This window comes from Carettochelys insculpta, chromosome 5, assembly GCF_033958435.1.
Source record: "Carettochelys insculpta isolate YL-2023 chromosome 5, ASM3395843v1, whole genome shotgun sequence".
NCBI classification, from domain to species: domain Eukaryota; kingdom Metazoa; phylum Chordata; order Testudines; family Carettochelyidae; genus Carettochelys; species Carettochelys insculpta.
In genome coordinates this window covers 95,939,513-96,076,699 of record NC_134141.1, presented here as the reverse complement: position 1 = coordinate 96,076,699, position 137,187 = coordinate 95,939,513, and the positions used below count along the sequence as shown (strand labels likewise).

General features: G+C 47.1%; 1 protein-coding gene and 1 long non-coding RNA gene across 2 annotated transcripts; one reads left to right on the top strand and one right to left on the bottom strand.

Annotated features, from left to right (window-relative positions):
* Positions 1 to 12,890: 12,890 nt before the first annotated feature.
* LOC142013195 (uncharacterized) lies at positions 12,891 to 22,533 on the top strand. Its single transcript, XR_012645580.1, has 3 exons — positions 12,891 to 12,985; positions 17,029 to 17,130; positions 22,100 to 22,533. It is a non-coding gene; the product is annotated as an uncharacterized LOC142013195 (long non-coding RNA).
* A 9,530-nt stretch (positions 22,534 to 32,063) lies between these two features.
* ANKRD55 (ankyrin repeat domain 55) lies at positions 32,064 to 124,511 on the bottom strand. Its single transcript, XM_074995959.1, has 11 exons — positions 124,472 to 124,511; positions 101,216 to 101,338; positions 98,397 to 98,527; positions 94,915 to 95,024; positions 85,901 to 85,961; positions 80,829 to 80,957; positions 63,858 to 64,042; positions 61,505 to 61,672; positions 58,878 to 59,545; positions 44,857 to 44,958; positions 32,064 to 32,849 (listed from the first exon to the last, which is right to left on the bottom strand). The coding sequence occupies exons 1-11, from the start codon at positions 124,509 to 124,511 to the stop codon at positions 32,566 to 32,568; spliced, it is 2,001 nt and encodes a 666-aa protein (XP_074852060.1). The 3' UTR covers positions 32,064 to 32,565.
* Between the last annotated feature and the right edge of the window lie 12,676 nt (positions 124,512 to 137,187).

Genomic DNA, 137,187 nt, shown 5'->3' with positions numbered 1-137,187 from the left:
GGGATTGGTGGCCTGAACCCAGCACCTCCCCCTACAGCCTGAACCACAACTGTGCCCTGCGTGACTTGTTCCTAAAGTTCCCATGCCATGGTCCAGGCAGTCCAATCCTGGAACCCTCCTTCTGCATCTCTCCCCTAGCTCCAATCCAGCTAGGCTGGAACCCCCCCAGGGTAGGGCTGGGGAGCCTATCCCTCAGCCGCAGCTCCAGAGCTGGCATAGCTGGGAGAGCTGACTTCCCCCATCCCATCCTAGGTGCTGGTAGGAGAAGAGAGAGCTGGGGGGAGTCCTGTTTCCTAATAGTGACCCCCAAAGCATACTCCTTTACCTCAAACCCTAAACCTGGTCCTTGCCCCACCCTGTAGCCTGCATCCCCTACTGGAGCCCTCAACACTCACACCCCTGCATCCCACCCTTTGCCCTAGCCCTGAGCCTTCATCCCCAGCCCCAGCTGAGAACCCAGACCTGCACCCCGAGCCTTCACAGTCTTGCACCCCAACCCTCATATCCAATCCTGAGTCCTTCAACTCCAGCCCCAGAGCCTGTGCACCCAGCTCACACTCCTCAACCCACTGCCCAGCTCTGGGCCCTGTCTCACATTCAGAACCTCTTGGTGCCACCCCTGACCACATCAATTTTGTTATGTGTGCCAAAGAGAATGTGTGACACATCCTCTCTGTCCTGGTGCACATAACAAAATTCATTCTCCTCAGAGGTGGGAAAAATTAGAGGGAACACCGTTCCCAGTGTAGTAAGTTTGGTGCCATCACTAAGCCCTTAGGTAGACTGGCAAATGGATGCCCTCATATTTCTTTACCCTGTCCTTACACAGTTGCTGCCACCTCGCCTTCTTTCGTGTTGTTTCTCTTTATTTTTAACCTTTTTCCCCCCTGGGTATATTTCCTCTTTTCTTTCTTATCTTTTACATTTTCCCCTGTATGACTCTTCTTTTCCTCTGTGACTGTCAGTTATTTCCATGCCCAGCTGAGCTGAATGCTAAGGAGCAGAGCTCTGGTGGGTAAGCTGCTTTTGAGCCTGCTGCCTTGTACATATGGGTCACAGCAGCTAGATCATGGTTTCCCAAATGGGGAGGAAGTGTGAAGAAATTCTAGGGAGGGTGCGAGGCGACCCAGCCCCCCATTATTCCCTCCACCTGAAGAAAGATCTGGCCTTTGCTTCCAGCTCTCAGCCCCTGCCATTTTAAGTGGGTGACCCGGCTCAGCAGGTATAAAAATCAGGCAGCCAGCAAAGACCCATGTGGAGCTGGCTGTCTTCTGCAAGTGAGAGTGAGTGTAGGTTGTGGGGGAGGAGGAGTTAGATGTGGGGCTGGGGGTGCCTGGCTTTGTGGGAGGGCAGTGGAGGGGCTCAGGTAGCTGGCTTGCAGGTCTTGTGGGGCTTGGGCGACTGTCCAGCTTGTGGAACTTGTGGGGCTCAGGTGGCTGGCCCCAGCAGAGAAGGACTTGGGTGGCTGGCCCCAGCAGCATGGGGCTTGGGTGGCTCGGGTGGGTGGTTGGTGGGCGGGTGGCTGGTCCAGACAGCATAGGGCTTGGGCAGTCAGCAGACAGGTGGACAACTGGCCACGGCGGCTGGCGGGCAAGCGGGTAGCTGGCTCTGGCGGCGGGGGGCTCAGGCGGGTGGCTCTGGAGTGCAAGTCTCAGGTGGGTGGGAAGCTGGCACGGGCAGCTCTGGCAACCACAAGGGGCCAAGAAAAATTATTCGTGCTTATTTTTAATTTTAAAAAACATTTTTATGTCAAGCGTTCATGTTTATTTCAATTTACAAATTTTATTTTTTTGTTAAAGGGGGGTTGGATGATGGTAAAGAAGAGGCAGGGGGCATCAGGGTTTCTCAAAAATCAAAAGCGGGACATGATGTCGGAAATTTTGGGAACCACTGAGCTAGATACATTAGGGGCCTGAGTAGAAGCAGGGAGGAAAGATAAGTGGCATTCAGCAAGCCAAATCCCTCATTATCTGCAGATGTGTCAGCACATTCCCAGTGTTTGTGTGAGATGAGGGTGAAACCAATATCTGGGTTCTAGCGGCGTCTTTACCCTTCATGCTGACATATTCTTTCCTCTGCAACCATGCCTCTTCTGTCCTCGTCTAGTGTTTCGCCTGCTTTGAGAATGCTGCCTTGCATGCCATCAGGTTTCTCGAGCCATACAAGAGCAGGATCAAGCCTACTTCTATGATTTTGCACTCCATGGATTTCTACCATCTCTGGCCTGAACATGACAATTGTTTTCCAATGTACAGCCACACATTTCTCCAAGTATTGGGTTCTGTGGAAGCACCTCGCAGGATCGGACTCTCAAAGTGTAATGATGTGTGACCAGCAGACAAATACTCTGAATGTTAGAGCTCAGAATAACATCAAATGCAATTGTAGCTGCAATTTGCAATGCTGCACAAAAGTCAGTTAAATGACTGTGAACTGAAGCTTTTCTGATGCCTGTCTCATATTGTAATTTCTTAACATGTAGGTGTTTTTCCAGGCAGCGAGTACTCTATTTACACACTGTTTTGAACATGATTATTTTTTGTATTCTGGAAAATGCACTGAAGAGTCTGTATTTTAAACATTTCCTGGAAGAGGCTAGGACTTACAAGCCCTCCCAACAGAGAGTATCACTCTGCCAGAATGGGATACTTTAAACAATTGTTTTAATCAAACTAACTGACAGGATGAAATTCAGCATCATGAAGATATGTACATAAGACCATAGCTGTGTTCTTGAGATGGGCCATTCTCTAGTGTATTGTAATGCACTACATCCTTATATGGCAGAAATACCTAGCTTTCAGTGTCTTTGCTGTGACTCTACAGACATCTGCAGATTTACAGGGGTTATTAGGGATTACTAGGTCACTTAAATATGTTTAAAATATCTACATTCAAAAGTACAGTCCTTTCAAAACCACCACACCATCTTCTGGTTCTTGATGCTGATAGTGTTAAGGTAATGAATGAGAAACGATTCTCTGCCAGGTATGCTCTAATGCTAGTAGGGGAAATCCTTTTTGATTTCAGCAGTGATGGGATTAAGGCATGAAACACAATGTTTGATACTCTTTGCTACTGAATGCCCATTTTTCAAAGGGATCACAGTCAAGCCCCTAATTGCAGATGCATCATTTTTCAGAGCCATTTTTGCATACACAAATGTTAGAATTTATGTTTAGGTTAAACCTCTCCCATCTAGCACCCTCTGAATCTGACCATTGTTGAACAAGAGAATGTGCTGGACAATGGAAGGTCAATATGGTTTAACAGCATTACCAACACTTCCACTGCTTATTGAGCTCTTAGAAGACATTTAGGGATAAATTACAGCTAAATAATAGCACAGAACACTGAAAGCGAGGATTGGTGGTTGTAAACAAACTTTATGGGACCACAGGAAATTTGGCCACACCCATAATAAGTAGCCATCTGGCTAACTAAAATCATGCATGTTGCCAGATGAGAGAGTTGTAGATTAGAGAGATTCAACCTGTAGAACGCGAAAAGTTGACCTTGATTTGTGCATGCTGGTGGAGTTTTCTGCATGTAAATGTAGCAATTGTGTGCACAAAAACTGCTTGCCTGACTACAGAGAGTTGACTATGTACAAATAGAAGCCTTCTAACAATTTAGCTCAGAAAGGTCTACTGTATAAAAGAAGAATTATGGTAAATCCTGTTTTGGCATTGATTTCAATGGAAAAACTAAGGATGAAATTGTGGTTCCTTCTTAACAAAGGGCTACACAAGTGAAAAGTTGAAGTCTGACAAAAGAATGGTGAAACAATTTGTCTAACAACAGACTTCTGGTTTCGGTTACTTTAAAATCCAAAAATTGTCCATTGAATATAAAATTGTTTTGTAGCTATTCAAAACTCATCATGCTTTTAACAGCAATGATGATAGGCTAGGCCCAATTCCTTTGTGAAAGGAATATGAAGCAAAACAAGAATATAAGAGGCTTGATGACAGGATGCCACTACCTATGTCTTTTGTTTACATGTTGCTTGAATGGACAGGAAACAATTACAGCAGATCCACTTCCTATTCTGGTGCTAAAAAGAACTGGTTGATAACAGCAAACCAGTTTTCTGAAAAGGGGACACATTTGTCGTGTTTAGAAAAGAAACAGCCCTAGACAACCAGGTAACTATTTTTTGTAATAGGTGCCTTTGCCAATTTCTGTTATATCCATCTGAATAACAGTCTTTGGATGAAGCAGAACTTTTGAGATTGCTTTCACAGCCTCCCCTCCCCTTCTATAGCATCTCAAAGCCCTTTGCCTATAGTAACTAAGAAAATCCCACAACACACTCTTTGGTACAGTATGAATGTATGAATCACCACTATCACTGCGAGCTTGGAAAGCACTAGCCCTTTAAGGCTGCACAGCAATTCTACACAACTACTTGGAGCAGGGATTTTGGCTGGTTTTAACTTGCTAAAGTTGAATTTGGCAAGGAGACAATCTAACCCTGTTCTTCTGCATTTTAACTGGAAGGGGAAGTGAGGGGTGGAGAATCACCTTCAGACAGCAATGCTTCCAAAAAGAAAAATTGAAGCATTCCAGCATGCATTCTGAGGACTGATTTAACCTCTTCTTTACAGAGATTACACCATACATACGGGTTTTCTGAGCAACTAAGCACATTCACAGTAAAGCAATTCTGTGCGGTATCTAAGGAGTATAAGTCAATAATACGGTAGAAACACTAGTTTAGTTGTGGCAGCAGAAGGTCTGCTTTTAGAGATGTCTTCACCAGCCATTTCATTCAAATCCACAGTTGTAATTATTCTGGGTAAGTTCACTGGCATAGGTTGTTCCTGCCCTAACTTTGACTCTCTCCCTCCCCCGAGATTATACCCCTTCCTGGCACAGGGCTTCTGGAACACTTGAGTCCCATGGCAAATCTGACAAAAAGGGTTTGTGAGCAGAGCAGTTGGTAACTAGGCCTCCACACCTTTGTATGGAGATAGGAGAGGTCTTGACAGACAAGCTAGGACAACATGAAGGGGTATAATTTGGGGGGAGGCAGAGAGCCAAAGGTAGAGCAGGAAGAGCTTATGGGAACTGTGATAATATTTCATGTCTTCCTGCCTTCACAGGGGGAAAGTTGGTCCTATTCCAGCCTCTACCCTGGGGCAGCTGGAGTGGAAGGACTGTGTTGCCGTTCCTCCAGCTAGCTGCCTGCCATTCTTCCACACACATCTTCCTGGCACGTAACCTTCCCCCGACCCTCGACTTGAGGCAGGAGGGGTGGACTTCACTGTGCTTGAAAGTATCTTCTTTCACTTGACAGAGCTGCTAAACAATTGCCGCATTTTCTAATTGGATTCAAAGCCTCAAGCAGTTTGACAGGTGAACTTATTTTCAGAAGTATTGAGGGTCATTAAATATATATCTTAGCATCTTTTATATGGCTATTAGAATGAAACAGGAGATTTGTTCAGGCCCTAATGGGAGTTTGTTCTAACTAGAAAAATATATCAATGTTATTTGGTGAACAAGGTGTTTTTTTCTCCCTTTTCTGCACAAGAAGTGTTAGAGCTTGTGGGTTCTGCTTATAGTATTTCCTCTTTGTTTCTTGTAACTCTGTTCTTCAGTGCAAAGAGCTCACAGAACTGTTGCCACAGGCACACCTAACATATAGATACAGGAAAGATTTTTTTTTTCTTCCTTTAACAGCTAATGGGCAGGGGGCTGTGCAAGGTAGAAGGAGAGGTGTGCCAAGGATGGAAAAGATTAAAGCAAAACACCCTTGACTTGGACCATACTAGCCCCAGGCCAAGCCTTCACTTAGCTGTGTTGCTTTCCATCCCAACCCCTCAGTTTTTCCTCTCTACTTACGCCTTGATTCTGCAACTTGGATCCATACAGGCAGACCCTGTCAGGGAAGTCAATGGAGCTCTGCACTGGTGCACAAATTTGCTTGTATGGATAGACTGCAGAGTCGGGGCCTTCAACTCTAAATTCTTTGGGGGAGGGGACTTGTTGTCTTAATGTAAAGTGCCGAAAAAACTGTGAGTGTTATTGCTCCAGTTGTTCAGAGCCAGGAAGTACAAGATTTAAGTATGTGATTAAGTCTTATACTTGAGGTTAAAGATGTGTGTAAATGTGTGCATAAATAATAATAAAATCATATCCTAAATGTCTAAAAATGTAACCTGTCACTTCTAACAATTATTTAATACCATCAATGGAAGTACTAGATGATACCTGAATTATATAAAGATAGAAAAGCATCTTCTTGATAGCAGATAACAATGCTGGAGATACACATGAACCACAAAATTTGAATCACATCCATTATAATTATATAATTATAATTCAGAGTAGCTTAAGGTGGGAGGTAAAACAAGGAGAATTAGCTTGAAAATGAAAGAAAGAAAGAAAGTTTGAGAGACATATTTAGGACCTTTCCAAAACTCTTTGAAGTCAGTGGAAGGACTCTCAGGCTAAAGCTACCCTGTTGTTTCTATTTTGGGATACATTTGTGTCCTGAATTAGAAACCACATGGCCAAACACCATGCTTGAAACAGCAAAGCTATTTTGATCATGGTATTTCATTCCCGGGAACCCTCATTATATAAGGGTTAGCACGAAGTTCGAAATAAGCACTTATTTTGAACTCTGGTACAACAAGTTGTCTTGAAATAAATTATACAATTTGCACAATGCAAATTGTGTAACTTATTTCAAGTTAGGGATATAGTATAGCCCTAGCCTCAGTTACTTTGGTGGGCTTTGAATCAGGATCTTGAACCTGCACTCATTTGAAGCCTGAAGGCATTTTTCTGACTGAGGGATATCACTCCCTAGAAAATGCTTTGTTACAAAGCCAGGCCAGCAGAAGCGTCGTTTACACAGGACAGTAAGTTTGGGAGGCATTCTTAAAAGGCACAAGGATGAAATAGATGCAACACCAAAAGAAACAGAACAGAGGAAGAGCTCCTGTGAGGTTAGGGGGTGTGTAGTGGCAGGGGCAGGAATTGCTGGCTTAAATCATAGAAGATTAGAGTTGGAAGAGATCTCAAGCAGTCATCTGGTCCAACGTCATGCTCACCATGGGTCTGGGATTAACCTCAACTAAATCATTCTAGCTAGGGCAAGGTCTTTTCCAAACATAAAACTGTCATGCAATCTTTCATCCTGATTTGTTTTGCAGGGTCATGTAACCAGGGGCCATCTCTGTATTTTTATTCACCAGCAGAATTCAGAAGAAAGATTGGAGTGGCAAGAAAGTTGATAAGGAAATTAGTTTATATATCCTGCAGCTCAGTGCCATGAATAAATAAATAGCATTAGTAATGATTCATGCTAGTCTGCATCTTGAGGTTCTGGTGACATTAGAGGAAAAATAAAAGAGGATTCCAGCCCTGCTTTTGTGCTTTCTATACATTAGGCTGGTAGTGTGTTCGTGCATCGTGTCTCTCTGATCCCATCCTATCCCAAGCCCTCTGCAAAAGGGAAAGTCCGGGGTTCTCTTGCCTAAAGATTTCTGCACTGTATAGTCAGGGACAGCCAGACAGGGAGCCAGTTGCAAAGATTGCATTAGTACCAGACTCTCTCAGCTCACTTGTCTGTTTTTAAATCACCAGACCTCAGCCACCTCTTCCTCTCCTCTTACGTAGAAGGAAAAGGAGTGACATACTTTAAAAAAAAAACAAACACACCGTCTATCAAATAGTACACTTATGTGTGGTTTGCCCTCTTACAAATTTTCTTTGTATGAGGTTTTGGCAACCTCCCATCCAATTTTAACACATCTCAAGGAACACACTGGGAAGGTCACCAGCCAATATTTTTAGTCCTAGATCTCATTGCAGCTGATCACACTGGATAATCACAAAGAAGAACTAATAAAGCTATTAAGTGGAACATACCAATATGATCACGGGCACGAAGGGAAAGAGACACTTGTACGAAGTATAAGAAAAGAGAGGAAATGACAAATCCTTTCCAGTGCGAGTTCTTTTCCTTTCAGTTTACTTTCTGAGTTAGAAGGTAAAAGGCAAAAGAAACCACTTTGCGGATGTAATTAAGAAATGTAATGCCAACAAGGAGAATAGGTATCTCAGTGGAACAGCTGTCTTCCTGATGAGCCATTTCAATAACCACTCAGTGTGACCAGCATTAAACGATTACCACACAGGAACACTGCTGTTTTCAGTTTAAGTGACACTACAAGCAGGCAGCACTTTTTAAATTATATAAGGCCAATCAGTAACATGGGCTACAGAACTGGGAGTCAAGTTTGTTCTTGGCTCTGCTGCTGACCTGCTGTGTGACGTTTAATAAATTACATCACCTCAATTTCTTTTCCCACTCTTTGCCTGACTTGTCTATTGATTCTTTTAGAACTGGGACTGTCTCTTCTTATGTAGTTATACTGCATGTGCCTCAATGACAGCTGGGTTTCCAGGTACTACTGTAATATAAATAGATAATTTTGTATCATACACCCTCATACGTGGACAGCAGTGAAATCAATGAATGGAACAAGCTCTAATATCTTATGTCTACCTTTAGGCATGTACGCACAGTGAGGGTGTATGGAGGTGCATTTGCACATACCGCCCCCCCTTGTGGGCTGCCCTGCCCCTTCCCTTCGCCATCCCCACCCTGACCAGCCTGGCTGGGAATTACCTAGAGCGGGTGGCAGGTGCTCCGCTGGGCCTTCCTGGCCCCTGCTTCTCTCAGAAGGTAATTTCTATTAAACGTTTATTACTATATTATGGCTAGGTGGAGGGCAGGGTTGGCTGAAGAGGTAGGGGTAAGGGGAGTGGCAGGGCCGTCTGTGGGGGGAGGTGCACATCAACCCCCCGCCTGGAAAATCCTGCATACAGGCCTGACAGGGCTGTACTGCTGTAGCACCATAGAACAGATGTTTCCTACATTGATTGGGAGGGGATTTTCCGCTCATATAGTTAATCCCCTTCTTTGAGAGACAGTAGCTATGTCAATGGAATAATTCTTCCCTCACCTTAGCCGTGTCATCACCAGTGGTTAAGCTGGCCTAACTACAGCGCTCAGGGCACATTCTTCACAAATCTGAGTCCCGTAGCTAGGATGATGTAATTTTTAAATATAGATCAGGCCTAGCTATGAGTCTGCAGCAAGGAAAGGCATGTTTACAGTTTGGACGTATGCCACTTCTTTCCACAAGCTGTATTAGCAGCAACTGAGATTAACATGCACTTAAGTATCTTGCATAATTTATAGCATTTTTGTTGTTTTAACCAGTCGTATGAGCTGCTCCCTGAACTTTACCTTTTGTAATCTCAAGTGTAACCTATTACCCTGTGTCCTGTTGCTCTTGTACATTCCATAGCCTCATAAGCATAAACATTAGTAGTCCTTGTTTAATACAGCCAAGAGGTCCTGGCTGTAAAGGCTGTGGTGTTATTTTGATGGACTAAGTTGGCTCCGAAATGCAAAGAGGTCATCACAGCTTTCCTACTGTGCAACATTATGTGCTTCAGCATGGTTCAGGGTTCTAATTACAAGGCTTTGGCCTGCTTAGTCCCCTGGCTAATGCCCAAGAAAGTTCATGGCAAAGCTGAGAAATGTATTAAGATACACAAGGATAAAAGAAACAAAAAAAAAATTCAGTTTCAACATACTTTTGAATGGTTATGCAGAGCCATCAACACTTACCAAAATCCCTTTCTGAGAGGGAGGATATTGATTAGTTAGAGTCCCTTCTTTTGTGAAACAGTCCTGCTTAGTGGGGAAGAAAGGTTTAGTTCTGTTAAATTATGAGTTGACCATTGTGAATGGTCATTACTCTTCCTGCTTTTGACCCTGGCTTGAGTCTCAGTCGAATGCTCCAGAACACACTTTCAACATATTTTTGGAGATAGACTAAAAAGCCATTAATTCTGCTTCTGTCAGGTCAGGCAGCTCCTTTCCCCTCCTGACTGCACAGCATTATCTGAACTTGGGGAGCACGGTGGTGGGTCAGTGCAGAAGGAGCTAGGGATGTGAGGAGCTGGAGCTACTGGGAGCCTGGGGGGAGATTGGCATTGTTAGGAGCTGGGTTGTGTGGCCACCTGGAAAGTGGAACCACTTCATGTGGAGCAGAAACCAGGCAGAGACAGAGGGGAGGAAAGCATAGGATGGGCTCTGTGCCAGGCAGGATTGTAGCTGGCCAGCGTAGCACCTGGAGCCAGAGTCAGATGTCAGGAATTGGAATCATGGGTCAATATGTGGTCAGGAACCAAGGGCCAAAGTAAGCAGCCTGCAATCAGAAGTAGAGGACATAGTCAAATCATAAACCAGCCTTTGGGGCCAGGAAGTAGAGGCAAGGTCAGTAACTCGGGATCAGAAGCAATACAAGAACATAGGATCCATAGTAGCAGCCACCAGCCAAGGTTCCACCTCTGTGCATTTATAAGCTTCTTGCAGTCTTCTTGGGCTTAAATAGTGTACCTGGGCCTATCAAGAATTGCCTATCATTTGGGCCATCTGGGGTGTGGAACACCCTGCAGTGCCTGCAGTTTTCAAGGCTCCTCACCTGCCCAGGGTTTTCACTGATCTAAAGTTATTTGGCAATTTTGTTATTTTGAGTTTGAGTGGAAACAATGGAAAAGTGACTCAATTAAACAAGACCATAAGAAGTATACACTCATCCCTAGTTTAACGAGTACTTTACTAACGAGGACTCACTAAAACAAGTGGCACATATACTAACCTTTGTTCACTAAATGAGTGAACATCCCCCGTTTATATGAGCTAGCCACCGGGTCCCTGGCCAGGGGTGGGGAGACCTGCAGCTGGAGCGGAGCCAGCCATGGGGTCCCTGGCTGGGGGGTGGGGAGACCTGCAGCCCCGTGGCTGGAGCCTTCTCTCTCCCTTCCCTCAGACATGCAGCTGTCTGACAGCCCTGAAGCTGGGGGAAGGGAGGGAGAAGGCTCTTAGCCTTGCTCACTCTGGTGCGCTGGTGGGAACATGAAACTGACCAGCCATGAGCTGATCAGCTTCCCAGTCCTGCAGGCCATGGGGAGACTGGAACCAGCCTACCCCTGGTTACTGGATCCTGCCACTCTGGGAGCCAGGAAACTGACCAGCCATGGTGGTTCCTGGCTCCACTCCCCTTGCAGGAAAATTCGAGTTATGCAGGAGTTGTGGGAACAACACCTGGGTAACTCAGGGGTTTATCTGTATTAGATTCCACCCCCTGCCGCCTAGTCTGCAGACCTCACCCTCGGCCAGGTTTTAACCCCCCCCGCCCTCTGGTACAAAACTACCCCCAGCCTTAGAGCCCCTCAGCAACCCCAAACTGTCCTCAGCCTTGTAACCCTACACTGCTCCCAGGTTTACACCCCGCAGAAGCCCCAGACTGCCCCTGCTTTACACCCCCCCCAGCAGCCCCAAACTGCCCCCAGCCTTAGACTCTCCTTGCAGCCCCAAACTGCCCTAGGCTTACACACCCCCAGCAGCCCCAAACTTCCCCTGTTCTTAGACCACCCCTGCATCCCTAAAAGTTCCCAGCCTCAGACACTCCTCCTCCCCCTGCAACCTCTTCACCGGGGCTGCTAGGCTGGGTGGCTCCCCCAGCCCTCCTGCTCCCAGCAGGTAACAGTCGATAAAACCAATTAACTCAAGTGTTAAGGTTTCAGCGCCTAGGCATAAGGTAATTGCGGTCCCTAGTGATAGAGATAGCTGCCATCTCTAGTAGCTATTGCTGTTGCTAGATATCTGTCTGAGGCAGCAGTGTTAAGAAACTGCAAATGGCTTCTTTAACAGCCACATGCAGCTGGGAACTGCCCAGCTGGCAACCTTTAACCATGTTTGGGTCCCAACCCATAGGCTGGGAATTCCTGCTCTACATACATACACTACATCTTATTTCTGGTGCCAAACTATTCAAATACCTCAGAGAAGTACTTGAACTCAACTGGTTTATGTCAAGTTACAAGCACTTGGAATGAACTGGAGACTTCTATGTGTATTTTAATGGGAATTTAGTGTCACTCGTATGAGTTTTCGCCTACAAGCAGAAATTTGGGAACCAATTGTACTTGTATAGCGAGGGATGAGTGTATCTATATCAGAAGGCACAAGTCCTTCAATGGTGGATGAGGCATTCCCTCCCATCTCCCAGGCAGCTGTGTGTGCAGGAGGGCATTAGTGGTTACCAACAAACAAGTCTATGATTTCTTGACAATCACAGATCTTGCTGGCTTGCTTGGCACTTTTCATTCAGCCTAAGTGGAAGAAGCAATTAAGCTCCTTTATCGGGTAAGAGCTGAAACAACAAAAACCATCACCCAAGGCACTGGATAACTGAGCAAGAACTAACTTAAAGAAGAGAAAAGATTTCTCTTCAGACTGATTGCAAATGCAGGGGCACTAATTGGTTGTGGTGAGAGTCTGTGCATGCCAAAAGGAGCAGGCAAGCAGAACCAGAAAGCCAGGAGAAAACCTAAGAAGTACTGATCGGCCAAGACAGGGCTCTTTGGTGTAAATGGACTGGATGGAAAACAGGGTTTGGCTTTCTGAACCAAGAACCTACCTCTGGTTTGCATTTAGGAGAACAAGACTTCATGTGCATTCTTTGTAACCACGAGGTGTCGCACCAAAGAAAAATCTCACACCAGTCTTCATTTTCTTCCCTTATTGGAAACAAACTGGCAATGATTAAGATCAAATTGTACAATGAGTTCTACTATTCTGGGAACATGCTATTACATACAACAGTTATTTCTTGACTCGTTCTTTTATTCCTGGCCCCATTCCCTCTTGGGCTTATTCAGTGGAATGCCTCTGTAGCCAGTGAGGGGGGAAGATAAGCATATGATGGAGAAGTATTTAACACACAACCATCTTCCCCTCCATCACTTCCCCTCCATTTCTGTTTATGGAGTTAGGGACCTTCTGTTCCCCTCCACTGACTGGATGTCTAGAGAGATATATGCTTTTGGTGAGAAAGTTCCAGAAAAGAAAAGGGCTGACTAGCTCAAAGAGAACTTCATCCAAGTAAGTAAAAATAAAAAGGAAACTGCTTATTAGGAAAGGAAGATTTTAGGTTTCCAGAGCTGGACTGAGTTTACATATCTGTAATAGTTGGCTTTGTTTTCTGAGACTTTCAACACTCATGTATCGGAGGGGTAGCCGTGTTAGTCTGGATCTGTAACAGCAATGAAGGGTCCTGTGGCACCTTATAGACTAACAAAACTTTTCTGTTAAGTCTATAAGGTGCCACAGGACCCTTCATTGCTGTAACACTCATGTAGTAGTCTTTTCCCAATTACCTGGAAAAAAAAACTGCTCTTCGTATGCACTGGGTTCCACTAACCACACAAGCATGTTTCAAAACTCTTGGAAATTTGCCAGAAAATATTATGAAACATGCACAAAAATACAAAGAAGACAAACAAATGTAGACCAAGAGTTTTAATGTGTACAAATGCAGCCCAAACAAATAGTTGTGCTAGCAGGTGGTATTCCAAATCTCAATGAGTGCTAAATTATTGCAACTATTTGAAGTTGCAGTTTGGTTGATTGTCAATTTTCACAATACATTTCATTAACACAGCTGATTAGTTATTCCTGTTTCTTAGCACCAAAGAGTTAACACAAGCCTTCTCACCCAGCGTACAAAGTCAAACAGCTGGATGATCAAGGCTTGTTGGTTCTCAAGTGTAGTGTATAAAAACTAAACTTTAACTTTTTCTGAGAGGCTCATAAGGCTATCTGGCTACTGATGTGTTCTCCTAAATATATTGCTGTAATGCTTTTCCTAAGATGACTTCTTGAGCTCATTTCAAGGCATGATTTCTGCTGTGCAGAAGACATTTCAAAAAAGAATTTTCAGTGTAAGTTTTTCATCTTGAATCTAGCATGAATTTTGTTACTGCCTGAGCTTGGAAGGAAAGGGTTTTCACCAAGGCTATATTTACACTCTGCCCTTACCTTGAAATAAGATATACAATTTGTGCTATGCAAATTGCTTATCCTATTTTGAGTCAATTTTGAAATACTGAGTAATTTCGAGGCACCTTTACTCCTCCTGCAATGAGGGGTGGAGGGATGCCAAAATAGCATGCCCAGTATCCCGAAATAGCTCTGCAGTGTAAACATAGCCTTGTAGTACTGCCTTGTATAAGGCACTTTAGTGAACAGAGATCTGGTATATTTAAGCTACAGACTGACTTCAGGAAAACAAAAGAAGAAATTTAGAACCTGTAAATGTAACACTGTTACATAGTTATATACAGGCCCCAGGACAGAACAATCAGTGGGCCCCAGTCACCCCAGAACTTGCACAAGGCATATCAAAAGCATCTTTGAAGAGACACTTCCCCAGAGGGGGTTGGGCTGGGGAAAGAAGGGGAAGCCTGACTGTAGCTGGCTTGGGACTCCTCTGTCCGGGAGATGGGAGTTGGGTGTGCACTCAGGGTTTCTCCTGGCTCCATCTGTGGGGGATGATGAAGCTGGAAGGAGGGCAGAGCTCCAAGGTGGGGCTCCACTTACCACCCAGGCACCCATGCCTGTGTTCCACTCAGGTGATTTAAAAGGGTCTGGCAGGGTTCCCAGCAGTTGCTCCCATGCCCGTGGCTGGGCCCCCCAGGTCATTTTAAATCACTGGGGCCCCTGGGCAATTGTCCCCCATTACGACTGCCCTTGGTCAGCAGGCCTGGGTATATAATACGACTACACACAGGTTATGCCTGAAAACAGAAAATACTGCATGGAATTGGGAATCTGTCACCCACACGTTACACATTAGAGCAAATGTTTTTGCTAACACAGAGCCAGAGAAGCCACTGATGAACCTACAGAGTCTTGAGATGCGGGGCCCAGACAGTGAACTAAATTAAAATTTTATTCATCTAACAGGAAATTCAAAAGAGGACAACTGCATTTCCACCCAGAAGTTAGCACTGTAAGGACTTTTTCCAGTTCTTCATGTAAATACACCCACTAAAGGCAGTGTGGTTTATAGGCTGAGACAAGTCCTACTTGTGTATCTTAACTGACAAACAGATGCTTTAAATTCTGCTAAATACTCAGTATTATTGAAATATTAGGTCTTTAGCTGGGGTCTGGGTGGCTAAGATAACTGAATGGCAGTGGGATAACAAGCTTTTAAGCCTAAGTCACTCATTGACATCCAGCTCAGGCCACTGGTCACTTGTAGTTTTTAACCATCTGATGACTGTTTGGTGACCTCTGTGAACCCATTTGTTAATTTCAATTCAGTTTTCAGGGGACAATTGTATGCATAGGTACTATTGCCACCCTTGTTTCTGGCAGCGTCAGAAGAACAGAATATGAAAACGTAACCTTATGAAGCTCTTACCTCAGAGATTCTCCATCCAGTCTGTATCAGGTGTGGAACACATGCTGGGCAATTTGAGATGGAGATAGAAAACTACATTGTCCAGCATTATTCATCTTGCACCTTTTATGAATGAAAACAATATGCCTCTGCCCTATATTGGAGATGGCAAATACACACTATGATGGCAAGGCATGTCAGATCAGGGTTTCCAGGATGCAGTGGAGAAAAAAAGCAGAAATTTAATTTGGTGTTTGATTTTGATTTAGCGAATGGAAGTCTGGTTGTGAAGACGGTGGAAGGACTAGGAGATAGAACTATTTTCTGGGAACATGGCTGGCGCAGCTTCTTCTTGTGTGGCAACAATCATGGCATATTGACTTTATTCTTTTCTTTTTCTCCATAATCTATTGTAGTTGCTACATGATAGGTTAAGTGTTTGACATTATCTGCATAAAATCTTCTGCTTTTACAAATCCAGCAGTGCATGTATCTTGCATATGCTTCATACACAATTACGGTATCTATTAGCAGAGATGCTGACTTTCTAATTTCTTTGGGAATGCTCACACCCTGCTCTGCCAAATGCTAAAACCCTGCTCTGCCATAGGATCTGCCCCACCACTCAACTCTTTCTCCAGGCCCCATCCCAGCCCTCCCTCTTCCCACCCTGTTCTGCCCCCGAAGTGTACCCCGCCTTTGCTGTGCCTCTTGCTACCTCTGCTCCTCCTCTCCAGCGCCTCCTACATGTCACATGATCACCAGCAGGCAAATGGGTGGCAATGAAGGTGAGGGGGGGAGCTGTTTGGTAGGGACACTTCTGGGTGCTGAGCCCCCACTGTTTTTTTGACCTGTGGGTGCTCCAGCTTCAGAACACTCATGGGCTACATCTACACTTAGTAAAAACTTTGAAATGGCCATGCTAATGGTCAGATTGAATACTAATCAGGCACTGAAATGCATATTTAGCAGCTCATTAGCAGGCCGGTGGCTGTGGCACTTCGAAATTGCCACGTTTCACTGCCACGTGGCTCGTCTACACCGGGGTCCTTGTCGAAAGGACCCCACCAACTTCGAAATCCCCTTGTGCCTAAGAGCTCTTAGGCATAAGGGGACTGTGATGTTGGTGGGGTTCTTTCGAAAAGGACCCCAGTGTAGACAAGTCACATGGCAGTGAAATGCAGCAATTTCCAAGTGCTGCAGCTGCCGGCATGGTAATGAGGCGCTGAATATGCATTTCAGTGCCTCGTTAATATTCTTTGATCTGGCTATTAGCATAAGTGTAGACACGGCCCATGGAGTCAGTGTCTATGTGGCAGGAGGTTGGTAAGGAATCTCAGGCCCATCCATTTCAATGGATTCCAGCTCAGGGCCCTCAAACTAGACAAGAAGAATGAGGGTTTGCCAACTCTGACAGCTGGCTCCTTCCCCTGGCCCTCTGCAGCTCTCCAGCCAGTTGGTCTGTATCTGGGGTGTTGTCCCTGGCCGGCTTCCTAGCAATCTGCTGACACGAACTCCTTCCTCAAACATGCTTACTCCGCTAGTAGCCACCCCACCCATCTGCTTCCGAGCCCTTTAATGCCTCCAGCTGAGAGGCTGCCAATCAGCAGAAGCTAGCAGTGTCTATATTAACCCTCTCGTTGCCAGGTGGGGCACACACACACTTTAACAGTATCTTTTGCCAAAAAGATTTTGTCCAAAAATTTCTGACTGGCTTTAATGTTTCTTTCTGTTGTAGGCAATGAGACTGAGGAACTTGGAATTATCTCAGGATAATGGGGGAAGAGGTGCTGGAATCCTCCATAGTTGTTTCTTCCAACAATTCAGAGAAGATGCAACAGTAAGTCTTGACTCGTGTGTGCACAGTCTCTCTTTGACACTGATTATTACAAACCATGAATCAGGAGTACTATCGGGAAAGGTCTGGGTTATGCTTTGCAATAATTATAATAGATCAACAATGCACAACAAAGAATTGCACAATAACCACAACTCTGGTTGGAAAAAAGGAACTAAAGTAAAATCTGCTTTAGTAGCAAAAAATCTGATCGTATACTAGATGGAAGCTGAGCCGTGGTACAATTTGTTCTACGCATTATGTTTCTTTAGGGGCCAGTAAAATTTCTGAGTGGAAATTTGCATGCAGATATCCACTATAAGCCCGCCTGGTGCAGTAGGACATAGATATGCATCTCCCAAGGAAGTTGCATGAGATTCTCCTGAGGAAGTTGGATGGCCAGCTCTTTTAACAGATGTCTTGGAATCTGCAAGCTTTAAAGGCTATATTCCATTCCCAGCCTTGCAAGACTTCACGAAAGGTTTCTTGGAAACTCAGTTCAGCCTATTTCTTTTTTTGAGAACTATTTCCTGTGTTGATTGTTTTATGTGTTATGCTTGCAAGAAGCACATGGGATCTTTTTCAGGGGAAAAGGCAATAAGCCACATTTATTGAGAACATAATACAGATATCAGCGCACACACGCACACACACACACACACACACACACACACACAGAGTCCCATCAAGGTTGCTGTAGTTCCCAGTCTTTGGCTTGGATCACTCAAATGGCCAGTGAGATTGGACCCAAATGGGGAAGCCAGGTTCTGTCAGTCACAATTCCAATGCTCAGAGGCTGTTGTCTGGCAGGAGAAACCCAAACTACCATGCAAGACACCACATCTTTTATAGAAATCGCTTCTCATGCAAATCTGTGGATTTGGCTGCATTATGTTGTAACCAGTCACTTTGCAACATACATTTATTTGGAGATTGTTTTCATTGTTGTTTAACGTCATTCTCTTGATGACACTTCTGGGTGTTGTCCCACCCTGGTTTTGATGGATATGTTATCTTCAGCTGTTGGCGGTTCTTTCTTCTAATTTCAGGGTTGTCAGTCTGCTCTCATCATGCTGGGAGTGCTTACGTGACCTTCCAATGCCTCTGAGGTACAGGCTCCCCTCTTTTGGTACATCTGAGCCTAAAAAATGACCTTTCAACGTATATAGTTAACACACACATTCCTCATGCATACCAAAACACTGTCACTACAAAGTACAGAACTATATTGTAATTAGAAATCAGAGTTCTGCAACATCCATCACTTACATCAACAATCCCTATAACGTGTGGTAACCATATTCAGGGTACATCTATACTTACTGGAAGACCATCTTGGTCAGGGTTGATCTTCTGGGGTTCAATTATGTGAAATCGAACTATCAGGGCTCAACAGTCAACCCTGGTATGCCTCATTCTTTTGAGGAGTAAAGGAGGTTGATGGGAGAGTTTCTCCCATTGATTTCCCTTGTGAGGACAGGATGATATGTCAATCCTGGATAGGTCGATTCCAGCTGTGCAACTGTTGTAGCTGGATATCTAGGATTGACTTTTAGGTCTAGTGTAGACCTGGCCTCAGTCACTAGGCCTGGCCTCAGACTGTTCTGATCTGTTCCTGCCTTGACAGCAATAACAGACAGAGGTAGCCTATCTGATGTATCCTTAGCAATGACACTAAGGCCATTCCTTTCTGTAAGTCAGACAGGATGTCTGGCAGGGTACCCTGAGGCACATTACATTGCATAAGGCTTACTATTATATCCTTGTAGAAACACTGGACTATTACATTTTACCTAACTGGCTACATACAGGTGGAAAACATTTATCGTCTTCACATGGCAGCATTAAAAAGAATTCTTAACCGTGGAATGGAACTGGCTGTTGTAAATTGTTCACACCTAGGACAGTGTCTCTTAACCACTTCTGGTTTGTGACCCCCAATTTGAAGTAAAATATGTTCAGGATCCTCTTATATTTACTAAAAAAGTAGAAGTCAAGAATATATAACAACAATAATCCCTATATGAGTGTTTTGAGTGGTTGGCAAGAGAATACTTGAGCTTTAAGAATAAAGGTGTCCAGGCCATGGAGAAACAAGATTCTCTTTGCTTTAGATTGTATTAAAATGTTCAATAGCTTACAATCTTTTTTATTGTCTTTTGGGACCTAATATGGGACATCTTGACTCATTGGTTGAGAAACACCAGTCCAGGAAGTCAGTGAGGTCTTACTTTCCATGGTAAATGTATGGTATCATCTTCCTTCTTGGTTTAACCACGTGTCTCATATGAAATTAAGTGGATAGGACCTAGCCCATCTACTTCACAAAAGGACCTGTGCACTTGCCTTACCTCTGCAAATGAGGATTTATCTGGTCTTGGAGAATCCCTGGGTGGAATAGAGATGTAAACCACTCGCTCTCCATCTCTCTGGTGGAAGGCCATATATGCCCAGGAGGTGCTGGCATTGGTGGAATGTACCAGTGGTTTGTGATTGTCAAGTAATGCAATGACCTGTTAGGGCCGTTAGTTGCTGGTATACTAGAGGAGTCTTTAAGTCATTCTGATTTATATTGGGATATTTCCCCTCCTGCTGTGCTTGAGGTGTTTGTGCCAAGGACAGTCTGGCCAGATAGGAGAATTAAGCCCTAGGATTCAGAGAGGGTAATCTTAAATGAACTTCTACACTGGGATAGCACCACTTGAGTACTTCCAATAAACAGTGCTCTCATCTGCAAAAGAGAGAAACATGTCTGGGAGAAAATGACCCCGAGGACTGTAATAAAGGAAGACATAGCTTGCTATGCCCCTGTGGTATGTAATTCCTCATGTGTGCTGAAAAAGAGCTACACTGAAGATGGAAAAAGAAGCCACCATGAATGAAGACCTACATGGAGAACTATGGAAGAACACTCAGGTCCATATGCAAGAAGGTGCAGGCACCCTTCCCACAGTGGGCCACTCTGCCCCTTCTCTGCTCCCTCTCACACTGACCATGGCCCCCTCACCTTCCATGGTACTATCACTGTCTTCCTCAACATCCCAGTCAGTCCTGAAGTCCACTGCCCTGGCTGAACCACTCCTTCTGTGAATAGAGCAAACAGACTCAAACAGTCTTCAAATTCACTGCCCAAAATGTGTTAGTCATTGAGTGGCTGTTTGGGGAACAGGGAGTGAGGGAGGCTGCAGGGAAGTGATCCCCTGTGGCTGCCACTGCCATCTACCACCATCTACAGTGGTGTGGGATTTCTGGGGCAGAGGCCAGGTGGTGGATGGCAGTGGCAGCCACAAGAGATTGCCTCTCCACAGCTTCCCTCACCTCCTTGCACTCACTGTGGGCTGCTTCGCTACCTCCTCTGGGCCTGCTGACCCCTGCTGGGCAGTTGGGAAGCTGCCCAGAGGCCTGCAAAGAAGTGGGGCTCAGCAGGCCAGGAGGCCAAAGTACAGTGCTTTGTGTGCTGGAGAGAGTGGGAAGGATGTGATCCCCTGTGCTGCTGCTGCCATCCACTGCCCGGCCCCTGCCCCAGGTAATCTTTCCCCTCCTGGGCCAAACAAAGAGGAAGGGGGGAATCTTTGAGACAGAGAAGAGCAAAGATACCATGCCAGAGCCATTGCATCTTTCAGCACTAAGGAAGAAGGAAAATCGCTATAGCACTATGTTTAGCCTTAAGGAATACAGACAAAGTACAAAGGGATATTAGTCTATAGTTCCTCAAGCTCCCAGCTTCGTGGGCTATTCAGTCATCTGTGATGGGGTGTGCCCACTCTTGTCCTTGAGGGATTAATGTAGGCCAGATGGCTCAATATGGCTATGTCTACATGAGGGGAAGACTTCAAAATGGCCATGCTCCTGGCCAAATGGGAGAATATTAATGAGGCGCTGATAGGAATCAGGGGATTTTGATTTTCCTTTCGAGAAGGACCTCCTGTGTAAATGAGCCACGCGTGAGCAAAACATGGCACTTTCGAAGTGCTGCAGCCAGCAGCATGCTAATGAGGTGATGAATATTCATTTCAGTGCCTCATTAGTATTCTCCCATTTGGCCATTAGCATTTCAAAGATTTCTCCTAGTGTAGATGTAGCCTTAATGTATTAGGCTGACAGGAAAGTCCTAATCCAAGCAGGTTCACCTGGGCAGGAACAGACAGGGCTTCTATAAAGCCCAGGAATGGGTAGTAGACAGAAGGCTGGAGTCACTCTTTTTGAAATGAGGAGGAATCTGGCTAGAAAAGAGGAGAGTGTGAGCCTTGGATAGGCAAGGTAGGAAGTAGTCCATAGGAGAGTCAGAAAGGTTTGTGTATAGACAAATGTCAGTTGCTAGAGACAGGGCCTTGGACTGGAACCCAGAGCAGAGGGTGGATCTGGGTTCCCAAAACAGACACTCGATGAGTAACACAATTTGGGCAGTGCATTTCAAGACTGATTCTGTTTGCACTAATCACAGAAGGAGTGGTTCTGCCAGGGCAGTGGACTTAAGGACTACCAGGGATGGTGAGGAACACGGTTAGAGTACCATGGACAGAGAGGACTATGTTGCCTTGGCTGGAAGACGAAGCCACAAACAAAAGGTGTGGCAGCCCCTAAAGAGCAAGAGAGGGGCCACAGAGCAAGAGACTGAGATGACAGACTAAGGAACCCCATGGGAAGAGGGTGTTGGGGTGGCAGAACTAATCCGTAGACATAGCCATAGGGAGGTGCTCCTGCAGTGAATACAATCCCTGTGACACTGTCTTTAAATGGGGTTCAATAGCAGTTGCAGAAAAATCAGGTTGAACAACAGTTTGGGTCCAGTCTGTCGATTGGTGGAACCATATTCTAAATTGGCTTTGCTGAAACCTAATTTCAGCCACACAGAAATATGCTCTTACAACACATTTCTGCAGCCACAGAAGAGATAAACCTAGTGAAATTCTAGGCAATCTAACTTATCTTTTTGGGCATTATAGTATGTTCATTTGTTTGTCTTCTTTAGGCTGATGGTAAGCCCAAAGTCCTTGCATGCTTTGGAGAACTGATCCAGCAGTTTTTCAAGCTGGTCTTCTGTGTGAGACACTACAGCAGCATCGTCTGCGAACAGCATGTGTCTGATGAGGACTTCTTGCACCTTAGACTTAGCTTTCAGCCTTGCAAGGTTAAACAGTTTCCCATCAGATCTTGTGTGCAGCAAGATACCCTCTGTTGAAGATCCAAAGGCATGCTTCTAGAGGAGTGCGAAGAAGATCCCGAACAATGTCGGAGCAAGCACGCATCCTTGTTTGACGCTGCTCCTGATTCTGAAAGCATCCGATAATGTGCCATCATATTGGCCATCAGCCTAAACAAGACAAACGTACTCGGTCAGGATGTTGCTGAATCCCCATCAATCAGCATTGACAACTATACGTTAGAGGTCGTCCACAAGTTCGTTTACCTCGGGTCCACCATCACTGACACCCTGTCATTGGACACTGAGCTAAATAGGAGGATCGGAAAAGTGGCCATAACTCTGTCCAGACTCAGGAAGAGAGTGTGGAATAACAACAAGCTGTACACTGACACCAAAATGCAAATCTACAGAGCCTGCATCCTCAGCACCCTCCTTTATGGCAGTGAGACTTGGACCCTGTATGCCCGCCGGGAAAAGAGGCTGAACGTCTTCCACTTGCGCTGCCTCAGGCGCATCCTTGGAATATCATGGAAGGACAGAGTGACCAACACCGCCGTCCTTCAGCAAGCTGGAATCCAACCATGCACACCCTTCTCAGGCAGTGTCGGCTCTGCTGGCTTGGCCATGTCCACAGGATGAATTATGGAAGGATTCCAAAAGACATCCTGTATGGTGAGCTAGCCTCTGGCAAAAGACCTCCCAGACGCCCCCAGTTGCGCTACAAAGATGTCTGCAAGAGAGACCTCAGAGAGGTAGACATCGAGCTGGACAACTGGGAAGAACTAGCAGACGACCGCAGCAGATGGAGGCAGGGGTTACACAAGGGCCTTCAGAAGGGCGAGATGAAGATCAGACAGCTAGCAGAGGAGAAGCAAGCGCACAGAAAGCACAATAAGGACTTGCTAGACACCCACTACATCTGCAAGAGATGCAGCAAGGACTGTCACTCTCGTGTGGGTCTTCATAGTCACAATAGATGCTGTAAATGAAGTCCTCAGTTGAAACTTTAAAAGGCGCGATCCACAGTCTGTGCAGACTGAAGGATGCCTACTACTACTACTACTACTAGTATATTCATTACCAAGATAACTGAAGACTTTTTTGAATGAGCCTTTATTTCTCCAAATACTAGAATTTTATTTTTTTAAAATCAGGATACAGGAGGATAGTAAACATTTGTTTTTACTTTAAACAATAATGACTTCAGTTAAAACATTTTGCACAATAGAGTGAAAAAGTAGAAGTCTGCATAGGAGGTAAATATATGACTGGGTAAGGCCAATGGGCTAAATACTTAGGCAGACTGGAGAGCATCTCATTTTCAAAAGAATTTTTTTTTTGTGGAGAAATTAGTCTTTGGTTCCACAGATATATTGTAGTTGTAAGATTATGCTGAATGAACAATATGTTTTAGTATGTAAATGCATTGCCAACCAAAATACAAGACGGTTTAAATGTTCCACATGTATATGTAGCCATTCCCAAAGCCCTGCACTGGGCTGAACTCTCCTCTGGTACAACACCTAAATAATTCTCCTGGTATCCTGACAGAACTTGTCCAAGTCCCTTTACCATAACTGTTAAAAGGTTGTAAATACCTCACCAACCATTTCTTGGAAGCTAATATTCTTGTGTTAACCTTAAATATTCCATCTGGTCATTATTTTCCAGGAAAACTCAGGCCATAATGACCTTTTGGGGTTGTAATAATTACTGGTTCATTTATTGTCCTGCAAACACTATTCTCAAATGAACAGTATGTTTCCAGATAAAAAGAGAGAGATAGTAAACAAGTCTTTTTGTTTATTTACTGCACCATTACTGGCTTTCATTGCCCAGGATTTCATGATAGTTCCTGGTAAGCTGCTTTTGAAAATAACAGTCAGTGCTTTCTCAAAGCGAGTTCCACATGTTTTCAAGTTCAGTGTTTGGCATACTGTCAATTACGTAGTACTTCATGGAAATGTATAAAAATACTCTTTAAAAAATGGACATGACCCTGATTCAGAAAAGCTTGTACCTAAGTCCATCTCTACATGATTAATTTTAAGCATGTGCTTTGCATTTATGTCCTGCTCCTGAAAAGGGATGCCCTCCTGATTTGGGACCTCTGGAAAATTAAAAACTTCCTTTTGGGGAAAACAAAAGGAGTATCAACATATCAGCTGGCTGAAGTCACTTGGCTTGCATATAAAACACGGTATGTTATCAAGAGGATGTGGGACAGTGTTACTGTAGGGCTTGTCTACACTCTTCTGAGCTACATCTACACTAGACCGCTCTTTCGAAGGGGTGCCTTTCGAAAGAGAGTGGTCAAAAGACACCCTTTTGAAGGGGAGCGTCTACATACAGGCTGGCACTGGCATCATCAACAAGCACGGTCGAAAGGGCCACACGCCATATCGAAAGGGGCTGTCCAGGATGTTAACAGAAAGTGTTAACATGCACCACGGGCCTCTTTTGAAAGAAAGGGCCAGGAAACGCTGTGGACGGGGTCCAAGGGCAGACAAGCGCTTCTAGAGCTGTACCAAGCTGCTCCTTTAAAGGGCCCCTCCCCAACACCCTCGGCCTGAGCAGCATGAGGCCTGCAGCACTGCCACAAGCCCTGAAGACACAGTGCCCACAGGAACGGACATGGAGCAACAGCAGCGCGACACCCTGCTGGCTGTCACCAGTGGAGTGGGTGCCCTGCTGGCCACAGCACTGATGGCTGCCCAGCAGGTCCTAGCAGGGCCCCACCCCCCACAAGGGGCAGAAGGGGATGCCCCAGACCATAGGGTCCTTTGCCCCTGCCCCCCGGGTGCTCCACCGGCTCTGGGAGCTACCCCACAAGCTCCAAGTGGTGGGAGCAACTGATCATGGGGAAATGGGATGATGAACAGTGGCTGTGGAATTTCAATGTGCGGCGGCAGACCTTCCTGGAGCTCTGACAGTAGCTGTCCCTGGCCCTGCAACACCAAACACCCGGATGCAGCGCGCCCTCCCCAGGGAGAAGAGGGTCATGATAGCAGTCTGGAAACTGGCCACTCCAGATGGCTACCACTACATGTGGGACACGAATTTGGTGTGGGCAAGGCCACAGCTGGGGCTGTTGCAATGGAGATAAGGCAGGCCTGGCATGCACCCACTGGGGGGTGCGGGATACAGGGGGGCCAGGATGGGTCTGGGGAGTGGGGGCTGGGGTGGGCCAGGCATACCCAGCACACCCTCACAGGTGCCTATGTCCCCTCCTTGCAGGTGGTCCACACACTAAACACCATGCTCCTCTGGAGGGTCGTCTGCGGTCGGGACGTGGATGCAGCCATCATGGGCTTTGCTGCAATGGTGTTCCCGAATTGCTTAGGGCCCTTGATGGGACCCACATACCCATCTGCACCCAGGAGCACAGCAGAGGACAATTCATAAACAGGAAGGGTTACCATTCCGTAGTCCTTTAGGCCATGGTGGACAGCCAGGGCTGGTTCCAGGACATACACGTGGGCTAGCCCGGCTGCACCCACAAAGCGTGGGTGTTCTGGAACTCAGGACTGTGCCGCCAGCTGGAGGCAGGGACCCACATCCCCCAGACGGAGGTCCTGCTGGTGGACACCACCATGCCCCTTTGTGGTGGCAGATGTGGCATACCTGCTCCAGCCCTTGCTCAGGCGGCCCTATTCGGTCTACCCCAACACCAACCAGGAGCACTTCAATGACCAGCTCAACCACACCCACCAGGTGGTTGAGTGCACCTTTGGCCGCCTGAAGGGCGGTGGCACTGTCTCCTCCCCTGGCTGGATGTGGGCATCTTCAGTGTCCCGCAAATCATGGGTGCTTGCTGCACGCTCCACAATATGACGGAAAGTGAGTGGGAGGACTTTGTGCAGGGTGGACGCCCAAGGCTGGCATGGGCTACCCCCAGCCAGCCACCGCCCCAGCAGTCAGGCCCACTGGGATGGGATCTGTGTCTGGGAGGCCCGGCGCTGGTACTTTGACCGGGGCCCCAGTGAGAGCCACCACAGCCATCCCTGGAGGGCCTCCCACACACTCCCCCTCAACCGAGCACACAGCACACAGGGATTTTTGAAAAATAAACCGGTTCATTAGTAACTACAAAAACTGTGTGTGTAACACTTATTGCTAAACATAATGGTATGGCTAACTATCTACAGGGGGATGGGGACCTAGGTGGCCCACCTAGAGGGCCATCACTCCAGGGCAGGGGTGGAGGGGTGTGACCTGCACCGTCCCCAGGTCCCACACCACCCCCCATACAGGGTCCCAGGCGGACCTGGGAGGGGGAGGGAAGTACAGAAAGGTAGGGCTGGGGATTGGCCTTGGGGTGGCAGTCTGGGCCAGTAGGGTCCTCTCCTGTGGGGCTGGAAGATGGGGCCACAGCAGGAGGGGCGGCGGGAGGGGGCAGCCAGGCCAGGAGCTCCCGGCTCCTGGTAGGAGTCGTGACATCCTGGAATGTGGCCAGAAGCTCCCCCCAGGCCTCCTGGTGCCTAGCGGCCTCCCCTTTCTCGAAACAGAGCTGTCACTTGGCCAGCTCCACCTGGCACCAGATGGAGGCAGTGAGGTAGGGGTCCTCCACCGGCTGCCTCTGGTTCCACCACAACTGGGCCCATCCTGGCACTGACGGTGGCTCCGAACGGTCACCGTCCCTCACCTCTAGGGGACTGTCTGGTACTACAGATGGGGCAAGGCTCTCCTGGCCCTCAGATGGTGCAGCTGCAGAAACAGGGGGGTAGAGAGGAACAGGCTGTGAGTACTGACCCCTGCCCTGTGGCCCACTCCCCCATCCCCTTGTGGGCAAAAAGTTCCTGTCCCGTCACCTGTCCCTGGGTGTGGTGGCCCTGTGGGTGGCCCCTTTGTGTGGTCTGCTCTCCCACCCTCCCCCTGGAGGCAGGGCATTACACTCTCTGTGGGAATGGGTGCTGATGGGCACTGACGGCCATGCTGCCGTCCTGGGGCCATGGTCCACCTGGGCCCTGGTGGGCTGGGGTCTGTCGGGGGTGTGGGGAGCCCCCAGTTGTGTATGGTGCCCCCACCCCATGAGCTGGGGTGTGTGCCTTGTTGGGTATGTACTTGAGGGTCCACCTCCGAGGTTGGGGGATGACTGTCTGGTTGATGCCTGGCTGGAGGTGTGGGAGGAGAGATCTATGATCAGCTTCCCCTCCTTGCTGGACCAGACCCTGGCCAAGGCTGGCTCCGCCTCTGGTGCTGGTGGTGTGGAGCTGATGGCTGATCCCGGCTCCTGCTCCTCTCCCTGCTGGGGCTTCTTGTCTGTGGTGTCCAGGAGGTCTGGTGGGGAGCAGGTGTTCCAGGGCCCAGGATACTCCTGAGCTCCTTGTAATAGGGGCAGGAAGCGGGCTGGCCCTCGACCAGCTGGCGAATCCTGAGCCTGGGCGTAACTCTGCCGCAGCTCCTTCACCTTACTCCTGACCTCCTCAGGAGTGCCCGTGGGTAGTCAGGTCCTTGGTCAGCTGGGCGAAGGTGGTCGTGTTCCAGTGCTTGTTCCCCGTGATCTGGAGCACCTCCTCCTGCTGCCATAGCCTCAGCAGGTCCTATAGTTGGTTGCTTGCTCCAGGAGGGGGCGTGCTTCCACCCCCTCACCAGCTGGACCCTTGGGAGCCCTAGGTGCACTCAGAAGGGGGGCCCTGGGGCTCCTTGCATGCCTGGCTGGTGGCCATTGCTCCCTGGGGACTGCTGAGGGTCACACTGAGGCCTGCAGGGGCGCCATGTGCGAGGGCTTCTGCCTGCATGCTCTCAACTTCCTGCAATGGAGTTTCCTGGTTTGTGCGGCTTCAAGAGCCACTGCATGCACAGGTCATAGAGCCCCACAGGGGCTGGGCAGCACATCTCTGCCCAACAGCTGATTGCTGCCATGGCGGACCCCACACTTTCGAAAAAGAGGGACATGGAGCATCTACACACGTCCTTTTCTGAAAAACGATGTCGAAAGAGCGGCCTCTTCCTATTTTCTATTTGGAAGAGCAGTTTCGATTCCTGTGGCACCTAACATAGATTTTGTCTTCAAAAGAGCATGTGGTGTGTGTAGAAGCGCCACGTGCTACTTTCAGTGGGGTCTGCTCTTTCGAAAGAACGGGCTAGTGTAGATGCAGCTCTGGAGAGTTGCAATCTCCCAAGGGTTGATTGAGTGGGTTTAGTGAGGACGTGCTAAATTGACCACAAGTCACTCTCCCATCAACCCTGGTATTCCATGGGGTCATGAGGAGTAAGGGAAGTTGATGGGAGCATTTCTCCCATTGACCTCATACTGTGGGGATGCTGCAGAAATTCAGCTTGAGATAAATCAACACCAGCTATGCTATTCACGTAGCTGGAGTTGCATATCTTAAGTCAACTTTCTGTCCATTGTAAGCAATGGTGCTTCCAGCTTCAAACTACTCCTACTTGTATTCGTCTAGGGAGCCTGTGTGGTCTTTGAAAGAATGTATTGTTTTTCATCTATACCTCTTTTCAGCCGAAAATATCTGGTAGTATTAGCTCATTATGCAGCTTTGTCTTTGCAAGACTGATAAAACCTTTCTGGACAGGTAAATTTGTTACCTGATTCTTTCTTTTCTGGGAATGACCTGACTGTTACTTCAAGCCTGGTCATGCTGTCTCGCTCTTCAAGAAATACTGGAGGCAGTTCAGACTTGTCCATCAGTCTCCTGGCTATGCCACTGATCCACATGAGTGCTCCCAAAGCTATAAAGAAACATTCCATTCTCATTAGTGGATTATATTATTTTTTAGGTAGTAATGTTTTTTAAATGGAAGGGAACACTCACAGATACCCGAAGAACTTGTCTTGAGTTGGAAAGGCTTAGCAAGTGGTTAGTCTAGAAAAAAAATACTACTTTATTCTTGTGGAACAGATAATACATTTTATCTTCTGGATCCTGGTCTCTCTCCCAGTCTAAGGCACTAGACAAAGTGAACAAGAGGGCTCAGTTAAGGAATTCAGGGCTCTAGAAACACCATCACATGGGGATGCTGTGGACTTGTGCCCACTTGGAATTGTAGAGACCAGACACACAGCCACCTGCTGGACTGGTAGATCACCTAACCCTACTTCTCTCTAGGCAGCCTAGGGTTCTTCTAATCCCTGGACTGGCAGTGACAACAGCTGGGAGGAGAGTCTTCCCCAGAGCAGGGTCTGAGCCCCCAGGGGCAGTGGGATCCCCTCACTTTCCAGAAAGGCAAAGACCTTGCCATAGGACTTCTCCCCCAAAGGAGAAGGAGCAGAATCCCTCTCCCTGCAAGCTTCTTCCTTCTCTGCAAGGGGCAGGAGGGGGACATTAAATACTTACCCAAAGAGCCAAGGGTATATCTGCTTGGGTGCTTGGTTGGTGAGCCAGACCTGCCACACACAGTACTCCTTTCACGCCAGCCTCAGTCTTCACACCCCATTGGGAGGCAGTGGCAGTTCATGCCTTTCAGCATATTATTTCAGGCAGCCTGCATACAGAAATAGACATCACTCTGATAACACTTGGGTCACCTGCTCAAACCTTCTGTACAACCATGAGGGTGAGAAACTTACCTTTTCCGCAGACGTTTAGACATTCACAAATGACCAAGGGGTAGGTCTGCAGATTTCCTCTCTGGTGGCTGCTACCCATTTTGTTCAGGAGGCTGTTGAGCAATGCACTGAGTGGGCTCTGCTTTCTTGTGGAAGTGGTTTACCATTGATTGAGTGTGCTTAGGTGACACAGCATTTTCTTCGCCTTGCTACAGAAGATTTGGATGCTTCAGGACCATGCATTTAGGGCCTGATATTTGGATCAGGGGCTTAGGTGCAAACAACAGGAATCAGGAACTCAGGTATCAGAGTTCTTTCCCTTCTACTTTCCAAGAACAGCTCTTGGCTGATGGGCAGTTTACTTGTCTCAGGACATCTGCGAGAAGGACAAATCCATTTCTTTGAGTAGAGCACCTTGCATTGAAATCAGACCTAGGAGCTTGTTGTGCTCTACTGTAAGAAAATTCAGAAAGAATCATATAGCGAACAGAACATTTATCTAGAACTACTTATTCCATTCTCTTTGGCAGAGTGGGATTTAGAGATAATCAACCCTCCTATTTGACTAAAAACAGAGAAGTTTGTTAACTGAAACTGTTATAGGGAAAAGTAATGAGATGAGTAATAAGATGAGTATCCTGAAGCCATCTAATGCTAACTAACTCCATCTGCCACTAATAAAGTACAGTGTTAGGACATGTTTTGTACACCATAGAGCCTCTCCCAGTATAATGAAATATGAATTCAAAGGCTTTGCTTTGACTTTTGTTTAATTTGTAGATCAGAAAGATTAATTGGTAAAATAACTGGATAACACTGACCTGATTGAGTTACCATTGTTTTATGAAAACAATACAGTGTCTTGTTTTTGCAGAATGTAAAGTATTAAGTATATCAGATACATAAATCAATCTGTGCAATCAGCAAACATTTTGAAAGGCCCATACCATGCCTCCCTCTATCCTGAAAAGTTGTTTTTTATATTATGTTTTGGCAAGTGGAGGTCACAAAAGTCATGAACTCACAGTGTAGAACGTGTAAGAAATAAATTAGAAAATAACAGCTTATTTACCAGAACTAATGCTTCTTTAGAGCTGGGAATTTTGGTCTTTAAAAAGTTGGTTTTCAACAGTACGTGGTTTTCAGCATCAGAACCTTTGCTTTGTGAACTGCAGTAGAACCTCTCCAACTTATGTTTCATTTATATAAACACCTTATGGCTGTGTCTACACTTGCATTCCTCTTTCGAAAGAGGCATGCAAATGAGGAAATCAAAAATGCAATTAGGTGCCAGATTTACATATCTGGCACCTCATATGCACATTCTTCTTTTGAAAGAAGAAAAACAGTGTAGACACAGTTCTTTCGAAAGTAAACCCCATCTTCAAAAGAACCCTTCTTCTGATAGAAAAAGGGAAGAAGCGTTCTTTTGAAGATGGGGTTTACACTTATCCCTCGCTATATGAGCACAATTGGTTCCCAAATTTCTGCTTGTAGGCGATAACTCATAAGAGGGACACTAAATTTCCATTAAAATACATGTAAAAGTCTCCGATTTGTTCCAAGTGCTTGTAACTTGGCATAAACCAGTTGAGTTTAGGTACTTTTCTGATGTATTTGAATAGTTTGGCACCAGAAATAGGATGCAGTGTATGTATGCAGAGCAGGGATTCCCAGACTATGAGTTGGGACCCAAACATGGGTCACCATTAGATTTGTTAAAGGTCGCCAGCTGGGCAGTTCCGAGCTGCATGTGGCTGTTAAAGATGCCATTTGCAGTTTCTTAACACTGCTGCCTCAGACAGATATCTATCACTAGAAATAGCAATTACCTTATGCTTAGGTGCTGAAAGTCTAACACTTGAGGTCATTGGTTTTAACGACTGTTACCTGCTGGGAGCAGGAGCGGTGGGGAGCCACCCAGCCTAGCAGCCCCAGTGAAGAGGCTGCAAGAGGAGGAGGAGTGTCTAAGGCTGGGTCCATGTCAGGCTGCGGTGGGGTGGGGGTGGGGAATCTTAGGTTCAGGGTGGTTTAGGGATGTGGGGAGGTCTAAGACTGGGGGATGTTTGGGGCTGCAGGGGGGTTCTAAGGATGGGGGCAGTTTGGGACTGCTGGGGGAGGTGCAGGTCTTCCTGCTTCCCGTCCAGGGACCCCACAGCTTGCTCATATTAGTGGGGAAGTTCACTCATTTAGTGAACATAGGTGGGTGTACATGTCCCTCATTTTAGCAAGTACACTTAAGTAAAGTACTCTTTAAACAAGGAATGTGTGTACTTTCAAAAGAGCTGCATCTACATTGCTTTTCTTCTTTCGAAAGAAGAATATTCAAATGAGGTGCCAGATATGCAAATCTGCACCTCATTTGCATTTGTGATTTCCTCATTTGCATGCCTCTTTCAAAAGAGAATGCAAGTGTAGACACAGCCTATGACTCACATACAAAACCTAGCATTCTAGCCGTACTTCTCAGCAAAGATTTAATATCACAGTGATGTAATAGGGTTGTAAGTTACTTGGGTCTCCTTTCAGAAAATATGCTACTTTGTATATACTGCTCATGATCAAATTCATCATAAATTAAATCTACACTAGAAATGTCAGAAGAATGTGCACAATGCTCTGTGTAATTCATTATCTTTGCTTTTTAAATTGTTTAATCATTAACAGTCTAGCTCACTTCAGCATTCATGAGTGTGAATTAGCAGGGTGGTACTGTAAAGTAAGAATGTAATAAAAAGCTTAGAAATATTTCCATCTCTGTGTTTCAGGGCACCAAGATGCACTAATTTTCAGTGTCTGATTTGCTGGAAGATTTCTTAAAATATTCTACTGTGAGAGTTGACCCCTTCTGGCTTGGGATAGCAGGTAGGACCCGGCTTGTTCTGAGAGACTCTGCTGACAGAACAGGTAAGAAGGAATACAGTGAATGACTCTGAGAAAGTCCTTCTCTCTGGGATTTGGAAGTAAGTGCTGGTGGGAGAATAGCTGTGCCAGTCCTTAGGGAGTTTAAAGACAGTGACTTTGACTTCTTGACACCCTGAGAAACTTCAGTAGGTGGTAGCTGGGCTGAGGAAAAAAGAAGAGAATGATCACCCAGAAAGTCAGAAATGAATTCTATAATTTGCCAGTTTATCACTTTCTTATTCTTATATGTTTATCTTATATCATGTGCAATTAAATTGCACATGTGAAACTTAGAAACAGTATTGAAAACAAGTAAAGAATTACTAAAGTAATTTAAAGCACATCCTGGGAGAACTTTGTGATGTGGAAATACTCTTCTTTGAGATAACCAAGCAAACAATGCCAATGACACATAATTTACAAGGAGTTTTCAGTGATCTCTGAGTCTGCATAGCTTCACTTTTAATTGTCACTGAAATAAATGGATATATATCTAAAATTTCTCTGACCATGAACCTTCATGACTTCATCCCTTCTTTTAACAGTTCTTCAGTTCTTTTCTCCTGCCTCACAATTCGCCTGTTGAGAATTTTTTTTAGCAAATTTAAGTAAATTCTACAAGCCAACAAGGAAGAAGAGTCTCCTCTCAATCTGATCTAAATCTGGTGTAATGTCACTGAAAACCATAGAATTAATCCAGATTTACATGGATTTAACAGAGGAGAATTTGGAGCAATTTTGTTAGAATCAACAGGCCACCTCCTTAGCTGCTGTGAATATCTTCACTGAAGTCAGTGGAGCTATGACAAATTTTCACCAGTTGACTTGTAGTGCAAGATCCTCCACTTTGAGCAATGTAAGTTTGCTTGGTCAAAGTAGATTTGCTACATATGGAACACTTCAGGATCTATATTTATTGATTAATTGTACTTGTACCACCCTCGTCACTGCCCCCAGCTACAGACTATAGCTACATGGAAGGGCTGGAGGTTGTAGTACCACTATGCTGCAGAAGCTGCCTGTTGCCAGTGTGAGGCCGCCATGTGGCTCCGCATTCTAGTCCTTTTGCTGCTGGCGCTGCAGTTCTGGGGAGCCCTGTGGCTCAGAGTTCTCCCATGCAGCTGGAGGAAGAGGACAGAGCTTTCCCCTCTTCCCAAGACAACATAGGATGGAGTCAAGAGAGCAGATGGGGTGGGGCAGGGAGGAATCACATGAGACTTGTGTGGGACCCATCTTGAAAATATTGCTACCACAGGAAACTGAGCCCATTAAAGCTAGTTTTCATCTTAAATTAAATTATACATGCTGGTTTTGTTGAATCGCAAAATGGAGTCCTAGTCAGTCTCCAGACTTTCTGATTCATAATTTGGGTTAAAATCTGGAATGTTTGCAACAGAGAAGAGAGATTTATTTTATCTCTAGTACTAGCCAATTTACAGAAGAGCCTTCATTTAAGGAAGAGTACAGATTTCTGAAGGGTACAATTTTTAAAAAAAATTAATCCACTGTAGCCTACCAATGTTTATAACAGCCTCAGTTTTCTTGTTAAATAAAAGACCCAGTGTTTGGCTGGGTTAGAGTGCACTCAGTTCAGTACTGTTTGGAGCAGGCTAGCTTGGCATTGCTACAGAATATTTGGAGTAGCTATTCCACCAAGTTCAATGGGTCTGAAGAAAGTATCTTAACTCACACTTGATCTTTTCTTATTCTAACATAAATTTAAATATCTTTCATATGTCTGCTAGGTTTTAATCCAGCAGGATTGCAGGAAGATTTTGAAAAAAGGAAGTTATCCTTATGTCAATTTTGATGTGACTGTTTTTTTCCAGTGAAGAAATGGCATATTTCCCCAGCACTCCAGATCTTTTTTTATTTGCTAAAGTAAAGGTGTGACATTTCAGTCATAGCACTCTTCCAGATTAGTAACAGAGAGAAAGCCGTGTTAGTCTATATTCTATCAAAACAAAAAAGCAGTCCAGTAACACTTTAAAGGCTAACATACTAATTTATTAGGTGATGAGTTTCCATGGGACAGATCCACTTCTTCAGATCAATTGTTTGAGATTTGAATTCACAGATTTCTTTGTGAGTCTGTCTTCAGGCACCCAAAACCATAACCCACTATTAATCCCACTACTTCTGCACATGAGAGCATTACTGGCGTTTAAATTGTATGGCCGCATCTACCCTACAGTAATCTTTCGAAAGATGATCTTTCAGAAGATCTCTTCCAGAAGATCTCTTTCAAAAGAGCATGTCCACACAGAAAAAAGGGGATAGAAAGATCAACCCACTCTTTCGATAGAGAACATCCACACAGCCCCCGCAACCCCCTGGCTCTTTCGAAAGAACATGACAGGGATTGAAAAATCCAGCACCATGAGGACTGCTCTTTTGAAAAAAGAGCCCGCAGAGCATCTACGCATGCTTTTTCGAAAGCAGCTTTCAAAAGGATGCACTCTTCCTGATCTGGGAATGGGAGAGGGCTTCTGGAAGAAAAGCCGCATTCTTTTGATTTCAGATCAAAAGAGCACATTTTGGCCTTTTCTACGCAGGCCACTTTCTTCGAAAGTGGCATGGTAATACACAGCTTGAAATACACTAATGAGGCACAGATGCAAATTCCCCATGCCTCATTAGTATACAGTCATGTGATTTGGAGGTTGGAAGACCATTCTTCCGGACTCCAAAACGCTGTTTAGAAGCGCGGCTCCTGGGGGGTCTTCCGGAAGGAAGCCCTTCTTCCGGAGGCCCCTTCTTCCCGAACATTTTCAGGAAGAAGGGGCCTCCGGAAGGAGGACTTCCTTCCAGAAGCTCCCCAGGGGCCACGCTTCTACACTGCGTTGTGGAGTCCAGAAGAACAGTCTTCTGGACTCCAAATGATGTGACCGTATGCTAATGAGGCACGGGGACTTTGCATCCGTGCCTCATTAGCATATTTCGGGCCATGAGTGGCCTGTGTGGAAATGGCCTTTGTGTGTGGATGCTCTACCTGTTCTTTTGAAAAAAGGCCTGATTTTCCAAAATATCTTGCGAATGTAGACACGGCCTGTGTGCCCTCTGCCTGCCACACCATTCTGCCTGTCTGACCAACAAACTTCTCACGACTCTGCCAGTGGAAAACTTATGTGATATGTGGTGTCCGCTGACAGTGTTACATAGTGGTTGAAGTAATAGGTCTCTAACTGTCCCATCTTCATGTCTCTCACTGGCTACTGTAGTGTCCTATGGGGGTCTGCCTTCTGATGGATGTCCACCTGACCCTCTGGTCAGGTCATCTAGAGCTGTGAATAATTCAGGGCGTTGGGTTTGACATTAGTTCCCCACAGGGTTTCCCTCTCACTCGGCCCATAGGTCAGCTGTCTGTGATCCTCTGGAACATGCAGCTTGAGGCTGCAGTGTTCCAGTGGCCAGGCACATGGTCATCATATAATTTTCTGACAGTCTTATTGCATCAGCAAATGTCTCAGGCCTGTCTCGCCACTCCCCTGTCTGCAAGCTGGGAGAATCTGTGTGACTTGCTCAGCTGGAGCCAGATCCAACGATGCTCTTTAGGGCTCAGAGCCACCACTTGGGCCAGGTTCCCAGTGGAACTCTTTCTGGGTGAAAGTGCTGTTGATGGGTCTCAGCCATGATATCAAAGATGTCTCAGATGGCTGCCTTGACCCTTGCATAATCTTGCATAACCACAGCACTGCAGGTCTGAGCTGCTGGCCTGGTAAGATACAGAGCCAGAAAAACTGTTCAGATGGCCATTAAACTGTTGTTTCAATCTCAAAAGTGGTAAACAAAGCATTGGAATTGGCCCCAGACAGCATCTTCCTGAGTTTCACCAGCTTTCAGGTTGGGGCAGGACTTGGGGTCCTGGCCACACAATTTGCACTTGCCCGTCGTGCTTGTGAAAGGGCCAACACCTGCTGGACCAAGTGTCGTTGCTGCTTTAACTGTTGTGCTGCCAGACCCTGCTGCTGTTGTGTGCTGCTCACTGCTGTTGGTGGGTGGGCTTTTGTTGAAGCATCTGGTTCTGTTGCTGCTACTGTTGGATTGCCTGTTGTTGCTGCCTGTCCACTCACTTCAACAGTTTGTCTATAGCCAGGGTTTTTTCTTGCTTTCGTGACTTTGCGGCAGACCTGGGATGAAATCCTGCATTCTCCACCAAGTTGCAAAGGGTGGTGCTTTGATAGTGGGTAGAATATTACAGAACTTTGCCTCTGAAATCTCCTGCTAGGTACTTTACAGGACTTTGGCTCTGAAATCTCCCACTAGCTACTGCCCTACCCTGTGGCAGTCTGCTTTTAGATGGATGTGTTCACTTGACATAAGAGGCAAGAATTTCACCACTGTTTCAGCCCCTTTATGCCACATGAAAGGGCAAGAGCATTGCAAGGGGCCCTTAAAAGCCCAATATGTTGCCAGGGTAGGATGTCATCTTGCAATGGAGACAGTGTGTTTTAGGTCAGGCTGCAGAACTGACCACTGCATAGATTACGGGGCAACAGGACAGCCATGGGAGGTTCAGTCATGCTAGGGAACTCTCCAGCTCCATAAGAAGCCCAATACTGGGAGGTCAAAATAATGGCTCAAAGCCAGAAGAGTCCGTCCTTCCATCATACATTTTTCTTTTTGTGGTTTCTGCTTCAGTGTTACTTATGAGCTTTTTTTTTTTTTTTTTTAAAGAAAACAAAACAAAACTATTTTTAAAGCTGTTGTAAGTCAAATACATCTTCCTTTTTTCTTTGCTTCACTTCCTTTTTTGGAGGGTGTATGCTTGGTTCAGTTTGCATTCATAGAAGTTTCAGTTCTCCAGTTATTTTTATACTTTCATTTTGTTTCCACCTTTTTATGCTATGCATTTAGCACTTATTTCAATTTAATTTAAAAAGTCATTGAATCTTGCCTTTTCTATTTGAATCCTAACATTCTTACTCAGGTAAACATCCCTGGCAGTAAAATGTCAAGAGTGGTTAAACCTAGGTCTATTGAAATCAATTTGATATCAATAGATCTAGGGTTTTCTTTCTTGAAGTTTTATTTCCAAGGCAGTCTATCTGAGTAAGATAAATTCCAAGAGTGCTGTATTTTGCGCATGATAGCAAAGTTTTTCACTGCAGTTTTCTAGAGTAAGTGATATATGTATTCAGTTTTCAAACAGCTTTTCTTTTATTTGTATTTGCCCTAGGAAAGATGATTCCTGTATAGGGCACTGGTGCTAAACATTAATACCTCACACCTCTATCTGTGATGTTTAACTGTGACAGCAATATAGTGCTTATAGCTAAAAATACCTGGTTACTTGTGTGAATGATTGTGTCCAAAAACATAAATGCAAGAACTGGCGGGGGTGGGTGCTGCAGCACTCCCAGGTATTCGGCATTCCAGCTGCACACCCCTGCTGCCTAGGGTCCTGGCCTCTGGCCCTGCACCTCTGTGGCCTGGAGGCTTTACTATTGGTCCTCTGCTTGGCCCCACTCAGCCCTGCCATTAGCCCCCTGAAACCCCATTTGGAACAGCTGCCGGCCCCTCACTCAGCCCAGCTACCAGCTCCTCGCTTAGCCCAGCCATTGACCCCCAGCCCCTCACTTAGCCCTGCAGCGTGCCCCCAGCCAGTGTTCCCTGGAATCTTTTCCATCTATAGGTGGAATAAAGTGTTTGTGAGGGGCCCAGACAGGGGTAATGTGGGTGTGTGCAGCTCAGCACCCCCACTCAAAAACCTGTTCCAGCACCACTACACATAAATACTGATGACTGTGAAATCCCCCTTTGAAAGGTACACGTAACTACAGTATGTTGATTGGATATAAGCATAGACCATTTAAACTCCAGAGTTTAAAATTAAAGAGACAACTTGAAGCTCTGATTCTAAAAGCAGCTAAAGAATTTTTACTTGACAACATGAGCCGTGTCTACACGTGCACGCTACTTCAAAGTAGCGGCACTAATTTCGAAATAGCGCCCGTTGCGGCTACATGCGCCGGGTGCTATTTCAAAGTTAACGTCAACGTTAGGCGGCGAGACGTTGAAGTCGCTAACTCCATGAGGGGATAGGAATAGCGCCCTACTTCGACGTTCAACATCGAAGTAGGGACCGTGTAGTCGTTGCGCGTCCCGCAACGTCAAAATTGCCGGGTCCTCCATGGTGGCCATCAGCTGAGGGGTTAAGAGACGCTCTCTCCAACCCCTCAGCTCAATGGTGGCCGCATGGAGCGGCCCCTTAAAGGTCCCCTCCCTCTCCCTTCCTGTGCAGGAAGCTGAGGGATCGTGCAGGCGGCAGCCCACACACGCGGCCAGCCTGCACATCCCTCAGCCCCCCACCCAGCTGCGATGGCTGCCCGGCAGCCCCCCCAGCGCCCCCAGGGGACCCCCCCCAAGGGGAGCCAGGGCAGCCAGGCTGGCAAGTGGCAGCGGGGCCCCTCCTGGACGGAGGCCGAGCTGCGGGACCTGCTGGGGCTCTGGAGCGAGGAGGAGGTGCTCCAGGTAATGGGGAGCAAGAGGCAGAACGCGGATGCATTCACTCGGCTGGCCGACGGCCTGGCTGCCCGGGGTCACCCTGCCCGCACTCCTGATCACGTCAGGAGTAAGGTGAACGAGCTGCGGCAGGGTTACTCCCGGGCCCGGGATGCGGCCGGCCAATCTGGGGCCGCCCCCGTCACTTGCCCCTTTTACAGGGAGCTCAGGGACATCCTGGGCCCCCGGCACACCTCCTCCCCTCCGGCCACCCTTGACATCTCGGCTGACGAGCCCCAGCAGGCTCTGCAGCCGGAGTCCGCCCCGGAGGCCACCCCCGGGACATCGCGGCAGGAGGAGGAGGAGGAGGAGGAGGAGGAGGGGGGCTCCTCCTCTGCAGAATCCGGGCTGCAGATCCTCCTCCTGCCATCCCGGAGCAGCAGCAGGGCCTCCGCCCCCCCGGGGATCTCCGGACCGTGGGAGCGGACCGACAGGTAGGTACCCCCCTCTGGTGTACACCCCTGGGCTTGAGGGGCGGGGGGTAATAGATATGTGTCCAGGGCCCCCCACATGCTCACATGGCCATGGCCCCAAGGACAGCAGGGCCATGGCCCTCACAGCAGTGCATCAGCCCCTGCCCCCCCCACCCCGCATGACAATGCCATGCCCCATCCCCGGGCCAGGGGGGAGCGGAACCTCGAGGGGCCCCCGGGAGGAGGGGGTGGGACACCCCGCTGCAGCAACATGTGATGGAGGGGGGGGAGTGCAAAAGGGAGACTCAGGCTACATATGAGCAACAAGAGCCGAATAGCTCCCAGGGGCAAAGGAGGATCCTGGGGCTACAGCTGGCAGGTGACACCTCTGCCTTGAACAAAGAGGAGGGAGGAGCCGAGCTGGCTTGGAATTGGTGGGGGGAGGGCGGGGGCCACAGGTAGAGGCTAGGGGAAGGGACAGCTGGAAGGCAGCCAGCCTGAGGAGGGGGAAAGCTGCATCCCAGAGGGGCCCCCCTTCGGGTCTTCTCCCCACGACGGGTTGGAAGGACTGTCTCTTCCGACAGCTGGTGCTGTCACTCCTGGGAGAAACTGGGCATCTGTGGCCTAAGAAACCTCTCCTGCTGTCAGACCCTGCAGGGTGAAGTGAGAGTCGCTCCCACCAGGGGACGGGGTGCAGGGCAGGGGGACCCCTGAACCCCATCCATCACAGCAGCATCTCCTGGGGACGGGGATGGGGAACCTGCAGCACAGGGCTGGGGGGGAGAAAGGCCACGGCTCGGGGCCCACACTAACGCCTGTCTCCATTCTTCTTCCCCCCCTCCTCTCCTGTGTCCCGCACCTGCAACATCAGAAGGACCGGAAGAGAGCGCCAGCAAGGCCTCAGTCGTCCCGGAGAGCCCTCCGGGACCCTCGCTCCAGGCCAGCCCCTCGGCCGAGGACCGACCGGCCCCACGGCGGGCTAGACGGCGGACCCCGCACCACCACCACCCGACGGCGACGGACCCCCAGCTGCTGGCCATCCACTGTCGGCAGCTGGAGGTCGCGGAGCAGCACCTGCAGCTGCAGGAGCGGGCGCTGGCCTGGCGCCAGGAGGCATGGGGGGCCTACATGGAGACTTTTAACCACTTGGTGGACTACCTGGCCCCCCATGCCTCGCCGGCCGCCGCATCGCCCGCCCTGCCTGCTCCACCAGCCCCACCACCAGCTGCTCCGCCCGTCGCCGTCCCATCCGCTGTCGCCCCGCCACCCACCACCGAGGGCGGGAGCGCTGAGGGACCCCTGGAGCCACCAGAGACTCGCCGGGCATCCTACCTTCTGGTTTGGCCCGCCCCCAGCCAGCCACGGACAGGGCTGCGACCGTGGCGGGGCTCCTGGCTGCCCACGCCCAGTGCCGGGCTATAGGGGCGAGGGGCCCGGGACGTGGCCCCCCCCTTGTATATAGTTGGACCCTCTTATTTGTTGCCCCCCATTTGCCCCGTCCCCCCATGTAAAAAGTTCTCCCCTTTATCCTCCCTGGTTTTCTTTTTATTATTGAGGACACTTGTTTGTTTGTATTGTTTTATTTTTGTACATATTAGTTTGTTTCCACATGTTTGTAGATAGTTTGTTCTTGGTTCATATATTTACAGTTAAGAAAAAGGGTTCTGAAAGAAAAAGAAATTTAAGTTCAGCCACAAGTGCGTGCTGTCATTTGTCCAGGAAAAGTGGGAGGGGGGTGTGGTGGGGTGCTCCATGGTGTGGGCGTTGGGGCAGGAGTGTGGGGGAGGAAGGGGCGGGGAGTAGGGGGCCTGGGCAGAGTTCACCCCGCGGCCTGTTCGTCGAAGTGGGCCCGCAGGGCCTCCCGGACCCGGGTCCCCTCGGGGTCCACCTGCCGACTGGGGGCAGCGGGTGGCTGCACGTCGGCCCTGCCGGCCTCCGCAGCCCAGCCCTGCAGAAAGGTCTCCCCCTTGCTCTCTACCAAATTGTGCAGGGCGCAGCAGGCACCCACAATCTGGGGGATGTTGTTGGGGCCCGCATCCAGGCGGGTCAGGAGACATCTCCAGCGTCCCTTCAGGCGGCCAAATGAGCGCTCCACCACCTGGCGTGCACGGTTCAGGCGCTCATTGAAGCGCTCCTGGCTAGCGGAGAGATGGCCCGTGTAGGGGTGCATGAGCCACGGCCGGAGGGGGTAGGCCGCATCTGCGATGACGCAGAAGGGCATGGTGGTGTCCCCCAGAGGGATCTCCCGCTGGGGGATGTAGGTCCCCGCCTCCAGCCGGCGGCACAGGCCCGAGTTCCGGAAAACCCGGGCGTCGTGGGTGCTGCCAGGCCAGCCCACATAAATGTCCTGGAAACGTCCCCGGCTGTCCACCAAGGCCTGGAGGACGACGGAATGGTAGCCCTTGCGATTCAGGTATTGTCCTCCACTGTGATGCGGGGTGCGGATGGGGATGTGAGTCCCATCCAGAGCCCCGAAGCAGATGGGGAAGCCCAGGGTGGCAAAGGCCGCGATGGTGGCATCTGGGTCCCCCAGCCTCACGAGCCTGTGCAGGAGCATGGCATTGATGGCACGCACAACCTGCAGAGAAAGCACAGGGGACAGCACCAATGAGGGGTGAGCAGGGTGTGCGTGGCCCTGCCCTGCCCTGCCCCGCCCTCCCCTCCCCTCCCCTGCCCTCCTCTGCCCGGGCCCCCCTCCCCTCTCCTGCCCTCCCCCCGTGGGTTCTCTTACCTCCATGAGGACAGCCCCGACGGTGGCCTTGCCGACACCAAACTGCTGTCCCATGGATCGGTAGCTGTCTGGAGTGGCCAGCTTCCAGACAGCGATGCCGACCCGTTTCTCCACAGGGAGGGCACGCCGCATGGCGGTGTCCTGGTGCCTGAGTGCGGGGGTGAGCCACTGGCACAGCTCCATAAATGTCTGCCGGCTCATCCCGAAGTTCCTGAGCCAGCAGTCATCGTCCCACTCCCCAAGCACCAGCCGCTCCCACCAGTCGGTGCTGGTGGGGTAGCTCCACAGCCGCCAGCGTGTGAGGCAGGGGCGGGGGCGGGGTGCTGCAGGGTTAGGGGTTGAGCCCTGCTGCCCTGGGGGCAGCTCCTCCTCCGGTGTACCAAGGAGGTGCTCAGCTGCCTCCCACATGGCATGGAGCAGGGCAAGCCCTGCTCCTGCCAGGAGGGCTGGGTGGACCTCTGGCTGCTGCTGCTGCTGCTGCTGCTGCTGCTGCTGCTGCTGCTGCTGGGGGTCCATGACTGCGGCGCCCGGGGTCTGTGTGCCTATGGCTCCTCAGACCGCATGCTGTGCAGGCTGAGTGTGTCTGGGAGGGGCCCTTTAAGGGAGCAGCTAGCTGTTGCCCCGGAAGTGCTAGTCCGCCCTGTGACCCTGTCTGCAGCTGTACCTGGCATCCCTATTTCGATGTGTGCTACTTTGGGGTGTAGACGTTCCCTCGCTGCGCCTATTTCGATGTTGGGCTGCGCAACGTCGAAGTTGAACATCGACGTTGCCGGCCCTGGAGGACGTGTAGACGCTATTCACCGAAATAGCCTATTTCGATGTCTCTACTTCGAAATTAGCTACTTCAATGTAGCGTGCACGTGTAGACGTAGCCATGGAGCGTCACTAGAGCATGCTTCTCGTCTTCACTTCCAAAGAGAGGAGGTGAACATTACCTTCTCTTTTACTTTCTAGACAGCAACAGAGCTCAGGGTTCAGTTTTCCTACCACTCTGGCTGGGAACATCATTACTGTGCAGAGCAGTGCAAGGAATGAAGCTTTCTTTTTTTCCTTCTTTCTTTGTTAGCAATGTTGCCAATTTCAGCTGCTGACACACAGACTTCTGAGAGGTAGAACTCAGGTCGCAATGGGTGAGAAACCTTTTGCTTAGCTCTAACATGTTGCTGTTTTAGGGCTGGCTGATTTGTGCTTTGGTAAATGGTAAACCCACAAATCCTCATTCAAAACAGATAGGTGGGGCTGGAGCTTAATGGGGCACAGAGATGTGAGACCATGCTGCTCTGCTGAGGGTTGGGCTGGCGCTGGTAACATCAGACTCCTAAGTGTCACACCATGTCTGGCTCTGACACTGGCCTATGGATTTCCTTCTCTGATCTGAATCCTTACACATTTCCACTCCCTGCTGGTGCTGATAACTGGGGCAAGAATGGGCTCTCTTTGCTCTTGCAGCAGCCCTCTTGGAGTTGCAAGAGGAACTGGAAAGCAGTCTGTAGCAAGAGAGGCCCTCACCATCTTCCTGCTCCCCTTGATTACAATAGAAGCTGTGAAGGCAGCCATCATTGCAAGAACCAAGCACAGCCATAAGGAATGAGTGAAGCCACCAGCATCCTGTAAAGGAAGAGATAGCATGAAGCTCCATCTCCTGTCCTTCCACTTGCAAATAAGGCTGGTGAGGCTTCGGTCCATGAACTTTACACATTTGTAGTGTCTATGAATAAATAGTGTCCCAGAAGCTCAGACATCATAGTAACGCACACACTGTCAAAACCTAGACACGTAGCTTACTGTAGACACAAACTAATGCTTTGAAAGGCCAGTGGTAGTAGCAACGTATAAGACAGTGTAGTAGATTGACTATAAGGGAGTAAAGTTACATGCTCTTGTCTGAGATCAAGTCCGAACACCACACCACGATACAGAGTGAAAAGGTCAGTACAGCTCAGATTCTCATTTGCATATGGTCTCTCTCTCAAGAAAACTAAATAGTTTTTGATAGGCACACAAATCTAATCCAGTCTGGGCCATGGTCATAGATGAAGACACATAAATATCAGCATATACTTACGGGAGATGGTGGACTTTCTTCATATTCTCTGCAGTAGAGCCATTGTGTAGCCCTGTTTCTATCTCACACATCAAGCATTGCTCCAAAATGCACCACGCAGGATGCATCTTCACTCCTTAGTGGCACTGTACCTATCATAAGGTTCTAAGGCACAGTGTATACACATCCCTGCTCTCCAGTGCAGTAAAACATTGCTTTGGAGTCTCTAGGAAAGGCTGCTACCAGAGTGGTAAATGACACAGCCAGTTTTGCTGGAGGCCGAGCCTACCACATCTGCAACATTTCCAGCCCCGTTAGCCCAAAATTAAATTCTCCCATATGGGAAAACTGATAACTGCTATTAGGCCATTGATAGCAAACACAAATGAGATAAAGAACAATGAAAAATACAACCCCAATGAAAATGCTTTACAGATTCTCATAGGAGTGCTACAGTAATTTAGATGAACTACTTACTTTTCTGAACACAGTGGTCTGGTATGGGAGCTAGATTGTTCCGTACAGGAGTAAGGTCTTTTACTTTGGGTCGGTTTAAGGACATCTCTTGCAAACTTTTCCCTGTGATGGAAAAAATATATACATACTGTATGTACTTGGAAATAGTATTGAGCATGATAGTACTTTACTGGCTGATAGATTAATAACTTCTGTGTTAATATTCGAAAATTGGCACCTTCATGCTCACAGAAAAAGCAACTGAAAATGGCTGGGGGATTGCTGATATTTATTTATTTACATTCAGTTATAACAATGATTCAATATCATTAACTTGTGCACATAGCAAGTCTATATAATAACATAGCCTGGATGCTGTCCCTTTGGTTCCCATTCCTTTATATTGTGTGCAACACTCATTTGTATGGTCTTGTTTAAAGCTGGCTCCAAATCTTGTCATTAGAGCCACATGGGAAGCCAACAGGGCTGCACACTTGTGTGTGGGTCCATCTGTAGTACAGAAAGGCAGGCAGGCCATTTTGCTAAAGAAGTTTGCTGTTCCCATTTCTGAAATGAGATATTGAGTCAGTGTTTCCTAGTTACTGTCCTCTGTAGACAAGTGTAGTTCACGTTCCCAGTCCTGGATCACAGACCATTGATAACAATGGGAGTCTGTCCACTAGCTTCTATGGGCTCTGGATCAGTCCAAAACAGCATTCCTAAAATATGACGAACACCTGTAGAAATCAGAGATTTTGACCCATTGCTAGCATCTCAATGCAGGTGAACCCCCTCGACCTGCTTTTCCTTTGTTTTACATTCTGTTTAGTCCTTAACACTGGTGCCAAATGGCTATAAAATGCTCCCACTATCTTATATCCACTTTGCACTAGGATAAGTGACTGCATAAACATCAGCATGGCAGAGAATGTCTGTGTTTGCTGTATTGCAATGCTTTAAATCAGAAAGTGTTGGTTTTGCTTAATTTATTTGCACCTGTATGAGTTTGACTGTGGAATTTTGTAATTTCTAGTAAGAAAAGGACATTTAATAAATGGGGAAGTGTGCTGACATAATGAGCATAAAGTATAATTATGCGTTTTGATAGGAATGACTGGGGTGCAGTCCTTGGTGGTTATCAGGTCTGGCGAACAGTGGATGTACTCCAGAGATATCTATGTGCAAAGAGAATTTTTCTTCCCCCAAATATATTCTTTCGGTCCCAAGTGCATAGTTTTGATGGCATTTATTTTTGAATGGGGGCAGTAAGCACATGCTGCCTTGATTGCAAAATGTTGTAATCTTTCCTGACATTTTATTATATTGCCATTTTTACAATAGCTGGCACTGCTATATTGTTGCAATTTGCTCCCCATTTGCAAATTGGCATACAATTCCTCCCAATGGAGCTTCATGTGGCACAGAAGTAACTTCTGATGCATAAGGTACCTCTTAGCTTGGAAAGGGGAGCAGGTCAAAAGATTAGCAATGGTCCAGATCCTCTATCTGCCAGAAAGATGCTCTGTTTTTATTATTAGCCCATTTATTAGATTACCAACCATAGCATCCAAGATGTGCCGTGTGCTGTGCAAACACGTAACAAAGATAGTCTTGTGCCTGCTGGCTTAGCAATATACACAACAAAAAATAACAGTGAAAAAGGGCTGAAGGTGTTTACATGGTGGAAGTAGGAAACAGCTTGTGCACCTGTCTTTCCACCACATATGAGGGGGCTTTCCCATATTGCTTGGAAATTCTGTAATTTAACTTGGAATTTCTCTTCCACAGAGAGGACGAAGGGTTGTGTATGTTTTATAAAAGCATATGCTAGCAAGGCTCCTTTGAGCAAAATGTTGTGTATGGCTGATGCAAATGCAAAGCTGCAGTTGACATATGTTTCTACTGAAGTATAGCCAATGCTTTTTGAGCTATTCATCTTGTTGTAATAAGGGCTTGTACTGACTGACACAATCCAAGATGAAGTCTTTTGGCTCAAAATTTGGGCCAGTGGTATGATGGTAAGGCTCAAAATGCACAAAGCTTCCAACACCAGACTCTGCCCTTGAATAAATGTTGGGTATCAGTAGATAAACCGCAGAGATTTCATTTACAAGAGTACTAGGGAAAAAATGCACCAAAAGAATCCCTGCTTTCATGCCAGACAGCTCATTAGTGTTAGTACAAAATATAGCTCTAAATTTTCTCAAAGACAGCTCTATATAAGGGCTTAAATGCTAAATTTCAGCTGAGATAATGACTTCCAAATTAACTTTGTTTACTAACCCCCCACCCCATGACCGATAATCATAATTCAGTCCTATATTTTCAGTGGCCGAAGTTATATGTAGCAACCATAATCATTACTGAAAAAGGAGGAGAAGAATATTAACATTTAATCACCACCGCTGTGTCTACACTGGCATGGCCTTTCTAAAGGAAAATTGAAAACGGGGCATTTTTGAAAGAGCACGCAGAGCGTCTACACACGAAGCCCACCCTTTCTAAAGGACATCGAAAGAACGTGGCGCTCTTTCTGAACGTGCTCCTCCAATCCTGGATCAGGAAGAGTGGCCCCCTTTTGAAAGAATCTTTCAAAAAATAAGTGTGTGCAGATGAACCATGGGCCGCCCTTTCGAAAGAGGAATCTGCCATGGTGCTGGCCAGCTGGCACGTGGAGACACCCTGGCTGGCGGCAGCAGAGCTCGATGCTCCTTGCGTCCAGCCATGTTTAAAGGCGCAGGGACCCAGAAGCCCCGTGGCAGAAAGCTGAGAGCGTGCTGGCTGCAGGCAGACCACGAGCCAGGCACAGCACACCCTCCCAGCTCTCACCACAGGCCAGATGCCCCACATGGCCAGCAGTCAGCCCTCCCAGGAGTCCCAGGGCCCCCCTCAGAGACCTGACTGGGCCCACAGGCAGCTGCCCAAATGATGGGCCCCCTCCTGGATGGACTCTGAGTTACGGGACCTCCTCAGACTGTGGCAGGAGGAGGAGGTCCTGAGATAGATGAGCACCAAGTGCCGCAACATGCCTGCCTTCTCCCGGCTTGCCACCGGCCTTGCCACCTGAGGACACCCTTCCTGCAACCCTGCCCAGGTGTGAAACAAGGCGAAAGAGCTGCAGCAGGGCTATGCTTGGGTACAGGACACTGCTGGCCACTCTGGGGCAGGACCTGCATCCTGCCCCTACTACCAGGAGCTCCGCAGCCTCCTGGGACCCAGGGACGGTTCCCCACCACTCTCCATCCTGGAAACCGCAGCGGACGAGCCACACTCAGGGGAGGAGCAGGAGCCAGGAACCGAGGACTGCCCCACATGCCCAGAGCCGGAGCCAGAACAGGCCACCGAAGCCTCTAGTGAGGGGGGGGACCTTGTTATGGACTTGGAATCCCAGTCCTTGAGCCAGGCGAGGGGCAGCCAGATGTCACCATACCTCAGTGACGGGCCCTCTGGTAAGCACCCAGTAGGGCGCACACCCTAGATCATGGGACAGAGGCACCACAGCCACCAGTGGGCTACCCCCATGCCTGCTGGACAGGGGGCCACAAATGGCCCAGCTGACTGTGGCTCCCAGCATGCCATCACGGCCATTGGCGACACTCAGCACCTGCCCACATGGACAGCGCCATGAGCCATAGATGGGGGGTGGGGGTGGGCAGGGCCAGACCTTGCCCTGGGACCTCCCCACGTGGGTGGGGACACCCGACAGCATGTGCATCACCCCATGACTGCCTGCCACTGGATGGAGGCTGGTGTCTGCAGGGAGGTGGGGGCCTCATCCCCATGCTGGTAACATGGAACTGGCCATCTTTACCTCCCTTTTCCCGCAGCCGCACCACAGGAGGGCTGCAAGAGACCCTATCCCTCCATTGTCATAGACAGCCAGGCAGAGGAGGGGGACCAGTCACCAAATAGCACCATGAGGGGCCCTGAGCAGGAGGGCGCAGTGGTGGCTCATGGAGGACAACACCTCCTGTCACCAGGCAGAGGTTGCAGAGTGGCACCTCTGCATGGACGAGGCCAACCGCACATGGCAGAGGGCCACTTTGGACACCCTGATGGGCCCCTTTGGTGACATCACAGTGGTCCTGTGGGAGCACATAGGGCTCCTGGCCCACCTGATCTACCCCTCTGCACCAGCTCCTGCCCCTGCCCTCCCTGCTGAGTCTGCTCCCACCAGCCCCTGCCCATGGCCCAGACCTCCCTGTGATACCTGTCCCCTCCCAGCTCCACCACAGACCCCAAACCAGAGGTGGGAGGGGATCCCAGGGCTGATGGGGCTCTTGGCCATCCACCCCTGCCCTGGAGTAGTGCCCCCTCCAGGTTGAAGCCCCCCTTGTCCAGCCCCCCAATGTACACAGTTTGCCCCTGCTCCCCGCAATACATAGTATTTGTATGCTGGTTGGACACAAGACATGATTCTTAGTATTACCTAAAGTTTTATTTTTGCACCACCCTTATGTCACGCACTCTTCACGGGGAGTTGATGGTGTGTGTGTGTGTGTGGTGGTGGGATGGGGAGAGATGTATGTGCAGCGGGGGCCTAGGTGGGGTGCCTATGGGTGGGGATCACTGGGGCTTGGGCATGAAGCTCTCTCAGAGGGCCTCTCAAATGCGGATCCTATCCTGATGGGCCTGGCACCTTGGGGCAGGAGGCCAGCTGCCCATAACCAGGGCTGGACTCTGCCACCCACCCAGGGGGGAATGGTTCGCCCTTACCCTCCATGATATTGTGGAGGGCGCAGCAGGCATCTACTATCTGGGGGGATGTTCTGGAGTCTGCCATCCAGCCATGTTAGCAGGCAGCACCAGTGCCCCTTCCGGTCCCCAAAGGCCTGGTCCACTGTGTTGCATGCTTGGTTCAGCCTGGCATTAAAGACCTCCTGGCTGGGGTCAAGGTGGGTGGTGTTAGGCCACATCAGCCAGGGCTGTAGGGGGTATACGGTGTCCACCACTATGCAGAGGGGCACGGTCAGGTCCCCAACCAGGAGCTCCCATTGGGGGGACATATGTTCTGGCCTCCATACAGTGGCAGAGGCTGGAGTTCCGGAACATGCAGGCATTGTGGGTCCTGTAAGCAACCCCCTTGGGTCCACCAGCTGGAGCACTACCGAGTGGTAGCCCTTGCAGCACAGTGTTCTGGGGTGTGGATGGGTATACACATCCCATCCAGGGCACTGAAACAGTTTGGGAACCTGAGCCCCTCAAAGCTGGTGATGGCTACGTCCAGGTCCACGACATGGATGACCCTCAGGAGCAGCATTGATGGCCTTCACAACCTGCATGGGACGGAGGGTGGGCACTCCTGTGAGGGGCTGCGTCTACACGTGCCGGCTACTTTGAAGTAGCGGTGCCAACTTCGAAATAGCGCACATCACGGCTACATGTGATGAGCGCTATTTCGAAGTTAACATCGACGTTAGGCGGCGAGACGTTGAAGTCGCTAACCCCATGAGGGGATGGGAATAGCGCCCTACTTCGACGTTCAACGTCGAAGTAGGGAACGTGTAGTCGTTGCGCGTCCCGCAACATCGAAATAGCGGGGTCCTCCATGGCAGCCATCAGCTGAGGGGTTGAGAGATGCTCTGCCCAGCACCTGAGCTCGATGGTCGCTGCGTGCAGTGGCCCCTTAAAGCTCCCCGCCCCCTGCCTTCCTGTGCAGGAAGCTGAGCGAGCATGCAGGCAGCAGCATTGCCACGCAGCTAGCCTGCACGCTCCTCAGCGCCCACACACCCCCACCCGCGCCGATGGCCGCCCCCCACCCCCCAAGCGCCTCCAGGGGACCCCCCCGAAGGGGAGCCAGGGCTCCCAGCCCAGTAGCCAGGCGGGAAAGCGGCAGCGGGGCCCCTCCTGGACGGAGGCCAAGCTTTGGGACCTGCTGGGGCTCTGGAGTGAGGAGGAGGTGCTCCAGGTAATGGGGAGCAAGAGGTGGAATGCGGATGCATTCGCTCGGCTGGCCGAGGGCCTGGCCGCCCGGGGTCACCCTGCCCGCACTCTGGATCATGTCCGGAGTAAAGTGAAGGAGCTGCGGCAGGGTTACGCCCGGGCCTGGGATATGGGCGGCCGATCTGGGGCCACCCCCATCACTTGCCCCTTTTACAGGGAGCTCAGGGCCATCCTGGGCCCACGGCACACCTCCTCCCCTCTGGCCACTCTTGATACCTCGGCCGACGAGCCCCAGCAGGCCGCGGAGGCAAGCCCTGCACCCCGGGGGCCCCCCCAGGAGCCCACCCCCGGGGCACCGGAGGAGGAGGAGGAGGAGGGGAGTCCTCCTCCAGTGATGCCGGCCTCCGGATCGCCATCCCATCCCGGAGCTCCAGCAGGGCGTCCCCCGACCGTGGGAGTGGACCATCAAGTATGTACCCCCACGGTGCACACCCCCGGGTTTGAGGTAATAGATATGACCAGGGCCCTCCACATGCCTAGATGACCATGGCCCCAAGGACAGCAGGGGCATGTCCCTCAGAAGAGTGCATCAGCCCCTGGCCCCCAGCCCGACAGCGCCATGCCCCATCCCCGGGGCTGGGGGGAGTGGAACCTCTAGGGTCCCCCGGGGGGGAGGGGGTGGGACACCCATCATCATCAGCAGCAGCATCTCCTGGGGACGGGGATGGGGAACCAGCAGCAGAGGGGTGGGGGGACAAGGGCCACGGCTCGGGGCCCACACTAACGGCTGTCTCCACTCTTCTTCCCCCCCTGTGTTCCGCAGCTGCACCATCGGAAGGACCAGAGAGCGCCGGCGAGGTGTCAGTGGTCCCGGACAGCCCACGGGGGCCATCACTCCAGGCCAGCCCCTCGGCAGAGGATCAACCAGCCCCACGGCGGGGACGACGGCGGACCCAGCCCCACCACCCGACGGCGACGGACCCCTAGCTGCTGGCCATCCATCGTCAGCAGCTGGAGGTTGCCGAGCAGCGGCTGAGGGTGGAGGAACGCCGCCTCCAGCTGCAGGAGCGGGCGCTGGCCTGGTGCTAGGAGGCATGGGGGGCCTTTATGTGGACATTCGATCGTATTGCTGACTACCTGGCCCCCCCATGCCGCGTTGGCCGCCGCTGCGCCCGCCCTGCCTGCTCCACCTGCTGCGCCGTCTGCCATCGCACTGCCACCCGCCACCAAGGGCCCTTCCGCCGAGGGGGATCTGGGGCCAGCTGACACCCGCTGGCCGTATCTACCGGTCTGCCTGGCCCCCAGCCAGCCTCGGCCAGGGCTGAGGCCGAGGCGTGGGTTGCGGCCGCCCACCCCCAGCGCTGGACATTAGAGGGTGTGGGGCCCAGGACGTGGCCCCCCCCTTGTATATATTCCCCCCAGTTTATTGTAATTTTGTAAATAGTTTTTATAGTAGACCCCTGTTGCTATGCTGATCCCTGCCCCCCCACGTACATAGTTCTCCCCTTCCTTGTCTTCCCCTTTCATCTTATGCTTATTTATAATACATATATATATGTTTGATTTTGCCTGTAAATAGTTAGTCTTGATAATAATAATAAGAGTTCTACAGATATTTGATTTGACGAGCAAATGTCTGCTTTTATTTACAAGAAAAGTGGGGGGGGTGCTGTTGGGTGCTCTGTGGTGTGGGTGTAGGGGCAGGGAGTGTTGTGGAGGATGGGGGGGTGCAGTGGGGGGCCTGCCAGCGTTCATCCTGCGGCCTCGTCAAACTGGGCCTGCAGGGCCTCCTGGACCTGGGTCCCTTCGGGGTCCACCTGGCGAATGGGGGCAGTGGGTGGCTGCACATCGGCCCTGCCGGCCTCCACAGCCCAGCCCTGAAAGAAGGCCTCCCCCTTGCTCTCCACGAGGTTGTGTAGGGCGCTGCACGCGCCCGCAATCTGGGGGATGTTGGTGGGGCTTGCATCAAGGCGGGTGAGGAGACACCTCCAGCACCCTTTGAGGCGGCCAAATGTGCGCTCCACCACCTGGTGCGCGTGGTTCAGGCGCATGTTGAAGTGCTCCTAGCTGGCTGACAGATGGCCCGTGTAAGGGTGCATGAGCCAGGGCCAGAGGGGGTATGCCACATCTGCGATGATGCAGAAGGGCATGGTGGTGTCCCCCACAGGGATCTCCCGCTGGGGGATGTAGGTCCCCGCCTCCAGCCGGCGGCACAGGCCCGAGTTCCGGAAAACCCGGGCGTCGTGGGTGCTGCCAGCCCAGCCCACATAAATGTCCAAGAAACGGCCCCGGCTGTCCACCAAGGCCTGGAGGACCACTGAGTGGTAGCCCTTCCTGTTTAAGTAGCGTCCTCCACTGTGCTCCAGGGTGCGGATGGGGATGTGGGTCCCATCCAGAGCCCCGAAGCAATTGGGGAAGCCCAGGGTGGCAAAGCCCGCGATGGTGGCATCTGGGTCCCGAAGCCTCATGAGCCTGTGGACGAGCAGGGCATTGATGGCGCGGACGACCTGCAGAGGAAGCACATGGGAGAGCACCAATGAGGGGTGTGCAGGGTGTGTGTGGCCCTCCCCTGCCAGGGCCCCCCTCCCCTCCCAGGGCTGCCTCCCCCTCCCCCCGTGGGTCCTCTTACCTCCATGAGGACAGCCCTGACGGTGGCCTTGCCGACGCCAAACTGCTGGCCCACAGATCGGTAGCTGTCTGGAGTGGCCAGCTTCACCCATTTCTCCCCGCTGAGGGCACGCCGCATGAAGGTGTCCTGGTGCCTCAGTGCAGGGGTGAGCCACTGGCATAGCTCCAGAAATGTCTGCCAGCTCATGCAAAAGTTCTGGAGCCAGCGGTTGTCATCCCACTCTCCGAGCACCAGACGCTCCCACCAGTTGGTGCTGGTGGGGTAGCTCCACAGCTGGCGGCGTATGAGGCGGGGGGTGGGGTGGGGTGCTGCAGGGTTGGAAGTTGCGTCCTTCTCCCCTGCGGGCAGCTCCTCCTCTGTGGCAAGGAGGTGCTCAGCTGCCTCCTGCATGGCATGGAGCAGGGCGAGCACTGCTCCTGCAGGGGCGGCTGGGTGGACCTCTGGCTGCTGCTGGTGCTGCTGCTGCTGCTGCTGCTGCTGCTGCTGCTGCTGGGGGTCCATGCCTGCGTCGCTCGAGGTGTGTGTGCCTATGGCTCTGCAGACAGCGTGCTGTGCAGGCTGCGTGTGTCTGGGAGGGGCCCTTTAAGGGAGCGGCTAGCTGTTGCCCCGGAAGCGCTAGTCCGCCCTGTGACCCTGTCTGCAGTTGTTCCTGGCACCCTTATTTCGATGTGCGCTACTTTGGCGCATAGACGTTCCCTCGCAGCACCTATTTCGATGTGGTGCTGCCCAACATCGACGTTCAACGTCAACGTTGCCAGCCCTGGAGGACGTGTAGACGTTATTCATCGAAATAGCGTATTTCGATGTAGCGCGCACGTGTAGATGTAGCCATGGTATGCCAGACTGTGCCAGACCCCCAACCCCTGGACCCTTTCCCCCCAGGCTCTCCTCCCAAGTCCCTCCCCCAGCCCCCTGCCCCCAGCTCCCTCTCCCTGGGCCCCCAACAGCGTAAGGTCCCCAGGTCCTGGGAGCCCCCTCCCCACTCCCTGTGGTGGGCGCTTGACTTGGGCATACCTTACCTCCATGAGGACAGCCCCAGTGGTGGCCTGGCTCACCTCGAATTTGTGCCACACAGCCTGGTAGCTATCTGGGGTGTCCAGCTTCCAGATAGTGATTGCTACTCTCTTTTCCAGGAGAAGGGCAAACCTCCTTCAGGTGTCTTGATGCCTCAGGATGGGGCTGAGCCAGTGGCAGAGCTGGAACGTCACCCTGCTCATCTGGAAATGTTGGTACCATCTGGTGTTGTCCAATGTTCCCCAGCACTCAGAGCTCCCACCACCTGGAGCTGCTGTGGTGGCTCTACAGGTGCTGGAATGCTTGGGGAGGGGCCCTGGGCTACGTCTACACGTGCCCCAAAATTCGAAATGGCCACGCAAATGGCCATTTCGAAGTTTACTAATGAAGCACTGAAATGCATATTCAGCGCTTCATTAGCATGCGGGCGGCAGCGGCACTTTGAAATTGACGCGGCTTGCCGCCGCGCAGCTTGTCCCGACGGGGCTCCTTTTCGAAAGGACCCCGCCTACTTCGAAGTCCCTTTATTCCCATCAGCTCATGGGAATAAGGGGACTTTGAAGTAGGCGGGGTCCTTTCGAAAAGGAACCCCGTCTGGACGAGACGTGCGGTGGCGAGGCGCGTCAATTTCGAAGTGCCGCTGCCGCCCGCATGCTAATGAAGCGCTGAATATGCATTTCAGCGCTTCATTAGTAAACTTCGAAATGGCCATTTGCGTGGCCATTTCAAAGTTTGGGGCACGTGTAGACACGGCCCTCGTGTGGTACTGGGTCAAGAGGCTCCAGAATCCTGGCAGGGAGGACTGCCCCCGGGAGGAGGTCTAGGGTGGCCACGAGGAACCTGGCCAGGTGGGCGACCAGGGCCTCGATGATGGCCAGCTCACAGAGGATGACCTGCTGCTGCGGGTCCATTCTGCCAGTGCACAGGGTCTGCTGCGCCTTGTGGAAGCTCAGCAGTCCTCAGCTTGCGCAGGACATGGGTGCTTGGGAGGGGCCCTTTAAGGGAGCACCTTGCTGCAGGCCCTAGAAGGGCTTGTCAGCCATGAGACCCCATCTGTGGTGTTTTCTGCTCTGCTCTGTCAAAAAAGCGCCTCTGGCTGTGTAGACGCCCTCTTTCGAAAGAGCACCTTGGAAGTGCAGTCTGCTGTGTGTGTGTGGACAGGATCTTTCGAAAAAGCAAGTCGGAGGAGCGAGCTGCTTTTTGGGTGTGGACGTGCTCTTTTGAAAGGCGCTCTTCTGGGGCTATCTTCCGGAGGGTTGCTTTTCAAAAGCATGGTGTAGTGTAGATGTTGCTCTTTATCTAGTCCCTATCCCCTGTGCAAAGATGAAGAAAACAGGTTTTAGAAAAGGGTCACCCCTATATTAAGCTCAGCTCTTTGGTGGGGAATGTTAATTTACTTCCAAACCTCTGCAATCCTAAGGGCTGGCCAATGCTGCAAATGTCACAGAGGATAAAAACCCCACAGTGAAGGTAAGAGCCAAGAAGCTCAGAATTCGACAAGGAAGTGCAGTTTTAATAACAGGGATGCAGGTGGTTCTAATTACAGGAGCAGAAAGATTTTAAACAACACAAGTGTGACTGGAGAGAGGCAACTCTTCTCTACTACGTTCTAAGACAAGACCTCAGCTATGCAATGTATTCCCATCAAATACAGTAAACCCTAAATTTAACAGACTAGTGGGGGGAGCTCCAGCCCCAGCAGCACCACCTGCTGTGGTGGCCCCGGGGCAGTTCCAGTGGCTCTGGTCAGTTGCTGGTATTTATTTGGGGGTGGGGCTACTGGGGGACAGCATCTGTTATTCCCAAAGTCCATTAAATGGAGGGTTTAGTGTACTGAGCTGCGCCTTTCTGTGTCTTTGTTTTATTCATTTCAATACATGACCTCTATTCTAACTTTCAGGAATCTTTTTGTTGTTGGAAAGTTTTTCTCATTAAAGAGCAGCTGAGCATGTACACAGAGTAGTGAACTCCCACAGCGCTCCAGCTTTTTTATTTAGTAAGTAATTTTTCATTCCTCTGAGGCAAATGGCAAACCACTAGAGATAAGGGGATAAATTCTTCTTCTCCACACAAAGAGAGCTTCCACTTAGGCTGTGTCTACACTTGCATTCTTCTTTCTAAGGAGGTATGCAAATGAGGGAAATTGAAAATGCAAATGAGGCACATATTTGCATATGTCGCTTCATTTGCATATTCTTATTTTGAAATAGCTTCTTTCGAAAGAAGAAAACCAATGTAGACACTGCTCTTTCGAAAGTAAACCCCATCTTCGAAAGAATCCTTCTTCCCTTTTTTTATGGGAAGAAGGATTCTTTTGAAGATGGGGTTTCCTTTTGAAAGAGCAGTGTCTACACTGGTTTTCTTCTTTTGAAAGAAGCTATTTTAAATAAGAAAGAAAGAAGAATGCAAGTGTAGACACACAGCCTTAGTGAATTACCTATTTCCTACAGGCTCCACTCTGGGGCTACAATCCTGTGAGCAGATCCATGAAGGCAGATCCTTACACCTACACTGGGCCGTACAGACATTAATGGGGTCTCTGTGTGGGTACAAGGGTCTATTTGTGCAAATTCATTTGGGGGACTGGGGCTTGAAGTCCTTGAGAACTCTTGGAAAGGAAGTAACTGGATGATTCTGTTTCTCCCTCCCTCCGTCCCTCCCTCTAGCACAGTAGGATTGCATCATACCATATGGTGCAGTCTTTAAAAAAAAAAGACTATAATGCAGGTTTATATTACCCAGTGACAGGGCTTTCCCAAGGTTACCATCCATCCCGTATTTGGTGGGATGGTACTATGTTTAGAACTCCAATAAGGCATCCCTACTTATTTTTTTTAGAAGGGCTTAATTATCCCATATTTGGCCCTTCACCCACTGCTGACCTTTTCTGCCAGTAGCGGCTGGCCAGAGAGCACTCAGCTGTAATGTCCATGCAACTTCTGTGGGTCTCTGGGTGAGAGTCCATGGCTGGTGCATCCCCAGAGCTCGGGGTGGGGAGAACCAGCGGCTGCCACTTCCCCAGGGCTTGGTGGAGGGAGCACCAGCAGCTGCCACCTACTTCCCAGCTCTCTGGGGCTTGGTGGAGCCGTGAGGAACTGCCCCTCCCTCCATATCTCCCTGTGCCGTATGTGGGACAGGCAGATATGGTCACCCTAGGCTTTCCTCACTTCCCCAAGGAAATTATTCTACAGTCAGACAATTCCCTTGGGGAATGTTTCCAAATATTTAGCTTCCATTGTCCTTTATTCAGTTTTATCTCTCTGCTCCTAGTGAAAACCTCTTGCATGACCCTAAACTATTTCTCTACCTCCTTGGTAGTAAGTTTTGCTTAAACAGAAAAAAAAAGATAGGATTTGTTTCTTAGGGGTTGTGTGAAATGAACCTTTATGAATTCACTTGAGAGGTGACTGCACTAGATCAGTCACTGCTAGTTCACTTGGAGTTATGAGTTCATGTGTTCGGTAGGATGGCAATGGAAGGGAAGAATCATCTAGGCAGAAAGAGCTGTGGTTCCAGACTCTGTGAACTTAATCAGCCCACATCAGTTAAACTTTCAGGGTCTTGGCTCTATTTTACTCTCTACAAATACTTTACGGCCCTTATTTGGACATCACGTTTCTTGTGAACTTACCTTTTCTACAGCATCTCTGTGACAAACATAATGAAAGTTCAGCTACTCTGTAGTAAGTTGGTTAGTGGCTTGTTCAGTCTTCACTGCAATGCAGGGGGTAGTTGTGGCTCAATAATAATGCATCTGTCCAGTTTAAGGTTAGTGTCAGAAAGACACCCTTTCTAGTGCTCCCGGAACCAAAGCACAGTGGGTGCTGAAGTGGTTCGTCAACAGCAGTGGTGATAGATATATTAAGTAATTAATTAACATCTATTCTTGGAATTGGTGCACAAGTAGGGTTTTTCCCCCTTGTTTCATTTTCAGTTAGCATCTAGATATTATGGTGCATGTTGTGCCGTAAGATTCCATGTTGGGGAAGGTACTTAAGCATGTGCTGAACTTGAAATACATGGGAAGTACAACTGGAACAGAAGTTAAAATTGCTCAGATGCTCAAGTTATGTTCTAGATCAGTGCCTGAGAGATGGATACATGCAGAGATAGACGTGAATCAAAACAATGGATCCCAAACATCAACTCCAAATTCACTTCAGAACCTGATACCTCAGGCTCATCTTCAGTTTCATCACTACAGAGCAGCTTACAAAACTCTAGATAAAAGCATTTACTCACTTTTCATAAATTTAGCAACTTTAATTCAGCCCTGAAGACAACACAAACCTGACAACACATGTAAGCCGAAGTGCTAAAAATAAAAAAACCAACGTTAACTACAAACCTCTTAAGATGCTGTTTTGGGATTCCAACTGCATACAGAAAGAATAAACTAAAAAAAAAAAATAGAAATATCAGCTCTCAGACTTACCTGTATTCCAACATGCCCCTATCCAACCTGTCATGCCTGTAGAGATTAGATAGTATGGGGATTATTGAGCAAAGAAATTACCTGATGGAGAACTAGGCAGATGGGGAAGGTGGGGAGGGCACAAAAGCGCATGGCTGGATCTTTGAGAGAGTAAACCATCTATCAGTTTATCTGAAGAAGTTGCAGTACAGATTTTATATGAGAGTATTTGGTGAGCATCTGTGTTCCAAGGATTGTCTGATAAAGTCTGGCAGCTACTTCTGTGGTCTAACAAGTCATGTTCACTCCTACTTTTCTGAGACCTGTGTGCAAAATGGTAGGTATTAGTACCCAAGGAGATACTTGAAGTTGCACTTTGGGAAGTTGTTAGAAAATAATTGCCCGTAGTAATGGGGGGGAGACTTTGTGTTCTTATTGGTGGAAGTCCATTACATTCTGGTTGCTTCTTTTCTGATATGAGGTACTTCTGCGTGTCTGTGCTCCTCCTTTTAAAGTCAACAGTGGTCATACTCTCCTCAGAATAGTCTTTACAGTTTGTATCCATAATGCAATCAAATGTAGTGATAATGTCATCAACCTCTGAGGTCTCTTCCCTTTGATACCTGTCTCTGCCTTTGTCTTTCTGGTTGCCCTTCTGATCCTCTTTCTTTTTTTTGCAGGAGAAGATTTGGTTAAGCTTACTGAATCTTCCTTCCTTTTTCAGGGTTTTATTGTTCTGTGAAAGAGTGTGATGGACTGGCTCAACTTTACTAGAAAATAATAAATACATAAATTAAATAAATATGAGAACAGACAGTGGAAACCCTTCAGAGTTTTTTGTACAAATGTACTGAATCTTAAAAGATATCTTGCCTGTCTTAGCACTCAAAATGAAGACTATCCTATCAAGATGAATCTTCAAGAGTAATTCAAGTAGGTTAAATGGAATTACCAAAACTGGAATTTGAAACACACTTATTAAAATAGAAACTAAGCGCAGTACCTTCTGAGTCAGCCGATCTGCTTTTTGTGCGTTTTAAGAGTACATTAGTTGGTGATGCATTAGTTGAAAATATCAGAGCTGAACTGAGATTTCAGGTTGAATTTGCATGGCAAGTAGTTAAAAACAACCTGTTTTTATTTGGAAACTTGTACATTTGATCTGAAGTCTTTGTGACATTAATAGATTTATAACCTGTGATGCCAATTTTGTGGGTAGTTTTTAGTGTATAAGTGCACTGTATGCCAGTTTAACCTACACGCTTACTGGGTATGGTTCCCTTTCCCATGTAGTGGCACTTAGACCACTTACAGAAAAAATGAGTCTCTTTTGTAGCCTTAGGTAACAACCAGCTGGCTTTCAACTCAAGTTGTGGAGGCTCATGCACTAAGCTCCAGAGGTCCTAGGTTCATTTCTCCTGCCCACATTACACTACTACTTTAGGACTTCTTTTAACAAGGAAAATGCACTTGGATTGTGGAAGACAAAGTGAACTTTGGTGTATGTTAAATTTGAAAGCTGGTATTTCCAACTGTATTGTGATCACTAACAGTGAGTGAGGGCAACGGTTCAGCATCAATGAGAGCGAAAACAAAGCCACGATTAAGAGTGAATCTACATTTACCCAACGATTGACTGCACTGTGGTCGACCTTACACAGTTTGATTTTGTTGTGTGTTAAGATGCGGCAAAATTGATTTCTCTGGCCTCTGCCATTGACCCTGCTATTCCACACTGGTGTGTGGAGCAAGGGACATCAGCATAAGCCTGAAGAGCCTCAGTCTACACTAGGTAAGGAAGTTGATTCTGATATGTTGATTTTAGCTCCACTAATGGCACAGCTAGAATTGCATATCAGAAATTGACTTTCTACCCTAGTGCCGATCAAGCCTAAATGAATGCAATTTCTCCCAGTACCTTAAGGGACACAGTTTTGGAAGATCTTTCAAGACCTTAGGGTAAAGTGGTATTGCTTCAGCACATTTTAGAGGAGGCTACTGCCTCAAAAAACTCAACTTTTAGTGGCTGTGTGGGAAGTAGAGTTTGCAGCAGCATCAAAGATCATTTTAAGTATGTCTTACCCTTTGTATTACAGGAAATAATACTGACTGTTGACAGGAAGGACAGAGGGAGGATAAAGAAAAATCACAAAAGTCTGAGAAAAAAGCATGATAGCTTTTTAGGCTTCATGAGTGAGTTTTTCTACCAGTAACGGCGAACTGAATGAACTAAATTGGGAGCACTGATAAAAGCAAAAACAACAGGAAAAACATTCTTGGCTGCTTCTTGAACATTACCATTATATTGAGTGGGGCACATTCTGCCGTAGTTACCCAAACACATAGCTAACCTCTATAGCCTTTTACAGAAGGCAGATAATTGAGGGCCAAAATTGTCTCATAAAATGTATCTGGTGCAGGAGACATTGATGAATTGATTTACAACTAAATTCATATTTGATTTGTTCAGAACTCTGCAGTTATTGGGCCTATGTCACCTAGCCACAATGAAGAGTCATTCAATGACTTTACAATTGCTATTTAGAGTGACGAATTTGAACCAAGCACTCTATATGGAACCGCAAATTCATTTCACTAGTTATGCAGCTCTTGCACTCTTCTGTAGCATGCAGTGAGAAGGAAATGTCATTTTTTTCCTCGTGATATTCTATTCTAGCAAGTGACCTGCTGGCAAAAGCAAGATGTTCTTTGATTTCTTGTTCCTTTACCTGTTGTCCTGAGAGAGTAGCTGGATGCATGCTGTGTGTCCACAATACATTGCATATGTCAGAGGAGTATTTTCATTGATGTCCCGAGGGCCGCTCTCAATCCCCAGCTGCAGCAGTGTCTGTACGCAGGCAGCTTTCCCCGCTGCTGCAGCCCAATGCAGAGGCGTCCTAGGGAAAAAGTGGAACCAATTAATGACTCATTGCAAAGTGTTTCAGTACTACTTAGCCTGCATCTACACACACTGCATCAACTAATACACTCAGCCATGTGGTGGTAGAAATGCCTGTGGTAGATCTACATTAACACTCTATGGATGTGTCTACATTATCATCCTCCTTTTGGAGGGGGCATGTTAATGTGGCAGTTCGGAAGAAGCTAATGATGTGCTGACATAAATATGCAGTGCCTCATTAGCATAATGACAGCTGCATGAGATTAGAAAGTGCGGCTTTTGGAAAGCAAGCCGCCCTGGTAAATGGAGGCATTTTTTAAAGGAGTCTCCTGACCTCGAAAGCCCCTTCTTCCTAAAACCAAATAGGAAGAAGGGGCTTTTGAAGTCAGGGGTTCCTTTTGAAAGGCTCCCCATCTACATGGGCGGTGTGCGTTCCAAAAGTGTCACTTTCGAATCGCATGCAGCTGCCATTATGCTAATGAGGTGCTGCATATTCATGTCAGTGCCTCATTAGCATCTTCTGAACTGCCTCCTAAACATGCCCCTCTGAAAGGAGGGGGCTAGGGTAGACACAGCCTATGATCGCTAGCCTTGGTAGATCTGAAATAGGAAAAGAATTGCCTAAAATTCTCTGTGTGGAGTTTGAAGAAAAGCTTTCTAGTCTCCATTGTCTAATGACAAATACTTCCCATCTCTGCACTAAGCTCATCTATAATTGAAAGGGTGCTCTGTCGAGCCACAAAAGAGGAGTAAACTCAGAGGAGTAACCATGTTAGTATGTAGCTTCAAAAAAAAAAAAAAAAGAACAAAAAAACCCCCAAGCAGTCCTGTAACACCTTAAAGATTAACAGATGTATTTATTAGGCAATGAGCTTTCATGGGTAAGACCCACTTTTGCTGCTGTGTTCCTATTATATAGTGGACAAAGAATAGCAAAAGACTCATATAGAGGCAGATCCTTTTTCTAAATCAAGCCGTCCTGTTCCTTTCTCATGGAGGGAAACCTACTTGATTTTCTGCTCCCAGGAACTTCTGAAGTTACAGTGGAAGAGGTATTATTTGGGCCTAATGTCTAGAAACTAATATTTAGCTTCAAAATTGTGTTACACAAGAAAAAAAAACACTGCTTATATTTCTGAAATTGAAACAAGTTGCAAGGTACAGAACATGCCACATAAGAAAGACTGTGAATGATGATAGGTGAATAAAAGAGAAAGTGTGTGAATCTGGTGAAACCTCACTAATCACATATAAGTTTAATGGGAAACAGCATAGAAAGGAAAGCCCATGAGGGTGTACAAGGTATTGTTCAGTCTCCAACATGGTACCCCTTCTAGGCAAATCTGAGGGAAAATCTTTTCCCATTTACATTTAGAAGGTAAGAGCTACAAAACCCTGTTGGTTTGATCTCTACTAAGTTTCATAGGACTTTCCCGTAAAGGATTAAATGTGTATATTTTCCATTACCTAAAGGAGCAATCCAGCTGCTATTGAAGCTAGTTAGACTTTTGTCATTTATTTCAAGGGGAATAGGACAGGCCCATAACTGGACAAAGTCTGAGAGCTGTTATTGACAGCCCTCAGATTCTACCTACAGAACTCAGTGCAAAACTCCCATTGACTTTGATGGCTACAGGATTAGGATCCTAAACAAGAAAGAAGGTGGAATCTTCTGTAGGTACAATACAACAGTGCAAAGTGCTTGCTGTGAGAATGTGAATTGAGGTTCTCAGCATCATGGAAAATCAAGGCTCTAACATCTTAGCGTACTAAGGATGAAAGACTGCACTTGCTAGAGTCAATGCGAGCTTTTGTCATTGACTTCCATGGGGTCAGGGGTTCACCCCAAAGTTGTAAATTCTTGTTCTGGTGTTTTGGAAGGAATACCTAATTTTAGGAACTCAGATAGTAACAAGCTCTTGTGTATAACCACCTACCATCTTTTCCTTCCAGAAATATAGAATTAAAAACCATTTACATGAGTCAGCAGTTGTATAAGTCATAGCCTGATTTCTTGAGTCACTAAGCACACATATTTCTCAGAAAATTCTGTTCAGTTAAATAGGTCATGGTCTGTAGAACAGGAAACGATTATTAAACAGACATTCTTAGGCACAGATTAATACAAAGGGACTTGGAAGAGGGGGTTTCCAGCATTTTCAGTATGTTTCCCTGGGTACCTGTCATCCACATCGAGAGCCTGCAGATTGCACTCTGGGACTCTAGCCAGCTCACTGATAATGTCACTGTAACCTGCAGCAGCAGCAATGTGCATACATGTCTTCCCATTCTCGTCATCGTAGTTTATTATCGACGGACCCTGGTGATGGTTCAGAATGATGGAGCACAGAACCCTGTTTCCACTCTGAAAAACGAGTAATGGGATGAGAAGAATTTAACAATGAAGTACATGTTGCCCTAGACTATTCTAGAGAGGAATAAATACAGTAATGGCGTTTTCTGTTTATTTCAGATTTGGGCTACGTCTACACGTGCACCCAACTTCGAAATAGCTTATTTCGATGTTGCGACATCGAAATAGGCTATTTCGATGAATAACGTCTACACGTCCTCCAGGGCTGGCAACGTCGATGTTCAACTTCGACGTTGCTCAGCCCAACATCGAAATAGGCACAACGAGGGAACGTCTACACGGCAAAGTAGCACACATCGAAATAAGGGAGCCAGGCACAGCTGCAGACAGGGTCACGGGGCGGACTCAACAGCAAGCTGCTCCCTTAAAGGGCCCCTCCCAGACACACTTTCATTAAACAGTGCAAGATACACAGAGCCAACAACTAGTTGCAGACCCTGTATATGCAGCACGGACCCCCAGCTGCAGCAGCAGCAGCCAGAAGCCCTGGGCTAAGGGCTGCTGCCCACGGTGACCACAGAGCCCCGCAAGGGCTGGAGAGAGAGTATCTCTCAACCCCCCAGCTGATGGCCGCCATGGAGGACCCCGCTATTTCGATGTTGCGGGACGCGGATCGTCTACACGTCCCTACTTCGATGTTGAATGTCGAAGTAGGGCGCTATTCCCATCCGCTCATGGGGTTAGCGACTTCGACGTCTCGCCGCCTAACGTCGATTTCAACTTCGAAATAGCGCCCAACATGTGTAGACGTGACGGGCGCTATTTCGAAGTTACTGCCGCTACTTCGAAGTAGCGTGCACGTGTAGACGCAGCCTTGAAGGGCATAACAAACCATGAGAGTTCCCGACCCTCTTAAAATTGTCTGTTCTGTGAATTTCTTAGAATATTTCTGGGCATTGTGGAAATAATAAATAAGGTACTGTAACAGAAAAATACAAAGAAAGATAGAATATAAATTCACATTAACACTCTTTCAGACATTCCTTGATTTTTATGAAACACAGAGGGGTGCAGGCTCTCACGATTGAGTACTTGTAAAGGGTTAAACCCAGAGTGAGTGGATTCTCTGTTGGCAAGCAGCCAGGTAAGCCAGTGGGAAGAGAAAGGGATCTTTTGAATTGAAGCACTTACCTGCTAAGAGGGTCTTTATTTTGTGTGTCCAGAGCGGAAAGACAAAGCCTGCATCGACACTTACCTGGAAGGCCAACGGCTGCTATGCAATTTTTGGTACGCCAATTGTGCACCAAAAATCAACTTTGTAGCTGTCAACTTCCGTGCTTGTCCTCATGGCAGAAGGTCAATGGGAACACCCCTCTAGTTGACCTTCCTTAATACCATGCTGCTCAAAAGAAGTTCCGGAGTCAACACTCACCCTGGAATGTGCCATTTCACACATGTGCAAAACAGTACCCCGGAAGAGCGAACGTAAGCGTTTGATCTTCCCTGGTGAGTGTAGACCCAGCCAGAGATGTTTAATTCTGGTCAGGCTTAATTAATCCCGTAAATATTCAGCCCACGTGATGTGGGCATGCAGATATGTGAATAGAAAGGACATGTTTAATCAGATGCAATCAGGTTATTTTTTATTTTGGGTTTGGTGGGGGACTTCTCAGGTTGGCTGACACTTTCTGTCACTCCTCACCTCACCCCATACACTATAACATCTAAACTTAATGCCAAGGAAATAATTCTCTGTGTTTTTATCTACCTTTTAAAAGTTGCTTTGTATCACCTAGTAATCAAGTATGCTTTATCACTTTATTGGTACACTTAATCTTTTCTTTTATTAATAAATCACCTTTTTAACGCAATGATTTGGTTCCCGTGTCTTAAAGAAGTGTCTGTGTATATACATGCCTAAGATTGAAAGGTCAGCTAACAGATTGCATCTTAATTTCTTCCTCTTTGTTCTCAAGCTCTCGCCTAAGGGAGGGTTCAGAGTTTGGGGTTACCCTCTGGGACACATCCCAGGTGTGTCTTCATTGGTTTTAAAGTTTTTTTTCCCCTCCACTTGGCAGCTACCTCCCAGGGCCAGGCAATCTGTGACTTTGGGAAGCTTTTAAGCAGAAGCCTATAGGGACAAGGTATTTTTAAGGTCTTTTATTGGCCCTCATCTTCTGCACTTAGAGGCTACGTCTACACGTGCAGCCAACATCGAAATAGCTTATTTCGATGTTGCGACATCGAAATAGTCTATTTCGATGAATAACGTCTACACGTCCTCCAGGGCCGGCAACGTCGATGTTCAACTTCGACGTTGTTCAGCCCAACATCGAAATAGGCGCAGCGAGGGAACGTCTACACGTCAAAGTAGCACACATCGAAATAGGGATGCCAGGCACAGCTGCAGACAGGGTCAACGGGCGGACTAGCGCTTCCGGGGCAACAGCTAGCCGCTCCCTTAAAGGGCCCCTCCCACATACACTCAGCCTGCACAGCACGCGGTCTGAGGAGCCATATAGGCACACAGACCCCGGGCGCCGCAGTCATGGACCCCCAGCAGCAGCAGCAGCAGCAGCAGCAGCAGCAGCTAGAGGTCCACCCAGCCCTCCCGGCAGGAGCAGGGCTTGCCCTGGCTCATGCCATGTGGGAGTCAGCTGACTACCTTCTTGCCCCAGGGGAGGAGATGCCCCCAGGGCAGCAGGGCTCAACCCCTACCCCTGCAGCACCCCGCTCCACCCCCCGCCTCACACGCCGGCGGCTGTGGAGCTACCCCACCAGCACCGACTGGTGGGAGCGGCTGGTGCTTGGGGAGTGGGACGACGACCACTGGCTCAGGAACTTCAGGATGAAACGCCAGACATTCCTGGAGCTGTGCCAGTGGCTCACCCCTGCACTCAGGCACCGGGACACTGCCATGCGGTGTGCCCTCCCTGTGGAGAAACGGGTCGGCATCGCTGTCTGGACGCTGGCCACTCCGGACAGCTACTGATCCGTGGGGCAGCAGTTTGGTGTCGGAAAGGCCACCGTCGGGGCTGTCTTCATGGAGGTAAGAGAACCCACAGGGGGAGGCCAGGGCAGGGCAGGGGGGCCAGAGCAGGGCAGGGCAGGGCAGGGGGGCCAGGGCAGAGCAGGGCAGGGCAGGGCAGGGCAGGGCAGGGCGGCCAGGGCAGGGCAGGGCCACGCACACCCTGCTCACCCCTCATTGGGGCTGTCCCATGTGCTTTCTCTGCAGGTCGTGCGTGCCATCAACGCCATGCTCCTGCACAGGCTCGTGAGGCTGGGGGACCCACATGCCACTGTCGCCGCCTTTGCCACCCTGAGCTTCCCCAACTGCTTCGGGGCTCTGGATGGGACTCACATCCCCATCCGCACCCCGCACCACAGTGGAGGACGATACCTCAATCAGAAGGGCTACCATTCAGTTGTCCTGCAGGCCTTGGTGGACAGCCGGGGACGTTTCCAGGACATTTACGTGGGCTGGCCTGGCAACACCCACGACGCTCGGGTTTTCCGGAACTCGGGCCTGTGCCGCCGGCTGGAGGCGGGGACCTACATCCCCCAGCGGGAGATCCCTCTGGGGGACACCACCATGCCCTTCTGCGTCATCGCAGATGCGGCCTACCCCCTCCGGCCGTGGCTCATGCACCCCTACACGGGCCACCTCTCCGCTAGCCAGGAGCGCTTCAACGAGCGCCTGAACCGTGCGCGCCAGGTGGTGGAGCGCTCATTTGGCCGCCTCAAGGGATGCTGGCGATGTCTCCTGACGCGCCTGGATGCCAGCCCCAACAACATCCCCCAGATTGTGGGTGCCTGCTGCGCCCTGCACAACCTCGTGGAGAGCAAGGGGGAGACCTTTCTTCAGGGCTGGGCCGCGGAGGCCGGCAGGGCACACGTGCAGCCACCTGCTGCCCCCATTCGGCAGGTGGACCCAGAGGGGACCCGGGTCCGGGAGGCCCTGCGTGCCCACTTCGACCAACAGGCCGCGGGGTGAACTCTGCCCAGGCCCCCTACTGCCCGCCCCTTCCTCCCCTACACTCCTGCCCCAACGCCCACAACATGGAGCACCCCACCGCCCCCCCCACTTGTCCTGGAGAAATGACATCACGAACTTGTGGGTGAACGTAAATGTTTTTTTTGTCTTAACGAATTTTTTTTTTTTTGGTAAATAAATAAATATGTGACACACAAACCAAAAAGGAGGGACAAACGTTCAACCAATTCAGGATGGGCACAAATAAAACAATACAACCAGAAAGCAAATCACTGTGCGCCATCAACAAAAAAGAAAAGCAGGGAGGAGAATGGGGAGAACTATTTACGGGGGGGGACGGGGCAAACGGGGGCACCAAAATAAACCAGTCCAAACTATGTACAACAAGGGGGGGGCCACGTCCCGGGCCCCTCGCCCCTACAGCCCAGCACTGGGCGTGCCCGGCCGGGAGCTCTGCCGTGCCTGCAGTCTGGTCCGCGGCTGGGTGGGAGCGGGCTGCACCGGAAGGTATCGGCGCCGGCGAGTCTCGGGTGGCTCCAGGGGTCCCTCGGCGTGGTGGCCCTCGCGGGGAGGTGGTGGGGCGACGGCGGACGGCCCGGCGACGGCTGGAGCAGCTGGTGGTGGGGCTGCAGGAGCGGGCATGGCGGGCGGTGGCTCAGCCGGCGCGGCATGGGGGGCCAGGTAGTCAACCAGCCGGTTGAATGTCTGCATATAGGCCCCCCATGCCTCCTTGCGCCAGGCCAGCGCCTGCTCCTGCAGCCGGAGGTGCTGCTCCGACACCTCCAGCTGCCGGCGGAGGATGGCCAGCAGCTGGGGGTCCATTGCCGCCGCCGGTAGCAGGCACGGGGTCCGCCGTCTTGCCCTCCGCGGGGCCGGTTGTTCCTCCGCCGAGGGGCTGCCCTGGAGCGAGGGTCCCGGAGGGCTCTCCGGGACAACCGAGGCCTCGCCGGCGCTCTCTTCCTGTCCTTCCGACGGTGCAGGTGCAGGTGCAGGACACAGGAGAGGAGGGGGGAAAGAAGAATGGAGACAGGCGTTAGTGTGGGCCCCGAGCCGTGGCCTTTGTCCCCCCTGCCCTGTGCTGCAGGTTCCCCATCCCCGTCCCTGGGAGATGCTGGTGTGATGGATGGGGTTCAGGGGTCCCCCTGCCCTGCACCCCGTCCCCTGGTGGGAGCGACTCTCACTTCACCCCGCAGGGTCTGAGAGCAGGAGAGGTTTCTTAGGCCACAGATGGCCACTTTCTGGCAGGAGTGACAGCACCAGCTGTCAGAAGAGACAGTCCTTCCAACCCGTCGTGGGGAGAAGACCCCAAGGGGGGCCCCTCTGGGATGCAGCTTTCCCCCTCCTCTGGCTGGCTGCCTACCAGCTCTCCCTTCCCCTAGACTCTACCTGTGGCCCCCGCCCTCGCCCCCCAATTCCAAGCCAGCTCGGCTCCTCCCTCCTGTTTGTTCAGGGCAGAGGTGTCACCTGCCAGCTGTAGCGCCAGGATCCTCCTTTAGCCTGGGAGCTCCTCGGCTCTGGTGGCTCATATGTAGCCTGAGTCTCCCTTTGGCACTCCCCCCACTCCATCACATGCTGCTGCTGCGGGGTGTCCCACCCCCTCCTCCCGGGGGCCCCTCGAGGTTCCGCTCTCCCCTGGCCCGGGGATGGGGCATGGCACTGTCATGCAGGGTGGCGGGGGGCAGGGGCTGATGGCTGCAGTGCTGTGAGGGCCATGGCCCTGGTGTCCTTGGGGCCATGGCCATGTGAGCGTGTGGGGGGCCCTGGACACATCTCTGTTACCCCCGCCCCTCAAGCCCCGGGGTGTCCACCAGAGAGGGGTACCTACCTGTGGGTCCGCTCCCACGGTCCGGAGATCCCCGGGGGTCGGAGGCCCTGCTGCTGCTCCGGGATGGCAGGAGGAGGATCTGCAGGCCGGTGTCAGTGGAGGAGGAGCCCCCCCCACCCCTCCTCCTCCTGCCGCGATGTCCCGGGGATGGCCTCCGGGGGGGGCCCCCGGGGTGCGGGGCTTGCCTCCGGGTCGGACTCCGGCTGCAGGGCCTGCTGGGGCTCGTCAGCCGAGGTGTCAAGGGTGGCCCGAGGGGAGGAGGTGTGCCGGGAGCCCAGGATGTCCCTGAGCTCCCTGTAAAAGGGGCAAGTGACGGGGGCGGCCCCAGATTGGCTGGCCGCATCCCGGGCCTGGGAATAACCCTGCCGCAGCTCCTTCACCTTACTCCGGACATGGTCCGGAGTGCGGGCAGGGTGACCCCGGGCAGCCAGGCCGTCGGCCAGCCGAGCAAACGCATCCACGTTCCGCCTCTTGCTCCCCATTACCTGGAGCACCTCCTCCTCGCTCCAGAGCCCCAGCAGGTCCCGCAGCTCGGCCTCCGTCCAAGAGGGGCCCCGCTGCCGCTTCCCAGACTGGCTGGTCCTCTGGCTGCCCTGGCTGCTCTGGCTCCCCTTGGGGGGGGTCCCCTGGGGACACTGGGGGGGCTGCTGGGCAGCCATCACCGCTGTCAGGGGCTGAGGGCTCGGCAGGCTGCCCGCGTGTGCAGGCTGCAGCCTGCACGTTGCCTCAGCTTCCTGCAGTCAGGGCGGGGGAGGGGACCTTTAAGGGGCCGCTCCACGCGGCCACCAGTGAGCTGAGGGGCTGGAGAGAGCGTCTCTCAACCCCCCAGCTGATGGCCGCCATGGAGGACCCGGCAATTTCGGCGTTGCGGGATGCGGATCGTCTACACTGTCCCTACTTCGACGTTGAACGTCGAAGTAGGGCGCTATTCCTATCTCCTCATGAGGTTAGCGACTTCGACGTCTTGCCGCCTAACGTCGAAGTTAACTTCGAAATAGCGCCTGACGCGTGTAGACGCGACGGGCGCTATTTCGAAGTTGGTGCCGCTACTTCAAAGTAGCGTGCACGTGTAGACGCAGCTAGAGTGTTAGAGTGGGGATCAGCCTTGACACAGGTGTATATTTGCATGTGTCCCTCTGGAGAACATTTACACTTTCCTCTATATTTTTAACCAAGACTATAAGTATAAGTCCTCAGACTGGCTTAGGCTCCGTTATGCCCTTCTGCTGTTCCACAATGAGGGGCTTATTTGGCACTGAATTCCACACCCCTTTATCATGGCGAGTGGTACTGACGCAAATAGTTCCACTGAATTCAATGGGATTATAATTGTAAGTACTGCTTGACAAGAGTGAGGGACAGAGGATTGGGCCTTTGACAATTACGTTATTTTACAACCTTGTTTAACAACCACTTTGTGTTCCCTGCAATGGTAATTTATCTGTTGGTACTTTTCCAGTTTATTTACAAGTTTAATATGAGGGAATAAACTGATGGCCACACACCAAATATACAATATTCTCGGCTTCCTGTTATTAGCCAAATCAATAACTGAACTAAAGATAAGGAGCCTGAGCAGTGTGTTGATTGGAATCTTTTCATCCAAACAATGACACAGTCAGGGGCTCTCTTAAAACACGTCTGAACATTTCATCCATTTGGCCAGTGGTTTTCCAGTTTTTCCTCCATAAAGGTACAGTTCATTTGCCTTTTTTTTATTTTATTTTTATAGGCACCTAGGATTCCCAATCACTACCCTTCTATAGTAATATAACTATTATCGAGATCCTTTTTATTGAATACAGAGCAAAACAAACTATTTGAGATTTCAGTTATTTTATAGACTTCTAATTCTGTTCCTTACTGTGTAGTGGTCCAATGCCCACTACTCCGATTTTTTCTTTTTCTGAGGTATTTCCTGTACATCCAGGAGATCCAGTCTCACAAGGATTCTACATGTGCGAGAAACTCCTTTGGTTGCATGTACCCTATGATCACTCCATCTACTTCAGCACAGAGGGAACGTTGCTGAGATACCTGGTTGGACACAGAAACGTGGCCATGAATTCATGGGGTCTGAGTCTGATTTCACACAAGTACAAACTAAAACTAACTCCACTGAAGTCAATGGAGTTACATAGATGAGAGTCAAAATGAAGCCCACAGGCTTCCCAAGTGAATCTATGATGTCATTTGTTTGCCCCAGCCTTGATGCTTCAGCCTCAGATACCCACTGATGCAGTGAATCTCACAGAATCACGCTATCTAAATGTAGTTTTGTTTTGTGCCACTGCTGGGGAGAGCTCGTACTGTGCAAAAAACACTGCTTTAAGGGCCCTGAATACACGATGGACAAATATTTGTCACCAGATCAGTTAACAGACATATTTCTAAAGTAACTATCCAGAATATTTCAGTAGAACTCAAAGATACACTCAGCAGAGTTATGGACTTACCAGTCAACCGGAAGCTCTGTGAAACCAGAAGTCATCAGTCAGCCAGCCAGCAGCACAACCAAAAAGCAAACACTAAACTGCCTCAGTGCTTTAGCCTTGAAGACAACAGCTTCAACCCTGGGATTTTGGGGCTTGAGCCATGGGGGGCAGGTAGTCAGGACTCCTGGCCTCTAGCTCCAGACCTCAGGGCTTTCAACAAGGCCTGGAGGGAGCACTGGGGTTTGCGGCTTCAGCCCTATGGGCTCAGTCACCTGTTTCAGAGATAGCCTGTGTGCTGGAGCTCAGTTCTTTAGCTGCAAAGGGAGAGCTGGTTTGAGTACCAGTGCTCCGCCTGTAGCTAAATCCCCCATCAGGGGACGGGTCCCCTCATACTGAAGCAGGGAGTGGAGCTGTGGAGAGTCCCAAGCCCAGCTGCCCCACTCTAGGCTAAAGCTGAAATTGGAGTTACAAGGCTGAAGCCTTGACCCCAGCACACCACCCAACCCCAGGTTTAAAGCATTGAGCCACCTGTTGCCCTGCTCCTGCTGTGGCTGCAGCAACCCCCTCCTCCTTGCCTTGTGGCTGAAATTCATAACTTCTTCAGCATGGCAGAACATTTCACAGTTATGGACAAACTCAATTTCTGAGAGGTCCATAAAGCTGACAACCTACTGTATACCCTTCATGCTTCCCACAAGCTGCCAAATGCCCAAGGACTTCATGAAGAAAAGATGTCTGACTGAGGTACTGGTTTGTCCTTGTCTTTGTTGTAAGTATTGTTCAAATCAAAGGTTGTATGAAGTCTGCTTGTTACCTTGTATGTCTATGGAAATGTCTGTAACGAGTGCACAGGGTTTATCAAGTACTATAGTTATGACTAAAACCAGTTGCGACCTTTCCCCTTTCTAGTACAGAAGTATGTCAGCTGGTTTCTGTGGATGAGTTACTGATGTGGTTTTAACGAACAAGCTGGCTCCTGAGGGTTCTTTACTCTGTGCTAGAAGAAGCAGAACTTTTTGTTGTTGAGAATTCATTTTTTGGTACTCAAGGAGAAGAAGAATCATAGCTCAGGAAATTAAAACCTATGTGGGAATGCAAAAGAGGTGGGGGCATGAACATTACTCTTCTCCTGGCATTATTCTGGGGGGTTACATACACACCATCTGCTAGGAAGAAGTCTGTTAATCACCTGTTATTCACCCGTTTTTCTGTCACATGGCCCCATCTTATTGCTACTGAACAACCAGGCAAATCTTAACTTCTCTATGTATCATCTAAGAGTTAGATCATGGCTAGATTACCAGTAACCCTGGTGGTGCTAGACACATGGCAGAGAACATGGAGGTGTCATGACCGCATTCCTCTTCCACAGTAGGTGTGGACTGGAAAAGTAACATGGTATGTCTTCAGTTGAAGGGCTTATGTTTAGGGAGAAAACCATCATGATCTGTTCATAATCTGATTATACTAGCGAGTTTATATTTTAATATTGAATATTAGCGTCCAGAGCAGTAGACAGTCCCTTTCGTTTATAATAAATTGAAATAAATATGTATATGCAAATGTAGAAGCCAGTGTTTGAAACGCCATCCCTGTAAATAGATGTAAGTAGGTTTTTTGTACTTAAAGAATTGCAATAGGGAGGATTTATTATTCACTTTTTGAACCTCAATAGTTCAGTTCTTCAGCTCTCACTTTTGTGGGAAAAATCCTACCTATGTGAGAAGCCCCTAGAACTGCAATGATAGGATGCTCTTTGCATGGGGAAAGGTTACTGGTGTGTGTTATCAGATGGAGGGACTGATGGGTGAAGTTTGATTCGGCTTTCTTTAAGTAGAAATTTTCTTTAAAGTTTCAGAGAGTCACTCATGGGAAAATACGTGAAACCAGAAGAGAGCAAAGCATGTTTAAAAACAAGAAAGCTGTCTGCACCCACAAACATGCAACCTATATACCCAGCAAAGAGTTACAGTATGCACATCTTATCCAGTCCTCATCCACCAGCACACAGGTCTAGGCCACGGCCCTAAAGACAAACCCATGGTGAACTAGGAAACTGGTTTCTTTATTACACCTTTGGAAAGAGGGATCACCCCACCCCAAAGAAATCAGGGGTTTCCAAGAAAACCCGAATCATTGGATTAAGGAGGAACTCATGGCAGTTTGCTTGGAGACCCTGCCTGTCTGCATTGACCTGTGTGGCTCTGCCACCAGCCTCTGCTGCCAACTATTCAGTGCTCCTTAGCTCATAGGGCTGGGGTCAGCAATAAGCCAGAGGCAGTTCACCAGGGTTGGTTCCTGGCAGGATGCCAGTACTTTATTTACCTGGCAAACCATGTCTGGCCCGTGGGCTGCTTACTGCCTGCTCCTTCAATAGGGGGACCATCAAGCCATACTGACTTTTCTCAAGGCTGCATCCTAGACATGGAGAATGGGGTTGGGAGAATATTTTCTCCTCCTGATGCTCCCACCCACCTCACCCTGCCTATTCCCTCTACCATCTCTATATGGAATCTTCCCCAGGCCTACAGAAAGCCTTCTGTGGCGAGGGGAAGCTAAAGCAATGTTGCTGGGGAGGCAGCAGGTCCTTCCACAAACAAGAGGATACCTCCACCCATAGCTTCAAAGGCTACAGTCTTGTTCTCAAAGAGCCTGAACTTTAAGTAACATCTCAGTCATATGAGCTAGGAAGAAGTCTTCCCAAGTAAACCTGAACACATAATAATTGTGGCCAAGGAGCCTCTGAGCATGAGTTTGATAAACTTGGCAGTGTGAACCTCAGCATTCCAATAACATGAGCGTATGCTGCAACATATCAGGAGAGGATTGGGTTTTTCTTACTATCAATTCTTTTTTATTTCCCTTCTGATTTTTGGGTCTTCAGGGTTCATGTTTTCCAACTTCTCTCTGCAAACCTGACACCTAGGAACATTTTTTAATGAAAGGTGAGATTTTTATATATGCATTGTGAAACTTTTTGTAAAAGTTATTAGAACTGGCAGCACAATGCAACGAGGAAACCTTTCTAAGGCATTTCTAGAACTCTTGTCACTGCAGTGTTTAAGCAGCAGCAGTAGCTGGGATTTAGGACACTTGCAGGAAATCATATTTGCCTTCAGTTTTAGCAAACAGGATTTCACAATGCAACTAAATTTCCTCCTGGTTACAGATTATTGCTTGTTTGAATGGAAGGGGAAAACCAGAGTCTGCGTCCCTGATTAAACAGCGTAAGTGGAACCACAGGCATGACGGGACAGGGTGCTCTCTGTACAGACATTCTCCTGTATTTGGTCTGAAATCATGTGCAAAGCACCTAGCAAAGCCAAGGGGAAGAACACACGTACAAGGGAAGTATCTGACTCAAAGTAGGTGCACAGTTTGGCACCGAACTGACTGTTCCACCAAATGGAAGTAACTGTGCTAACATATAGGAATGGTGGGCCCAGTTCAACATTGCTTGTTTAGCAGCCAGGATCTCAAGCAATTTTGGCTGTGTGAGGCTAGGTCTAAGCCAGGGAAATAAGTCGATTTCAGATATGCAATTCTAGCTACGGCAATTGCGTAGCTAGAATCAACATATTGGAACTTGACTTCCCTGACTGTCCTAACTAAGGAAGGTCGACAGGAGCATTTCTCCCATTGACCTCTCTTGTTCCTCGCAATACCATGGAGTACAGGGGTCGACTGCCAACCCCAGAGAGATCAATTTTGCGTGTTTTAACAGAGGCACAAAATCGAACTCCAGAAGATCCACCCTGACTGGATCGATCTTCCTGGAAGTATAGCCATACACTGAGGGGGGACACGTTTGTATGGTGCAATGTGCATTACGTTACTGAACTGGGACAGCTGCTTCCCGGTGGGAGGAGGTGCCAAGGTCCTGCCTCAGCCCAGCAGGAGATCAGAATTCCGTGGGCTGTAGCTAGTGCCTTCTGTCCTGTATTGCTCCCTGGCAGGACGGCATATAGCCTGCCCCCAGCTTCATTATTTTCAGTTTCTGGCTACTCTAATTGCACGTAGGAAAATACTTTGGGTCTGATTCACTGTTGTGGCCTGCCTACATTGAAACTGTATGTACTGAGGCAGCAATACTGAGGGAGATGAACCAGTGTACAATCCTAGGGCAGATCTGCTGCACTGGTGTAAACTCAGCCATGTCTTACTCCGGTTTCAAAGGAGCTGGTTTTTACTCAGCTGCAGCACTTTGACAGTAAGAGCTTAAACTGGTGCAGCTGCATTACTGTTGCTATTCCTGTACAACCAACCTCTGATTTAGGCGGGGTCTGTCTGATTCACATGAATGGAACACTGGTGAGAAAATCATCAGATGCACAAACTCCATTGGTTTGCACCTTGCAGAGTACTAAGCGTGCATTCTTTGAAACTGTAGGCAGAGGAAATGTAGTTCTCCCACACCTAATAACTATAATAGGGTGTGATGGTGTAATGGTGAATGCTTTAGCTGCCTCTTTTCTGTGCCTTCTAGCACTGGTTTCTATGGTATCCCTGATGTTTAATCTGCTGCTTTCCCAGGAAAGAAAGCACAAGGCCCTGTTCAGCTGAAAACAGCCCCTGCAGCTGCTGGCCCTAGGAGCTCTCTGGACCTCTTGTGCTCTGCAGATGTTCAGTGCATCTCCTATGGGAAAAATATGCCCCCTTCAGCAGCTCCAGACAAGGTCACTAGGCATTTCTTGCCACTGCTGCCTTTACAGCACAGTCCTGGGACACCACCTCTGTCCTCTTGTAAAATGTTGGGGGACCCACTGAACATTTTCAGAGCTTCCCAGGTCTCAGGCTGTGGCCAGGTGTCCTTCCTCTCTAGCCATGTGTCTGTCAGCCTGGCAGGAACTTTACGTAGATCAAGGCTTTATCTTGCATGGGCAACAGATTTGCTCCTGCATAGGATCAGCGACAGAGAGAAAGTTATGCCAGTCATTTTCCTCTCTCTGCCCTTGTATGGATAAGGAGCTAGAGGACAATAGCTGCCAAATATGGCTCCCTGGCTAAGCTCAAGTTAGAAAAGAATATTAAAGCCTCACCTGCACTACACAGTTATGAGGATGTAAGGCAGATTATGTTTGCTTAATTAGGTCACTGGACATGCTACAGACTTGTCCCGCTGATGTAAGCATCCTACTACATTGCCCTAGAGTAGAGGTCTGCAACCTGTTGCTCTGGAGTTGCATGGGCACTGCTGCCACTGACTCCTCTTGGAGGTCCCTGCCCAGCCACTGCTGAAACAGTGGACCTAAGTTTAATTTGTTTAATGGCCAGCAGGGTGGCAGGTGGGATCCTGCTGTTAAACCAATTCAATTTAGTTCAGTTATTTCAGTGGCAGCACAGCAGGGAGCCCCCTGTGCTACAGGTGGGGGAAGTGCTCAGCACACAGGGGAGCTGGAGGGAGATTCTGCCCCTAACTAGAGCAGCACAGCCCCACCGAGAAGGAGGTGGCAGCCATGAAGGAGCAGTTGCAGTGTGTGCAGCTGGAGGAGCTTGTCAGCTGAGGCGGGTTAATCCTGGGGATGGGGGGCAGGTGTGAGGGACAGAGGTGCAGATTTGTGGGCTGAAGTGACTCAAGCCTGGAGATGGGGGGCGGGTTTGGGGGCCAAGAGGGGGTAGAGGTTGGGGATGGGGGGGCCATAGAGGGTTGATGTGAACATTGCTCCTTCCTGCTTAAGAGCCTGTCCCCAGGTGCAGAGTTTTCCTTGTCCTCATTTGCTTTCCAATTCCGGGGGTGAAAGTAACTTAAACCCTCTAACTGGTACAAACCATTGTGTGTGTGCGCTGTTCTTAAAATAGAGGTTACAGAAAATACGGTTTGATGTTATTGATTAAGGACGGTCTCATTCATACGCATTGTGGCTCTTGAAGTATTGATTTTGTAACTAAATTTGAAAAAATGGCTCTTCTCGCGATTTTGGCGGCAGAGCCCTGACCTAGACACATGTGACACACCCAAGAGGGCTTACGGCAGTGTAGTTAGGGTGACACAGTGTCTATCTTATATCAGCTGTTGGGTGTCTTATCTGTTTGATGGCTCCATAGTGCTGCCTGGAGACTGCACGCAGGGAGGTGAGAAGTCTGGGCAGCTGCCTCTCCACTCTCTCCAAGAGCTGGGTGGGGCCGTCACGCTCCAGCTGGGGAGCTGCATGAAGGGCTCTTAGCCCGCTGCCTGCCCTTTTCAGTCAGAGGAAGCACTTCTGGTGGGGATGTGATCACACTGACAGAAGGAGGGGAGTACAGACATCAGCCGTATCAGTAATCACTGTGCTGACTGTAAGGTGACCTAGCATAGGTTGGCTTAGGGCTGTAGCGTAGAGGTGGCTAAGAGACTATGCCAGCCCCATATTTTTAAACTAGCCCATTTCTCTCCACCCCAAAGAGCTAAAGACTGGGAACCAGCAAGACTCAGTGACACGCATTTCACAGAACAGATCACAGCCATGAAACAACACTTGCTCCCCTCTGTCCCCAGACAGGCGGAAGAGTGATCCAGCTGTGAGTGGGTGACTGGAAAGGAGCTAGAGGAGGGGTTTTGTGACTCACAGGAACCCGAGAGCTCATTTGCACCATCTGACCTCCCATTGCCCCCCCAGATGAGCAGTGTTCACCTGTAGTTCTGAGAGATGCTTGGGGATATGGGCTGAGTGGGTAAAGTCTACACTGCACACAGAGCTGGGGCACTTGCACACAAGTCAGTCTGACCTGGGCAACCATTGCTTGGACCCACCAAGTGGGGTGGATCAGAGTTCAGGTCCCACGGAGACTCAGATCCAGCTCCTACTGTTTTGCAGAGTGACTGCAAGCTCGGTCTGCATGGATGTATCAGCATGGCAGTGAGCAGAGGTGATGTGTGGGAGGGGACAGGAGGGGTCACTTGCCCCCAGGCTGAGTCACATGCCCCCTTAGATGTTAATTGCTGAACTAGGTGTCCTCTTGCTGACCCCATCCACCATGTGGCACAGGTTGCCTCAGCTGTGAGATCAGGTTTCAGCAACTATAAACCTATGTTTGCAATGCAGTGTGGATGTTCAAGCATGGATGTGGAAACACCAAGTCCACAACACTGGTCCCACAGATCTGGGCTTAGTGTGCAGTGTAGACATACCCTACAAAGCTTCTAATTTGCCTTTCTTTGAACTAGCTTGGCCTTCACAGAGCTTGAATGGAGGAACCTGCAGAGCTTGCGCAGTACAGACTTTCAGATATCTTCAGCTGCATGGAATCTACACTGGAACAGACATACAAGAAGTATTTCATAACTGTTATGAGAACAGATCCCCTTTGAAGGACCACGGCAAAATCCAAATGATTCAATATAATTTTGAAACCATCAGAAAAATAGGAAACCAGACAGGAAATGTAGTTGAAAAAGATGATACTTATGGAGGCCACACCTGAATTCTACTCCAGAGAGACAAAAAAACCTGAGTCTGGGCTGGATAAAATGGTATGGAGGAGGGTGGGTTAATCAGGTGAAGTGGATTGTACTTTCTGACTCTACTTACTGACTTATCCCATCTCACAGGAGTGCAATGCTCTTTGTTTAGTTTGTTGATATATTTTTGAAGCACGGGGGAAGAGTGAAAACCAAAAGTGTAAGAATGTGGCTATTTAATCACAGTGTATTTGAATACATACTACGGTGGTTAATGACAGTCATTATGAATCAGTAAAAAAGAAACTTTACTCAGAATGTACGTATTTACATTAAAAAGTTATCTGAAGCAAACTACATGCAAGACACTTACTTAAATGGTATTATAGATAATACCTGATCAACCGTTAAAAGGAAAACACTCACTTTTCTATAGGCTATCAAAACAAAAAGCAGTCAAGTAGCACTGTTATTATTGTTACACCTAGTCATGCTGATAGTTGCTTGCTGTGTTTTTCCATCTTTAAAGAGTCCCATAGGCATTTCTTAGCTGTTGTACATTTTGGGGAGCATTTGTGATTGGTAGTAGAAAGCCTATGAGGCCCAAAAGATGTCTGTCTGATTGCCTCATACAGCAATGATTTGTTTATAACTTCATAGGAAGTTACTGTCCTTAATGAAGTTAAGATTTCCACAGGATGAGAACTTCAGACCTTTGGAAAACTGTCCTGTAACAACATTTACCATTTTACACTATGTGCATGTTATTTTATTCACAGTGGTTTTACAGCACAATCTTGATAGGCATGGAGCATGCTGGGCCTGATCCATCAAAAGCACATAATCACATGCTTAGCACTCTGAACACAAACAGTTCCATCCAGGGACATAAATGTTTTGCTGGATGGGGGCAAAAGTTCTCAGCTCCTTGCAGCATCAAGCCCCTGGTCATATTTGTTAATAAAAATGGTGTTTTGCCATAGGAAACAAGGCTATATCGTCATCCAGTGTAAATGGGCACCGCTCCGCTGGCGTTGAGCAAGGCAGCTGGTTTACACAGCTGTGGATTCATGCACTATGTCCTTCCAACTTTCAGATTGAAACTCTTCCCTGGGGCTGATGTTCCATGATGTAGAATGTCAGACAACAGACAACCATTGGAATATACATGGTGTATTGTTAAAATACTGATAGGTGGCTCTCACCTGTACTGCCCAATGAAGTGCTGTTTTGAAGTCTTTGTCCACCAGAGTTGGGTCCGCTCCTTTCTGCAGCAGGGTTTGCACATGCTGGGGACGATTGTGGAAGGCAGCCCAGTGAAGTGCAGTCATTCCCTACAAATCGCATTCAAAGCTAGCTAAGCATTACCATTCACAGAGAGATTTCAAACTTCAAGGGATTTAATCTGCCTTTTAACTAGACATGAGTTGAACAATTTGAAGATCAATTTGGGCTGAGGAAATCCACCTGCTCAGGATCTCAATGGTAAATAATTTGAAGCAGTTTTAAATGGGTTGTATGAAAAGAGAAGTAGCCAATAAAAATTGACTACTGTAGAAGACAGATATAAGTACTAGATACTTGTCTTTCATAAATATTTATAGCCTACTTATAAGTTATACACCAGTCAGAAGTACGAGAGGTTCCTCATAGGTGAAAGCTGCACAGTTTCCATTAGAAAGTCCTTTTAAGCTTGTATTTTATCACAATGCAACAGCCCTATTTTTAATGCACAATAATTAGTGTGAGCTAGATTCTCATCTGGTGTAAAGCAGTACAGTCTCATTGACTTCAGTTTGTGCTAGCTGAGAAAGTGGGCCAATTATTTTAACAGTAATCTCAGACTACGAACACACCACAGGACTCATTAGCTGTGTCTACACTACAGAGTTCTGTTGACAGAAGTCACTGTCAACAGAAATTTCCCAACAGAAACTCTTTCTACAGAACATGTCCACTCCTAATACAGGCTCCCCGTGTCAAGGCCCTCTGTCAACAGAGAGTGGCCAGACTGCTCAGCCGTCTGTCGACAGAACAGCCAACCAGAAACTCTGCAAACAGGGCCACCCAGTGAACTGGAAGCACTCTCTGTTGACAGAGGTTCCCAGCCCCAGAGTGTCTACACATTTTCAACAGAATCTGTCGACAGAGGTGCTATGCTTTGTACAGTCAAGATAGAATTCTGCTGGGAAAACTGCTGCATTCTGTTGACAGATTCTTGACAGAATGCATTTGTATTGTAGATGCTCCCTAGCTTTGTCCACAGAAGGCCTCTTCTGTTAACAGAACTCTGTAGCGTAGACCTAACTATTTTGAAAAAGAACAAAAACAATGATCTGAGGACCTGATTTTCTGCTCTATGCAAGCTCTCCTAGTGCAGTGCATACTGGTCTTTGCAGACCAAGAATCCACCCTTGTATGTGCATGATAACCAGCATCAAAATCAAGTCCACATACACACTTTAAATCTATGTTATGCACTTTTCCTATCAGGTTGCCTATGTAACATCAATTTTAAGACATATGATATACACACTATTCTTGTTTGGAAGTGTTGTAATACGCAGGCATCAATGACTACACAATGTGTGGAAGCTGTACAGTTTCTCTTAGTTTCTAAAAGCTTAAAAATCCAAAAAACATGGAATGGAAGAAAAATTAAATTTGAAATAAAAAAACAACTGCCATTCATGTGTACAGAAATCATTGCCAATCAAGTCCAAATTCCTTAATATTAGTTTCTCTTTGCTCCTCAGGTATGTTTCAGGGGTTGGGAATAGGGAAGAGAGAACAGTTAAGCCAGGTTTTGATTATTTTGGTTTTGTAAAATTTCTTTATTGGGGTTTTGTTCTTGTAAAATTAAAAACCAGGGTTAAATCTAGCTGCACTGAAGTCAATGGGATTTTTTCACTTCAAATACAATGATACAGGGGTTTACCCCAGGGACCTGACACTAATGATGGACATTGAATATCCTGAGATTCTTGACCTGAGATTCTACAACAGTGTTTCCTACTCTGGTAAGCAACTTCAAAACTAGTTTGGGGAACAATGACAATTGGGGTAGCCAGGGCCACCTGTAGGATTCCAGATCAGGCACCTTTCACTCATCTGCTGATAAAAGCGGTAAGTGTCTCCTTGAAAATTTACCATTTCCCACTGTGGCCCCCAATGAGTGGGCCTGCAGGCAGCACCTCAGCCACCCGTATTTCCCTAACAGACCCTCAAGGCAGCTACACACAGTTGTCAGGGTATGTACTCCAAAGATGGAACTGTACTACCAGAAAATTAGTAACTCACTGACCATTAATATTTTGGTAGGATGTATGTGCAATAAAAACACAAAGGAATTTACAGCTATGTGCTGTAAATATGCTCCTAAAATGTATTTGGCAAGCAGTGCCAAAGCTATGTCTGTTCCAGACAAAGACATGTGATTGGATGAGTCTCCAGCGTAAATGAAATAAGGTGTGACCAAAGACAAAGAAAAGCACATCACTATGCAAGGTAAACAAAACCATCCAGAGAACAAGTGGGGACAGATGATCAGTTCACAGTTTTGCCAGAGGTTGGAAACTGCACACTGAGGAACCCTCCCTCCACAGCCTCTGTCCCGGAGGAATGGCGTGCCTCTGATTTTTGTGCAACTGCCCTGTTTCTGGGGGGAATTTCTGTACACATCATCAGCTGGCAGCCTCTACTGAAAGCCTTTAGACACAACCACAGTCATAGAAACTGTGCAGCTGTCAGCTGTCTTTCTTGCCAAGTAACGTATTTGGTTTTTCTGGGGTGGTTTTATAAAGCTACAGAAAAACATGAATGTTTTCTTTTAAATTGGGCAATAGCTAGGAAAAGACCTTTGTTTGTGAGCAGATTTCCAAGCAAACATGAATAACTGTGCATCCAGCACTGAGTCTTGAAACAAATATTCTCCTAATGTAACAGTATAACCCATATGGCTTCTCTATAGCCATATTGAAAGGCCTTCTTCTGCAGCCAGGATAAAGAGCAGCAGCCATTAACTGTGAAGCTACAGGTCACATACTCACAGCCCATCGACATTTCAGTGCAATAGCACCACATCAGGCTATTACGAAGACCACATCCTAATGCCACTCATTGTTACCCAACAAAGAAACATATCTCAAGATGGGTAAAGAAAACTTAGTTCACAGCATTTTGTCTGGCAAGCAATGATCAGAAGCTGAGGTTGTGGAATCACTTTTCTACTGTTTACTGTATAATCTCCTTCTGGTTTGCAATTGTTCCTGTCTGCTATATAATCAATTTTGCTAGGTATAAGTCAGTTAAGGTGGTGGGTTATGATTGGTTAGGTAATTCTATTTAAATATGTTATGATTTGTTAGTAAAATTATACTAAAATAATTGGTCAAGGTATAGCTAAGCAGGACTCAAGTTTCACTACTTAAACTGGGTACAGCAAGGAAAAGAGCAGGAAGGGAAGAAGGGTGGAAGAAGGAACACCTTAAGGAAAAACTTGAAAGGAGTCACCCCCAAGATCAGCACTGCCAGACCCTGTGGAACAGCAACCAGCACCCAGAGAGTGACTTCCTCTGTCCCAGGGGAAGTGTGCCTGTCTTTCCCAGGGTGGCTGAGCATGATACTGTTTGCTTAGCATATATTCTGCTTTCCTGGTAATTGTAAATAAATAGGCTGGGTCTACACGTGCCCCTTCCTTTCGAAAGGGGCATGTTAATGGACAGCTTCCTATCTGGTGATCAGAAGAAGGGCTTTTGAAAACTGGTGGGGGGGTCCTTTTGGAAGGTCCCGTCTCCACGGGCAGCGTGCAATTCAAAAAGCTGCACTTTCGAATCGCCGCAGCCGCCATTATGCTAATGAGCATCTCATTAGCATCTTTCGAACGTGCTCATTAACATGCCCCTTTCGAAAGGAAGGGGCACGTGTAGACCCAGCCATAGAGAATAAGAATATTACTGTGTCAGGCTTTTTCAGTGGCACAGATCGTGAACACCTGCAGGGACTTACACCTTGAACCCTCGGTATTGGGCAAGGGTGGGAGTTTAAACTAACAGGGTCATGCCTTGAGCCCTTGGAATTGGGTGAAGGTGTCTGTGTCCCTCAAGTATGGAAGGGATAAAGACATTTGTGTGGGTAACATGGATGCCAATTGTCATTTAAGATCTTCTTGACGTTGGGATTTTAGGTTGAATGGGGTAACACAAAGTGTTGAGTCCAGTCCCCTGCACTCACAGCAGGGCCTATTACCATCCCTCACTTTTTTTTTTTCAAATGTAACCTGCCCTCTCAAGGACTCACCTCATAACCCTGCGGTTACAAGGCCGATGCTCTAACCACTGAGTGATCTCCCCCTACCCCCAGTGCAGAATGCAGGGTGTACACTGTTCACTTTATATTTTTGGTTTTGGTTACAACTATTTGCACTGTGAAAAAATAAACTTGAAAAGGGTATTTCACTTCCCCTCATACAAAATAATTTAGGGCAATTTCTTTATAATGGACGTTGAATTTACAAATGCAGAATTATTGTATCTACAGAACTCCCTTCAGACGAGTGAGTCTTGTTTGCAAGTGAGGGGGATTTTACCTCAGGGACTTGGCCTGGTGAAGGGATGAGAGGCTGGTGCAGGGAGACCCCTGTTCTCTATAGCAGCGTTTCACAAAATACCTGTGCTGGCAAACCCCAGTTGGACTAAAAAACCCCAAAACTCTGTGATTCCCCCACTGGAAAAATTTGTGCCCCCTCCTTTTAGCCCAGAGAGACTGGGGCTTCGGTCCTGCACGGGGCTTACTCAGGCACCATGGAGCTCAATGCTTCTGCCCATTTTGGGGTGCTAGGCCCTAGCCTCACTTGGGGCTTCAGCCTGTACTCCCCACTCACCCTGCAACTGCTTCCAAAGCTTTGGGCTAGAGCTTCAGCTCTCCCACCCCGACCCTGCACCAATTCCAGACGTCAGAGCTGGAGCTTCAGCCACCCTTCACCCGCTGCCCCACACTACCACACACATACTGTCCCTAGAGCTCTAGGATGGGGCTTCACTCCCCGCCTCTCCTAGCCACAGATGCCTCCTTACCCACCCAGATGTATGCCATTAACATTTAAAAAATGCACATTAATTTTGTTTTCAGTTAACTGCAGACATTAACTGCAATTAATTGACAGCCCTAGTTATATTTTACTATAAGAAAATCAGTAGTTCTACAGACCCTTTTTAAACAGCATGAAAGCAGATTACCTGATGTATGGGACCATTACAGTTGTCGCATATTTACTCACCTCGTTGTCTCGATGATTAATTTCACTTAAATGCGATTGCTGCAGCAGCACTGCGAGAAGCCTGTGGAAGCAAAAATATATTTAGTATGGTACATTCAAGGCTAAGTCTGGATGAGAGATTTTTTAGAGACACAAAACTGCAACTGAAAGCAAAATTAATGGCAGTGGTGGATGTGAACCAGAACTCCAGATCGGGAAGTGGGGGTGTTCTGTGTTTGAAATCCAAACCCAGATGTCGTCCTGAAGTCTGCCGTTTATACTCCATTTCTAACTAAAACAGTTACATACACTCAGCAATTGGAACCAGAGGCCACCTTTGCACAAATTCAAAAGCAGATGCAATTAAAAATAATTCCAATGTTGGTTTCCAAAAATAATAAGTGGGCATTAATATATCAGAATGCGAAGAGTATGCTGGAGCCATTTTTATAGCCTACAAATGAGTAGAACTATTCCGTGTAATATTCTCCTAAAATTTCAAGCAAAGAGAAATGGAAATGTTTGACCTTGACATTACATTTTTGTATCCTCTGGTTAGCATAGCCTTGTACACGTGCACACACACAGAGACAGGATTAGATAACAGCACAGTCTCTCTGTTGGGAGTAAGGAAGAATAATACATCTTTTTACTTATATACAGACGTAAAGTAAAATCCAAGGATACAGAACTGCAGCCTATTGGCCGCATGCGATTCATCAGGACTAGCATTGGGGTGAGGGGAGAAGGCACAAGGTGGTTTGTTTACTTTGAGCATTCTCAGGCATAGAGTCCTACAGCTCCCAGTGGCTGCTGTTTGCCATTCCTAGCCAATGGGAGCTGCAGGAAGTAGTGTGGGCTGGGCCCCCCTTCCTGCTGCTCCCATTGGCTGGGAACAGTGAACTGTGGTCACTGAGAGCTCTGCACCTGCACACGCTCAGGTAAACAAAGTGTCTGGGGGCTCATTAGTGGCTAACCCTGACGAACTGCATGAGGTTGGCATGGAGGGAATAGTTAGAACTATTTGACATGAGATGTTGTATTTTTCAGGGTATAGAGTCCTGAAATTGACAGCCAACATAAGTAACATAATGTCTGCATAGCCACTGTGTTGCCCTCACTACACTGATATAAGCCCTGTTCCTCTCACGGAGGTGGAGTTCCTATGTTGGTGTAGTAGGGCACCTGCATCAGCAGGACAAGGCAGTAGTCAGGTCATAATCAGGTCAACCTAAGCTGCCTTACATCAAGAAAACTGTGCAGAGTAGACCAGGCCTCAGGCAGAGCAACATTTTATAACCTGAAAGATTTGCCAGGTACTCATAATCACCTTTCAAACGACTGCAGTTAGCCCTGAAAATGCCCTAAGTCTCTGGATTTGAAGTGGGTAATTACATTTTATAGACAGGTGCTGAGCACTGGTTGAATTGTGGTGATGACATGAATATTCAGACCATCTCGGCACAACCTCAAATCCTGGATCAGATTGGCCAGCATAGACCCTTATGCTAGCATGAAGTCCATGTGACTCAGAGATGTAAGGGTGTGTGCTAGCAGAACCCCATTGTCTGATTGGGACCATAATACTCACCCCTAGCATGGGGAGTTATGTGATAAGATAACTTGCTCCCTACTCAAACAAAATACAAGGGAAAGGCTCTTCCTTCCTCTGACATCTTTTCCTCTGCTACTTAGCTGGATAATCCTGAAGTGCTTACAGTGTATTTTCTGCATGAAGTTACCTTTGAATGCGTTCTATCAGTCTTAGGTTTAAGAACACAGGTTTTGTAACTAAAGCAATAAATACATCTCAGAAATTAGGTCATTTTAAGATTGCGCAGGGTCTGAATCTAACCTGTTCTGGTCCTTAAAGAGTGTAGATGTTTATTTTTGGTGGGAAGTAGAGGAAGCATTTTTGTGGTAAACTGATAAAATTAAGAGTCCCAAACTGACAGCTCAGTGGTTCCGTATGTTAAAATAAGTCCTGGTGGAAATGGATTAGTGGGTAGAAAGAAAAAATGATCACAAGGTGCTTAATAAATACATTTATATCATGTGACTCTGTAATTTGTTACATAGCACTGCAAAATCACCCAGGACACAATCAATGAAATGTGGCTGTGCATGTGTACACATATACACACACACACACCCCCTTTGTAAAACTGCAATTCTGCAACTACAGAGACAGGTTCTGCTAATTTTAACTACATATGTAGCATGTGGAGAGTCAGCATGGTCCGTCTCTCACTGAAGGCACAACCACACTATCAAACATGTATCGAAGCCCTTGTGCCTGTTTAAATGGACTGATTTGAGCCTGTTGATTTCAGCATGGTCTGTGCCTTACTAGCAATTCCTCCAGCATATTGACTCATAGCAATTGGCTGCTGGTTCTGAAAATCAGGCGAGGAAGCACTTCGTAATTAGCCAGCACATTTTATTTTCCTTTCAGATCTAAAGAGTTGGCAAAGAGAACAAAAAAGTACAATGGAAAATCTCTTGAATGGGAATCGCACTCCAGCCATGTCTTCGGGTAACAGGGCAATCCTATCCAGAACTAATTTCTTTGACTTGGGCTAATAAAACAGATGAAAACAACTTGAGAAACTGGCATACTCCTGTGGGGAGCAAAGGTCTGCTTGTTTCCATGGGGACTGTGAAAAAAACACCAGAGAACTCTGTGTGCTGATGTTAAAGTAAATGACTGTTTCCTTTCTAATGTCAGCATGGGCAGTGTTTCACAAACATAGCCTTTTCTTTTCAGAGATTGTGTAACGGGAATGCACCCTTGCTCTGAAACCCTTCAAAACCTTCCATCCAAGTGATGCATGGAAAACAATGATAAAAGTGGAAAATTAGTACATCCAGAGACATTATATACTGTCACAATATTCACCTAACCTGACATCAAGTTGCAGCTTTGCTGCTTCACGTGTATCAAATCGACACTAACTTCTAGACATTTTTTTCCAATATCCATTTTCAACCATTTTCAGCTACTCTAGGGGAACCTCTGTTCAGTCAGAGGCCATTGACCCACAGCAAAATCAATAAGGGACCACACACAAATAGAAAAACAAAACAAAACCCTCACTCACCTGCTCCCAAATGACAAGAAAAAAGAAAAACTCAGCCTTCACTCACACTCAGCCTGTTCCAGCCAGCTGTTGCTCATGCTCCAGTGCTGGAGGGGTAGCCGAAGCTCAAGGTTCCCAGCCTGGAGCACAAAGACTTGATGCGGACCAGAGCAAATTAAGCATAGAGCTGGATCTGGGCCACATACTGGAGGTTTCCCACCCCAAGTCTATAATATCTCCATATGTATGCACACATGATTTAGTCAGGAGAGATTTTGCATGAGTTTAATGAAGTTGCATAAATCAGGACTTGAAAGACTCAGAAAAGCATTCCTATTCACAAAAGGCAATTATGATATAAATAGCACATTTCCTTGTGACTTGCTTTGAAGAACTGCCCTTCAGATGTTTTGATACATCTTTAGTAACAGTTGTCAAAAATAAACCGCACTATATCTTACCTGAACCTTAGAACACCTTTCCATGGGATGGACCAAATCTTAACAGAATTTGTCTCATGGATAACTTTCCTCTCATTCACAAGCCCATAGTGTGCCTTCTCTCACAATAATGAACTATTTATATTCAAAATGATAAACATATTATATTACAGACAAATACAGTAGAACCCTGAGATACACACACTCAAGTGGTGCGTATCTCAGGTTAACACGCTCTGAGTGGCAGAGAGCTGCTGCCTGGCTCTAGGGTGCCCACCACTCAGGGGAGCCAGGAAACTGACCAGCACTGCTGTGCTGCTCAGTTTCCCATCTCCTGTGACTGGTGGGCACCCAGGAACCAGGCATCAGCTCCCCTCCACCTACAGGAGTGGGGAAACTGACTATCTCTACTACTCCTGTCAGGGGCAGCAGCCTGACTCTTGGCTACTACCACTGACAGGAGTAGTAGTATCAGCACTGGTCAGTTTCTGTGAGTGGCAGGCAGCCCAGAGCCAGGCTTACTGCACAGCACTCATAGGAGACAGGACGCTGACCAGCAGTGCTGCATTGGTCAGTTTCCTGGCTCCTCTGAGTTAAGCAAAATGTGACCTATGTGGGCTTGCTCAAGAACACAATGTCCATGTAAGTTGGTGGTTTACTGTACCAAGGCATCCTTCAGTCTGTGTAGACTACGGATTGCGCCCTTCGTAATTCCTTTTAAGATCGTCATTTACAGCATTGCCTGTGACTGTGGAGGCCCACACGAGAGTGACAGTCCTTGTTACATCTGCTGCATATGTAGTGGGTGTCTGGCAGGTCCTTGCTGCCCTTTCTATGGGCTTGCTTCTCCTCTGCCAGCTGTCTGATCTTCATCTCGCTCTTCTGAAGGCCCTTGTGTAGTTCCTGCTTCCAGCTGCTGCGGTCGTCTGCCAGCTCTCCCCAAGTATCTGGGTCAATGTCTACCTGTTTGGGGTCCCTCTTACAGATGTCTTTATAGCACAACTGGGGGCATCCAGGAGGTCTTTTGCCAGAGGCTAGCTCACCATACAGGATGTCTTTTGGGATCCTTCCATCATTCATCCTGTGGATGGGGCCAAGCCAGTGGAGCCGCCGCTGCCTGAGGAGGGTATGCATGGTTGGAATTCCAGCTTGCTCGAGGACAGCGTTGTTGGGCCTTCCATGATACCCCAAGAATGCGCTTGAGGCAGCGCAAGTGGAAAACATTCAGCCTCATTTCCTGGCAGGCGTACAAGGTCCAAGACTTGCCTGCCGTAGAGGAGGGTGCTGAGGATGCAGGCTCTGTAGACTTGCATCTTGGTGTGAGTATACAGCTTGTTGTTGTTCCACACTCTCTTGCTCAGTCTGAACAGAGTTGTGGCTGCTTTTCCAATCCTCCTGTTTAGCTCACACTCCAGCGACAGGGTGTCGGTGATGGTGGACCCGAGGTAAGTAAACTCGTAGACAACCTCTAGCATGAAATTGTCAATGCTGATTGATGGAGGTTCAGCAACGTCCTGACCAAGTACGTTTGTCTTCTCTAGGGTGATGGAAAGCCTGAAGTCCATGCATGCTTTGGAGAACTGATCCAGCAGTTTTTGAAGCTGGCCTTCTGTGTGTGTCACTACAACAGCATCACCTGCGAACAGCATGCCTCTAATGAGCACTTCCCGCACCTTACACTAAACCTTCAGCCTTGCAAGATTAAACAGTTTCCCGTCAGATCTTGTGTGCAAAACGATGCCCTTTGTTGAAGATCCAAAGGCATGCTTCAGGAGGAGTGTGAAGAAGATCCCGAACAATGTCGGAGCAAGGACACATCCTTGTTTGATGCCAAACCTGATGCTGAAGGCCTCCGATGACATGCCATTATATTGGGTGGTTCCTCTCATGTCTTCATGGAAAGACTGGATCATCTTGAGTAGCTGTGGTGGACAGCCTATCTTGTGGAGCAATTTAAACAGTCCATCCCTACTGACTAAGTCAAAAGCCTTGGTCAGGTCAGTGAAAGTGACATAGAGTGGCTTCCTCTGCTTCCTGCATTTCTCCTGCAGCTGCCTCAGGGAGAAGATCATGTCAACGGTAGATCTCTCAGCGTGGAATCTGCACTGGGATTCAGGATACACCCTCTCAGCGAGCTTCTGGAGTCTGCCGAGGATGACATGAGTGAACAATTTTCCAGTGATACTTAGGAGGGAGATTCCATGGTAATTGTTGCAGTCACTTGTGTCTTCTTTGTTTTTATACAAGGTTACAATGTTGGTGCCCCGCATATCCTGTGGAACCTCACCCTCCCTCCAGCACAGGCACAGCAGCTCATGTAGGGGTTCCAGGAGTGTGTCCAAGGCACACTTGATTACCTCTGGTGGTATACCATTCTGGCCTGGGGCCTTTCCTACTGCAGTGCTGGCAATAGCTTTCTTCAATTCAACCACAGTTGGTTCCTGGTCCAGCTCATCCATGACTGACAGGAGCTCAATGGCGTTGAGGGCTGTATCAACCACAGTGTTCTTGCATGAGTACAGTTTGGAGTAGTGCTCGACCCATCACTCCATCTGTTTGGCTTTGTCAGTGATGACTTCACCAGATTTGGATTTCAGAGGTGCCGTATTGTTCTGGATGGGTCCCATTGCCTTCTTTATGCCCTTGTACATTCCCCTGAGATTACCAGAGTCAGCACAGGTCTGGGTACTGCTGCATAGCTTAAGCCAGTAGTTGTTGGCACAGTGCCTGGCTGTCTGCTGTACTATTTCTCTGGCTACTCTGAGTGCTTGCTGGGTACTCTGACTGGGTGAGCGTTTATACTCCAGAAGTGCAGCGCGCTTCTTTTTGATAACTGAAATCATCTCACTGGAGTTAGCTTCGAACCGGTCATTTGTGTTTCCAGCTCTTCTTCCAAACACTGACAAGGCCATATTGTAGATTGTGTCCCTTGGATGCTGCCATCTGGATGTTGCATCAGCACCCCCAGGGCTGCTGCACAGATTCTCCTCAAGGGTCTCTCTGAACATTTCGGCTTTTTCTGAGTTTGCCGTCTTTCTGGCATCAATGCGGGGCCTTCCAGTTGGTTTAGAATGGTGCCGCTTCTTGGGTCTCAGCTTGAGCTTGGAGCAGACTAGTGAATGATCTGTATCGCAGTCGGCACTATGGTAGCTGCGTGTCAGGAGGACGTTTTTGACATTGTTGCATTTGGTGGTGACCAAGTCTAATTGGTACCAGTGTTTCGAGCGTGGGTGTCTCCATGACACTCTGTGCTGTGCCTTGGTTCGGAAAAATGCGTTAGTGATGCACAGATTGTGGTATGTGCAAAGTTCGAGGAGATGCTGTCCGTTGTCATTCATTTTTCCCACACTGAAGTGACCTAGGCAAGAAGGCCATGAGTTGCAATCGGCTCCAACTCTTGCATTGAAGTCACCCAAAAAGTACAAATGGTCACGAGCAGGTATTTGCACTATGGCGGCACTGAGCTCGTCATAGAACTTGTCCTTTGCTTCTGGTGTGGTGTTCAGGGTTGGAGCGTAAGCGCTGATCAGGTGGATGGGACCGGCACAGGTTTGAAGTTTGACCTGAAGGAGTCTTTCTGATACTCCCGTGACTAGATCCACCATTTGCAGAAGGGTGTTTCTGATGGCAAAGCCAACACCGTGCTCCCTGGGTTCCTCTTGGGCTTTGCCCTGCCAGAAAGAGGTGTAGTCCTTTTCCTTTAGGGATTCCAAAGCTGTGAGTTGCGTCTCCTGCAAAATGGTGATATCAGCTTGGAGCCTCTGCAGTTCCTCGTTGATGACAGTGGTCTTTTGGGTGTCGCTGATGTCCTGAAGATCTTCAGTCAAACCGGTCAACATGGTCTGTACAGTCCAACAAGCAAGCTTGAAACTTTGATGATTTCCTTTTCTTAATAATTTTCTTGTTGGTTTGTCTGGTGCTCATTTCAGTCACTTGTCAGGTTTGGGAACCTTAAGCCTCATGCACCCAGTAAGGCAAGTGAACTGTGGCGAGACAGTACCCTACTGGCTGGGGACTGCCCAGTTTGAGGAGGGCGGTGACTGTCCAATGAGATGCAATGATCTCTCCCACCATTGGAAGCAACCCCTGGCACTTGTTCTCTACACCAATCGAGCAAGAGCTTATAACTGGTATCTGTTGCCTCCTGTGTTGGTTCAATGCTTTTAAGCGATGCTGGAGTACCTCTCCAGGCACAAGCCTGGGAGATTTTTATGGAGACCCTGGGCTGCCCAGACACCAGGCCCCGCCTCTCTTGGCTTTACTGATATAGTCCAAATGAAAGGATAACCTCTACATTTGGTACCAGCTCAGCTGCAGGAATTGCCGGGACAGTGCCAGAAGTTGACATAGAACCGCCTTAGGACTCCCCTCCAGATTTTCTGTCAGGGTTTACTCCCTTAGCCTTACTCCTTCCCAGGATAACCCACAAGGCAGTGGGGCGTCTTCCTCCACCTTCACAGGAGATGTCGATTTGCAGCTCCACACCTCCTGGTCCCCGTTGAGACCGCGCATTAGAAGGGAGAAGGAACAAGTCCCTCCATAAGGTCGGTATGTGAGACAGACCAGACCCCCCTCACTGTGTTTCGCCTGCGAGCTGATGCAGTTGCCTGGGGGATGGCGTTGCTGTAATGCACAACAGTTGCTAGGATCCAACAGTGAGAGTTGAGTGGTGGGCGAGGACGAGGTGGGTGAGGTTTACTGTATATACACATTATACAGCAGTGACTGTTTTCCATGGCTGAGATTCTGAGGCATTATAATAATACAAAGAAATAAGAATAATTATTACTATTATGCCACTACCATTATCCACATAACATTACTGTGGCAGAGGTAGCAATTTCTTACATGAGAAAGTAACACCGGTATGTGGTAAAATGTTAGCTGTCTTTTAATGCAGATGGAAATGAGGAAGAGTCATAACCAACTGACAAGCCAATTCTGCACGAACCACAAGTACGTTATAGGAACCTCTGCTTAACACACAACCTATCACATTCAGTGTATGTGCACGTAGAGGGCAGTGCAACTGGTTTTTTATCTCCTGCTGGGAAACCCACATTTGAAAATACTGCGAAAGCCTGAGTTAAAGAACACTGGCACCAAAGTTATCTAGGGAGGATACAGCACTGAACTATCACAGAAACAAACTTCCTTTAGTATTTGGAGCACAGAGGTGGCTTGATCTCATGGGTGGTGATTGTTCACTGTGGGAAATCTGGGGTTTCTGCCTTCCATAGCTTTGGTGTGATTTAAATCAGACTCTTCTCTCTGCCTGAATACGTTTCTGTAAGACACATGCAGCACAAAGAACCCCGGACGGAGGTCTGAAATCTCAATAGCCACTTCATTTAAATGTGTGAAACAGCAAACCAGACGTGTAATTGCCACAGCTAGCTTGCCTGCGTTGTGCTGCCTCCAGCCAGCCAGTCTCCACATTCTTTTGGTGACTATGTACCAGACCTCAAAGTTGTTTTACTCCAACAAACAAATGTCCTTTTAATACGGGGCGTACCTCACATCAGGCTCTGCGGTAGCAGCATGCAGTGGCAGTCTCCCATTTTTATCCGGTATGTTCTGCTTGGCACCATTTCGGAGCAGACTGACACAGCCTTCAAGCCACCCCTAAAAAAGAATGTACAGAAAGTCAAAGAGAAACAGAGAAGATTTGGGGCCAAATCATTAGCTGGTGTATTTCTGTTTGCACCAGGGGAGGATATGTCCCTTGGCTTCAGAAAAACAAAAAACAAACAGAAAAACCTCCACCATTTTGGAGCTTTGTAGGTAGTTTCCATTTGGGTCTTTTCAAGTCTTGGATTGGTTGATCCAGCCATCACTGTAATTAAGCTTTTTACTTCCACTGCATTTTGGCCTTTTCTTGGCAGTGGTGGGCTAAAGATTTACAGTAGACATGGTGCTTAAAAAAGGTTGCTAATTGCTGCTGTACTAGCATGTCTGATGTACCTTCCTGCATATGGATTTTAAATTCTATCGGTCTGCCAAGAGCCTGAGTATTGGATCTCAGTTTCTTTATATTAAGTTGGCACAGGTAGTACATTGATATGAAAAGCCTGAAATTTGAGTTATTTTAGGTTTTGCTTTCAGCAATTCCTCTTTTTTTAGGAAGTAGCTTTTGACAGTGGTCTCAATTCAATAGACGTGTTATACTGAAAATGACACCATCATTCATAGGGATTGGTCACTGATGGGAATTAAATCCCATCACCTTACAAGACAATCCAAAACAGATGAGCCCTCTGGTTCTCAATCAGCAAAGCAGTTTGCCATGTGCTTAAGGGCTTTGCTCAAACTGGAGCCTCTAAAGAGCTATCACTCTCTTGCAGCTTAAGTCATGTGCCTGTGCATATAAGTGTGTCCAGTATCCGCTGAGTAGAACATAAGAATGGCAATACTGAGTCAGACGAAAGCCCAGAAGGAATGTACAGTTCCAGCTCATTCCCAGCTCCTGGTAAATGGAGACTAGGGCCACCATCCCTGCCCAGCCTGGCTAATGGCCATCGATGGACCTATCCTCCATGAATTTAGCTAGTTCTGTTTTGAACCCTGGTACAGTTGTGGACTTCACAACATCCTCTGGCAAAGAGTTTCACAGGTTGGTTGTGCATTTTGTAAAGAAAGTGTTCCTTTTATTTGTTTTAAACCTGTTTAATTTCATTTGGTGACTCAAAGTTCTTGCGTCATGAGAAGGAGTAAAAAGCACTTCCTCATCTACTTTCTATACACCAGTCATGATTTGATAGAGCTCAGTCATATTCCCCACTTAGTCGTCTCTTCCATACTGAAAAGTCCCAGTCTCTCCTCATACAGATGCTGTTCTATACCCTTAAGGTTTTGATGCCCTTTTCTGAACCTTTTCTGATTTCAGTATTTATTCCTTTCTTAACGATTCCCAGCTTTTTTTTTCAGAGAACTATCCATAATTACTCCAACACTGATTTCCTGACTGGTAACAGCTATTTTAGGTCCCATCATTTTATATGTAGAGTTTGGATTACGATTTTCAATGTGGATTACTTTGCATTTATCATCATTGAATTTCATCTGCCATTTTGTTGCCATCTCACCCAGTTTTTGTGAGATTCTCTTGCAGCTCTTTGCAAGCTAATTGGGCCTTACCTAACTTGAATAGTTTTGTGTCATCTGTGATTTTTGCCACCTCACTGCTTACCGTTTTTCCAGATAATGTATGAATATATTGAATAGGACTGTCCCCAGTACAGATCCCAGAGGACACCACTAGTTACCTCTTTTCATTCTGAAAACTACCCTTTGTTTCTTTTCATAACCAGTCACCAGTCCAGGAGGGGACCTTCCCTCTTATTTCATGACCATTTACTCTGCTTAAGAGCCTTTGGTGAGGGAGCTTGTCAAAGTCTTTCTGAAAATCTAGGTACACTATATCCACTGGATTCCCCTCATCCACATGCTTGTTGACCCCTTCAGAGTATTCTACTAGATTGGTGAGGCATGATTTCCCTTTAAAAAAACACATTTTGAGTCTTCCCCAACAAACAATGTTCATCTTTATGTCTCACATTAATGTTCTTTATGGTAGTGTCAACTGCCAGTACTGAAGTCTGGCTTACTGGCTTTCCATTGCCAATGTCACTTCTGGAATCTTTTTTAAAAATGGCATCACATTAGCTATCTGCCAGTCATTTGGCACAGAAGCTAATTTAAATCACAGGTTACAGCCTACCATTAGTTTTGCCATTTCAGAGGTGGAGGGAAGTTTACAATAGAAACACAAGGCTAAATCCAAGTTTCATTCATGCACACATGCAATCCCACTGACGTCAATCCTCTAGGCAGACATCAAACCCAGATTCTCACTAGGTCTCACATTTCGTGCAGTGTAGAAATCACCACTCAGTAATTTAAATCACATGTAGCAGACTCACATCAACCTCATGGCACTGCAATTTCCACAGGCATTCAAGGTTTGTGTGCTCAACTGTCTCTAACACTAACCTAGGGAGTGTTTTAAATAATTCAGTCTCCTTACCCCCGGCATCTGCTTATATTGCAGAGGAAAGCTCATGATCCAAATCCTTAAAATCTTTATGGGGAGATTTAATTAATCCTTGGGGGAGGGGAGCAAATTGTCCTCCTATCTTATGTCCCCTCTTTAGTCATAGACTAGGGCTACACCTCAGCGGTCCTTTGAAAGAAGCTCTTTTGGAAAATCTCTTCTGAAAAGAACTTCTTTCAAAAGATTGCAACCACACAGAAAAAAGTGGATCCAAAAATCGATCCACTCTTTTGATAGAGAGCGGCCACCCCTGGCTGCTCTTTTGAAAGAACAGGCCAGGAAATGCCACGGATCGAAAAATCTGGTGACATGGAGGACTGATCTTTTGAAAAAAGGGTGCCTGGGGCATCAACATGTTTTTTTCCCCTGAAAGAATCTTTCAGAAAAAGGTGTTCTTCCTCTCTCGGGAGCAGAAGAGGGCCACCGGACAAAGTGCTATGTTCTCCTGATTTAATATCGAAAGAATGCATTTGTGTCTAGACGCTCCATGGGATTTTTCAGAAGAGCCCTGGCTTTTTTAAAAAAAAACTTGCTAGTGTACATGTAAGCCATAGAGATCATTAGCATAAGAAATTCATTTGAAACAGGGAATTTTGAAGCCATGTGGCCAACCTGAGTGGCAAGAATATTTTCCAGTCATTTTTTTTTAACTTCGATGGATGATTTTTTTCCTGTCAGGGAAACAGGAAGGAATACTAATCACAGCAGTTTCTGAAAACATCGGGCAAAGGAAATATCTAATATATAGGAATGTCTTGCCCATTCTCCTGCTTTTCTAGCTGAAAATGTCACAGTTGCACTGAAGCCTTGGTTTTTGCACAGTTCTCTAGGACTGTAAAAGTCTTGCACTTTTTCTCTCCTTTCTAAAATACAAAATTACTCTTCATTACTTTACCCTCTGATCATCCCAAAGTGCTCTCTGCAACATACAGAAATATCAGTACCAGATAAGTTGCAAGAGTTAAGCTGGTACGTCCACAGGCATCTTGAGTATTAATATTGGCTCCCATCTTCAACAGCAATTTCACTGTATCAACTTGGCGTCCTGAAATGGCATGCATCAAGGGGGTACAGCCTGGGGGAGAAATAGTTGCTAATTAATTAAGTAGTAATAATTCTTTTACAAGGCTTAATTTATTAAAGCCATAAGGAGGAGATAGTCTCTTGTTTGCTAAACAAACCACTACTATGTTAACAAACTGCTTCCTCTATGTTTAGGAGCTGTACTGGAGGCATATGATCATCCACTTTTTTTTTTAAAATGTACCTCAAATTAAAAAACCTTTAACTTTTTGGTGGGAAAATTCTTTTTTCCATCAACAAGACTTCTCAACATGAGAAAGTATTATAGAAGCTGGCCCTCTATTTTGCAGGAGCTCACATTTACACCAGTGTTTGAGTCCATCTCAACCAAAGTACTCTGGAGTTGAAACTTAACGGTTAGTCCACTGAAGGCAATTAGACAGCCTGCATTTATTACTTTGCTTGAGCAGCTGGAAGGTCAAAAGGTCTCATCTCGACAATACTGAGGTCCCAGGAACTGTCTGAAAACAATACCTGGGTCTCAGTTTCTGAACCTGGATTTTAAGGCCAGTTATCAGGAACAGACACAGATATCTGCAGGGGGTTTTGTTTTTGTTTGTTATATGATTGGGAAACCTACAATTTTCATGCAAATTGGAAAAATGCTACTATGGTAAAAATTAGTCTCTTGACTGAACACAACATACTTTAACAGACAAGCTTGCAAGAAGCTCTGGCTCAAATTGACGTGGAAAATACATTCCTGTAAAGACAACCAAGAAACTGCATGCACTCAGAATGCACCACATCAGGCATGGCATTAGAACTTGAACAGAAAAAAACCATGCACCTTCCAGCATTAAAGAGATGACTGTTTATACGTTCAATTGCTCTTTGGGCAAAAACTGCATATTTTATCATTTTATAAGTTGTTTATACCTGTGCCCTTATTTTGCAACCAGAACTAACTGCTGGCAACCACTTCTGAAAATTTGGCCAAATGAATCTTTAAGACGTCCAGACACACACACAAACTTTGGATTTGAATAAAATAAATGACATCTTCATCCTCCCCTGAAATTTTGGCAATTTTCCAGCATTTCTTTTCTGGAGACAAATAACATAAATTCACGGCAAAGGTCTTTGTGTCCTGTGTCCACTGTCTGTTACATGGGACTATCTTATTTATATGTAAATAAATGAACTTAAGGAGGAAGAACAATATTATTTCATAAATAACAAGCAGTCTCAAAGCACCTTAAAGACTAACAAATTTATTAGGTCATGAGCTCTCATGGGTAGAATGGATTGATTTCCATCTGAAGAAAACAAAGACATCATGATCCAATAAATTTGTTACTCTCAAAGGCTATGGCGACACGTCAGCCCTATTTCGAAATAAGATATTTCAAAACAGCTATTTTGAAATATCACAACTACACACTAAATGCATTTCAAAATAGCACTCAGCTATTTCAAAATAGCTTTTCTGGACACGTAGCACTAGTTTGAAATAGTGCAATTGGAGCCCCTTATGCGTGAAATAGCACTACTCTGTGTCTTAATAGTGCATAGTTTGAAATAGCTATTTTGAAATAGGTGCTATTCTTCCTGCATTGAGGGTTACCAATTCCAAAATAATGCACCCACTATTTCAATTTTATTTTGAAATAATGCATGCATAGTCTAGATGCTAGCAAAGTTATTTCGATATAACAGCTGTTATATCGAAATAACTCTGTGGTCTAGCTGTAGCCTAAGGTGCAACAGGATTGCTTGTTATTTGTTAATTCCCTCTGAGAAATATTGTTTTATGACCATATAGAGTTATCCAAAATGCATATTCCCAAGGATATCCCAAAGAAAATACAAATTACCTATTCTACTGCTCATGAAGGCTACGTCTACACGTGCACCCAACTTCGAAATAGCTTATTTCGATGTTGCGACATCGAAATAGGCTATTTCGATGAATAACGTCTACACGTCCTCCAGGGCTGGCAACGTCGATGTTCAACTTCGACGTTGCTCAGCCCAACATCGAAATAGGCACAGCGAGGGAACGTCTACACGGCAAAGTAGCACACATCGAAATAAGGGAGCCAGGCACAGCTGCAGACAGGGTCACGGGGCGGACTCAACAGCAAGCCGCTCCCTTAAAGGGCCCCTCCCAGACACACTTTCATTAAACAGTGCAAGATACACAGAGCCAACAACTAGTTGCAGACCCTGTATATGCAGCACGGACCCCCAGCTGCAGCAGCAGCAGCCAGAAGCCCTGGGCTAAGGGCTGCTGCCCACGGTGACCACAGAGCCCCGCAAGGGCTGGAGAGAGAGTATCTCTCAACCCCCCAGCTGATGGCCGCCATGGAGGACCCCGCTATTTCGATGTTGCGGGACGCGGATCGTCTACACGTCCCTACTTCGATGTTGAACGTCGAAGTAGGGCGCTATTCCCATCCGCTCATGGGGTTAGCGACTTCGACGTCTCGCCGCCTAACGTCGATTTCAACTTCGAAATAGCGCCCAACACGTGTAGACGTGACGGGCGCTATTTCGAAGTTACTGCCGCTACTTCGAAGTAGCGTGCACGTGTAGACGCAGCCGAAGGGAGAAATGAGATATACTTCCATTTATGATGTTCCACTGATTTTTAAAGTTAATATTAAAAATGGGAAAAATGATAGCCTAGTCACATATTGGGGTGATTATTCCATTGGAAAGAATCTAAGTATGTTACCCTCGCTGTCGCAGCATTCCAATATTGAAGGATCTTCACGAATCACTGCAGTCAGTGTGTTGACATCGCCATTGGCAGCTGCTTGGTAAACCACAGTTAAGTCAATTTCTTCTGCTGAATCGCCTAGTGAAAGATACACATAAGTGAGTATTTGGGGGAACTCTACAAATGGTGAATGGTGAAAATAATGCCACTTATTTTCATGAGGCTGGGATGGCTATATAATTAAGAAGTTCAACCAAAACCAGATCTAGCCCACATGATATTGCATTTAGTCGCCTGAATCATGTTCTTCATTGCTAAGTATCTACTACGAGTTTGCAGAGCTACTGAGAACAAGCAAACTCCCAGTGTGGCTCAGTTTCTGACTGAACACATGAAAGCTGTGTTAATTGCATAGCATCAACTCTGGAGCAAGAAACACTAAGTTCTGAAACAAAGAACCTCATCAACTAAGTTACAACATATTTCTCAGAAGATCAGCAGTCACATACATATGTATGCTGTAATATAAGTTAAGGACAGAGGAATTTTCAGTTTCTTTGTCACCTCACCCAAAACATAAGGGGGAGACTATGCATTTGTTTTCTCTGAAGTATTCTGATCTTCACCTGGGAAATATAAATGTTTGCAATTTCAATGGCGGTTTAAAAGCAAATAGTTTGTAAAATAAGGAAGCGTGAATGAGAACTGTATAATCCTTACTCTCTCTTTGCATCTGATAGTACCAGGTGTTACAAAAAAAGCTGATTTACAACAGAAGTAACACATTTAGGCAGGTGTTTCTGATGATAGTTTGCAAGCTGAAATGGATGTTGGTCCAATTTTAAATAAATTTCCCTGAGGGATGAAGGTGGCATGGCTGGTGAAGGAAGCATTGGAGCCATCTCTGCCAGCAAGACATCAGTTCACCTGTGTAGGTGCTATCATACTGTTTATTTCAAGCTGCCTTAAGGCCACTTTGTTCCTGGCCATGCATAGAGGTCTTAGTTTGCTGGAAGATCCAGCCAAATAGAACACTTCTGTGACTCAAAAGCCGCATCTACACTAGCCGGCTATTTTGAAGTAGCTGTGCCAACTTCGAAATAGCGTCCGCTGCGTCTACACGTGCCGAGTGCTATTTCGAAGTTGAAATCGACATAAGGCGGTGAGACGTCGAAGTCGCTATCCTTATGAGGAGATGGGCATAGCGCCCTACTTCGATGTTGAACGTCGAAGTACGGCACATGTAGACGATCCGCGTCCTGCAACATCGAAATAGCGGGGTCCTCCATGGCGGCCATCAGCTGAGGGGTTGAGAGATGCTCTCTCCAGCCCCTGAGCTCTATGGTCGCTGCGTGCAGCAGCCCCTTAAAGCTCCCCGCCCCCTTATTTCCTGTGCAGGAAGCTGAGAGCTCGTGCAGGTAGCAGCACAGCCACGTGCACAGCCTGCATGTCTCTCTGCAGCCCCAACCCACCATCCTGCACCCCATGGCAGCCAGCCAGCCCCCCAAGTACCCACAGGGCACCCCCCCAAGGGGACCCAGGGCTCCCAGCCTGCCAGTCACGGGGGAAGAGGCAGCGGGGCCCCTCCTGGACGGAGGCCGAGATCCGGGACCTGCTGGGGCTCTGGGGCGAGGAGGAGGTGCTCCAGGTAATGGGGAGCAAGAGGCGGAACGTGGATGCATTCGCTCGGCTGGCCAAGGGCCTGGCTGCCCGGGCTCACCCTGCCCGCACTCCTTACCACGTCAGGAGTAAGGTGAAGGAGCTGTGGCAGGGTTACGCCCAGGCCTGGGACACGGCCAGCCAATCTGGGGCTGCCCCTGCTGCTTGCCCCTTTTACAGGGAGCTCAGAGAAATCCTGGGCCCCTGGTACACCTCCTCCCCCACCCCGGGCCACCCTTGACACATTGGCTGACAAGCCCCAGCAGGCCCCGGAGATGGAGTCCACCCCGGAGGCCAGCCCTGCACCCCACAGGCCCCCCTAGGAGCCCACCCCTGGGACACCGGAGGAGGAGGAGGGGGCCTCCAGCGATGGGGGCTCCAGATCGCCCTCCCCTCCCACAGCTCCAGCAGGGCATCTGCCCGATGGCTGTCCCCTGACCGTGGGAGCGAAGTGTCAGGTATGTAACCCCCTGGTGCACACCCTCAGGGTTAAGGGGCGGGGACAAGAGACATGACCAGGGCCCTCCACACACCCAGATGACCATGGCCCCGAGGACAGCAGTGGCATGTCCCTCAGAAGAGTCCATCAGCCCCTGCCCCCCAGCAGGACAGCGCCATGCCCCATCCCTGGGGATGGGGGGAGCGGAATCGAGGGTCTCCTGGGGGGGGGGTTGGACACCCATCATCACCATCTCTGGGGGACAGGGATGGGGAACCAGCAGCAGAGGGATTGGGGGACAAGGGCCATGGGTCAGGGCCCAGACTAACGGCTATCTTTACTCTTCTTCCCCCCTGTTCCACAGCTGCACCATCAGAGGGCCTGGAGAGCACCGGCGTGCCATCTGTGGTCCCGGAGAGCCCACTGGGGCCATCCCACCAGGCCAGCCCCTCGGCAGAGCATGGACCAGCCCCAGGATGAGCCCGACAGCGGCGGGGCCATCTGCAGGCGTCCACAGATCCCCAGCTGCTCGCCACCCTCCGGCATCAGCTGGAGGTGCCCGAGCGGCGCCTGCAGGTGGAGGAGCGGTGGCTCCACCTCCAGAAGTGAGCACTGGCCTGGTGCCAGGAGGCTTGGGGGGCCTTCATGCGCACGTTCAATGCCATCGAGCAGCACTTGGCCCCCCCCGCTGCTCCGCCCACTGCTCCACCCACCGCTCCGCCTGCCATCCCTCCACCATCGGCCGTCTTGGGGCCTGCCACTGAGGGCCACACCTGCCGGTTCTCCCGGCCCCCACGCAGCCTTGACCAGGCCTCCGGCTGAGACGTGGGTCACACCCCCCCAACACCAGGCACAGGACAATAGGGGTGCGTGGCCGAGGATGTTGCCACCCAAGGCCCCCTCCTTTGCGTTCATTCCCCCATGTTGGTGTAAATAGTTTTTGTTCTACCCCTGTTTTGTAACTGCCCCCCCATGTACATAATTCCCCCCTTATTCTTCTGTTTTTCATATTATTAATAATACAAAGGGTTGCAGGGTTTTGTTTAAAAAAATTCCATTTTTTTATTGTACAGAAGCGTGGAGGGGGTGTGTGCTCTCGGGTTCTCTGTGGTGTGGGCGTGGGGGCAGGGAGTGTTGTGGAGGAAGGGGGGGTGCAGTGGGTGGCTCACCCACAGCTGGCCCTGCCAGCGTTCACCCCGCAGCCTGGTCAAAATGAGCTCACAGGGCCTCCCGGACCCAGATCCCCTCAGGGTCGACCTGGCGACTGGGGACAGCAGGTGGCTGGACGTCGGCCCTGCCAGCCTCCACAGCTCAGCCCTGGAAGAAGGCTTCTCCCTTGCTCTCCACCAGGATGTGGAGTGCGCTGCACGCACCCACAACTTGGGGGATGTTGGTGAGGCCTGCATCCAGGCGGGTGGGGAGACACCTCCAGCGCCCTCTGAGGCAGCCAAAAGTGCGCTCGACCACCTAGCGTGCATGGTTTAAGCGCGTGTTGAACCGCTCCTGGCTGGCTGTGACATGGCCCGTGTAAGGGTGCATGAGCCAGGGCTGGAGGGGGTACGCTGCGTCTGCGACAATGCAGAGGGGCATGGTGGTGTCCCCCACAGGGATCTCCCACTGGGGGATGTAGGTCCCCGCTTCCAGCCGGCGGCACAGGCCTGAATTTCTGAACACCTGGGCGTCGTAGGTGCTGCCAGGCCAGCCAACATAAATGTCCAAGAGGCGGCCCAGGCTGTTCACCAAGGCCTGGAGGACCATGGAATGGTATCCTTTCCTATTGAGGAAGCATCCTCCGCTGTGCTCTGGGGCACGGATGGGGATATGGGTCCCATCCAGAGCCCCAAAGCAATTTGGGAAGCCCAGGCTGGCAAACCCCGCGATGGCAGCATCTGGGTCCCCAGGCCCCACGAGCCTGTGGAGGAGCAGGGCATTGATTGCGCGGACGACCTGCAGGGGAAGGACATGAGAGAGCACCGGTGAGGGGTGTGCAGGGTGTGTCTGGCCCTCCCCCCCCGGGCTCCCCCAGGGCTCCCCCCCTCCTCCCTGGGCTCTCCCCCAGGCTCTGCCCCCAGGCTCCCCCACCCCCCCGTGGGTCCTCTTACCTCCATGAGGACAGCCCCGACAGTGACCTTGCGCATGCCAAACTGCTGCCCTACGGATCGGTAGCTGTCTGGAGTGGCCAGCTTCCAGACAGTGATGCCGACCCATTTCGACAGTGAGGGCACGTCGCATGGGGGTGTCCTGGTGCCGTAAGGCAGGGGTGAGCCACTGGCAGAGCTCCAGGAATGTCTGCCGGCTCATTCTGAAGTTCTGGAGCCAGTGGTCATTGTCCCACTCGCCGAGCACCAACCGCTCCCACCAGTCCGTGCTCGTGGGGTATCTCCACAGCCGGCGGCGTGTGCGGCGGGGGGGGGCGGGGCTGGGAGGGCAGCAAGGTCTGGGGCTTCTTCCTCATCCCCCAAGGACAGCTCATCTTCCTGAAATAAAAGATGGTCAGCTGCCTCCTGCATGGCACTGAGCAGAGCAACCACTGCTCCTCCAGGGGCGGGTGTGTGGGCTTCTGGCTGCTGCTGCTGCTGCTGGGGGTCCATGCTGCTTCCATGGGGTGTGCGTGCCTGTGGCTCTGCAGACCGCGTGCTGTGCAGGCTGCGTGTGTCTGGGAGGGGCCCTTTAAGGGAGCGGCTAGCTGTTGCCCCGGAAGTGCTAGTCCGCCCTGTGACCCTGTCTGCAGCTGTTGCTGGCACCCTTATTTCGATTTGGGCCACTTTGGTGTCTAGACGCTCCCCTGCAGCACCTACTTTGATGTAGTGCTGTCCAACGTCGACGTTGAATGTCGATGGCACCAGCCCTGGAGGATGTGTAGATGCTATTCATTGAAATAGCTTATTTCGATTTCGCTACATCGAAATAAGCTATTTTGATGTAGCATCCCATGTAGACGTAGCTAAAGGGCTATTGTGAGAATTAGTTGCTTGTAAAGCATCTTGAGGATCTTAGAAGGCACTATAGAAATTCAGAGTAAGAGTTACCATGTTGTGACACTATGCAGTATTTAAGTGCACTTTAAAATGAAAGAATAAAAAGTATAGATTCATGTATCTTCCCTGCACAAGTTTATACTGAAGAGAGAACAGGGTGCTTGGAACAATTTGCATAGTGTGGTTGCAATGAGTCATCAAACCATACTACAGACCTTGTATATTATAGAAACCACTTTAAGTCAGGGGGTGCAGCAACTCCCCCAACCCCATAGTTCCAACATTTATGGAGTCAAATCCTGCTTGCTCTGAAATTTTACTTATATTGGACAGATCATCACTTGTGATTTAAAGTTACACTGGAAGCTAACCCCAAAGGGGCTGCTTTGCATTTATTAGGCTATGTCTACACTAGCACACTACGTCGAAGTAGCCTATTTCAAAGTAAGAACATTGAAATAGGCTACTTCGACATGTATCGTCTACACATCCTCTGGGGCTGGTGCTGTTGACATTCAACGTCAAAGTAGTGACGGGGAATGTTGAAAGGAGCTGCCCCAGAAGGAAATGCAGAGCGTCCACACACACAAGCACTCCCCATCAAAATAAGGGGCCAGCAAAGCCTGTGGGTGGGGTCAGAGGCTGGACTTGCCCTTCTGGGGCAACAGCAAGCCGCTCCCTTAAAGGGCCCCTCCCAGACACACTCGGCCTGCACAGCACGAGGTCCGCAGAGCTGACAAGCAGTTGCAGACCCCGTGCACACAGCATGGACTCCCAGCTGCAGCAGCAGCAGCAGCAGCAGCAGCAGCCAGAAGCCCTGGCCTAAGGGCTGCTGCACGCGGCAACCATAGAGCCCTGCAGGGGCTGGACAGAGCATCTCTCAACTCCTCAGCTGATGGCCACCATGGAGGACGCCGCTATTCCAATGTAGTGGGATGTAGATCGTCTACACATGCCCATCTTCGGATAGGAATAGCGATTTTGACGTCTCACCGCCTAACGTCGATTTCAACGTTGAAATAGTACATGGCACGTGTAGACACGACGCATGCGATTTCGACGTTGTGCCAGCTGCTTCGAAGTAGCCACCTAGTGTAGATGCACCCTTAATGTTTTAAAATAATCCGACCATTTGTTTGTTATATCGTATATAACTAACGGTGGTCTTCAAGCACAAAAATTTTGCTTCCAGGGTTCGATTGTGTGCCACATATTATTTTAATCTAGCAGCTGGATTTTTAATTCTGTTTCAGAAAGGCTGGGAAATAGAGAGTCTATGGTTAGTCACTGCTTTCCCCAGGCCTGCATTTGGATTTCAAGCAGCCATAAATCCTGCTTACATAATACTGCCATAGATGGGTTAGAGTCCTAAAAGGATTGTGTGCCTGTCAAGGAAAAAATAAAAAGCAAAAGCCAATCATGTATTGACTAGAGGCATGACTTAATTTAGCCAAGTGCAATTCTTCTGGAAAAATAAAAAGTGTTTTTAAAATTAATCAATCGTCACCAGTAACTTATGGAGAAGGCAAACAAAAAGGCCTCTATGGTTGCTCAGGGATAACAGCTTGGTCAGAGGAAAAATCCCAGGGCCTCATTTCAGGGGTTACACTGTTTCATTAACAGTTACAGACAAACAAGTGCAAGCAAGTTGTTTATAAGCAATAGTTGAGTTCTGCTTCAATTTAGATGAACTTCAGCAGTCACAATATTTTGAAAATGCGGGTGAAAGCCGCTTCTCACCTAATTTACTTCATTTCTGGGAATCTTATTTGTTCTCATTCTCTCAGAACATAATTTCACCAGTGGCTCTTATTTCAAAAGGCAATTTTATCTCACCAAATGGATTTTGCAATCTCTGAGACTTCATTACTGAATATGAACGCATATTCTGAATATGAACGCTTCATGAAGCAGGTCTTTGCCCCCAAAAGCTTATACTCCAAAATATCTGTTAGTCTACAAGGTGCCACAAGACTTCTTGTTGTTCTCAAAGCTACAGACTAACACGGCTACCTCTCTGATACATTTTAAAACAGTATTTCTAGACCCATACAAGCTAAAAACTGCAATAAAATTCTAACAGACCACTACGAGATTTTCAAGTGTGATATAATCCAGAGGTGTCACAACAGAGCTGAAAGTAACTGAATCTGAGAAATTCTCATTACATTCCCAGAGATAGTTTAAAAAAATCAGTTATTTGTACAAGAGAAAAAGTAACGAATTTATGGGCATAGTTCCCTCCCTCCTCCACACAGTTATTTTGGTCAGAATGTGGCCAGGTAGCAGAGGGAAGAAAAAAAAAACCCTCTGGCAATCTGACCTGGGGAAAATACCTTTTTTACCTTGTAGATGACACCTGAGCACATCAGCAGGATCTGGGAAAGAATTTTCTGTAGTAACTCAAAGCCCTCTCCACCTTTAGCCCCTGGAAATATTGACTGTTAACAATTGTGGATAAACAATATGCCATTCTGGCAACCCCATCATACCATCCCCCTACAAAAAATTTACCAAACTCAGTCTTAAAACAGATTAGGATTTTTGCCCCCACTACTTCTCTTGAACAGCTCCAGAAGGTCCAACTTGAAGGTTCTCCTTTCTTCTGCCACTTAGAATCCTTTATCTAATTTCAAGCCTAAGTATATTAATGGACAATTTATATCCATTTGTTCTTTTGTCAGTATTGTCCCTTAACTTAGAATTATTCCTCTCTCCCCCAGTGTTTATCCCACCAATGTATTTATAGATAACAGTCATGTCTCCCCTCATGCTGCATTTGGTTAGGCTAAATATGACAAGAACCTTAAAACACCTCTCATTAGATAGATTATCCGTTCCTCTGATCAACACAGCAGCTCTTCTCTGCATCTGTCCCTGTCTGAATTCATTTTTCTTAAACTTGGCAGGAAAGAACATCACACAGTGCTGCAGATGAGGTTTCACCAGTGTCTCATGTAACGATAATAACACTTCCGTACCATTACTGGTAGCACCTTGCCAGGTGCATCCCAATATCGTATTAGTCTTTTTGACAATCACATCATATTGGCAGCTCATACTCACCCAGACATAGATTAATACACCCAGGTCTTTCTTCCAACTGATACAGCCCCAGTTTATAGCACAATTTCTTGTTGTTTGTGCCTTGTACTTGCAGAGATCAGATGTCACTGGCCGAGGGGCAGCACAGAGACCTCTGCGGCCCTACTTGAATGGACCTGATCTCACACACCAGCTGGGAGTGCTGGAGCTGTCCCTACACAGGAGCCATTCAGCAGCATGGTGACCTCCCCAACAGCCATGATTTGTCGTCTTCACAATACTAACAAAGTGTGTCTCAACCTTCCTGGCACCTTCCGCTGTGGCTATGCAGGGAGCCCTCTGCAGCTCTGCTGTCATGGCCCTCCTCACTCATCCACCAGCCAGGAGTATAGGAAAGAACCGTTCAGCAGGAGGTGATCTTCCCCATAGCGGGGAGATCGTCCTCCTCCTTGAAGTCCTAGGAGAGGTCTCTGTTCTGCTGGGCAAAGACCATAGCTTCCCTCCCACTATGTTCCAGGGTGTCTTGCGTCTATGGGCTACGCAGGGAGTCCCCTGAAGACCTGCTGTCTGTTTGGGCCTAACCCTAACTCCAGCCCTACCCACATTAATTTCTAGTCCCTGTAAAAATAAAGGTAATTACACATTGAAAGAAAGTCTTAATAAAAATCTGTGTCATCAAAAACCCAAACTAAACCTCCCCTCCCAAATTCTGATAACCCTAGTAGTAGCATCCTTCAGTCTACGTAGACTATGGAACGCGCCCTTCGTAGTTCTGTTTGGCATCCTCATTTGCAGTGTCGGCTGTGACTGTGAAGACCCACGCGAGAGTGACAGTCCTTGCTGCATCTGTTGCATATGTAATAGGGGTCTGGCAGGTCCTTGCTGTGCTTTCTGCGGGCTCGCTTCTCCTTTGCTAGCTGTCTGATCCTCAACTCACCCTTCTGAAGGCCCTTGTATAGTTCCTGCCTCCATCTGCTGCGGTCGTCTGCCAGCTCCTCCCAGCTGTCTGGCTTGATGTCTACTTCCCTGAGGTCTCTCTTGCAAACATCTTTGTAGCGCAGCTGGGGCAGTCCGGGAGGTCTTTTGCCAGAGGCTAGCTCGCCAGACAGGATGTCTTTTGGGATCCTTCCATCATTCATCCTGTGGACGTGGGCAAGCCAGCGGAGCCACCGCTGCCTGAGGAGGGTGTGCATAGTTGGGATTCCAGCTTGCTCAAGGATGGTAGTGTTGGACACTCTGTCCTTCCACGATATTCCAAGGATGCGCCTGAGGCAGCGCAAGTGGAAGACATTCAGCCTCTTTTCCTGGCGGGCGTGCAGGGTCCAAGTCTCGCTGCTGTAAAGGAGGGTGCTGAGGATGCAGGCTCTGTAGACTTGCATTTTGGTGTGAGTGTACAGCTTGTTGTTATTCCACACTCTCTCGCTGAGTCTGGACAGAGTTGTGGCTGCTTTACCGATCCTCCTATTTAGCTCAGTGTCCAATGACAGGGTGTCAGTGATGGTGGACCCGAGGTAAATGAACTCGTGGATGACCCGACTTACAATGTAATGACTCTTACTATGTAACACTTTCTATTCTCACAGTACTGCACCTCTCAAAGCCTCACAACACCTCTGCGAAATATCTAATTATTATTATTGCTATTTTACAGAAGGAGGTGCTAAAGCAAAAGAGTGTGGGACATTTATGCCTAGATAAATACTATAGGATGGATCCAGACAAACCAGGTCCTTTGCCCATGCTCACAGATGGCTTTGGTCTCCACACTAATTAAAAATAAGCATGTCCTCCACTGGCCAGAAGTAATTCTTACAGACTAACTGTGTCTTTGAGCATGTCAGATATTTTATTGGGTGTCTACTAAAAAGCCACATAGGGTATATTTCCCAATAGTTAGAATTTCTTTCACTTCAACTAATCTGCTTTTGAAAGAGTACTAGATCTAATTATTATTACCCAAGCTTCTGACACATCTAAGTAATCTTTCATGTGACACAGCGAATTGCAATTTCATTTTGCACATTAGTAAAATTGCTGGGAAATCAAGAACAGTATTTATGAAGCTCTAGCATTAAGATGTTAAATTGGACCCTGAATGTATTTTCAAATTTAATCTTCTTCAGCACTCAGTAGCAGCAAATGTCTCAGGCTATTTTAGAATGTTCTTTGCAGTTCCCTATCATTTATTGCCACGATAATGTTTCTGTATTTTCTTTACAAGTATATACTGAATTCTTAAACTAAACTTTAATTGATTTTAGAGTGCAAGCCTGTGACTGAATCACTTTCACAAGAGCAAAAAAGTGCTCACATGGAACCCACAAGGAAAATGCAAAAGAGGAAGTCTTTGGACAATGTGGAGAAGGTCTTCTGAGACTGAAGGACAACAACTAGGGTACTTGTGGAACCATCTAGAAGTTTTGTCCCAAGGCAGAGTGAAGTGGAGGAGGCTTGTAGATGACCTATGCTCCACGCGGAGTACAAGGCTTAAGTAATGGTAGTAGAACATGTCTTTCAAACACAGTTCAATTATTTTATATATATATATATATATATATATATATATGAAGTCCAAACACATCCCTTTAATGCAGTTTGTTTTTTCTAACATGGAAATTAATCATATAATAATGTTTAGCTCAAACTTTCTCCCTCGTTCTCGGGTTCTTGTATCCAGCTGTGTAGTGCTCACCTTAGAGCTTCAGAAGAGCCCTACACCCACTTCTCTTATATGGTGGTGTAAGCAATCATCTTTCTCAAAGTCCACTGAACTCTCCCACTCTCTCACCACAGGCTCACGCCTGCTATTAGGGTGCAATGTTTTGGGTATGTTATGGTGCTGGCTTGTTACAGTCTGGTCTTTAAGGTGTGCCTGCTCTACGGCTGGGAACCAGCCTCCCCGAGCAGACAGACTCATATTAGCAAGGCTTGAGCTAGCAGGCTAAAAACAACAGTGTGGACCTGAGGTCTGGGCTCTCAAGACCACTCAACCCCCTCGGCTTCAGAACCTAAACTCCAACCTGAGCCACAATGGCCACACTAGTGTTTTTGGTGTGCTAGCTCAAGCCAAACCAGCATCAGTCCCTCTGCCTGAGTTGAGCGGCTTCCTCCCAACAGCAGCAGAGACATACCCCTGGCTGGCACAACAAAGTGGTCTCTTCAGTTACACAGTAGTTCTAAGTCCTGCTGTTCAGTTGCACCACCAGAATGACATAAGATGACCAGCTACCTTAAGGCCCATTCGTGTAATGGATGGTTTGGCCTTTAGTTCTTTAGCAGGAAGTTTCTCAGGACACTGGACTACATTGTGAACAGAGGAAGGTGACAGGAAAATGACATGTAAGTAATGTTAATGCGAGAAGCTGATCAATGGAACAGGAATCTGTTAAGGTGGCACATCCCTATACACATAATTTCCTGTGCTAACAATTACATTTGAAGATTGTTCATAGGGAAAAAGAAGTCCAAGCAGATTCAAAGAAGCTTGTTCAAACCTTTTATTAATATACCAACTCTTAATTATTATTATGTCCTGGATAAGTGATATTAAAATACTGAAAACGTATCTGATATAAATCCAGTCCATTGTTCTGTGTAGTTTTGGCTTTGTTCCCATTAGTTTCAGATTATAACTTCTCATCCATTATAATTCCATGCACCTGAATCTCTCTTCCTAGGAAACAATCGTCAGTCATTATTCTTACTTTAAAAGCTTGGCTACCATGGAAGCCCAATAAACCTTTGCTCTGAGAAAAGTTAATTTGTCATATTCCGGATTAGTGCTTATAGTCTCGGTGGATTTAGAAAGTTGACATTCAACCTGCCTCCAAAAATATAGACCCTCCCATCCCATAACTACTAAAAGAAGATGGAAGCTCAGTTTGTTTTTCTTTCAGTTAGTCTCTTAAATTACACATTTTAAATAACTTACATATAAAATTGATAATTTTACTTTAAAATCCAGCTAGTCATGGAAGAAGAATGCTCCAGGGTTGGTAAGCAGGTATTGAGCCTTTGACAAGTAGGTCACAGCTTTCAAGAAAGCTGGGATCAGGAGTGACTAAGAGCCATTGTTGTTTGATAGCTGCTTGGCAGTCTATCAGTATGTGAACTATGGCAGTGATTTCAGTTCAGATGTCCAAATAACTGAGTTCCACATTACACAAATCACTTTCACAACTGGCAGTCTGGGCAGAGGCCAAGATTTGATTGTGCCCTGAAGATTAGGACTAATCCCAGTCTTACTTCTTGAGGAGCAGGGCTTCTGTTGTGCTGCTACTGGACGGTATGCTCTACCAGCACCCCCGCAGCCCCAGCTGGGATTCCTGGCCACGAAGCTGGGGTGTGGAGGGAGCAGCCCTGCAGCTGGGAGCTGGCTGGGGCACGGACCCCTCCTGGCAGCACCAGCCCCGGGGACCTGGCTAGCTGGGGAATCCCAGCAGCTTGGGGGCTGGGAGCCAGCAGGGCCATGGAGCCCTGATGGCAGCTCCAGCTCAGGGACCCTGGTAGGGGCAGGGAGTGGAAAGGAAGGGGAAACCTCCTCCCCCCTTTTTTTTTTAAACAAAAAAGCACTGAAGAGGTGTATCCTCTACATCAAGTTTGCAGGCAAATAGCAGGGCAGAGAAGTGACACATACCTGGTATCCCTGTGTATCTATTCCGCAGCTAGACAGGGGCTTCCATCTTACATAATGTCACAGTCTTTCACTGTCACAAGTGGTTAGAACCTTATGGTGCTGGAGAGGGGAAGAAATTGATGGAATAAAGGAGCAGGATCAATTATTTGTGTGGGGATAACTAATGAATTTGGAGGTATTTTTAGCCTGGGTGCCCTCCTAGGATTTTTGGCAAAATTCTTTAGGCTTCATACAATGTAGGTGGGCTCACTAGTGCTGGAGCCATTGAGTGATCCATAGAGAAAGAAGCCAGTTCCCCAGCCTTGACTATGTGAGGCACTTACTCTCCCACAGAACAATAAAATTAAGTCCTGGCTTGACAAATTCCTGGCTGGGATGATTTAGTTGTGGTTGATCCTGCTATAGGCAGGGGGCTGGGCTAGATGACCTCGTGAGGTCCCTTCCAGCCCTAGGATTCTATGATTCTAAAAATCAATAGAACATTAATATTTAAGTAGCAGGTGGATCCTACATGCACTTTCCAACATAACAAAACCAAAACCAATAAACCAATCTTTTTAGCCACAATAACCTTACCTTGCCTTCCCAATGCACATAGCAACAACATAGCGACCTCCTTCCCACCCCAGGAGATCCAGAGAAGTAGACTCTCCCTCTTTAGCTCTCCTCCAAAAACATTGATGCTACTGCTGGCAGTAGCACAGGGCATTCTATAAGATATATACAGTAAATCCTAGAACGAGGTGTGGGAAATCCTTAACCAATAACAGGAATGATGGATTGAGCATTATGTATTCCTAAGTGCAGCACACTCATAATATATCATTTGACACACATTTTAATGAATCATCATTTCATTGTGTATAACAATCCATTTTTTTTTCTGGCTTAAACAAGATCTGCATTTTCTGACATACCTCTTATCAGGTGTACCTCCCTTGCAGCTTGCCAAACTTTTGCATCACAAACAAGATGAACTGTAACTGCTCTTTTTGCTAAGCTCATTTGTTTTTCAATACATGCCACTTGGAGGTAACTGACTGACTGGAAAAAAGTTAAAAGGGGACAAATTCCTTCTATAACCCATTTGAAATAACAACTTATGGGTTTATTGAACAGTTGAGGGGTCACATCCTTAGCTGGAGTAAACAGATTGTAATGGCATGATACCATTTACCCCAACAGAAGAGCTGGTCCTCCAAGTTCAAGTTTGTTTACCTGGCTTAATTTGGTTTCTCACTATTCTGTTAATACCAATAAGTGGTATTTGTTTAATCTAAGCTGACTGTTAGGTTGTTTTTATGTGGAAAAGTACAGTCTGGCACTGCTGAAGGGAAGATATCACTCATCTTCTGAGAAGCAGAAAAGGTACAAATGACAGCCTGCTTATGGGTCAAGTGTTAGGAAAAATCTTTATCTGGTTATACAGAGCAGTGCCAGAGAGCGATGTCCCAGTACCATTGTGGGCAAAGAGCCAAAGGACATATGGGTACAAGGTGCTGTCACAATTACATATTAGGGGTTTAAAAACAAACAAAACCATATTTAGTGCATCTTTAATATTCAGGAAAAAGGAATGCTAAAAGTTGACATTTCTGGTCAGCATTTCTGACATATACAGTGGTGTTCCACAAGGATATAATTTCTTTCTTTCACAAAGTACTAGAAGCTTGGTCTGCAAGGAGGTGTATAAAATACACAAAATACCTTAATGCTTTACAAGGAATGTGTTTACATGTGGCCTTTTTGTGAGCCCACAAGTTGCAGTTTAGTTATTGACATTCATATGAATTGCTGCAGCTAAATTTATATGATTTAACTGACAACACATTTATTTAATTTATTATTATTATTGTTATCATTATTATTATTATTATTACTAGTGATTAAAAAACAGGAGAGTCGAAAATCAAAGTGTTACTTGCTCAATGTTGTGAAGAATTATGTATTTGCTCTCCAAAGAGCTTCATGCAAATTAAAGCTTCCCTACAGAAGAATGTGCTTGAGGATCTCCTCTGCAGATCAACCCGAGACTGTACTAGATACTTTATTTAATTCTGTAAATAAGATGCTGCTTGTTCTCATAAAGACCCTCAGTCTCTGGCAGAGACTGCCCTATCAGCCTCACTTCACCACAGTTCATCAATGAACAACAGTGCTTAGCAACAAGCCTTCATCTCCCCCAGCCTTTTGATGCTTGAAGTAATGGAACATGATATCCTTTCCAGCTGTATTGTGATAACCTGTTTCATGAATGTTAGTATTGTATCTGGCCCACTGGCAACCACCAATTAACACTCAATCATAGCACATAGTCTATGAATACAGAAATCACTTAGCAATTCTCTTATTTTATGTACTTGATTGTTAAAAACACCCTTGTGTTATTCAGATCTGTCTGAGTTAGCGACATAGGGAAAAACAAATGATTGGTTAGAGATCAATTATATGAATTTAAAAAAAACCTGGACATCTTCTCTTGATGGATAATATATTATTTTTCGTGTGTCCATCCAGGCAAGGTTCTACCATGTTCTCCCCCAACACATGCACTGTGCTGGCCCCACCCCTCCCCCAACCAGCGTGGGATCAGGCCCAGCCCCCACCGGACTCCCCCTGCACTGTGCCAGCCTCAGCCCCTCTCCCCAACAGAAGGGAGGGCCTAGCCCAGCCCCCCAACAGAATCCCCCGCACCATGCCAGCCCTTCCCCCACCCAGCATGGAGCCCAGCTCTGCAAAAGACTCCCCCCACCCCATCAGTATGCCATCTCCAGCCCCTTCTCTGGCAAGCGTGAGACCTGGCCCACTTTGGGTACGTATTACAACAGGTTTCTGTCTCGACCTTTCTTCCAGCCCAACTTCCACTTGCAAGCAGAGCTGCAACAGGGCCTCTAGTTTGGATAAAGTATACTGAAATGACTCAAATACCACCAGACTTCCATTCCATCTGACCTCTCTCTACCTTTCCCCTTCCTCTCCCCTCTCAATTTCCCTCCCTCCTTTTTTCTCCAGCTCATGCGTTTTATGTTCTCTCCTCTGCGGTGTCTTGGACTAGCTGACCACTCGTCCACCTTGGGAAAAGTCCGTCCTCCACCTTGGGAACAGTAACCTGGCCAACAGGGGGCACCAGGTCAACCACAGTGAACAAGAAGAAGCGGTGCCATTTTTGCATAGCTATGGGATGGAGAGAGAGTATTGGTCAGTGGCAAGCTGGAGACAGCAGAGAACAATCAGTTAACCAGTAGGTTCTGACAGGTGCCCCTGGGTAGAACTGGACGGTGAGAAGCGGCTCTGAAAGGCTGGCTGATAGAATACAGCACAGTGTTGAGAACAGAAGAGCAACTACAGAATAGACTGCTGTGCAACCCCATGGTGGAGCTGGGAAAGGCCCTGAAGAGCTACTATTGTGACAGAGAGCTGGGTTCTGGGAAAGGCAGCCCTGTGAAGGGTGCTAGGGAGCATAGGAAACTCAGACAAACTTTCCAAGTTGTGAGAACTCCAAGCATTTGTGGCTATGGAAAGGATCACCTAAGTGTCTCCTGCTCTTGACTTCAAGACTGCTGCTTACCAGATACGCCACTCAGGTCTTCTCCGTGCTTCAGATGCTACCCTGGCAAAGCTGCACTGCAGCAGTGCTTTAGTGTAGAACCTCTCCATGCTTTAGTGCAGAACCTGCACATGCTGATTGTGCAGGGTTCTCCTGTTTGTGTAGGTTACTCACTTACTTGACAGGCAGTAGCTAAGTCAATGGAAGAATTCTTCCATTGACCTCATGTTGCCTAGTGTTGCCTATGTGGGGATTTAGGTTGGCTTAGCAACAGTGCTCTGGGGTGCAAATTTTTCACACCCTTGAGTGGCATAGTTGTGCTGACCTGATTTTCTAAGACAGACCAGGCCTACTTCTGTGAAAGGAACACATGTCCCACAATGACATGCTGCAGGGAGAGAAGGGTAGCATTACACTAGCACTGGCTGCCTATATGTATTTATTCCCTATACAATGTGGCAGGAATTCAAGACGACTTGCATGGGCCCTTGTATTAAACAATCCAAATAGGTTGTCCCTCCATGGGAAACCACCTGCGTTAAAATTTAGCTTCGGGCACTGCCACTGGCTGGTTCCTTGACACTTTTTCATTATCAATGTGTCTGCTTGGCTCCCAAGGACTGAACTCACCTCCAAATTCATGACTGAGGTTTCTCTACTAGCATACAATCAAACTATACTTGAACTGATCAAGCTAAAGTGTAGGGAGTGGATACAGGGTGTGCAACACATCCAAAGTTACACAGCAAACCTCTGCCTTTATATAATACATCAAGATATGCATATCTCAGAGCTGGAAGGGACCTTGAGAGATCATTGTGTCCAGTCCCCTGCCTTCAAAGCAGGACCTATCACCATCCCTGACACATATTTTTTATAAATGTAACCTGCCCCAGTCCCTTGAAATGTACCTTCAAGGACTGAGCTCCCAACCCTCAGTTCACAAGGCCTTTCCTCTAACCACTGACTTCTACATTATACTGTTGCCATTATACTTTGCCCCACCTATGTCCAACTGCTCATGTCAAGCCAGGCCTACGTTTTGCTGTTTTTGTTTTTATGTATCCATTAGTATTTGTTTTGTTTGCATGATAGTCTTAGAATCATAGAATGCTGGGACTGGAAGGGACCTCGAGAGACCATCGAGTCCAGCCCCCTACCCTCACGGCAGGACCAAGTACTGTCTAGACCATCCCTGATATAAATTTATCTAACCTGTTCTTAAATATCTCCAGAGATGGAGATTCCACAACCTCCCTAGGCAATTTATTCCAGTGTTTGACCACCCTGACAGTTAGGAACTTTTTCCTAATGTCGAACCTAAACCTTCCTTGCTGCAGTTTAAGCCCATCACCTCTTGTTCTATCCTCAGAGGCCAAGAACAAGTTTTCTCCCTCTTCCTTATGACACCCTTTTAGATACCTGAAAACCGCTATCATGAACCCCTTCAATCTTCTTTTTTCCAAACTAAACAAGCCCAACTCTTTCAGCCTTTCTTCATAGGTCATGTTCTCTAGACCTTTGATCATTCTTGTTGCTCTTTTCTGGACCCTCTCCCATTTCTCCACATCTTTCTTAAAATGCGGTGTCTAGAACTGGACACAATACTCCAACTGAGGCCTAACCAGAGCAGACTAGAGTAGAAGAATGACTTCTTGTGTCTTGTTCACAACACACCCATTAATGCAGGTCTTTTTGTACTTTCTTTTTAAGTTTACTATCCAGCAATACATTCCCAAGACCAGTAGCTGTTACCGCTTGAACCACCATTACTCACGGGCTCAAAGTTCAAACTAGGCAGTGTAAATGCAGGATAGTCCACCTAAGTATAATCCCATATTATAAAATACCTTTACGTGCCCATCATTTGCTTTTATTAGAGGATAAAAAACTGGGTGTGAAACAAAACACAGGCCAGTCAAATAACATTCCCTGGGTCCTCTTCAGCCGCCACATAATTCTTATCACCAGTATAGGCTGTTTTTACTTTATCAATACCCTATTATCTCCACAATTCAGTGCAGTTAGGAGACTGTTCCCCCAGAACTAATCCATATGCCAGCAACTCTGCTTGTAAGACATTGTCCCTGTATATGTAAGACCCTTTGTTCTACATTTGAAAGTTTAAAGTGCAGCTGTGGCAGGGCTTTAGTGCAACAGTGTGGTCACATCAAGAGTGCTGGGAGAGATCTCCCAGTGCACTAGGTAAACCACCTCAATGAGGGGTATAGTGGACTGCACTGAGAGCATAGCTCCCAGCTCTATAGCCCAGTTTAGACTGGTGCTTTCCAGCCCGGTAACTTGCTGCACTGAGGAGTGGGTGTTTTCTCACACCCCGAGCCAAAAAGTTGCAATGCAGTAAAGTGGCTGGGTAGACTTAGTCTAAGTGTTCTCCAAACAGCAGTACAAGCCTGGGGCTTTCCAGAACTTGTGATGTCTTATCTGGGTGGGAAGACTAACTTCCACAAAGTATGTATTACAGTGATTTCACATTTAACTTAATTGTATGAGACTCTTGTTAATTTTTTTACCCTGCATTAACTGAAATCCCTTTCTTTCACCAAATTTTTAACTTTTCTATCATGATAAACGAGAGGGTGGTTTCTTGCTCCATATCACTTAAGGCAGCTTTTACTTTGCATAATATTTATCACCCGCATACTTCACATAGTTAGTATTGGAACTTCTTTGATAGGCGTTTTCTTCAATTTTTTGATGTTTCACTATGTTGTAAACAATTTATTATGAGAGACCAAATATATCTTTTAAATTTGCTTGTTTTACCTTTCCCAGCTAAGCCTTTGAATTTATTTTAAAAATGCTTTTACATGCCTGACATTTTCCTTTTATAAATCAGAATTGTTTTTTTAAATTTTTAAACTGCAATTTTTTACCTTGAAAGTTTGAACAAGGAGGGGCTTTTGTTTTTATAAGTGATATAACAACACTGTTTTGTTTTACTGCTATTTTTACTGTCTTACTCTGTGACTCAGCTACGTCAAGCTTTAATAAGCTGATTATTACATTTAAATTTCTGGGTTACATTATCTTATTAGGTGTCCCCTTCCCACCCTCTCTTTTTTGTTTGTTATCTGTTGTTTGAGCTGATTAATGCCCCTTTTATTGCACTTAATTTTTTTTGTACATGACTGTACACAGGTTGAAGCTTTCTAGTCCAGCACTCTCGTCACTTGTCATGGGTGTGGCCAAGTTTCCTGTGGTCCCATAAAGTTCGTCTACAACCACCAGTCCTGGCTCTCTGTCCTGTGCTGTTGTTTAGCTGTAATTGACCCCCAAATGTCTTTGAAGAGCCCAGTAAGCAGTGGAAGTGTTGGTAATGCTGCTAGGCAATATTGACCTCCCATGCTCCAATAAAGTCTTTCATTCAGTGCCGGTCTTGAGGGTGCTGGACTAGAGAGGTTCAACCTTTAGTATATTTGGAAGCAGTTAATGCTCAATGAAAGTTTCAGTGACATTTAGTGGATTTCTCATGTGCTCTTCTGAGCGTTCCTATGCCCTGTCCCAAGTTACTTCCAGGAGTTCCTTTTTTCACTCATTCCCAGTCTCTCCTGGATACCCATACTTAATCCACTTATCTAAGAGCTAATCACTGAAGTTTCTGTATTAGCAAACAATTAAACTACACTTGAGTTGATCAGGCTAATAAATGGGGAGTGGGGGAGTTGGTGGTTAGTACAGGACATTACCACACCTCCATGTTATAAAAAAAGCTCCTTCCATTGTGTACACTTACACTTGGAGGTACTTTTGAGGAGTAAAGGGACTTTGAAGTTGCCCAGGCTACACATGAGCTGGCACTTCAAAGTTGCTGTGGGGGAGAATTGGCTTAATAAAATGTTGCATATGCAATGCAGCACTTCATTAACAATCTCCCCACACCCTACTTACCTTAGAAGTAGGGAGCTAATATAGAAACATCCGGACTGTATTTGCTATACTTTGCATTACGCGCTTTGGGACTCGCTTGTTTACTCCCTCTAAACGGCTCCCTGTGCAGGATGCTCCATCCATGCACAATTTATTCTTTATGTCATTGATGCGCCAGGCTTATTTTATTTGTGGATGTCTTGTTCATTGTAAACGGTGTTTGTTCCCTCTTATCTCAGTGAATACAGATGTTCTGTTTCTAACTTGCTGATTTATTTATTTCCCTGATCCTGTCTTGCAAAAAAATAAGGCTGCACCCTTGGCCAATTAGTCATGTCAAGCCAGGCTTACAGAATTCCCAGTAATGAGGTTTGGCAAGAATGTTTATGCAGGAAGAATAAATCCCACCACATGCTAGAGCCAACACAATGAAATAATAGGTTTTGTTTATTTCTGCTCTAATCCTATAGGACACTTTAAGGAAAAAAATCAACAAAAATGGAGGAAAAAATGACCGTGACAAAACTGGGTTTTGCAAAGTCACTGTTTCCTATTGCAATTTGATGCATATGAACCTGATTTACACCAATTTATTCATAAACAGCAGAATGGGAATTTGATGGGTGAAAGAGAATAAACAAGCAGTATTCTTGGTGCACCACATGCATTTTGAAGAATTGTCATATGTCAGCCTTTTTACATAGGCTGCATCTACACTACATTCCCCTTTCAGATGAGGAATGCAAATAAGGGAGATTGAAAATGCAAATGAAGTGCTGATTTACAAATCTTGTGCCTCATTAGCATAATCACTTCTGATCATGCTTCCGGAAGAGGCTTCTCTGAAAGCAAAAGCATCTGTGTAGACGGGGTTCCTTTGGAGAAAAAACCCTTCTTACTGAAACAAAATAAGAAGGGTTCTTTCAAAATGATTTTTTTCCCCAAAGGAAACCCATCTACGCTGCTGTTTCTGCTTTTGGAAAAGTCTCTTCCGGAAATGCAATCAGGAGAGATTATGTCAATGAGGTGTAGGATTTGTAAATCAGCCCTTCATCTGCATTTTCAATCTCCCTCATCTGCTTTCCTTCTCTGAAAGGGGAATGTAGTGTAGATGTAGTGTCATGTAGGCATAGCCATATACAGCAAGTCATGACCCCTTATTTTGGGGCTGCCTCTGCTTAATCAGCATATACACCTTGCAGGTGCATACTGGAGACTGGGAAGACTGCACATAAGTCATTTTGGGCTTTGTAAATTTATTTAGAGCAGGTTTCCCAAACTCTGGGTCAGGACCCAAACATGGGTCACAATTACATTTCAAAAGGGTTGCTGGCTGGGCTGGGCAGCTCGACAGGTGGCTCTTAAGGAGCCATTCACACTCCTGAAGTGGTTCTCAACTTCTTAATTGGATTAACAGCTGTCAGGCAGAGAAGCCAATCAATTACACTGAGAACCATTTCAGCTGCAGGGCAGAGAATTGCATACTTGAGGAGCAGTGCCCAGCTCAAGTAAGGTGGGGGCCTGGGTCTGAGACTGGGAGGGAGGGAGAGAAATCAGCTCTCTGGCTTCCAGCATCTGCAGAAGGTGGGGTCCCTCCAGCCCCCAGGAGGGTTCCTACGGGACTCATCTAGCCCCTTCCAGCCTGAGTGTGACTCCCCTAGCCCCCTGCAGTCCCTGAGTGACTCCTAGCCTCAGAGTGTAATTCTTCTAGCCCCCTTCAGCCCCTGAGTGTGACTTCCCAGCCCGCCTCTAGCTTCCCCAGCCCCTCAGTGTGACTTCCTTAGCCCCATGCAGCCCGAGTGTGACTCTGCTAGCTCCCGAATGAGACACCCTTGCTCCTCTTCAGCTCCTGAGTCACTCCTAGCCTGAATGTGATTTCCTAGCCTCCTCTAGAACTCTCCAGCCCCTGAGTGTGACTCCCCTAGCCCCCTGCAGCCCGACTGACTCCTAGCCCTTGAATGTGACTACCTTAGCCCCCTTCAGCCCTTGAGTGACTCCTAGCCCTTGACTGTGGGGTTTAAGCCAAGGGGAACAGTTTGGGGATGAGTGTCTTTCCACCACCACAACTCTGACTAATTATAGCAAATGTAGTGTTATTTTAGTAATATATTTCCCCTTTTCTATGAAATAACTATTATGAATATATAAACATAAGGGGGCACAATTTTATATTCTTGCCTCAGCAGCACAATTAGCTAGATCCGGCTCTGTCCCCTGCCACATTCCCCCCTCCCCCAGTCCCGTTTTTGAATTGCCCTGGGTCACAAAGTCTTGCTGAATTCTCAAAATGGGTCCCCATCTGGAAAGGGTTGGGAACCGCTGATTTAGAGGGAGATTTGGTGCAACACAGTCTGAACAATGAACATTTTCTGCTTTGTGAATAAAGAAGAATATAAGAATATAGAATTTTAGTGAATTAAATGAGAAAGGAAGTAAATCATATTAGAAATATCAACTCTCCACCCCATCACAAGAAATAAAATTTAACCATCTAACTACAAAATAGATAACTACAATCCATCTATATTTCCATAGCAACCTATGCCTGTAGAAAATTTTTCATTGGGCTTCTTTTAGAATCTTATGTTAGGATATGTAATAATATTTGTGCAGTACATCTAAAGATTTCCTAAAATAAAAGTAAGTCACTAGTCAATGTGCATTTCGTTCACTATTTACATCTTATAATTCCAAAACTGGCAAATTTAATAGGAAAATGAGCACTTAAATTTTGTACAAGTCAAACACCACATTTTTATCTGGTTCTGTTTTAATGTAATAATTGTTTTATACGTACATCTCATAGCTGAGCTTAGGAAAAAAACAAAATGCTGTTATTTTTCCTGATGAAATCAATACTTTATTTTTAAAACAATACTATCAGGCAGAAATATCTGTCCTTAAAACTGATGTAAGAAGGTCCTTCCTGTGATCAAAATGTACAGATAAAGGATATTTCTGATAAACATACGAGAAATTAATTATGCCAGACCTTCTCCTTAAAATAGGAGGCATTGATTTATCAGCTAAAACCATACAATTTCAACAGGCATGCTAAGATCAGTAGCAAGTGACTTACCTTTCTGCTGATCAAATACTGATGAGGAACTAAAATCCATTTTGGTCTATCTCATTATTTACTCTTAGACCATGCAAATACCATCTCCATGTTTTCCAGGGAAGAATCCCATATATTACAGTAAACAATATACACAATGATAGATGTCACCAATCTTCTTTTTTGAGAATTAAACTTGCTTTACGGCTGCAGGTTGTTGTCAAGGCAAAGACATGGTCACTCACAGAATAAGAATGGTATATTCTGTTAGTTAAGGCTCCTGTTAAAAAGATACCTTCAGAAATGGCCTAAATGAGCTTTTAGGCCTTGGAAAAACAATAGTTTAAGAGGGGCAAACTGCCTTTGATCTAGTGTGGGAAAGACACTGCAGATCACCCAGCGTCAGCGACAAGAACACTAGAACACTGGCTTTAAACAAACAGAAATCTCAATGGGTGAATGAGGATTCACTATGGCAAACAGAGCATGTGCAAAACTGCCAGTGCCGTTTGGATGCTGATGTACTCATTTTAGAAGCCAAACGGCATATGCTACATTCACAGACAGTGCTGTCTTAACTGACTATTGCATAAATATGTTAGCAGACATACATTCTGTAGTTGATTAATGAAATGATGCCTACTTTAATTAGGCATCCACCTATTTAACTGAGTTTTGAATAGTGTGTAGATCATAAATAAAAGGGAGTAATGTTTATTGCTATATTTAGTAGATAAGGTTTAAAAGTTCATTATAACTATTCTCAGTTGTGAATGAATCTGCTTTATATTAAATAGTAACAGAGAGATAGCCGTGTTAGTCTATATACTATGAAAACAAAAAAGCAGTCCAGTAGCACTTTAAAGACTAATAAAATAATTTATTAGGTGATGAGCTTTTGTGGGACAGACCTACTTCTTCAGGTCATAGCCATACCAGAACAGGCTCAATATTTAAGGCACAGAGAACCAAAAATAGTTATCAAGATTGACAAATCAGAAAAATTGTTATCAAGGTAAGCAAATCAGAGGGGCAGAAGGGGTGGGGTAAGTCAAGAATTAGATAAAGCAAAGTATGTAAAAGAGCCCCTTCCAACACCAAAAGAAGAACTCTACGTGGACTCCCCCGACGGTGGTAGTGAAAGTCTGAATTTCTACCTACAATGCTTCTGCAACCGGACATTATCGCAAACACCACCAAATTAGTTACAATCTCAACTATGCTGAATGCTATGCTGTCCAGAGTCTCAAAAATAGCCCAGACATTATAATTAAACCAGCTGACAAAGGGGGTGCTGTTGTCATCATGAATAATTCAGACGATGAACAGGAGGCAGCCAAACAACTCTCCAACACCAGATTTTACAGCCATCTCTCCTCTGATCCCACTTTGGAATTCCGAAAGAAATTACAACAACTACTTAAGGAACTCCCTGCTGCTACTTGGGACCTTATTCACTCAGACACACCATCTGAGCCCCAACTTGAATTATTCTATTTACTTCCCAAAATCCACAAACCTGGAAACCCTGGACGCCCTATCGTTTCAGGTATTGGCACCCTTGCCACCAGACTATCCAGTTATGTTGACTCCCTCTTCAAACCCTATGCCACCAATATTCCCAGCTATCTCTGAGATACCACGGACTTCCTGAGGAAATTACAAAACTTGGGAAAAATTCCTGATGACACCATCCTTGCCACCATGGATGTAGAGGCTCTATACACTAATATTCCACACAAAGACAGATTACAAGCTATCAGGAATACCATCCCTGATGTCATTACAGCTTATCTGGTGTCTGACCTCTGTAACTTTGTTCTCACACACAATTATTTCCAATTTGGGGACAATTTGTACCTCCAGATTAGTGGCATTGCTATGGGCATCTGCATGGCCCCACAATATGCTAATATATTTATGGCTGACCTGGAACAATGATTCCTCAGTTCTCATCCCCTATTACCCCTCCTTTACTTACGATACATCGATGACATCTTTATGATTTGGACCCATGTTATAGGCCGTGTCTACACAAGCCCCGAACTTTGAAATGGCCACGCAAATGGCCATTTCGTAGTTTACTAATGAAGCGCTGAAATGCATATTCAGCGCTTCATTAGCATGTGGGCAGCCGCGGCACTTTGAAACTGATGCGCCTCACCGCCGCGCGGCTCGTCCCAACGGAGCTCCTTTTAGAAAGGACCCCACCTACTTCGAAGTCCCCTTATTCCCATCAGCTGATGGGAATAAGGGAACTTCGAAGTAGGCGGGGTCCTTTCGAAAAGGAGCCCCGTCGGGGCGAGTCGCACGGTGGTGAGGTGCGTCAATTTTGAAGTGCCATGGCCGCCTGCATGCTAATGAAGCGCTGAATATGTATTTCAGTGCTTCATTAGTAAACTTCGAAATGGCCATTTGCGTGGCAATTTGGAAGTTTGGGGGTAGTGTAGACGTAGCCATAGAGACTCTAGAAGAATTCCACAGAGACTTTAACAGCCTGCACCCCACCATTAACTTATGCCTCGACTACTGCACGCGAGAGACACATTTCCTGGACACTACAGTACAAATCAATGATGGCCTGATCAGTACCACACTCTACTGGAAACCCACTGATCACTAAACTTACCTACACACTTCTAGCTTCCATCCTGCGCACACAGCTAGATCCATTGTTTACAGTCAAGCCCCAAGGTACAATCACATTTGTTCTGATCCTACTGACCAAAAACTACACAATCTCTACCAAATATTCATTAACCTGAATTACCCACCAGGAGAAATAAAAAAACAAATTGACAGGGCCAGACGAATACCCAGAGACCAGCTACTCCTAGATAGGCCCAAGAAAGCCAATAACAAAACACCAGTGGTCATTGCCTACAGCCCCCAACTCAAACCACTGTAACACATTATTAAGACCTACAACCTATCCTTAACCAGGATGCCACACCCCAGAAGGCCCTAGGTGACAGGCCTGTTCTCTCCTACAGACAACCTCCCAACCTTATGAGGATTCTCACCAACAGCCACAGTCTATACCACAGGAATACCAGTCCTGGAACTTTTCCTTGCAACAAGGCCCGTTGCCAACTTTGTCCACATATCTATTCTGGAGATACCATCACTGGACCTAACCAGGTTATTGACAGAATCACGGGCACATTCTCATGTTCCTCAACTAACATTATATATGTCATCATGTGCCAACAATGCCCAAATGCTTTGTATGTTGCACAGGCTTCAAACTCTCTTAGACAAGGAATTAAGGGGCATAAAACAGACATAAAACCACTCCTGATTCACAAACTTGTCAGCCGGCACTTTAATGGAGTGGGCCATTCTGTTAATGACCTGAAAGTCTGTGTTTTACTGAAAAGAAACTTTCACAACTGTTTGGAAAGAGAGGCTGCTGAACTCTCTTTCATATGCAAATTCGACACATTAACACGTGGTTTGAACCAGATGACAATTTTCTAGCTCATTGTAGGGGCTCTTTTACACACTTTGCTTTATCTAATTCTTGACTCCCCCACTTCTGCCCCTCTGCTATCTGATTTGCTCACCTTGATAATAATTTTTCTGATTTGTCAACCTTGATTACTATTTCTCTGTGCCTTAAATATTGAGTCTGTTCTGATATGGCTATGATCTGAAGAAGTGGGTCTGTCCCATGAAAGCTCATCACCTAATAAATTATTTTGTTAGTCTTTAAAGTGCTACTGGATTGCTTTTTTGCTTTATATTAAACATATGTGGTATATTTTAGGTAGTGTTTTAATGAGATATTACAATGTGGTTTGTAACATACATATTTTTTACTTATCCTCCAAGTCCTATGTCCAAACCAAAAAGAGAGGGAGTCCAGGTACAGGTTTGTTAGGTCATCATGAATTCTGGGCAAGAGAATGGAGAGGCTGATATGGACTTGATTGATAAAGAATTTAAATGAGGGTAATAAGTGCCAGTTTACATGGTCTATGGAAAGTTAATCTTGTGAAACTAACTTGGTATCTTTTTGACAAGATTGCACGGTAAAAGTGTTGATATAATCTACCTGGACTTCTGTAAGACATTGGCTACGTCTACACGTGCAGCCAACATCGAAATAGTCTATTTCGATGAATAACGTCTACACGTCCTCCAGGGCCAGCAACGTCGATGTTCAACTTCGACGTTGCTCAGCCCAACATCGAAATAGGTGCAGCGAGGGAACGTCTACACGTCAAAGTAGCACACATCGAAATAGGGATGCCAGGCACAGCTGCAGACAGGGTCACAGGGCGGACTCAACAGCCAGCCGCTCCCTTAAAGGGCCCCTCCCAGACACAGTTGCACTAAACAACACAAGATACACAGAGCTGACAACTGGTTGCAGACCCTGTGCCTGCAGCATAGATCCCCAGCTGCCGCAGAAGCAGCCAGAAGCCCTGGGCTAAGGGCTGCTGCCCACGGTGACCATAGAGCCCCGCAGGGGCTGAAGAGAGAGCATCTCTCAACCCCCCAGCTGATGGCCGCCATGGAGGACCCAGCAATTTCGACGTTGCGGGACGCGGATCGTCTACACGGTCCCTACTTCAACGTTGAACGTCGAAGTAGGGCGCTATTCCTATCTCCTCATCAGGTTAGCGACTTCGACGTCTCGCCGCTTAATGTCGAAGTTAACTTTGAAATAGCGCCCGACGCGTGTAGACGCGACGGGCGCTATTTCGAAGTTGGTGCCGCTACTTCGAAGTAGCGTGCACGTGTAGACGCAGCTATTGACTTGGTACAGCACATTACAAATCTAGATAGATGTAAAATTAAGATAGCAGCATGAGTGTTAGAAACTGCAGCTGTAAACAGGAAATCCTCACTGAACAGCATTTCTAGGGAATCTCACAGGGATTGATTCTTGGCCTTATGCTAGTTAACCTTTTTATTAATGACTTGAAAGAAAACACATAATCCTCACTGACAAAAATTGCTAAAGCAATCTTGGAATACATAAACAGGGAACTCTGAAAGAGGAGTGGAGACATTATTTTACCTCTAGATTTGACACTGGTGCAACCATGGCAGGAACACTGTGACCAGGTTTGGTGTTCACAGTTCAAGGAGGATGTTAATAAATGTGAGAGAGCTCAGAGAAGAGCCCTGAGCCTGACTAAAGAATCAGAAAACAAGCATTTTAGTAACAGACATGAGGAACTCAATCTATTTAGTTTAAGAAAGAGAAGGTTAAGGGGTGACTTAATGACAGTCTATAAGTATCTATATGGAGAACAAATATTTAATAATGGGCTCTTCAGAGGAAGCTAAAATGCAAAACAGTAGCCAGAAGTTGAAGCTAGACAAATTCAGACTTGAGATAAGGCATTAAAAAAAAAAGAGAGTAATTGGAATATCTTATCAAAGGTCATGGACAATCTACCATCACTGACCAAATTTAAACTGAGGTACCTGCTCAGTGAACAGTAAGGATAAAAGGAAGTTCACTGAACATCATCTAATGTGTAGAATATGTGAGTCAGGGGCTAGGACTCAATTAAGAAGCTGAGCAGTGCTGCCAGAGGGAATGGGGGAAGCTGTTAGAAAGGCCACGTTAGATTCCTAATTCTCCATCAACCCCATTTAGGTGTGAGTCAGAGAAGCCTAAAGAAACTTACACTGGTGGTGGATCAGTGGGGCATAGCTCTTCCCCAGTCACTGCCTTTTTCGTAAACAAAAAAAAAAAAAAAAAAAAAGCTGGTAATCTGCTGGCTCCTTGCCTTCGACCCCCACCAGACCCGTGACTGGGACTGCTGAGGTGCTGGCACTCAGGATCGGCAAGTACTGGCACAAAAATAAGCACTGGCCCTGCCTGATTTTGGTTGCTCCCTCTCATACCCAGCTTCTCATCAGAATTTTCTTTTCCACAACAAGATTCTGTGCTGGCTGTTTATCATCAAAAGCCAGCTTCTTTGCCCTGCAGAAATGGTGAAAAGGAGCTGAATTGCTTCAGAGAAACTAGTGCAAAGACGTTATATGCTCACCCACAAGGAGTAGAGTTAACACTACGGAGGCAACTTTAACACTGGTGTAAAACTTGATTGCTTCCCTAACATTTTAAACATAATGTAGTTTTACTATTTAATATCTGCAATTGTTGTTTCACTGCTATGAACCTACTATGGATGTAGCAAGATTTGCCCAGTGTTCAGAAACTACAATGTTCAAACCCGAGCTTGACTCCAAACTACTTAAAATTCAGGGCTGTAAAGCCACAAGTTATTTTAGGGATAGAAGACACCCCAAAATTCAGGGCCAGTTCTGAAGTTATCTAGCATTTGAGGGTGCTTGGATGCAGAGTACTGGTTTGCATAAAGAAATCTTGTTGTGGTACCGCAACATTAGAGCTCTGATTATTTACATTGCTTTCCTTACTTGACTGTCAATTTATTCATATAGGAAATTTTGACACTATTTCCTTTGAATTAGCTCAGATTTTTTTATATTGCAGTAGTGTTCCTATTGACTAGGTATTGTATGTAGACACAAGAACACACAGTCTATTCTGTTCCGCACAGGTTGTTTTAGCATTCTCATCATTGTAGTAGCTGAATCTCCTCAAGTAGTCATGCCCTGAAGAGAATCCAAATAGATATACAATAATATAAAAGTAAAGGCTCAAGATAATATTACAGGTGGAATCTCTCTAGTCTGGCACCCTTGTCTGACCCATGCCAAACAGGAGAATTTCCCGGCCCACAGGAGGTCAATGTTGTCCAGCAGCATCTTCAATATTTCTATTTCTTACTGGGCTATTAGACGCTTAGGGGTAAATTACAGCTAAATAACAGCACAGAACACTGAGAGCCATGACTGGTGGCTGCAAACAAACTTTATGATGGGACCACAGGAAACTTGGCCACACCCATGATAACAGGCCATTCAGCTAGTTAAATGCTGGACTAGAGAGGTTCAACCTGTAGTATATGATGTATATAGATTGTAAGCTCTATCTCTTCAATATTTGTGTGAACAGTGCCTAGTCCAATGCGACCCTGGATCTGATCCTCACTGGGACCAGCAGTTATTACTGCAAAACAGAAATCTGTTTTTTGATTACATTTGTTGCTCTTACTTCTTCCCCTAACCCAGCCTTCAAAGTGAATGACCCTTGGCCTCACCTGCCCCCAATAATCACAGCAGTAGTAGAGGGTAGTTTGAAGGGCATTTATATACTCAGATAAATTAACAGTTAGCCAGAGGACAAGAGATTCTACAGAGCCGTGTTTCCCTATTTTATTTGGCAATGGAACCCTTTTAAACTCCAAAGAATTTTGCAGAACCCCTAATAATGGTCTTATATATGGAGCTGAAAAATAAGACCACATATAAATAAGGATAATGATAAACAAATACTAACAAGGTCATGAGAATAACATTTAGTTCAACTGCACATATTATAAAATAATCAAATTAAATTTGTACAAAAAATAAAGCTCAAAAACTAATACATATTATATTGGCAGCTTTCCGTAGGAAAAGTGGTTTTCCTTCTTTTCTCAGCAAATCCTTTTTATATTTGGTTTAACACTGGAAAGTTGGATTCACATCTCTGGCATGGCATTCAGTCAATTTCTCTATTTTGTTCTTGTTGCTGCATAATTTGAGAATGCAGTTCCACACAAGTATGTGCTGGCAAAGGGTAACAACTGGTGAATTGCACATCTTGATAAAGCTGAATATTCTTGACACAAGCCACTTCAAAAAGATCCACGCTTCCTGAGAGTGAGTGCGAAGATTTATGGTGCTATATAACAGGCGATTGCACCGACTGACTGTGTGCGCAGTGCTGAGTAGTGACATCATCGTCCCCACTCTCTGGCTAAACTGGTATTCATAGAATCATAGAATTCTAGTGCTGGAAGGGACCTCAGGAGGTCATTGAGTCCAGGCCCCTGCCTAAATCAGGATCAACCCCAACTAAATCATCCCAACCATGGCTATGTCAACCTCTAGGGATGGAGATTCTACCATGTCTCGCGGTAACGCATTCCAGTTCTTCACCACCCTCCCAGTGAAATAGTTTTCCCTAAGCTCTAACCTACACCTCTCCCTCTAACTTCAGACCATTGCTCCTTATTCTGCCATCTGTCACCACTGAGAACAGGCTCTCTCCATCCTCTTTAGAGCCCCCTTTCAGGAAGTTGAAGGCTGCTATCAAATTGTCCCACAGTCTTCTCTTCTGCAAACTAAATAAGCCCAAATCTCTCAGCCTCTCCTTGTAGGTCATGTGCTCCAGCCCCCTAATCATTTTCTTTGTCACGGAATCACAGAATGATGTCCTCCGCTGAATCCTCTCCAATGTATCTATATCCTTTCCATACCGGGGGGGCCCAGAACTGGATGCAATACTTCAGATGTGGTCTCACCAGTGCCAAATAGAGGGGAAAAATAACTTCTCTAGATCTTCTGGAAATGCTTCTCCTAATGCTCCTCAATATGCCGTTAGCCTTCTTGGCTACAAGGGGACACTGTTGACTCAAATCCAGCTTCTCATTCACTGTTATCCCAAGGTATTACACAGGGACACTTATTGTGGCAAACACAAATTATTTTTTTAAATAAAATTCATAAAAGCTGAAATATTAATTATTATTTTGAAATAAAAAATGTTATTGTAATGGAATTTTCTCACAGAACCCTTATTTTCACTTCACAGAATCCCGGGGTTCCATGGAACACCATTTGGGAAACACTGCTACCGAGTACAGGGCCCTTCACTGACTGAACATTCCAGGGAGATAAACCTACATAAGACTTTTAGGCAGCCGATTAGTCTTAGTGTCCTATAAAGGGGATAGGAAAAGCTCCTTACAGCAGCCTGGGATTTTATTTGGTGATTGCTTATAACTATTATGTTGTATCCAACTGAGAATCTGGAAGCAAAAATCTCTTGCTCTGTTCCACCCATTGAAATACCCCAGCAGTTCCTTTAAGAGCAGAGTCAACACAAACTAATTACAAACAATGTTATAGCCATGGCTTTTCTGCATAAATTTTAGAAACCAAGTACTTCAAAGAAAGTCAAAAGATCAGCAATGGTCAAAGCCTCCCCAGAATGATATTCCCTTCTGCAGGGTTCCTCAGGGAACACAGGGAGGTTACATTTTAGTCTCAGCATGGATGTTGTAACTCTTTTTTTTAACCAAAAGGCCGGTGTTGTCCACAAGACAAATAACTGATGAACCACAATTTTAAAACCCCCCACTCACTCTTTCCTCTGAACTTCTCAGTGTAGCCTTTTCATTCTGTCCTACTGAGCCTGGGAGCCAGGCAGGGATTTCTGTCATGAGTCTTAGTGCTGGAGGCACTGATGGGGAGTATCCTACCAACCATGTACCTTTTAGCACCACAAACTTTATTAAACTATTATCAAAATAATCTAACATACACAATAAGGCCCTGAACCTTCAACTGGATTTGTCAGTCCAGATCTGATTGCAAGGTTAGGGCCTCAATCTATATCACAGCAATGCAGGTCATATAGGAACTCGAAGGTTGTAATAACTGCCTCACCTTAGACTTTGGGCTCAAGTCCCTTCAGTAGGGAGGAGATGGGGAGGATGTAGTTTAAGACTCACAGAAATATCTCCCACAAGTTAAAGCTATTGCCACTATGATGGCTGGGGATTGTGAAAGTGACACTGAATAGGGCAGAGAGAGAATCAAAACCTGGTGCTGTCCAGCAGCGTTCCCTGTAAACTATGAACTTGTGTGACCAATCAGGAGATATTCAAATGCTGCCCAGCTGATTAGCAGAGTGCCCACAGCTAGGTTTTTTGTTTCCATTGGTGGTGCACATTTGTATGTACTTCAATGCACAGAAAAATTTATTTGGCACATGGAGGGAAAAGTGACACCCTTTCAAAGGGAAGAGAATTCTAGCCAGAGGGAGGGGTTGGACTCATCAAAGAGCAGAACCTCAGGAGCTGGGATTTAGCACTGTATGCAAGTACAGAATGGTAACTGTGTGTTAAACAGGGCCAATGGTAAGTCCCACATGGTGCTTGGTTTGTAACAAAATTGTGACATTTTAGGACTAGGTACAGGGCTGGAAACAAAGAACTTTACAGCTAAATTTCTATCTCTGTCACTGCCTTCCTGGGTGGCCAAGGGCAAGTCAGGTTCCAGCTCTGAATCCATTTTGCTCCCATAACATTGTAGGCTGTGGGGAAGGAACTACATTTTTGTGATGTGTTTCTATAGCATCTAGGCACGTTCCCTGACATACCATCATCATAGCTCATTATTCTGCATACCACACCTAATGTTTGGTAGAGTGTAATGTTTGTACACCCTAAATATTGTTCTTGTAGGATCTGATCTGGTGAGCCAAAGTCAGGCTCTGAGCACAGGAATAACATATACCCTATGTACATAACACAAACTCTTTGGTCTTACGGAATTGCAGTTGGTAATAATCTGATTATTGATTGGAGGGTATAAAAACAGGTTAAAAATAACCCCCAAGGAGTTTTGGTAACCTTACTCATTCCAGCTCTCAGAAGTGTCTGTCATCTCTCTAAAGACCCGGCATAGCAACTTTGCCATGGAACAGTTGCATGTGGTATTTGAGCAAGCCTGTCAGTAAGCTGGGATGGAGGCAAGCTTCACAGCTGGCAACATCCCAACGCATACAAAGTTGTGCCCACTTATCCAGTCTGGATTCTGTCAAAAGTGGGATTTTAAACTGCATATCTCTGGGTGCTTATCTACTCCTGCACATCGGAGTGGCTCTGTAGTCAATGTCATAATCAGCTGTTTGCAGCACACAGGGTATGTTATGCACCTACTGCCTCCACTTAAGTCCACAGCATGGTTCCCATTGACTTCACTAGGAACGGGATTGAGGTCACGCAAGTCTCTCAATTCCTATTTCTTCAAGGATGTTTTGAATTTAATAAGCCTGTGTTCTAGAACTTTTGGTAGTTTCATTCTACCAGATGGCATTGCACCACTGCACTGAAAAGTCAGGACTCTGTTGCAATCGCTAGAACAACTTCCAATTAGTCAACATATCAGTGGCCCTCGACCTTCTTTGGTTGTATGCCTGCACATCCTCACTGATCTGCCTCCCAGGAGCAGAGTTGGGAACTGGAGCATTGGGGAGGGGGCAGCTCTCACCCTGCCCTCCAGGGGGACTGTCTGGGGTCCTGCAACATTCCCCTACCATTTCTCTGCTCCCCCTGGGGTCCACACCCCACAGATTAGGGGACACTACAACTTATGGTAACACAGGGAGAGGTTTCAGTGAATTTTTCATAGCTTTGTACTATGAATCCAAGTTTTAAATCTGACTTTGGATGAAAGGTGAACAGTCAAAGTAGGGCCATTAACTTTAGATACCAATTCTACATACGTACACTCAAGCACATGCTGCTAAAACCTAATCTAGTTTCTGTTTGAGTAAAGAGCCAGGAAACAATCACTTTGTGTTTCTGGCTGGGGGAATCAGTCATTAGTAGAGATGGACAATATTGTGTGTTTTAAACCAGTGTTTCTTAACCAGGGCTATGTGTTTGTTTGTTTGTTTGTTTTTTGCTTTGTTTTTTTTATTTTGCATCTTTAGCCACTGTGTGGCCTAGTAAAGCTGTAACGCTGTAGAAGCAGAGGAGTCAATCGTCAATACATAACAAGGAGTGAAAGGGTCGCAGTTGTTGCAAGACAGCTGGTGATCAGAGAACATGAATTTCCATGGTCAAGTCAGGAAGTGCCAAAGGTAGCATTAAGCTCTCGTGTGGACAAGTATTATGATAGGGCTTGATTACTGATTGAATCCAGCTGAGCCTTGTGGCTGCCAGGAGCCAGTGGTGGCTCCCTGATCTGGACACCTAGTGAAGGCCCAGAAGAAAGTTTGTCTACACTGTACCTGTGACTGCACCTCCCAGCCTGGGATGACAGACTTCTGCTTGCTTGGCTCAAGCCAGCGTGCTAAAAACAGCAGCGTGGATTTTGTGGTGCTAGTGTCAGGTTGCATTAGCCACCAAAACTTGGAGTGAAGGGGAACAAGTGAGCATGAGATCCGCAGCTGTCACCTGAATCCCAATGTCCAGCAGCCTATTTTTAGCTGAGTTAGTGCAAGTCAGTTTACTTGACAATGTAACAATGGCAGCAGCAACAAAATCTGGAAAAATCATTCGGATCAAGTGGAATTTTATTCAACTCAAATGCATTTTGGGTATAGGGAAGTTCACAGTTTGTAAAGAAAAACAAAAAAGTTAAACTTTGTTTGAATTAAAAAGCTTTTTTTCCGGATTTTTCCTTTGGCCAATGACATATAGGGCCACATCCCGGCCCGACCAAATTAGTCAGAATTGTGCCATTGATGTCCGTAGGACTAGGATTTGGCCCACTGTAGATTATTACATTGCCATGATTCTATTAGACAGTAACATATTACTATTAACACTACATGTTGATTAGTAACAGAGAGAAAGCCGTGCTAGTCTATATACTATCAAAATAAAACAGCAGTAAAGTAGCACTTTAAAGACTAACAAAATAATTTATTAGGTGAGCTTTCGTGGGACAGACCCACTTCTTCAGACCATAGCCATACTGCTGAACTCTCTTTCATATTCAAATTTGACACATTAACACATGGTTTGAACCGGGATGCAATTTTTCTGGGACACTATAGGGCCTCTTTTGCATACTTGACTTAATCTAATTCTTGACCACCCCCCCCAGCCCCTCTACTCTCTGAT

Excerpts from the sequence above, each read along its gene's own strand:
- ANKRD55 (XM_074995959.1), bottom strand. The coding sequence starts at position 124,511 with ATGGATTTTAGTTCCTCATCAGTATTTGATCAGCAGAAAG. Across the intron at positions 95,025-98,396 it reads TAACTCTTGCAACTTATCTG|GGGTGGCTTGAAGGCTGTGT; the intron begins GTACTGATATTT and ends ATTCTTTTTTAG. Across the intron at positions 61,673-63,857 it reads GCTCTCGATGTGGATGACAG|GACGCCTCTGCATTGGGCTG; the intron begins GTACCCAGGGAA and ends CTTTTTCCCTAG.